The sequence below is a fragment of the Hyperolius riggenbachi genome, chromosome 10 (genome assembly GCF_040937935.1).
Source record: "Hyperolius riggenbachi isolate aHypRig1 chromosome 10, aHypRig1.pri, whole genome shotgun sequence".
Taxonomy (NCBI): domain Eukaryota; kingdom Metazoa; phylum Chordata; class Amphibia; order Anura; family Hyperoliidae; genus Hyperolius; species Hyperolius riggenbachi.
Genome location: NC_090655.1, coordinates 241,540,924 through 241,659,096, shown reverse-complemented (window position 1 = coordinate 241,659,096; position 118,173 = coordinate 241,540,924). Strand labels below are relative to the sequence as shown.

Sequence of the window (118,173 nt, the reverse complement as noted above, 5' to 3'; positions counted from 1 at the left end):
AGTAACCAAGCAGCTCAGGGTGACCCAAACTACTAGGAATGCATAGGGGGATAAAAGGAACCAAAAAGCCCTCCTACTAAAAAAACAAAGCTTTGTGTAATTGCCTTCTTAAAACAAGGAAATTTGAAATAATTCAGTTATAAATGAACATTTGTGGTTACCCACAATGCACTACTACTAAATATGCAAATTATCCCTTTTCGCCCTTGTTAAGCCAAGCAAGCATCCAGAACCGCTGGTTTATAGCAAGCCTATAGCTTTAAGTTTTACACAGCCATATCAAACCCACATGTAGACAGCCTGTTTCGGACTTTTGGTCCTCATCAGTGCATGGCAGGGATTGATAAGGCTGTATGAAATAGGGCTTGGACGAGTACAACAGAGTAACCAAGCAGCTCAGGGTGACCCAAACTACTAGGAATGCATAGGGGGATAAAAGGAAACAAAAAGCCCTCCTACTAAAAAAGCAAAGCTTGGTGTAATTGCCTTCTTAAAACAGAAAGAAATTTGCAGTAATTCCTTTATAAATGAACATTTGTGGTTACCCACAATGCACTACTACTAAGTAGTTTGGGTCACCCTGAGCTGCTTGGTTACTCTGAATTTATAGAACAAATACATGAGGGCTGCAGTTCCCCTATTCTCCACAAGATGGTGATGTCACTTTTTATATGGAAAGGAAGAAAGACAGGAAGCCGTAGATGAAAAGGGAGGAAGTACAGAGGAGACATTGCTGGGACTGGCGACAGAGGAGGTAAGAAGAGAGTATTTGATATTTACACCCAGTAACCCTCATATCCCTCCCCCAACACTAGCAGCAGCTGTTACACACATACAGTATATGGATCAGTGTATAGATTATGTCTTCTTTATCCTCAGCTCCTCTACCAGAGGCCTGTGAGCTGGAGAGTTCTGCACAGAGTCTTATCTGTTCCTATCACTGCACTTCTCAGTACAGAGAGCTCTGATGTTCCTGACATCTGTTGGAGCCAATCTCCTAGCTTAGGAGTGAAAGCAATGACTACTCCTGCCACCACTGGGACCTCTTTGGTCGTCTCCCTCTTTAGTTCCTCTCTCAGGCTCTGGTAGTTCTCCAGTTCCTCATTCTCCTCCTTCTGATGTTGTCACTTGGAGCTTCCGCATCTGTCACCACTGTTGTCTTCTGGTCCTTGTCTACTACCTTGATGGCTGGTTGAATAGCCAGAACCTGTCTGTCCATCTGGATGTAGACGTTCTACACTATATGATCTTAGCCCTGTTCTCCTCTGTAACCTTCTGTGGAATCTCCTATCATTTGGGAGGGTGTATCCCACATGCTGTGCAGATGTTCCTGTACACAATGCAAGCTACAGCATGTGGTTGTGCCATTCAGTGTATGCTATCCCTACCTGTGTCTTACACCCCTCCTCTATGTGCTAGGCTGTCCTTAAAGAGAACCTAAACTGAGAGGGATAAGGATGTTTCCTTTTAAACAATACCAGTTGCCTGGTAGTCCTGCGAATCTCTTTGCTGCAACAGTGGCTGAATCACACACCTGAAACAAGCATGCAGCTAATCCAGTCTGACTTCAGTCAGAGCACCTGATCTGCATGCTTGTTGAGGGGCTGTAGCTAAAAGTATTAGACACACCGGATCAGCAGGAGAGTCAGGTAACTGGTATTATTTTAAAAGGAAAAATCCATATCCTCCTCAGTTTAGGTTTCCTTTAAGGAGAACCTGAACTGAAAATGAAAAGTCAAAATAAACATACACACCTCTCATGTAGTCTACTCATCAATCTCTTTCTCCTCTCCTGCGTCCTGTTTGTCCACTGTGATCAATGGAATTCTCCGTCCTCCATTTTGAAAATGGCCATTAATCCATAACAGCTTCCTGGTCAGCACACTGTTAAACTGTAATATCGCCCACTTGAGCCATTAGGAAACATGGACATTACCTTACACATTCAGTTGTAACTGACAGCAGCTGATATATAACTGACAGCAACTGGTATATTTCAGTTCTGACAAGATATTGTCAGAACTGGAAGGGACCACTGAAAGAAGAAAATGGTGAGCTTCTGGGAGGAACTGACGGTGAGGCTAGTATGTAATATTCGTTTGCAGCTACGTCATGTGTTTATTTTAATTCATTTTACTCAGTTCAGGTTCCTTTTAAGGCTTCTCTGTACAGCCTGCATCTTATCTCTGATGTGGGTGATCTCCACTTCTATGGATCTGGTGCTTAGTGCCTTGTCTTGCTCTTTCAAGGACATCTATTGTGTAAAATTTAAATATTTAAATTGTATATGTACATACTCATAAGAAGTGCATTTCACCCAGATTAAAATGTAATACAAACTATTGTTCTCCTATGTCCCAGTCACTTACAGTAAGCAGTAAACATCTGACAAGTCCATCTCCTCATGCAGGATTGTCAGCATTTACTTTATTCTTTACAAAAGCAATCCCTAGAAAGGATCTATATAAGGATGCTGGCCAGCCTCCCTACTCATTTATACACTATAACGGCAGTTGGACTGAGCAAATGCCATTCAGTAACTGGGTTGAAAATAAAGAAAGTCTTGAGAATCCTCTATTGAGAGATGGACTAGTTCAAAACCTGTCAGATTTCTACTGCCTACTGTACTCAACAGGAACATAGGAGCAAATTAATTTACAATTCATTTTAATCTGAGAGAAATGTGCTTATTTAACTATTTAAGCCACCTGGACGTGATTGTCACGTCCAGGCGGCTGCTGCTGTGCTGTTGCGCGCTCCCGTGCCGGCCCCCGTTAGCCAGGAGATCAATTTATGGGAACTTAGTTCTCATTCACTGATCTAAGTCCTCGGTAGAAAGACCGACGGCTTCTCATTAGAAGCCGCTGTCTTTCTGACAAACAAAGTCCTCCATATGCTTCCTGTAAGAGAGCACTTTGCTTTCAGGGCTAAAAAAAAAAAATCTCTCACTGTGGTCATCTTGTGGCCAAATAGTAAAACTACATCTACATACATTTTTTTTCAAAAATAAACCCACATTATTACATTTAAAGAGAATCAGAGACGAAGCACCCTCATGTATTTTACCATATATATCAATGGGAACATGACAGTAAACCCCTACCCTGCTCTTTGTTTTACACTTCACTGCTGAGTCTTCTAGTTATCAGCCCTGATAAAATCCCCGGCTAAGCTTTCAGTCTAGCTTTGCCCCGGAATTATTATAGCTGAGTCAGTCTTCTGTGATGTCTTTTCAAGCCCAAGCCCGCCCCCTCCTGGCTCTGCTTTCCTGCTACGAGGATGCATAACAGGAAAGCAGAGCCAGGCGGGGGCAGGCTTGGGCTTGAAAAGACATCACAAAAGACTGACTCCGCTACAATCATTCCGGGGCAAAGCTAGACTGAATGCTCAGTTGGGGATTTTATCAGGGCTGATAACTAGAAGACTCAGCAGTGAAGTGTGAAACAAAGAGCACAGTAGGTGTTTACTGTCATGTTCCCATTGATAAATATGGTAAAATACATGAGACTGCTTCGTCTCTGGTTCTCTTTAAAATTAACTGTTTACCTCCCACACCAAAGATTACCCAAATAAAATTTTTAATGAAAAAAAAAATTACAATTAAAAAAACAAATAAAACATAAATAGTTACCTATGGTTCTGAACTTTTTTAATATGCATGTGAAGAGGGTATATTACGAACATGTTTTAAATTATAAGCTTGTGAATAGTGATGGATGTAAAACTGAAAACATGCACCTTTATTTCCAAATAAAATATTGGCGCCATACATTGTGATAGGGGCACACTTTAAATGGTGTAATAACCGGGACAAATGGGCAAATAAAATACATAGGTTTCAATTATGGTAGCATGTATTAATTTTAAAGAGAACCTGCAACAAAAACAATCCTCCTGGTGTACTCACCTCGGGAGGGGGAAGCTTCAGGGTCCCAATGAGGCTCTTCCTTCCCCTGTAGCTGCAGGCAGTCCAGCGCTGGCTCCCCTGAAGTGTCCCGGAATACTCCCTCTACAAGCGCGGATAAGCACTGATTTATTTACCTTTCCTGGCTCCAGCGGGGGGGGCTGTTGTGGCTCTCCACACGGAGATAGGCGAAAATAGCCGATCTATGTCGGGTTCGCTCTACTGCGTAGGCGCAGGAGACTTGCACCTGCGCAGTAGAGCAGCCCGACAGTGATCGGCTATTTCCACCTATTTCTGAGCGGAGAGCCAATACTGCGCCTGCACTGGAGCCGGGAAGGTAAATATTTAGTCATCCCCGTTGTTCGGGGAGCTTTGTTGCAGTGGGACCGAGGAGGACGGGGGAAGCCTCAATAGGATCCGGAGGCTTCCCCCACCCGAGGTGAGTACCCCCCAGGGGAGGTTTTTTTAATTACAGGTTTTCTTTAAAGCTATAATGGCCAAAAACTGAGAAATAATGATTTTTTTCTTAATATTCCTCTTAAAATGCATTTAGAAAAAAAAAATTCTTAGCAAAACCCAAAGAAAGCCTAATTTGTGGCGGAAAAAAACAAGATATAGATCAATTCATTGTGATAATTAGTGATAAAGTTATTGGAGAATGAATAGGAGGTGAAAATTGCTCTGATGCATAAGTTGAAAAATACGTGCGGGCTGAAATGGTTAAAGTACCGTATGTGTACACATGAATTTCACATTTTGCAGTTTTTCACAATTGTTGTCCTTTAACTTTAGGTTTACTTTAATATCATAAGTTATAACCCTCAGCCTCCACAATGCAGAGTGTGTGGCACATGTAACACTTCCCTGCCCTGATACAGCCCAGCTTCCTGCAGGCTACATAATTCTCATGTTGTTATCTGCCTACAGATGAGGACTTCTTCACAAGGAGTGCCACAGAGGTTTTTTACCTAGAAGGTTGAATAACTTCAGCAGGGACATCGGTGGAACAACGGAACGGAGTGAGAACCAGGAAGGTTGTATAGTATCCAGAGCCTTCAGTCTACATAGGCGAGTATCTAACCTGAAGCAAGTTTCCTCACTTTAGGTTCAACTTAAACTCTAAATTGACTCCGACCACTTTAAAATGATATTCTATTTGGTTTCAGTTTATTAACTCTTTAAATTCTAAAATATTCCTTGTCTTGATTTTTTGACTATAGGGTGTAAAATTTACTGATTTGAAATTCAAATTTAAGACTGATATTGAGAAAGAAAAGACTCACGTGAAGTTTCAACTGCAATCTGCAATGGACGGTGGATTAATAAAGTCAATAAAAAAGAAGAGATATATGTGAGGAGTGATCGGCAGTGTATGGAGGAGAGTGACATGATGAGGACAATTAAAGGGAAAGAAGAAGAGACATATGTGAGGAGTGATCAGCGGTGTATGGAGGAGGGTGACATGATGAGGAAAATTAAAGGGGAAGAAGAGGAGACATATGTGAAGAGTGATCAGCAGTGTATGGAGGACAGTGACATGATGAGGACAATTAAAGAGGAAGAAAAAGAGATGTATTTGAGGAGTGATCAGCAGTCTATGGAGGAGGGTGACATAATGGGGACAATTAAAGAGGAAGAAAAAGAGACATATGTGAGGAGTGATCAGCAGTGTATGGAGGACGGTGACATGATGAGGACAATTAAAGAGGAAGAAAAAGAGATGTATCTGAGGAGTGATCAGCAGTCTATGGAGGAGGGTGACATGATGAAGGCAATTAAGAAGGAAGAAGAGACGTGTGTGAGAGATGATTCCCTCTTTATGGAAGAAGGTAAAATGTTGAGGACAATTAAAGAAGATATGTATTTAACAAGTGATCATCAACCTACGGAAGATGACAATGAAATTAAAACTATTAAAGAAGACAAATGTTCTCTGAATATTAGCACAGGTAAGTTATAATCATTAAATGCTGGAATTGTTTTATTTTTACCTGAGCTTAGACTACGAGACTAATTGTAGAGGAAATGTTAAAGGCTACTGAGATGAAGTGAGGAGGAGCAAGCTAGTAATGGGATAAAAGTTTTAGATTTTGGACAAAGTGAAGGATGGGGCAGCTGAGGCATTCAAGACCAGCTGAGGGTGAGGTGCATCTACATTCCTCAGAATAACATCATGTACCCAACAAATGAGGAGGAGATACTGTACTCCATATGAAAGGCACATCTCCATTCCTCAGTATAACATCATAGCACCAACAAATGAGGAGGAGATACTGTACACCATATGAAATACCCATCTCCATTCCTCAGTATAACATCATAGTAACAACAAATGAGGAGGAGATACTGTACACCATATGACAGGCCCATCTCCATTCCTCAGTATAACATCATAGCACCAACAAATTAGGAGATACTGTACACCATATGAAAGGCACATCTCCATTCCTCAGTATAACATCATAGCACCAACAAATGAGGAGGAGATACTGTACACCATATGAAAGGCCCATCTCCATTCCTCAGTATAACATCATAGTACCAACCAATGAGGAGGAGATACTGTACACCATATGAAAGGTCCATCTCCATTCCTCAGTATAACATCATAGCACCAGCAAATGAGGAGAAGATACTGTACACCATATGAAATACCCATCTCCATTCCTCAGTATAACATCATAGTAACAACAAATGAGGAGGAGATACTGTGCACCATATGAAAGGCCCATCTCCATTACTCAGTGTAACATCATACCACCAGCAAATGAGGAGGATATACTGTACACAATATGAAAGGCCCATCTCCATTCCTCAGTATAACATAATAGCACCAACAAATGAGGAGGAAATACTGTACACCATATGAAAGGCCCATCTCCATTCCTCAGTATAACATCATAGCACCAACAAATTAGGAGATACTGTACACCATATAAAAGGCCCATCTCCATTCCTCAGTATAACATCATAGTACTAACAAATGAGGAGGAAATACTGTACACCATATGAAAGGCCCATCTCCATTCCTCAGTATAATATCATAGTACCAACACATGAGGAGGAGATACTGTACACCAAATGAAAGGCCCATCTCCATTCCTCAGTATAACATCATAGTACCAGCAAATGAGGAGGAGATACTGTACACCATATGAAAGGCCCATATCCATTCCTCAGTATAACATTATAGTACCAACAAATGTGGAGGAGATACTGTACGCCATATGAAAGACCCATCTCCATTCCTCAGTATAACATCATAGCACCAACAAATGAGGAGGAGATACTGTACATTTTATGAAAGACCCATCTCCATTCCTCAGTATAACATCATAGTACCAACAAATGAGGAGGAGATACTGTACATTTTATGAAAGACCCATGTCCATTCCTTAATATAAAATTATCACCAATAAAATAAAACTTTAATCCAGTTTGTGACAGTTTATTTTGTTGTGCTGTGTATTCGTATGTGCTTACCACCTGCATGACTGGGGTATATTATGACCCCTTTCCATTTCATAGCTCTGTGAACATGTAGAGAATAAGATGTATTTATATGTATGACTTGTGAAAGTAGAACTGGAAAACATAAGACAAAAATACAGTTTCTAACATAATATGTAATTTCCCACCAGGTGGACATGATGTTGGGAACTCTTCAGAGGAACATCTTCATTCGAGGAATACAGCACCGATGTCACATCAGACACGTCACACAAGCGCCCATCCTTTCTCATGTTCAGACTGTGGGGAAGGGTTTAATCATAAAATAGGCCTCCTTAGACACCAGAAACACCACTCAAGGGAGCGTCCTTTTTTATGTTCAGAGTGTGGGAAATGTTTTGCGCAGAAAACAAGCCTGGTTACTCACCAGAAAAGTCATACAGATCAGCGCCCATTCTTATGTTCCGAGTGTGGGAAAAGTTTTGGTGCGAAAGGACTCCTTCTTATACACTTGAGAAGTCACACAGGTGAGCGCCCATTCTCATGTTCAGAGTGTGGGAAAGGTTTTAGTATGAAAGGAAATCTTCTTAGACACCAGAGAATTCACACAGGGGAACGTCCATTCTCATGTTCAGAATGCGGGGGAAAATTTCTTAAGAAACAAATGTTGCTTAGACACCAGATAAGTCACACAGGCATTCATCCTTTCTCATGTTCTGAGTGTGGGAAAGGTTTTATTGAGAAACGTGACCTTCTTGCACACCAGAAAACTCATACAGGGGAGCAGCCTTTTTCATGTTCAGATTGTGGGAATTGTTATGCTCGTAAACAAAGCTTGGTTCTTCATAAGAGAAGTCACACAGGCGATCAACCCTTTTCATGTTCAGAGTGCGGGAAATGTTTTCATTATAAAAGCAGCCTTCTTACACACCAGGGAAGTCACACAGGGGAGCGTGCATTCTCATGTTCAGAATGTGGAAAAGGTTTTAGTACAAAAGCAAATTTTCTTAGGCACCAGAGAAGTCACACAGGCATCTTCCCTTTCTCATGTTCAGAGTGTGGGAAAGGTTTTAGTGATAAATGTTACCTTCTGAGACATCAGAAAACTCACACAGGTGAGCGTCCCTTTCCATGTTCAGCGTGTGGGAAATGGTTTGCTCTGAAAGCAGGCCTGGTTATTCACCAGAGACGTCACGGATGTAAGGACAAATAGATATATCTTTATTGCATAGTAATAGAAAGTGAAGCATTTGCCTTTAGGGTTCATGGCTGTGTACACAGCTTTCTCATGAACTGGAGTAACTGTGAGAATAACTATCTGCAGTTGCTGACCTCGTCTGATCTGTTACTGTTACAGAGAAGGGTAAAGTACACCTGAGACAAATAAAACAAAAGGATGTATACGTACCTGGGCTTCCACCAGCCTCCTGTAGTCCATGTGCTTCCTTAGTGTCCGTCCGGTCCTGGTTGTTCTCCCACTGGTAGGCACTGACTACTGGGCATGCAGGGTCCTGGCCATGCTCCTTCCTTGTCATGCTTCCGTGGGTGGGAACATTCTACCCCTCTGCAGTAGGGGAATTCTTGTAACTCCGCAGATGCAGAACACTCCTGGCCATGGGAGCACGACCAAGGAGGCACATGAACAGGGCCATGCATGCTTGGCAGTCCCTGACTGCCTCAGCTGGGGACTCAACCAGAGTTGAAAACAGAGAAATGGACAGGACCAAATGGGCACTGAGGGAACCCATGCACTACAGGAAGAATCCCCAGGTGTATAAATGTGGGGGACTGCAGCCCCGCTTGGTGCTAATTTGCCTCCATGTGTTTTTTTTAAAAGGGTTTTTTTAACATATGTGTGGTTTTTCTAATGATATGGTTTGTTTTGATTGTTTATAAATAATAAAATGTTGTAATTCTCATGCACCCAAGAGCCAATTCTTGTTATTTTTCCTTTCATTGATTGTTTTGTTGGCATGGTGCACATGAATTCATTTATATAGGTAAGATATAGGCCACTATTTATGGTCCTTTAGAATAAGGTTGGAGAGCCTTATTTTCTCAATCCCCTGGTGTTCCCACTATTACAAGTTGTTTCCATAAGTATAAATCTGTTTGGTTTATTGTCTTAGGTTGACTTCAAATTCATTCATTTGCAGACGAGAGCCATGTGGATTCTGGTAGCGATTCTAAGAGTCATGTGACTCACAGGTGGATTATGGGTAACTGGAAGTATACCAGCTAGGATTTAGTGTATGAATAAGCCCAGTAGTTCCACAGATGGCTTGCTGCATCCCAGATATCATATCATATGGCTGGGAAGAGAGGGAGAGGATGGTAATGTACAGAAATCATACTTTGCTTATGTCATTCTGATCACCAATACTTTATGTTTCTTAATATTTTTTATTTGAGTGCTGATTATAACTCTGTTCTACTGTATGTAATTTACATATATATCTATTCTTTGTATATGTTACGGCCAAAACCAGAAATCGGCCAATTCTAGAATTGGCCGGCCGTTTCTAGAACTGGCCGATTTGACGTCGGCCAAAGTCCAAAATGCTGGGAATTTCTGACATTGGCCGGCCAATTCTAGACACGGCCAAAGTCAGTCGGCCAAAGTCCAAAACGCACAAATTCCAGAACATCCCGGGTCCTGTCCAGCACCATGAATGGCACTTCCACTCTGCTCTGAAAGATACAGCATACTAAGAAAAGCATTTAATTACAGCTGATACAAATCCTGCAATAAATCTGCGGTGTGTCTACATCCTGCTTTCTTGGGAGAAGACATTGTTAACATCCTGTGCTTTTAAATTACCTGCTCTGCTGTGGAAGTCAGGTGACACAGGGGAGAGATCAAATTACAGTGGTGATTAGTCACAGATGAGGTGGAATGCATGGCTGTGGGTGCTTTGCTGGGGGGCTGTGCATGGCTGGGGGTGCTTTGCTGGGGGGCTGTGCATGGCTGGGGGTGCTCTGCTGGGGGCTGTGGGTGCTCTGCTGGGGGCTGTGCAGGGCTGTGGGTGCTCTGCTGGGGGCTGTGCATAGCTGGGGGGTCTTTGCTGGGGGGCTGTGCGTGCTCTGCTGGGGGGCTGTGTATGGCTGTGGGTGTTCTGCGCTGCGCATGGCTGGGGGTTTTTTTGCTGGGGGGCTGTGCATGGCTGTGGTGGGTGCTTTGCTGGGGGGCTGTGCATGGCTGTGGGTGCTCTGCTAGGGGGCTGTGCATGGCTGTGGGTGTTCTGCGCATGGCTGGGGGGGGGTCTTTGCTAGGGGGCTGTGCATGGCTGTGGGTGTTCTGTGCATGGCTGGGGGGGGGGCTGTGCATGGCTGTGGTGGGTGCTTTGCTGGGGGACTGTGCATGGCTGGGGGGGGGGGGGGGTCTTTGCTGGGCTGGTCGTGGCTGGAAATGCTTTGCATGGTCGGGGGGGGGGGCGGCTTTGCATAGCTGGGGGTGCTTTGCTGGGCTGGGGGAGCTTTACTGGGCTGGGGGAACTTTACTGGGCTGGGGGAGCTTTACTGGGCTGGGGGGAGCTTTACTGGGCTGGGGGAGCTTTGCTGGAGGCGCCGCCAGGAAGCCCCGCTCACCTCATCCCCTGCTGCCGCTAAGTACTCAGACCTCCGATCAGGGCGACCACCAGGCGGAGAAAGGCAGAGCAGCGCGCACGCTACCCGCCCGGACCCATACACTTCCAATGCAGAAGAAGTGTTTAATGACGTCACTTCTGCATTGAAGTGTTCGGGTCCAGCGGGTCTCGCGTGAGCTGGCAGCTGCTATGCCTCTCTCTGCCTCCCTGCTACGGTCGCCCTGATCAGAGGTCTGAATACGTTAGCGGCAGCCGCAGCAGGGGATGAGGTGAGCGGGGCTTCTTGGCGGCGGTGAGCGGGACTTCGGGACTTGGCCGGCCACGTGAAGTCACAACGCGTTCTGGCCGGCCAAAGTCCGAAACTGAAGCCCGTTTCACACATTGGCCGCATGAGCCGGCCACTTCGCATACTGACCGGCCAGAACCCGAAGTGGCCAGACTTCGGGTTCTGGCCGTAACATATATAACTTTAAACACACATTTTTATACAAAAAAATTTCTGGTCTAGGACTCTAGTAATGTTGTTGGAGTATACCTGTGATACTACAGACACATATTGGACTTGATTCACTAAGCTGTGCTGCTACAGCTTGACGGTCAGGCTACTGGACCAATCAAAGTGTAGCAATATCTGTTCTTTGAAACTACTGGACCCGCCCGGACTCCGGGAGAGTTCAGCGCAGCTATCGTCACATGTAACGAAGCGCGTTTTTTAAACACAGCATAATTGGCTGTGCAGGGAATTATAACACTCTCTATGGTCATTAAGCTGTGCTGCTGTAGCAGCACAGTTTAGTGAATCAAGCCCATTGTTTGTATGACAGTGGCTCAGAAAACCTATCTGACCCTATGAGGACTAGCTTTTAATTGGGTTTAGTATACTCCACACTTAGTTAACCTATTGTATACAGAACTGACAGGGCAACATTTGTTTTTTTTAAATAATCGTAGGTGTTACAGCTTAAAGGAAACCAGAGCTCAATCAAATAAAAATATTTATACATACCTGGGGCTTCCTCCAGCCCCATCCGCCCGGATCGCTCCCACGCCGCTGTCTGCAGCTCTGATACTGGGTCCCATCACTTCCGTCAGTCGGAGCCAGTCTGACGTAAGAGAAGTGCGCTCTTTGCATATCTCTCCAACAGCTGCTGGAGAGATATGTAGAGGACACACTTCTGCGTAGACTGGCCCCGACTGGCTGAAGTGACGGCACCCGGTACAGGAGCTGCAGGCAGCGGAGGACGGCGGCATGGGAGCGATCCGAGTGGATGGAGCTGGAGGAAGCCCCAGGTATGTATAAATCTTTTTATTTGATTGAGCTCTGGTACACTTTAAAGATTGTGATAGGGACTGTGGGTTCATTCCTAATCTCAATCTCAATTTAAGTTGAAACACTGTGCCGTATTTGTCCCTCTGTGCCTCGTCCCCCCCCCCCTTCTTTTGTGACACCCCTGCCACCTTCTGCCCCCACTTTGTCCCTATGTGCCACTGTCACCTCTGCCCTCCTTTTTCCCTCTCTGCTTCCTTCTACCCCCCTATGCCTACTTCTGTCCCCTTTGTGCCTCATGTTGCCCTTTTTGTGCCTTCTTCTGTCCCCTTCCGGCCTCTTCTTTATCACCCCATGCCTCTTCTGTCCCCCTTGTGCCTCCTCTGCCCTCTGTCCCTCTTGTGCCTCTTCTGCCCTCTGTGCCTCTTCTGCCCCCCCCCCCCTCCCCCGTGCCTCTTCCTTAATTATTCTCTTCCTGGAGTAATAAGCTGCACAATAGAGCTATCTGATCCATCCTTGTGTATCGAAAATCGTGTATTGAATCAAAATCGCAATTTCTGACAGAAATCGTGCAATTCAATCTTTTCCTAAAATCGTTCAGGCCTATTCTGTCCCCTTTGTGCCTATTCTTTGTCCCCCTGTGCCTCCTTTTGTCGCCATTTTCTTACTTCTGTCCCCTTGTACCTCTTCTTTGCCCCCTTTGTCTCTACTGTGTCCCCCTTTGCCTCCCTGTGCTTCTTCTGCTCTTCTGTGTGTCCCTGTGCTTCTTCTCTGCCCCATGTGCCTCTTATGTCTCCCTATGCCTCTTCTGTGTCCCCCTGTGCCTCCTGAGCTCCCCCAGCCGAGTGCAGTGTCATTACATGGGACATGCAGGAGAAGCCAGCACTAAGGGGAGCTGTGAGGGTGAGAAGAGGTTGCTCATTGCTGAAGGCAACTGGAGCAGATGAGAGAAGCACTGCTTCTTCCAAACAGGGCTGGGAGTCCCAACAGGTGTCAGGGACGGGTAGCTCCAGCATTGCTACAGGTCAGCGGGCCATTCGTATCGGCAGGTGTTCATAAGTCGTATTCTAATTTTCTGAGAGCCTGAATTTTTGGTTGTTATTTGTAAGCTATAATCAAGAAATATGAAAAGAAATAAACACTTGAAACATACTGTATATATCACTCTGTATATAATTAATCTGCATAATATACTGTACACATGTTCAAGTGAATTACTGGAATAAATTAACTTTTGATGACATTCTGATTTATTGAGATGCACCTGTGTGATAACACTGCAGGCAGACATCTTGGGCTTGATTCACAAAGCGGTGCTAACTGTTAGCACGCCTGTGAAAACCCCCTTAGCACGTCTAAACAAGCTTTTTGCGCATAAAACTTTACGCGCGCAAAACTTTATTGTACTGCACAGAGCACAGGGCGCACCGCGCGAAGTGCCCATTAAAGCCTATGGGACTTAGCGCGCGTAAAACTTTGCGCGCGTAAAACTTTACGCGCGCAAAGTTAGCGCACGATCTGATTGAGAAATCCGGTGCTAACCTACTTAGCACCCTGGTTAGCGCGTCTAAAGACTTTAGACGTGCAAAGTAGGTTAGCACCGCTTTGTGAATCAAGCCCCTTGTGTGCTGCACCTCTTTGGGAGCAGCATTATGCATGAGAATAGTTTCCTGTGTGACATTCTAGCCTGTATACAAAGCTTAGGTGAGAGCTAACGATCACATGTGAGGCGGCGGCTGGAACGAACCATTAAGCTGTGAGGCTGCAGGGAGGGCAGAAAATCTATATATATGTTGCATCTGCCTAAATCAGCATCTTGTGACATCAGCAATATTGAGGGTATCTGGGTTCCCCAGAGCAAAAAAAAAAAACCAGTTTCACTGGTGATTGCCTTCCTCAGACATGCCTGTCCAGAAGGTAATCAGGTAAATGGGCTAAGAGGAGAGATTAGACTTAGTGGAGATAATCACTAATGGGCCTGTTTCCACTACATCCAGATTTGCAGCATCTTCACACATGCAAGTGAGGCAGGAAATTGCTGTCTATCCCTATAATGGCCTCAGCTCAGAGATGCGCTGAGCCCCCCCAGAGACTACAAACGCACCTTGAACCCAAACAGAGGCTCAGCGCATCTCTGAGCTGAGGCCATTCAGAGGCAGCCTGGTGATGCGCTGATCCCACTTTTTCTGCGCAATTCTTAATTTTACTGGTAGCGCGCCCAGGCTATGCATATGCATAGGTAGGATTTAGTTAGTGTTAGGTCCCCTCCCATGGAGGAAAGACTTCTTCGACAGTGGGAGGGACGAGTACCTAACAAATTGCATGCAAGCTGTTAGTGGAAACTAACATCCTCCAAGTGGTAGACAGGTATGTGTATGCTCATTGTGTATTTGTATCCCATGAGTGGGGTCTGCACTTTTTTGCAGGTAAGCATTCATCTGTTTTTAAGTAGCGCTGTTCATTTCTATGCTATATCCCTATAATGGCTTGCCATCCAGAGCACACTGCATTTTCCTGCAGCACGCAACCGTATCCCTATAACCGTTCATGGCTCGGCTTGGCGATTCAGGCTGCAGCTTCACAGCAACTCGGGACCTGAATCAGAAATGGCTGCTGCTTCTAGTGGAATTAGACCCTAAAGCCTTGTACACACATACGAGGGCTGTTGGCAGAGAGGCATAGGGATTTGATCCCTCGGGCAAAATTGCAAGGCTGGGGCTAGACTTGCGGCATGTTCTGTTGCTATGCTGGAGGGCAGATGGTGCACAGAGTGGTTGGGGTTAGGGGCAGAACTATGCCCTAGGCCAGCACTTGGCTTGGTCAATCCACCAGGCTATTTCGCTGTCTGAGGCAGGAAGGGATATTGAGGGACGCTGTATCCCCCTACCGGCCGTCTCGTACAAGAGCAGTCTAGCTTGTACTTGCTTAGGGGCTGGAGGGGTGTTCCTCTGATTTGCTCCATTCAGGGAGTCTTCAAACAGGCATCAGGGTCAGACAGCACAGGGCACAATAAGGGCAAAACTGCTCACACTTCTCGCTCTGGGCCTGATGCACTAAAGCCTGGTAAAGTTGCTCTGCGCAGGAAGTGCACAACAATTTTACCCTAAATGGTGCTGGGGAGCATTAGTCATTAACACATTAACCTCAAGTGATATAACGGTTTAACGTGCATGTTGCTATGGTAATGCATGGGGTAACAAGTGTTACCATAGTAACGTGCATATTACCACGGTAATGCACGTGTGGGTAATGGGTTACCAGCTGGTTCTGCCCCCTGCGCTAGTACTGCTAAAATTGCTGTACACTCCCTGCGCACGGCACCTTTACCGGACCTTAGTGAGCCATCACACTAGTGCATCTCAGCAGTGTTTTGCCGCAATACGAAAATGCATGTAATGATTTTCTACAGGGCCTCTGCATTTTCAGGAGGCATCTGCGATTCTGCAGAGCGTTCAAAAAAAGATACACCCACCTGCACCATATTTCCGCACAATGCATGTGATTCTTCATTGAAATCACTGGCTACTGTAAATAACTGCATGCGTTAAGACGGACGCAAAGTGCAGATGACATGCCCCAAAACACGTGCAGGGAATTGACTGTGGTTCCAGCACAAGTGTGATTGTTCACCTAGGCTATAATTCACTAAGCGTCACCACATGTTGTGAAGAAGAAGACAGAAGATTTTACTACACATTTTGTGAAATGTGAATTCGCTGAGGCTGTTACCGCATGGAAAACTAAAATTACCGACTAGTGTGGTAAATACCTCATAAATGTCAATTCACAAACATTAGAGCATGCGATAAAACATGTGAGATGTTTGGTATCTCCAGCCTGGAGCAATTCCAAAATTCAGCTCATCATCCAATCATCAGACAGGATCACCGGCGGCAACCTCCCCTCCCTACAGGAACTCCACAACAGCTGATGCAAAAAAAGAGCCAACAAGATGGTCGCTGACCCCCCTGCCCTGCCTGCTCTATCTTCCAACACCTTCCTTCAGGAGTCAACTTTAATGGATATCGCACACTCCCCTGGTAGTGCATTGGGGCCACAACAATAGCATCCAGGCACTCACTAAAAGTGATGTGTTCAGTCCGGTATTCAGTGTGCTGCAGCCGACGGACTCAGTCAACACTTCACTTTTAGAGAGTGCCTGACAGGCGTAACTACCATGTATGGGGCTCCCCTGCAAAAAAAAGATTGCATGGGGCCCCTTAGATCCTCCCCTCCCCCAAAGGACCAGGCAGGGTGTCGGTAAATAGACATCCCCGCCACCCCCTCCTACAATGCAAAGTAGCGCAGGGAGTGTTACATTTACCTGCTTCCAGCGCTGTGGATCTCCATGCATCACAGCATCAGCACTCTGCTGCCATTCCGATCACATGACTTGCAACGGTCATCTGATAGGTAGATGGTGAATGGCAGCAGAGAGATGGTGCTGTGATGCACGGAGGAGACCCGCAGCACTGGAACAGCTAGCAAGTGTAATATGACTGGCTTCCAAAGGCCTGGGTGTGACCAAGTGTTGTAGTGACACACTTTGTCACCTTTCAGCTGAGCGGGGATGCGCCATACAAGGTGAGCAATGCAGAGGAGATTGGGACATAAGTGCTCAGAGGAAATTGGTGGATACTGGGAAATCCTGACAGATACATGGAGATTTGCGGTGCTGGAAGTAGGTAAAGATAATACTCCCTGTGCTATTCTGCATGCGGATGGAAGGAGGAGAAGCCCCCAAATTTCCCCTGCAATGACAAGGGTCGTGGGGGCTGTTGTAATGCCTGGGTGCCATTGTTGTGGCCCAATTGCTCCTTTATATAAATTTAACAGACTTGTATTTCCCAAGACTACAAAGTCTCAAAACATTGGTTGACGTCATCTGCTTGAATAAGAGTTTACCCTTTCATAAAGATGTGCTAGCCTTGTTTGTAATAGTTCTTCATTCAGGAGTGACATACAGAGCATTCACGCCACAAACGGCCAGACTCAGAGAGGTTTTACTCCAGACAGTAGCCCTCAGGGCCGGTTTCCTGGGAAGGCCACAAAGGCCTTGGCTATGGGCGGCTGGATATGGAAGATGGTTTGCTGCATATGGAAGAGGAGGCTGCACATGGAAAAGGGAGGCTGCTAGAAGAGGGGAGCTGCTACACAAGGGAGTTGTACATGAAAGAGGGGCTGCTGTACATGAGTGTTACACACAGAAAAGTGGGCTGCCCGTGGGAGAGGACACACAAGAAATCTTCTCTAGGAGAAAAGAGCAAAGGGATAGTTACTGTGAGTTTAGAGCTATTTTCAGTCATCAAACATGATGTATATGGATTTATCACTGATAAAGAAAGTATGGCTCTGCACTGTAGAGATGTGGCTGTGGTTCATTACATAAAAAGGTCATCATAATGCGAGTATATTTTTTTATAATATTTTTTTGTAGTGAACTTATTAGACATTACGATATATTTTAGTGTAGGTAAGAAATGCTGAATAGTGAGTGCTGAATGCAGTGGTCCATCAACGCGCAGTAGAATATGTTTTTGTAATAGAGAGCCAGGAGGCCATCAGGTACCAGGGCTTCCCACTTTTGAGCCTTTTGATTTCATGAAAGATTTCAACTGGTAGATTAAAGTGGACCTGAACTCTTGCACAGGACACAAGGAAAACAGAGAGAAATGCACTTTGTATGTATTTAGAGAGTTTAGACTGTTTAATTCCCCCTCATTTGTGTCTAATCACAATTTGTAATCTAAACTCTCCCCTGTGTCACATGACTGCCTATGGCAGAGATGGCAGATAAGCTCATTAGAAAGCACAGGATGATAACAATATGTCTGCTTCCATGAATCAGGACGTAGAAACAGTGCAGATTTATTTTAGGATTTGTATCAAAAGATTTGTTTTTTTGTTTAAAGGTTATTATGCTGTTGTGTATCTTTTAGAGCAGAGAGGAAGCTCTGAGTTCAGGTCCACTTTAAGGGTAGATGCTTTGTCAGGGCGTAGGTAGGAAGGAGGCGTGAGGGTTTAGAGGAAAGAGCCAATCTGGGGTGGACCAGAGCTGTCCTGTTTAGCTGAGTATAGGGTTTGATAGCAATCTGCAAATTCTCTGTAGATTTTAAGGGGGTCGGAGGTTTTTAGTCTGAATTTGTAGAACTTTGTTCAGTGTTTGGGCTTCCTGAGCTTCCTGGTATGCCAGGAATTGGGTGTGTTGAACTGCACATATATTTGGATCTGGTCCAATGAATTGGCCTGTAATGGCGGTCTTATTGGCCAACCACAATACGGAAGGGGGTGGGGGGGATCATCAGGATATCTATTTTGTGTGTGTGGGGGGGTTATCAGTGTATCTAAAATGGAGGAGGGGGGGTCATCTGGCTACCTATACTGGAGGGAAGGGTCAACGGGCTACCGATACTGGAGATAGGTGGAAGAGTCATCTGGCTATCTAAACTAGAGGGGGGAGGTCATCTGGCTATTTATACTGGAGGGGGCGGGGGGGCATCAGCTGACAGTGGCCTTGAGCAGTAAAGAGTACAAATCTAGCCCTGCCAACATGAAAGTGACCTGGTCACAGAGTGGTGAAGCAGTGGGTATCGAGGATGATGATAGAAGTGACCAACGCCATTGTGCTCTGGACCATATGGTTCATAGAGCTTTAAGTAGACCAAATGTCATGCCTAAAAGATACCTGCTTTCCCGGTATTAGTCTTTAGCCTATGGCCTAGTATGATATAGACCCAATGGCCAAAGGGTCTTACTGGATGTTGAACAGCGGATGTGGAAGTGCGGTTACTTAGCCAGGCTAACAGACTATAGCCTCCGTGCAGAATAGGTGAAAGTTGGAACTTGGTCATATTTGTAGGGCCAGGCCATCAGCCGATAGTAGCCTTAGGTAAAAGGGTAAGTGATCTGCTGAAGAAAACATTCTGAGGAAGGGACAAAGATGGAGGCTCTCACGCGATGATTCAGAGAAGCACATGGTTGCCAGTAGGTATAGAGAGGATCGTTAGGTTAATCGACTTGTCTGAGCCGCGATCTGCATAACATTAGGTTGCGGCAGTGGTGCTATCAGAAGAAAGTGCGGGGTCCGTTGTTGTAATGTAGGCCGTAGTGTGGCAATTGGTGGGGGATCAGCATATAAGTGACCTGATTGGAGTGGCAACAGCAAGAAGGCATATTCATCTGTGTGACAGTGTGTCTCAGGGCGACAAAACGATAGGAACAATCTAGGTCACTCAGCGGCTGAGATGGACTGCCCTGGTTGCCCAGATCCGTGATGGATGCTGCTGTCCCTGTTGAAGCTGAGTTGATGGCATGGGCTCTGCTGATATTCCAGCTAATTCAAGATGCCGACATACCTCCTCTAGCAAATGGCACACATAAGTTCTCCCGTCATGGTTGAAGGTGAGGGAGAATGGAAAGCCCCAGTGATACCGCACCGGGGACTTCTGCAGTGACAAGGTGACAGGCCGCAATGCTCTGTGGCACTGAATGGTAGTAGGGACTAGGTCCGCAAATAGCTGGATTGTAGATGGAAACCTGGACAAGTCATCTAGAGTCTCAGACCTCTTCAAACTGCAGTTTTATTGACAAGTTGTGAAAAATATCACCTTGGAGAAAACTCAGGAGAAAAAGTGCTCGATGGATATGGATTATTCTCAGCGAAGCCGGATCCAAATAAGGCAACAGCGTGCTAAACAGATTGAGTGCCCTGCCGTCCGACACCATTTCAGGGAGGCACCTAATGCGCATATTGGCTCGCCTGCTTCAATTTTTCAAGTCCTCCAATTTTAGCTCCAGGGCCTCTATTTTAACAGCTTGTTCATCGAGCTGACACTTACTTACTTATAGGGCCTCATTGATCGAGTTCGTACGCTATTCTAAGTCCTCCACATGGTCGCAAAGCTCGTGTATGTGTAGGGAGATATCGCCTACCTCCTCCTTGAGCTCTGTTCTAAAGACACGCTGAATGTGAATGCTGCCTAAATATCTATTCACAGTCCTGAAGCCCACGTCTGATATAGTAGTATAATGAACGCAATACTGTACAAATACTGACTTTGGAACAAATATATGAGGGTTGCAGTTCCTCTATTCCCCACAAGATGGGGGTGTCACTTATTTATGCGGAATGGAAACCAAATACAGGAAGCTATCGATGAGGAGTAAATACAGAAGTGACATTGCTGGGACTGGCAGCAGTAGAGGTAAGACGACAATGCAGTATAATCTCGATATAATAAACTCAGATATAGTAAACATTCTTGTATAGTAAACTAAATGTCCAGGTCCTGGCCGGGCACCATTATAATTATTTAGGAATAATGTCTGGTATAGTAAACCCTGATATAATCGAACTCCTGTTATAGTAAACCTGTTTTTGGCCCTTGCTGTATTGTGTATCCAGGCAGCTATAGTGGAAAGTGGGCGGGCACATGTGTCATATATCAGTTAGAGACCCGTGAGCCACTGGCAGCCATTTGTAGCCTGATTGCTATCTGCACAATACTCTGAGCCTGTGTGGATTACCTAAAAAGCACCCGCCAGTGAGACCTATGCTTCCTGTGTAAGCAGCTGTCTGATAACTGAGGGAATTGCCTGTCATCTGTGACTTGCTTGTGCATGGCTGCAATGCTGCAGTATCATTCATGCTGGACAGATGTGATCAGAGGAGCTCACTATCAGTTCTGTACCTGCATTAACTGGTGAGACCTATGCTTCCTGTGCAAGCTGTTTGATTGTGTGTGATTATTGCATGCAAATCCCTGCATATTGAGCACTGTCTATTTTGAGCTAGTTTAAAAATTGTCTGTGCTTGCTTGCTGAAGCACTGAAAATAAAAAAAATGACGACTCCTTCCTGATGTTGCTGTCACTTGGAGCTGCTACATTTGTCACCACTGTTGTCTTCTGGTCCTTGTCTACTACCTTGATAGCCGGTTGGTTGGCTAGAGCCTGTCTGTTCATCTGGATGTAGACGTCCTACAGGAACTTATCTCTGTAACCTTCTGTGGGATCTCCTATCATTTGGGAGGGTTTATCCCACATGATGTTCCTGTACACAATGCAAGCTACAGCATGTGGTTGTGCCATTCAGTGTTTGCTGTCCCTGCCTGTGTCTTACACCCCGCCTCTATGTGCTGGACTGTCCCTGAGGCTTCTCTGTACAGCCTGCACCTTAGCTCTGATGTGGGTGATCTCCACTTCTATGGATCTGGTGCTTAGTGCCTTGTCTTGTTCTTTTACTTCAGGTTTACTGTAATATAAGGTATAACACTCAGCGAATATTGATGCAGAGTGTGTGGCACATGTAACACTTCCCTGCCCTAATACAGCTCAGATTCCTGCAGTCTAGACAATTCTCATGTTGTTATCTGCTTACAGATAAAGACTTCTTGTATGGATCACATGACCACACCAGTGAGGATGGAAGAGGACTGGAGTCACATGACTGAGAGGATATTCAACCTCACCCTGGAGATCATCTGCCTGCTGACCGGAGAGGTGAGGAGGATTCAGGGAGGTCACATGGCATTACTCTTATTAAAAAAATCACACACACTTGACCTGGGGGGTGGAATATAATGAGCCATTGAGTACCAAATTGAACTCCTAATGTTGGTGGGCACAGGCTATGGCAGAAAGTGTTAACTCACTTGTTGCCACCTCTTGCCAATGTGCTGCACACCGCTCTCCATCTTTCTGACACTACCACTTTCTGGCTGTGAAGGTGGAAGTGTCAGGTAGATGGAGAGCAGCGTGCAGCTCAGCCATGAGAGGTGATGACACAAGTGAGTTAACACTTTATGGTTCGGCCTGTGCTTACCAATGAACAGGTGCAATTTTGTACCCACCAGCATGTCCCTGGTGGTGAGTAATAATGTGGGAGGGTCACATGACATCACTTTTATGTCTAAAAAAGCAAACCTGTATGCCTCTAAATGGGGAATTGAAAATTGCGCAAAAGGTGGATCAGCGCAACACCAGGCCGCCTCCGAATGGCCTCCATCAGAGATGCGCTGAGCCCCCCCCCAGGAACTACAAACGCACCTTGAACCCAAACAGAAGCTCTGCATATACACCAAAAGCATGGCTATTAAGTGGGAGCAGCTGACCAAAAACGAATTACATTAGTACATAGCAAGGAAATGAGCAGCGCTACTTAAAAACAGACTAGTGCCTACCTGCAAAAGAGTGCAAGCCCCACTTGTGGGGTCGAATACACACCGAGCATACACATGACCTGTCTACCACTAGAGGAGGATGTTGGTTTCCATTAACAGCTTGCATGCAACCTATTAAGTACTCGTCCCTCCCACTGCGAAGAAGTCAATCCTCCATGGGAGGGGCCTAACACTAACTAAATCCTAACCTATGTATATGCATAGCCTGGGTGCGGCTAATCAAATAAAATTGAAAATTGCGCAAAATGCTTTTGTTGTATATGCAGAGCTTCTGTTTGGGTTCAAGGTGCGTTTGTAGTTCCTGGGGGGGCTCAGCGCATCTCTGATGGAGGCCATTCGGAGGCGGCCTGGTGTTGCGCTGATCCACCTTTTGCGCAATTTTCGATTTTATTTGATTAGCCGCACCCAGGCTATGCATATACATAGGTTAGGATTTAGTTAGTGTTAGGCTCCTCCCATGGAGGATTGACTTCTTCGCAGTGAGAGGGACGAGTACTTAATAGGTTGCATGCAAGCTGTTAATGGAAACCAACATCCTCCTCTAGTGGTAGACAGGTCATGTGTATGCTCGGTGTGTATTCGACCCCACAAGTGGGGCTTGCACTCTTTTGCAGGTAGTCATTTCCTTGCTATGTTCTAAATGGGGAAGCCTCTGGATCCTGATGAAGCTTCCTCCTCACTAGAGGGGATCCAGCACTGGCTCCCCCCAAAATTCCCTTGTCGCCATTTGTCAGCGTTGTGCACAGGCACAGTAACGGCTTTCTGATGAGCTCCAGTGGAAATAACTGAGCACGATCAGGTTTGCTCTATTGCGCAGGCACAGACGAACCCAATTGGGTCCACTGTAGCCCGAGGGGGAAGACGCTGGTGCGCCTGCGTAATCCGCCGAATGTAAATGTAATTGTTAGTGTCGCTGTGGGGGAGCCAGCACTGGAACGAACTGGCTGAAGAGGTTAGGGGAATCCTCATTAGAATTCAGAGGATTATCCCTCCCGAGGTAATTACCTCCAAGGTTATTTTCTTTCCCTACAGCTTTACTTTAGGCAATTAAGTACCAGCAGCCTCTGCCCCCTCAATTGCCGCACATACCCACTGAAACCGCCGTCACCGCCGCACGTGGGCCACCCACTTTGCTGTCGTCTCTATGATGGCAAGAGTTCCTCTGAGTCGGTCAGGAGCCACTTTCATTGGCTCCTGACTGTGTCTTTTAATGTAACCCAAAGGGAGTTGTTTACATTGAAAGACAGGTCCAGGAGCCATTGAAATTGGCCCCTGTCCCCCTCACAGGACCTCTGCTGTCATACAGACAGGCAGAGCAAGTGAGCTGCAACGGGAGACGGCGGGGAGACAGCGGCGGGAACGTCGAAAATAGTGGATGCATGCAGCAGCAGCGAGTTGAAAACTACGCCCTGGCAACCAGATCAGCATCAAAACAGGGCGTAGATTTCAACAACGGCGGTCCGAAAGTAGTTGAAGTGGTATAAAACTCCAAAATGCATCTATGCTTTGAATCATTCGGCACAGCACAAACTACCAAAGACATCATTAAATTTTGCTGGGCAGATTATCAGACTGTCTTGTAATGAAGTAATTCCTGAGCAATAATGTAGATTAACACCAACTATGTGCCGCACCATCCACACAACATGTGCCTTGACTACATAAACTAGGAATTCAAAGTGGGGGAAAGAAAGGCCAGATCATAGCACCTCCTGTTCAGGTGCAAATTGGGCCTCAATATTTTCATATATATGTCATACCATGGCTCTATCTGAACCACTTCAATTAGCAAACCCGGGTTCAAAACACCATATAAAGTGAATGCAAGATTGCGCAGAGCCGTTTCTTAATGTATAGGTTTTGCCTCATTTTTGTATGCACTTGTATATGACATGTATATAAAAATATTGGTGACCAAGCAGGGGATTGATTATTTGTGGTTTTAAAGGACAGCTGAAGGGAGAGGGATATGGAGGCTGCCATATTTATTTCCTTTTAAGTAATAGCAGTTGCCTAGCTGTCCTGCTGATCCTGTGTCTCTAATACTTTTAGCCATAGACCCTGAGCAAGCATGCAGCAGATCAGGTGTTTCTGACCTTATTGTCAAATCTCATAAGATTAGCTGCATGCTTATTTCTGGTGTGATTCAGACACTACTGCAGGAAAATAGATCATCAGGGCAGCCAGGCAACTGGTATTGTGTAAAAGGAAATAAATATGGCAGCCTCCATATTCAATTTACTTCAGTTGTCCTTTAAATGGTTTTATGTTGTGGAAATATTTTGAAATGAAGATGTAATTTGTAACTATACAACAGGTGGTGCAGTGATTTCACAATTCGTTCTTCTACTTTAAAAAAATATAGATAAGTGTATATATAAAATCTGATATTTGTAGAACAGCAATCTTATCAGTTTGCTCCTGGGTAAAGAGGAAACTTAAACTTTAAACACATCAAACAACTTAGAAACCATTTATATTTTTTTTGAGTAGTTTTATTCTGTGCTTAATGTTTTAGCCCAAAGATGAAATTTGAGTATCATATCACTTTAATAAAACACAGACCTGACTAGAGAGGCGAGGAGGATTCTGGGAGGTCCCGTAACATTGCTGGTGTTTTTTCAATACAGGGATTTCCTCCTGTGAAGTCTGGTGATCGGGTGACAATCACAGTTCCCCCACCTCACTTCCTGGTACCTGAGAGAAACATGAAGAAGATGATTCTACAACTCATCATCAAGATCAGTGAGTTGCTGATGGGAGAGGTGAGCAGTGCTGGGAATTATTGGACATTGCCCAGTAATGGCAAGGGAGATGTCTGGATGGTGACTGTGTCATTGTGTGTGTCAGGTTCCTATAGGTTGTCAGAATGTCCCATCCTTCTCCTCCAAGGAGGAGTGGCAGAATGTAGAAGGACTTAAATCCCTCTCCAAGGACACCATGATGGAGAATCAGCCGCCCCTCACATCACCAGGTAAGAAGAGACTTTCATTTTTTGTAGAGGTGAGTGCAGTACAGAGGGTCCACCTAGATCCCCTCCCCATCATCTGATAAACACATAGGACCTGATGCACAAAATCATGGTAATACTGTTGTGTACAGACAGCGCACAACAATATTATCCTTACTTCCGGCAGTAAGTACAGCGAGTTACCTGCGGTACGCGAGTTGCAGGACCTTTGCTATGGTAATGTTACTAGTGAACATTATCATTAGTAACACTTCTTAACATGGTAATGGTTGCACTACTTGAGTACCGCAGGTCACACTAATAGCGTAACTTGCGGTACTTGCTGCTGCAAGTAAAGGTAATTTTGTTGTGTTCTGTCTCTACACGGTGACGGCAGTATTACCATGACTTTGTGCATCAGGCTCATAGAGACAAGGTATTCAGCTATAGTGTGCTAGTGTTTTCTACAGATGGATTCAGTAACAGAAACCCACCAGAGAGATGTACAGGTCCTCTTTATTCCCGGGATTGTCCACTGGAAGGTCACACCATCCCCCACCATTATCAGGTTGGTGAAGCTGAAAGTTTTAAGTACAAAAGTTTCTATGTGGTTTCAGTTTACTAAGTCTTACCATTCTGAAAAAAATTCTCTCTCTGTTTTTTCCTCTTTTTTTTTTTTTTTTTTTTTTGAATATAGAGTGTAGAATTTACTATTTTAAAAACTGATACTGAAGAGAGTCATGTGAAGTTTCAACAGCAATCTGAAGTGGAAGGTAAATTACTAAAGTCAATAAAAAAGGAAGAAGAAGAGACTTATGTGAGGAGTGATCAGCAAATTATGGAGGAGGCTGACATGGTGAGGACAATTAAAGAGGAAGAAGAAGAGATGTTTGTAAGAGGTGATTGTCTCTCTACCGAAGAAGGTGAAATGTTAAGGATAACAAGTGAAGGAATGTATGTAAGAAGTGATCATCAACGTATGGAACATGACAGCAAAATTGTAACTATAAAGGACAAATGTTCTCTGAATATTAGCACAGGTAAGTTGTAATTATCAAATGCGGAACTAGTTTTCATTTTTACCTGACAATGTTAGATTGGGCTAGTTGTAAATCAAATGTTTAAGTTAAGGCTACTGAGATCAGATGAATGGGATCAAGTTAGTGATGGGTTAAGAGACTTTTTAGGTACAGGACAGGGTGAAAGGTAGGAGCAGGTGAGGCATACAATTTGGGACTGGTTGAGGTACATTTCTATTCCTCAGTATAACATTATAGTCCAAAGAAATGAAGAGAAGATACTGTACACATATGAAATGCTCATCTCCATTCCTCAGTATAACATCATAGTGCGTAGTATGTTGGCGCTTTATAAATACAATAAATAAATAAATAAATAAATAAAATAATAAATAAATAGTGCCAACAAATGAGGAGGAGATACTGTACACCATATGAAAGGCCAATCTACATTCCTCAGTATAACATCATGGTACCAACACATGAGGAGGAGATACTGTACACCATATGAGAGGTCCATCTCCATTCCTCAGTATAACATCATAGCACCAACAAATGAGGAGGAGATACTGTACACCATATGAAAGGCCAATCTACATTCCTCAGTATAACATCATAGTACCAACAAATGAGGAGGAGATACTGTACAAAATATGAAAGGCCCATCTCCATTCCTCAGTATAACATCATAGTACCAACACATGAGGAGGAGATACTGTGCACCATATGAAAGGTCCATCTCCATTCCTCAGTATAACATCATAGTACCAACACATGAGGAGGAGATACTGTACACCATATGAAAGGCCCATCTCCATTCCTCAGTATAACATCATAGCACCAACAAATGAGGAGGAGATATTGTACACCATATGAAAGGCCCATCTCCATTCCTCAGTATAACATCATAGCACCAACAAATAAGGAGGAGATACTGTACACCATATGAAAGGCCCATCTCCATTCCTCAGTATAACATCATAGTGCCAACAAGTGAGGAGGAGATACTGTACACTATATGAAAGGCCCATCTCCATTCCTGAGTATAACATCATAGTGCCAACAAATGAGGAGGAGATACTGTACACCATATAAAAGATCCATCTCCATTCCTCAGTAAAACATCATAGTACCAATAATTGAGAAGGGGAGACTGTATATTGAATGAAAGGTTAAACTCCATTCCTCAGTTTAAGATCATAGTACTAACAAATGAGGAGGAGATATTGTACACCATATGAGAGGTCCATCTCCATCCCTCAGTATTACATCATAGTGCCAACAAATGAGGAGGAGATACTGTACACCATATGAAAGGTCCATCTCCATTCCTCAGTATAACATCATAGCGCCAACAAATGAGGAGGAGATACTGTACACCATATGAAAGGCCCATCTCCATTCCTCAGTATAACAGCATAGTGCCAACAAATGAGGGGGAGATACTGTACACCATATGAAAGGTCCATCTCCATTCCTCAGTATAACATCATAGCACCAACAAATGAGGAGGAGACACTGTACACCATATGAAAGCCCCATCTCCATTCCTCAGTATAACATCATAGCACCAACAAATGAAGAGGAGATACTGTACACCATATGAAAGGCCCATATCCATTCTTCAGTATAACATCATAGTGCCAACAAATGAGGAGGAGATACTGTACACCATATGAAAGGCCCATATCCATTCCTCAGTATAACATCATAGTACCAACAAATGAGGAGGGGATACTGTACACCATATGAAAGGTCCATCTCCATTCCTCAGTATAACATCATAGTACCAACAAATGACGAGGGGATGCTGTACACCATATGAAAGGCCCATCTCCATTCCTTGTTATAACATCATAGCACCAACACATGAGGAGGAGATACTGTACACCATATGAAAGGTCCATCTCCATTCCTCAGTATAACATCATAGTACCAACAAATGAGGGGGAGATACTGTACACCATATGAAAGGTCTATCTCCATTCCTCAGTACAGCATCATAGTACCAACAAATGAGGAGGAGATACTGTACACCATATGAAAGGTCCATCTCCATCCCTCAGTATAACATCATAGCTCCAACAATACTGTACACCATATAAAAAGGTCTATAAAGGTCTGTCACCATTCCTCAGTCTAAAATCATTGTACCAAAACAAATGTGCTTAATGCCTTCATGTCAGGTTGATTTTTACACACACAGACACATACATGTTTCTGGTTTTGCTCAGTTGCTGACCAAGAAATGACCAGTCTATAATGGAATAACAACAAAAAACAGTGCCCCAAAGTGAGAGCTTGATGTGAATTGTAATAAATGAAATAAGTATTCGATCCTCTAACAAAACATAACTTAGTACTTTTTGGCAAAACCCTTGCTGGCAATCACAGAGGTCAAACGTTTCTTGTATTTGGCCACCAGGTCTGCATATATCTCAGGAGGGATTTCAGTCAACTTTGCAGTTCCTCTCCAAGTCAGTAAGGCTTCAAGGCTGATGTTTGGGAACTCGAACCTTTAGCTCCCTCCATAGATTTTCTATTGGATTAAGGTCAGGAGACATGCTAGGCCACTCCAGGACCTTCATGTGCTTCTTCTTTAGCCGCTCTTTTGTTGCCTTGACCGTGTGTTTTGGATCATTGTCATGCTGGAGTACCATCCACAAATCAATTTCAGTGCCCTGGCTGAGGGAAGGAGGTGCCTCATCCCATACATTGTCCCATCGATGAAGGGAAGGTATCTTGTACGCTTAGTTTGAAAACACCCTCATAGCATAATGTGTCCACCTTCATGTTTGATGTTGGGGATGGTGTCCCTGGGGTCATAGGCAGCATTACTTATTGATGCCAAAGAGCTCAATTTTGGTCTAATCTGACCACAACACTTTCACCCAGTTTCCCTCTGCATCATTCAGATGTGCATTGACAAACTGCAGACAGGACTGTACTTGTGCTGTCTTGAGCAGGGGGACCTTGCAGACTCTGCAAGATTTGAGTCCTTCACGACATAGTGCGTTACTAATTGCCCTGAGATCATTGACAAGTTCCCTTCTGTGTAATTCTGGGCTGCTTTGTCAAAATTCTTCTGATCATTACAACTCTACGTGGTGAGATCTTGCATGGAGCCCCAGACAGAGGGAGATTGACAGTTATTTTGTGTTTCTTCCATTTGCAAAGTGTCATCCCAACTGTTGTCACCTTCTCACCAAGCTACTTGGCGATAGCCTTGTAGCCTGGTACAGCCTTGTGCATGGCAACAATCTGGTCCCTGACATCCTTTGACAGCTCTTTGGTCTTGACGATGGTGGCTAGTTTGGAATCTGATTGATTGCATCTGTGGAGAGGTGTCTTTTATACAGGTCCGGTAATAAGTGGGTTATTACCGGACCTGTATAAAAGAGGAGACTCCTAATGTCAGCTTGTTACCTGCATACAGTGAAGACCTCTGGGATCCTTAAATCTTGCTGGTCGATAGGGGATCAAATACTTATTTCATCAAGCAGTGACTTTGGGGCAGAGGGCTTTTGAGGGTTATTTTGTTGTTATTCTGTCTTTCACAGCTACATTAAACCTTCCATTACAATTATACACTGGTCATTTCTTGGTCAGAGGGCAAACAAGCAAAATCAGCAGGGGATTAAATAATTATTTTTATCACTGTATATACTATATGACCTGTGAATGTACAACTGGAAAATATAATAAAACTAAAATACAGTTTTTAAATATTACATCTCTCAACAGATGGACATGATGTTGGGAACTCTTCAGAGGAACATCTTCAACCAAGGACTAGAGCACCGATATCACATCAGACCTTTCACACAAGTGTCTATCCCTTCTCATGTCCAGACTGTGGAAAAGGTTTTAAACATAAAGGAAACCTTGTTAGACACCGGAAAAGTCACACAGGCGAGCGTCCTTTTTTATGTTCAGAATGTGGGAAAGGTTTTGGTAGGAAAGGAGTTCTTCTTAGACACCAGATAATTCACACAGGCGAACGGCCTTTTGCATGTTCAGAGTGTGGGAAATGTTTTTCTCAGAAAGCAAGCCTGGTTACTCACCAGCGAAGTCACACAGGCGAGCACCCATTTTCATGTTCAGAGTGTGGTAAATGTTTTGCTCATAAAGCAAACCTTGTTACTCACCAGAGAAGTCACACAGGGGAATGTCCTTTCTCGTGTTCAGAGTGTGGGAAAGGTTTTAGTAGAAAAGGAGACCTTCTTATACACCAGAGAATTCACACAGGGGAACGTCCGTTCTCATGTTCAGAGTGTGGAAAATGTTTTGTTCGAAAAAGAGAATTTATAATTCATCAGATGAGTCACACAGGTGAGTGGCCATTTTCATGTTTAGAGTGTGGGAAACATTTCTCCAGGAAAGGTGCTTATCTTGCACACCATAGAATTCACACAGGTTAGCGACCTTTTACATGTTCAGAGTGTGGGTAAAGTTATGGTAGGAAAGGAGACCTTCATGTGGGAAAGGTTTCTTCCAGAATGGACATCATCCTGTTTACCAGAGAATTCACACAGGTATGCATCCTTTTACATGCTCAAAGTGTGGGAAATCTTTCTGTGCAAAAAGAGACATTTTATACTATTCATGCACCTGAGCGGTCTGTTGTATGTTCAGAGTGTGGGAAATCTTTCTGTGCAAATAGAGACGTTTGATATGATTCATGCACCTGAGTGGTCTGTTGTATGTTCAGAGTGTGAGAAAAGCTTCTATGAAAAAGGTAGGTTAAAACATCACCAGAAGGTTCAAAAAGCAAAGTGTCTTTTTTTAATGCTCAAAGTGTGGGAAATGTTTCTCAAAAAAGATCATATTACTGCACATCAAAAAAGCCGCACAGGTGAGCAACCTGTACAGAGTATGGAAAATGTTTTGTCCAGAAAAGGAGACGTGTTATACGCATGAGAAAACACACAGGTGAGCAGCCTTATGGATGTGCAGAGTGTGGGAAAAGCTTTATAGAGAAACGGCAAGATAACCATCAGAGAGATCATGATCCTTGATTGACATGACAATTAGTAATGAGTGTTATTGTTGAATTTCTCCTTATACCTAGTAGAGGCTGATAGAGGCTTTGGAGGTTAAATAATGGGCCAGCACAAGGGCTATACCTTTTAATCTTGGGCATTAGCTGCCACACTTCTTTATACCTTATCCTAAGGTAACCCTGAACCCAGCTAGCTGCCTTGACACGATGGAGAGCGGACGTGAGGGAGAGGCAGATGACTTCCTGGGTGTTTTTTTGTTGTTGTTTTTTTTTGGGGAAGGAAGGGGGATCAAAGTTAGGGAGGAAATGTGTGGGCACAGTGTGGGAGGAAGGGGCGGGCACAGTGTGGGAGGAAGGGGCAGGTACAACGTGGGAGAAAGAGGCAAGCACAGTGTGGGAGGGAGGAAGGAAGGGGCAGGCACAGTGAGGGAGGAAGGGGCAAGCACATTTTATAACTTAACATTTTTAGTCCATGACACAAAGAAAGCCATTTCAGTGCAAATAAACATAACACTGAAACTAGTCATGGAGCCAGATGGATTGTGGTGAAATGTGGCCCTCAGCAAGGTATCAGCATTGGCTCCCTCCTCATTTTGGTAAAGGTGGGCAGGCACTGGGGCTCAGAGGAGGTGGATGCCAGGCCCTAGGCATGTCCCTCACTTGCCTTGTCGATAATACAGCTTTGCATGGAAGGAACTGTGTATCCTCTACAATGTTCCCTTTATTCTGCATCACTCCAGTAATGGAGAGGAATTGTGTCTTAGCTGTAGCCAGGATGTCTGTCTGCTAACAGAGGCTGCTGTGCAAGCCACACACATTGCAGTGCATTTGTACAGACTTTGTGTAATCTTACCATGTGGATATAATATATTCCTACACATTCTGTGCATAGATGCTGGAAAGATAATAGGGGAAATGATTCATACGTTAAAAGAAACGGAATTTGAACTAGGATTGGCTAGACAAGGGAATCTGAGAAGTAATAGGGGTGTATTGTAACTACACAGCAGGTCTGTAATCAGTTATACACACACTCTGTGCTTCCAGACCAAGTATTAAGTGTGTAAATGGACATAATTTTCAGTAGGAATATGATATGTTATCAAGATATGATTTTCTTTTTAAAAATGAATTACAAATAGATGTATTGTTATTGTATAGTAATACAAAGTGAAAGCATTTGCCTTTAGGACTCATGGCTGTGCACACAGCTTTCTCATAAACTGGTGTAACTGTGAGAATAACTGTCTGCAGCTGCTGACCTCATGTGATCTGTTACTCTTACAGAGAAGGTTAAATGTGTTCATTTGCAGCCGGAAGCCATGTGGATTGTGGTAGTGGATGTAAGACTCATGTGACTCACAGGTGGATTATGGGTAACTGGAAATATGCCAGCTAGGATTTAGTGTATAAATAAGCCCAGTAGCTCCACAGTTGCCTTGCTGCATCTCAGATATCATATGACTGGGAAAAGAGGGAGAGGATGGTAATGTACAGAAATTATACTTTGCTTATGTCATTCTGATGACCAATACTTTATTATGTTTCCTGATATTGTTTATTTGAATGCTGATTATGATCCTGTTCTATGTAACACCCGCCCCCTCTGTTCCATCATGGCTGCCAGGCCTTGGCCATTATTACACTGCCCTGCTGTTCCAGTCAGTATGCACTACTGTCATCTGATCTGTCTCATGTTTTATTAACTCAGAAATTGTTCTTCTGAATGTGCTGTTATCATTTTCTGAAATGTAATAAATGTAGCTTTTCATGGAAACAACTCTCTGTCTATATTGTAATAGAGTGAAGGTTATCATACAAGATAGTGTGTTCCTATATGTGTCTTGTTCTACACCACAGCCTTTCTTTCATGATAACATGGACTGTAATAAATACTTGTCCTCACAATGACTGTGACTGTTTAGTTTGGCTCAGGCACAATACATGAGAAGGTGAGTCTGCAGCTCATCATTCAATTAGCAGACAGGATCTCTGTCGACAACCTCCCCTCCCTACAGGAGCTCCACAACAGCTGATGCAAAAAAGAACCAATAAGATTGCTACAGGCTGATAATGGGGAGCAACACAAAGAATAGGGAGCTGCTGCCCAAGGGAGCTGTGCATGAAAGAGGGGTTGCTATACATGAAAATGGAAAAATGGGGCTGCCCATGGAAGTGGAGACACAAAAAAATCATCCCCAGGGCAAAAAAAAAGTATAAATCGGTCTTGGCTAGCCCAGTGTAATGATGAACAGAACAATCTTCTCCAGCAGTAACAGTAATGCCACAACCACTAGAATCTTGAGCAGTGCATTACAGAGCTAAATATTTGTTTGTTACTGAGAATGCACTGTGCACACAGAACCCCAATGAACCTTTCTAACAAACTAAATATGTGCATTGTAATAAATACATATATATACAACAAGGCACAGTACAGAAGGTAGCAGGCTAGGAGCAAGGTCAGGACGGAATGCAAGTTCAGCAACAGATCAGCAGGTATAGGGACAGATCAGCAACAAGACCAGGGATCAAGATCAGAAACAGGAGCAGGGATGTCTAGAGTAGAGGCCTGCATCGGGTCAGGTACCCGCGGGTTACCCGAAATGCAGGTCGGGTTTGGGTACCCGTTTTGGATTCTAATCAGATTGCAGGTCGGGTCGCGGGTAGTTAAAGCAAGCATGCATGAGATAACTGTGTCTTTTGCTTCCCAAAATCTGTGATGGCTGCTGGAACCAGAAAACTTAATTACTTGTTTGCTGCTGCTAATCTTTAGGGCCCGTTCTCACTATGGCGATTAGAGGGTAATTCACGCTAATCGCCCAAGTGCCAGCGCTTTTTAAAGTGCTAGCGCAATTATATCTGAATGGCAGTGATCTCACTGCCACAATCGTGAAACGTGTTGCAACTTTTTCGCGGTTCTCGAGCATTTGTGTTACAGTGCTTAACCAAGCGCTGATCATGATCATCGGAAATCACAGAAATGTACAATGAGTTTACCACGCTGATGGTGGTTGACGCAGCCCTGTGGGGCACCTGTGTTGGTAGACCTTTCTTGGGAGGAGATGTTGCCCAGCTTGACGACCTGTGATCTGTTGGTCAGGAAGTCCATGATCCAGTGGCATAGGGTCGAGTGAACGTCAAGTGCCTCCAGGTTGTTCTGGAGGATGCGAGGGCAGATTGTATTAAAAGCTGAACTGAAGTCTGAAAGGAGTGGTTGCTATGTAAGTTCATGTCACGGCCTTGTCAGATATCAGATGGTTTAGACTACTTAATTTCCTGGCGCCAGGACATAAAATGGTTAACAGAACACACACAGACACAGAAGATGTGAGCACACAATGTACTAGTTCTTTACTTCAATTGCTTTCCTTATATCCTACTCAATGATCACGGGGAAATATGTTATTTATGACCTTCCAGGTGTCCCCATTTGGGGCACTTAGGGGTTTTGCCCAGCAAGAAGAATTTGACTATTCTCTACTTCATGCAGCCAGCTCTTCCTGCACAGATGTGTGTGGGTGGCTGATTGTTCTATAGACATTTTAATATCACTCTAATATCACATTGATCAGATACATGTATACTTGTATATGAAATGGATCTATATACTAATATATATATATATATATACATATATACCTACATATCCTTTCAAAGTCGAGTAGGAGAATTCTGGCGTATGAGTCAGGTTTATCCAGGTGATCACTGATGAGCTCAAGGCAGATGTTGATGGCATCGTCTGTGGACCTGTTTGCTCTGTACACGAACTGGTACGGGTCCAGTCGGGGTAGCGTGGAGTTCTTGAGTTCGGACAGGACTGCCTTTTCTAAGGTCTTCATGATGACCAATGAGGGCCACAGGTCTGTAGTTATTTAGGTCGGATATGCCCTGCTTCTTGGGGAGAGGGATGATTGTGGACCTCTTGAAGCATTTGGGGACTTTGCCCTCCTGTAGGGACTTGGCATAGATGGAGGAGAGGACAGGGGCTAACTGCTGCGAGCAAGATTTTAGGCATGCTGGTGACAACTCATCCGGGCCGGAGGTTTTCCTGGGTTGAGTGAGGCCAGCAGACGCCTGACCTCGGCCTCACTTGCCCTCAGTGGAGGTGGGCTCGATTCTAACTCAGCATCTGTGGGGGGGCCTAAGGTGTTGGGGGCCCGGCTGGTTCTGGTTGGTTCTTGAACCTGCAGTAGAATGCACTGAGCTCTTCGGCTAGCTTGATGTTTGGTGTGGCGTGCTGAGGGGGGGCTTATAATTGGTGGCAGACTCGAGCCCCTTCCAGACAGATCGTGGATCGTTTGAGCGAAGATTGTGCCTTAGCTTCTCAGAGTATTCTTTCTTGGCTGCCCTGAGTTCCCTGTTAAGGTTGTTCCTCGCTGCTCTATACTCGTCCAGGTTGCCTGACTTGTGCGCTGTTTCTTTGCGTCTCTACAGTTGCCGAAGTTTGTTTGAGAACCACGGTTTATTGTTCGGGTAGACTTTGAAAGTCTTGGTTGGAATGCAGGAGTCTTCACAGAACACGGTGTATGAGGCGACGTTGTCGGCCCACTCATCCAGATCTGGTGCTTCCAGAGCCCTCCAGTCGGTGCTGTCGAAGCAGGCCTGAAGTTGGAGCTTTGCCTCGCTTGACCACACTTTAGTTGATCTCCGGACTGGTTTCGTTGTCTCCAGTTTCCGTTTGTAGGTTGGAATCAGGAGGATGAGGCTGTGGTCCGAGGAGCCAAGTGCTGCAAGCAGAACTGCTTTGTATGCGTTTCTCAGGACTGTGTAGCAGTGGTCCAGGGTGTTCAGATTCCTAGTAGGGCAGTCAACATGCTGATGATAGCGCGGGAGCTCCTTGCGGAGGTTGGCCTAGTTGAAATCCCCCATGACAATGAACAGCACGTCTGGGAAGGACACCTCCCACTGTGTGATGGTGTCGCTGAGGTCGCTCAGGGCTTGTTTGATGTCAGCGTCTGGTAGTATATATGTCCCTGCAAGAACGAGGGAAGAGAACTCCCTAGGTGAGTATGAGGGTCTGCAGTTGACCAACAGAAGTTCGAGATTTGGCGAGCATTTCTTGGCGAGCACAGAACTGGAGGGACTCCATAGTGAGCTGATGTAAAAGCAGATGCCGCTTCCCTTCTTTTTTCTGGAGAGGGCGGTGTCGCGGTCAGCCCGGATAAGATTGAAGCCTGGGAGTTGGAGGGCATTGTCCGGGATGCCGTCGTGCAGCCACGTTTCCGTGAAGCAGAGGATTGGTGTGTGACTGCTGAGCTCTCTCTTGTAGCTGAGAAGACTGAGTTTGTCTAGTTTGTTTGGGAGGGAGAGGACATTTCCGGGGAGGACTAAGGGCATGGATGACCTTAGACCTTTCCTTTGAAGTCTGACTCCAGCTCCTGCTCGGCAACCTCTCCTGCGCTGTCTTGCCCTAGGGCTGTGGGTAGAGCCTGTGATCATTAGAGCATGGCTCCACACAGAGTTGTACAGGTGCCAGTCCTTGGGGTGTAAGGCAGAGTGTGCTTCCCAGGCGATAAGCTGAGACTTGCTGAAAGTGATGACGGGGGTGTTGGGTGGTGTGGTGCGTGCTGGAGTACCCATTTCATCTGCAGAGGAAGTGGCTCTGTAGTGCAACACAGTCCATCATCTGGGCAATGCGACACAGTCCCACATGAGCTATGCGATACAGTCCAATGCAATGCAACGCAGTCTCACATGAGCTATGCAATACAGTCCAACACATGAGCTATGCACCACAGACCATCATATGAGTAGTGCCAACACAGACCCTCCTGAGCAATGCTACACTATCCATCACATGGGCAATGCTACACAGTCCATCACATGGGCAAACAGTCCATCTGGGCAAACAGATCACCTGAGCAAACAGATGGGCAAACAGATCACCTGAGCAATGCATCATAGTCCTTCACATGAACACTGTAACACAGTCCATCCCGCCAGCCATGCACCACAGTCCGTCACATGAGGAGCAGTGCCAGACGGTCGGCCACATATGCAATGCAGCACAATCCCACACCTGAGCAATGCAAACACAATGAGCAATAGGGAAAGGATCATCGCATGGGCACCAAGCTGTGAGCACCCCTCAGGTTTGGAGCAGGGAGGCAGTGGGAAAGGTGGGGATCAACAGTAGTGCTCACCTGGTGGTGCTGTAGTTGAGGCTCTGTGTGCTGGTGGTGAGGGCAGATCGTCCTAGGAGGTTGCCGCAGCGTGAGTGGGCCCTGCGTGTGTTGGAACCCCTGCAGCAGAGTGCTTGGGGCCCCCGGCGGTGGAGATCAGCAGGCTGAGGCGGCGGTAGGGGCGAAGTCCGTCCTAAAGACCGTGGAGGGCGCAGCAGCGTGGAGCTGTGCTATGGAGATGTGTTTTTTCATAGCTGAACTAATATAATTTAGCCAAAAAAAAAAGGATCTTAAACACTTCGTGGGCTTTGGTTTGTGTATAAAAATAGGTTTTGCTTATTTTACACCCTTTCAATGAGACTACCAATGTGTATTTTATAATAAAATGGAAAAAGCAGGTCGCAGGTCTAGAGGCCCGAGGGTCGGGTACCAGATTCACCAGAAAGTGGGTAGCAAGGCTATGGGTGCGGGTCGAGTACAGGTTGCGGGTGCTGGTCTGAAAAATTAGACCCACGCAGGCCTCTAGTCTAAAGACTTGGGCCAAGTGGCACAAAGTTCTGAGTTGTTTTAGAGCTCTTAAAGTGTACCTGAGGCAAATGGGAGGAGAGGATCTTTACCTACCTAGGAATTCCTCCTGTCCTCTGTCTGCTCCTTCGCCTTCCTCTTGGTCCACTCCATGTCATCCCCATAAAGTCCAAGACTCGGCTTCATGTACCACCTGATTGGGCTTCCATTGCCTGAATCAATCTGAGCATGCATTAAGACTGCTTGCCCCAAATGCTCCCACTTATGAGAGCGATGAAGGAGGCATGTGGCCCAGAAAAGTGTTCCACAAACCAGCTAAATCAGCATCTTCACAGGAACACAACTGAGGAGACACAGAGCATGGCAAGGGAGCTGACAGACTACAGGGAGCTGGAGGAAGCCCCGCATGAGTATAAATCCTTAACTCTAATTTATGTCAGGGTTACTTTAAATAAAGAGGCCATACCTGCTGCATGATTAGGCCAGAGAGCCAGCACAGTACACCACCCGCAGATGGGCCAAAGCAATGCAACGTTTATATCCAAACAGGATGGGGCCATCTGCTGGCAGAAAGTGGCAGGACATGATTCCTAACAGTTTCATCAAGTAGCAGATGGCTCTCTCGCCTTGCAGCACCAGTTTCAGTGTGGACCAGGACACTATCTGCATAGAGTTTGTATGTTCTCATGTTTGTGTGAGTTTCCTCCAGACATTCCAGTTTCTCCCACATCCCAGAAACTGGAAAGGTAAAGGGTTCCCCCTAAATTGGCCTTAGACTATGATGGACTTGTAACTACAGCAGGATTGGCTTATGAGCCTTTCTGAGGGACAGCTAGTGACAACATTATATACTATGTAAAGTTCTGTGGAAGATGTCTGCATATATAAATACTAAATGGATTTGTGAGCCACCGTCCGATTGTCATATTGTTTGTGTTGGCTGCTATGCCAAATTGCCTTAAAAGCGTAACCTTATTTGGCAGATAAAATGTGAATCTGGTTACAAGGGATGGGTTCTTAAAGAGGAACTGTTGCGAAAATCTTAAAATTTAAAACACATACAAATAAGAAGTATGTTTCTTCCTGAGTAAAATGAGCCATAAATTACTTTTCTCCCATGTTGCTGTCACTTACAGTAGGTAGTAGAAATCTGACATTACTGACAGGTTTTGGGCTAGTCCATCTCTTCATGGGGGATTCTCAGCATGGCCTTTATTCTTTATAAAGACATTCTCTGAAAAGGATTTATACAATGATTCTTACCACTGGCCAACCTCCCTGCTCGCTGCACACTATTTTGGCAGTTGGACGTAGCAACTGCCATTCACTAAGTGCTTTTAAAAATAAAGAAAACTGTGAGAACCCCCCTATGAGAAGATGGCATAGTCCAAAATCTGTTGGTAATGTCAGATTTCTATTACTTACTGTAAATGACAGCAGCATAGGTGAAAAGTAATGTATGGTTCATTTTACTCTGAAAGAAATGTTCTTCTTATTTGTATGTGTTTTATATTTCAGATCTGATTAGTATTCTACTTTTTTTAAACTACTTAGCAGCGCTGCATTTTTTCACATTCGATGCATGATACACGTGACATGTAATGTAAGTCAACATAAATACATAAAAATCCCAATCAGTTTGTGTAAAATCACTTGTGATTTTGAGATTAATTAAATACTATTTCATGTAAATTAACTTTATTGGTATGCACTAAAAAAAATGCATACAAAACATACACAAAAAAAGGATCCACTGAAATTTCAGCCATTATTTGCAGAGAACAATAGTGAATGCTGCCTAATTGATTATTCACAGTCCTTGTAGCCCACATCTGATCACTATACTGAACACAATAGGAATAAAAACTGTAGAACCGATACATGAGGGTTACAGTTCCGTTATTCTCCACAAGATGGTGGTGTCACTTATTTACAGTATGCGGAATAGAAGACACAGACAGGAAGCCATAGATGAAGAGGGAGGAAGTAGATGAGACATTGCTGGGACTGGCAGCAGAAGAGGTAAAAGAGTATTTTATATTTACACCCAGGCCAGTAACCCTCATATCCCTCCCCCATCACCAGCAGCTGCTGTTACACACATACTGTATATGGATCAGTGAATATCTAGTGTATTCTTTATCCTCAGCTCCTCTACCAGAGGCATGTGAGCTGGAGAGTTCTGCACAGAATCTTATCTGTTCCTATCACTGCACTTCTCAGTACAGAGAGCTCTGATGTTCCTGACATCTGTTGGAGCCAATCTCCTAGCTTAGGAGTGAAAGCAACTCCTGCCACCACTGGGACCTCTTTGGTCTTCACCCTCCAGAATCGCTCTAGTTCCTCTCTCAGGTCCTGGTACTTCTCCAGTTCCTCATTCTCCTCCTTCTGATGTTGCTGTCACTTGGAGCTGCCACATCTGTCACCACTGTTGTCTCAGAGTAATTTGCCTCCTTAAAGATAACTGTAAGTTAAAAAATTCCCCAGGGGGTACTCGCCTCGGTAGAGGGAAGCCTCTGGGTTCTCTCGAGGCTTGCCCCGTCCTCCTCCGTCCCACGGCGGCAGGCAGCGATAAAGCTCCCCAAACGGCAGGGACGTCAGGGATGTAAATATTTACCTCCCCGGCTCCAGCGCAGGCGCTGTAGCGGCTCTCCACTCAGAAATAGGCGGAAATGTCCGATCTCTGTCGGGTCTGCTCTGCCGCACAGGTGCAAGTCTCCTGCTCTTGCGCAGTAGAGCAGACCCGACAGAGATCGGCTATTTCTGCCTATTTCCGAGCGGAGAGCTGCAACAGCGCCCCCGTTGGAACCAGAAAAGGTAAATATTGCACAGCCTGCCAAATTGTCGAATGTGCATTCCGTGGGCTGCAGCGAGACTGCCGTGAGACAGAGGAGGACAGGGGAAGCCTCGATAGGATCCAGAGGGTTCCCCCTACCTAGGTGAGTACCCCGTAGGGGAAGGTTTTTTCGTTACAGAGTCTCTTTAAAACAAGGTATTTGTGAGGTTTCAGCTTTAAGTGAGCAACCGTAGTTTCCCAAAATGCATCACTACTGAATATGCAGATTATGTCTTTATGTCTCTGAAGCCAGACATCCAGAACTGCTGGTGTATCAACCTGACATCCAGACAGCCTGTTGGTCCTCATCAGTATACTTTCCCTAGTGGACCGTTCTGGGTCACCCTGAGCTGCTTGAGTATTCTGTCACCACTGTTGTCTTCTGTTCCTTGTCTACTACCTTGATGGCTGGTTGATTGGCCAGAACCTGTCTGTCCATCTGTATGTAGACATTCTACAGCAGGGGTTCCCAACCTTTTTCAGCCCGGGGACCGCTATCCAGACCGAACTTTTCTCTGAGGACCGGTGGTGGGGGGAGAGGGTGGCGGCGGGAGCTGGGGTTGGGCATCAAACCCTCCCCCCATTTGCCCCATTATAGTTACCCCAGTATTGCTAGTATAGTTGCCCCAGTATTTCTAATATAGTTTCCCCAGTATAGCTAGTATAGTTACCCAAGTATATGTAGTATAGTTACCCCAGTATAGGTAGTATAGTTATCCCAGTATACCTAGTATAGTTGCCCCAGTATAGGTAGTATAGCTACCCCAGTATACCTAGTATAGTTGCCCCACTATAGGTAGTATAGTTACTCCAGTATAGAAAGTATAGCTACCCCAGTATACCTAGTATAGTCGCCCCAGTATGGGTAGTATAGTTACCCCAGTATAGGTAGTATAACTACCCCAGTATACCTAGTATAGTTGCCCCAATATAGGTAGTATAGTTACCCCAGTATAGGTAGTATAGTTATCCCAGTATAGCTAGTATAGTTGCCCCAGTATAGGGAGTATAGTTACCCCAGCATTGCTAGTATAGTTGCCCCAGTATTTCTAATATAGTTGCCCCAGCATAGCTAGTATCGTTACCCCAGTATACCTAGTATAGTTGCCCAAGTATAGGTAGTATAGTTACCCCAGTATACCTAGTATAGTTGCCCAAGTATAGGTAGTATAGTTATCCCAGTATACCTAGTATAGTTGCCCCAGTATAGGGAGTATAGTTACCCCAGCATTGCTAGTATAGTTGCCCCAGTATTTCTAATATAGTTGCCCCAGCATAGCTAGTATCGTTACCCCAGTATACCTAGTATAGTTGCCCAAGTATAGGTAGTATAGTTACCCCAGTATACCTAGTATGGTTACCCCAGTATCCCTAGTATAGTTGCCCCAGAATGGGTAGTATAGTTGCCCCAATATAGGTAGTATAGTTACCCTTTGTGCCTGCTCCCCCCGCGGTCACCACTCGTGTTACCTTTTGAGCTGGCGGCCGCTCCCTCTTTTATATTTATTCCCCAGCTACATAATCTTCTTTTAGCAGCTCGTCTCACAACAGCGCGGGAGCATCTTGCAGCTGCTGTGCAGAGTCAGAAAGCAGGGCAGCAGTTTCCATGTTAACGGCGATATACATTGCCGCTACAGGGAGCCGCTCTCCTGCTTCCTGACTCTGACTTCCTGACACGCGAGACGTGGCTGCGCTGCTGTGAGACGAGCTGCTGAAAGAAGATGCCAGATCCGCGGCCCGGAACAAAATGTCCCACAGCCTGGTAATGGGCCATGGACCGGGGGTTAGGAACCCCTGTTTTACAGGATCTTAGCCCTGTTCTCCTCTGTAACCTTCTGTGGAATCTCCTATCATTTGGGAGGGTTTATCCTGCATGCTGTGCAGATGTTCCTGTACACAATGCAAGCTACAGCATGTGGCTGTGCCATTCAGTGTATGCTGTGCCTGCCTGTGTCTTACACCACGGCTCTATGTGCTGGACTGTCCCTGAGGATTCTCTGTACAGCCTGCATCTTAGCTCTGATGTGGGTGATCTCCACTTCTATGGATCTGGTGCTTAGTGCCTTGTCTTGTTCTTTCACTTCAGGTTTACTGTAATATAAGGTATAACTCTCAGCCTCCACAATGCAGAGTGTGTGGCACATGTAACACTTCCCTACCTTAAAACAGCCCAGGTTCCTGCAGTCTAGATAATTTTCATGTTGTTCTCTCCCTACAGATAATGACATCTTATATGGATTACATCACCACATCAGTGAGGATGGACGAGGACTGGAGTCACATGACAGACAGGATATTAAACCTCACCCTGGAGATCATCTGCCTGCTGACCGGAAAGGTGAGACGGATTCTGGGAGGTCACATGACATCGGTCTTGTTAAAAACACATACTTGACCAGAGTGGTGGAAAAGAATGAGCCAGCAAGTACAAATTTGAACCTGCTAGTTGGTGGGCATGGGCCACGGCAGAAAGTGTTAATTCACCTATGTTGCCTCCTCTCGCCATTGTTCTGCACACTGCTCTCCATCTTCCTGACACCTCTTCCATCTGTGAAGGAGGAAGTGTCAGAAAGATGGAGAGCAGCATGCACCACAAGTGCTAGTGGCATAGGTGAAGAAGGAAGTATCAGGAAGATGGAGAGCAGTGTGCAGTGCAACTGCGAGGGTCAGCAACATAGGTGAGTTTAAGTGTACCTAAGGCAAAGCTCAGGTACAAAAACAGATACTTACCTAAGAAGAGGGAAGGCTCTGGTTCTTATAGAGGCTTTCTAGACCATCCTCCGGTCCCCATTGCCGAGGGCAAGCCTCCCAAAGATTACCAACAAGGACTTGTCAGAACAAACATCAGAGCTGCACTTCTCTTCAGGCACAAGTGCACTTGTACTGCGCCTGCTTCAGTTTGGGCTCACCTACGCTACAGCACGGCGCCGATGTTATAAAGAATCCTAGGCAGCAGCAAAGGAAAGCGAGCGAAGCTTTCTTCTCCATAGGTAAATATTTACTTTTTTTAATATGAATTAGGTTTCTGTTTTGTTTTTTTTACCACGTTTTGCCGCTACCTATGCTCACTAATACCCAGGTTCAGATACCTGCCTGCTCATACCTGATGGGGAGTAATATTGTGGGAGGGTCACATGACCTCACTTTCATCTCTATCAATCCGAGGGAGTGCTGGCTTTTTCCAGAAAGATGAGAGCCAGAGTCATAAAACACTTTAAAACACAAACCTAACCAAAGAGGTGAGGAGAATTCTGGGAGGTCACATACGATTGCTGGTGGTTTTTCAATACAGGGATTTCCTCCTGTGAAGTCTGGTGATCGGGTGACAATCACAGTTCCTCCACCTCACTTCCTGGTACCTGAGAGAAACATGAAGAAGGAGATTCTACAAGTCATCAACAAGATCACCGAGTTGCTGATGGGAGAGGTGAGCAGTGCTGGGAATTACTGGACATCTCCCAGTAATAGCAAGGGAGATGTCTGGATGGTGACTGTGTCGTGTGTGTCAGGTTCCTATAGGTTGTCAGGATGTCCCACCCTTCTCCTCCAAGGTGGAGTGGCAGAATGTAGAAGTACACAAAGACCTCTCCAAGGACATCATGATAGAGAACCAGCCACCCCTCACATCACAGAGTAAGTAGAGATTTTAATTACTTACAGAGGAGAGAGCAGTACTGGTGGTCCACCTAGATCCCCCATCATCTGATAAACACATAGAAACAATGAATGCAGTCAGTGTGTGTGTTTCCTACAGATGGATACAGTAACAGCAACCTACCAGAGAGATGTACAGGTCCTCTTTATTCCAAGGATTGTGCACAGGAAGATCACATCATCCCCCACCATTATCAGGTAAATGGAACTGAGGGTTTAAAGTATACCTGAAGTGAGGAAACTCATACTTACCTAATTAGAGGGAAGGCTCTGGATAATAGAGCCTTTCCAGTCCTCGGTCGCTCCCGTTGTTCCAGCGTCATTCCCAGTTGAAGTTACAAGACCAGTGGTGTCTTCAGTAATCCTTGGAAGCCTAGGGAAGTACGGGCATCCCTGAGATTTTCCTAAGATGGGCACATCCATACTGCGTATGCAGGAGCTCAGACTCGTGTATGTATGTATGGCTGCGCTCACCTGTGGAACGCGGAGTGCCTAAGTGGTTTTTAAGCTAGCAGGTTGAATAACTTCAACAAGGGGACAGTGTTAGGATGACGGGACGGAGGAAGGACCAAGAAGGCTGTATGGTATCTAGAGTCTTCCCTCTACATAGGTAAGTATCTAACCTTAAGCGAGCTTCCTCAATTCAGGTTCACTTTATAGCTCAAAAGTGACTCCAAACTTTACAAAATTATATTCTATGTAGTTTCAGTTTAACTCTTAAAATTCTAAACAGTCTTTGTCTTGATTTTTGAATTTAGGGTGTAGAATTTACTGATCTGAAAATTGAAAAGAAAGAAGAGACTCCTGTGAAATCTCAGCAACACTTTGAAGTAGAAGGTGGAGTAATAAAGTCGATAAAAAAGGAAGAAGAGACTTATTTGAGGAGTGATCAGCAGTGTATGGAGGAGGGTGACATGATGAGGACAATTAAAGAGGAAGAAGATAAGACATATGTGAGAGATGATTGGCTTTCCACAGAGAAAGATGAAATGCTAAGGACAAATATAGAAGATACGTATGTAAGAAGTGATCATCAACCTAAGGAAAATGACAACAAAATTATAACAATTAAAGAAGACATATGTTCTCTTAATATTAGAACAGGTGAGTTGTAATCCTCAAATGCTGAAATAAATTTCATTTTCTTCTGATGGTTAGACTGGAGTAATGGTAGATCAAATGTTTAAATTAAGGGCTACTGAGATCAGGTGAAGAGAAACAGGTTAATGAGGGGTTAAGAGAAGTTTTAGGTATAGGACAAAGTGAAGGATAGGGGCAGCTGAGGCATGAAATTTAGTACCAGGTAAGGTTGAGGCCCATCTCCATTCCTCAGTATAACATCATAGTGCCAACAAATGAGGAGGAGATACTGTACACCATATGAAAGGTCCATCTCCATTCCTCAGTATAACATCATAGTACCAACAAATGAGGGGGAGATACTGTGCACCATATGAAAGGCCCATCTCCATTCCTCAGTATAACATCATAGTACCAACAAATGAGGAGATACTGTACACCATATGAAAGGCCTATCTCCATTCCTCGGTATAACATCATAGTACCAACAAATGAGGAGGAGATACTGTACACCATATGAAAGGCCCATCTCCATTCCTCAGTATAACATCATTGCACCAACAAATGAGGAGGAGATACTGTACACCATATGAAAGGTCTATCTCCATTCCTCAGTATAACATCTTAGTACCAACAAATGAGGAGGAGACACTGTACACCATATGAAAGGCCCATCTCCATTCCTCAGTATAACATCATAGTACCAACAAATGAGGAGGAGATACTGTACACCATATGAAAGGTCTATCTCCATTCCTCAGTATAACATCATAGTACCAACAAATGAGAAGGAGATACTGTACACCATATGAAAGGCCCATCTCCATTCCTCAGTATAACATCATAGCACCAACAAATGAGGGGGAGATACTGTACACCATATGAAAGGTCTATCTCCATTCCTCAGTATAACATCATTGCACCAACAAATGAGGAGCAGATACTGTACACCATATGAAAGGTCTATCTCCATTCCTCAGTATAACATCATAGTACCAACAAATGAGAAGGAGATACTGTACACCATATGAAAGGCCCATCTCCATTCCTCAGTATAACATCATAGTACCAACAAATGAGGAGGAGATATTGTACACCATATGAAAGGCCCATCTCCATTCGTCAGTACAACATCATTATACCAACAAATGAGGAGGAGATACTGAACCGCTGGTGTATAGCAATCCTATAGCTTTACGTTTTACAGAGCCACACCCGCTTTTCAGACAGTAGGTAGAGCTTTTTGGTCTTTTTTAGTCCCCTATACTTTCCTAGTGGTTTTGGGTCACCCCAAGCTGCTTGGTTACTGTGTTCTGTTAAAGGGAGTCTGCAGCGATTCTGAAATAAAAAACAGCTGCTCACCTAAGGAGAGGGAGTGCTCTGGGTCCTATAGAGCAGTGTATTTTATGGAGATTTTTACTGTAAATTTTATCCGTGAAATATTTTCACTTGTTAGACTGTGTTTATACACATTGTAACAACATTGGAATGTAAACAAAGACATTGTTATCTACAGTTTGGATGCGTATTGAAGCTGAATAGCAGGACAAAGTGCTTTTGTTTAACTATTTCATTGATGTTCTGCTAAAAAAAAATTCTGGGATAGTAGCTATCAAGCTGTGAGGAATCTTTTAGAGCAAAGTAGAAATTCAGACCACTTTAAGCCGCCATCTGGAAATTAGGAGCGCAGGGTAAAGCTGAAGAACCGCTCACCCGGTTTCTGCAAAAGCCCCGACAGCATTATTTACTAATCCCCAGGCCACCATGGGGGAAATACAGTATTCATCTGCCAGCTATTGCTGGCGGCTGAATTACGCTCTTTTGTATAGTAATTTAAGCTCTGTCATTTTACGGCGCCCAAAGTACTGACTGTTGGGGACTATAGCCGTGTTTCATATTATGGCCTATGGCATCGCAGCCTGCATCCAAATATGCAGGGCCCTTTTTACCTGGCTCACTGTCCTCTACTTTTTTTCTTACTTTTTTTCTAGGGTAGGTCAATGAGAAGCAAATAATTTCAAGGTGATTTTGTATGCAAATTTATGCAGCTTGAAAATGGACCAATCGAATTTTACCTCAGCAGAATTTGATTGGTTCATTTTCAAGCTGCATAAATTTGCATACAAAATTTGCATAATGCCGCCTCACCTCAAAATTATTTACATTATTTACATTGACCAGCTTTACTTATTGCCACTTTCATTTTATTTTGACCCATCTGTCACAGGGCCCCTAGTGGCCGGACCGCACAATGCCTTTCAATCGGTTTCAGCACACAGACCATGCAAGCTGTGGTCACACTCGGTGCGCAGAAACCGCTTGTAATGATTAGCGGACCTGCTTCACAGGCTCTCATCCCTGAGTGTGGGACGCCAAGCGGGGCAGTGCGAATGGCAGAGCCCGCATGCTCGGCGGACTCGCCGCATGGTTGCTGCCCGTGGCGTCCCCTGTTCCTTCGCCGGCTCTCAGTCTCCGCATGACGCGCGCACGCGCGAGGAGACAAGAACTTTATGCCTCAAGACGGGGAGTCAGCTGACCAGGCCGGTCAGCTGACTCCAGCAGCTCTTTGGATTGGCTGGGGCTCTGGGGCGATGCTGGGTAGCTCTCGGGCTACATATAGAGCTTGCTTGTCAGTAGCAAGTTGTCTGCTGTCGTGAATACATTTTGTGTTAGCGCTCAGACCTTAGTCCAGTTTCCTAGGTGTTGACACCAAGGACGTCACACCTTAGATTAGGATTGTATTTGTATATTTACCTGTGTTTTGACTCTGGCTATCCCTGACTACTCTTGACTCTAATCGCTCTTGTACTTCTGCCTATCTGATTCAAGTTGCCGACCCTGCCTGTTTACCGACTCTGAATCAGCCTTCCGTTTCTGTACTGCTGCCGCCTTCTCTGTTGCCGAACCTCTGCTTGTCTGTCCTTTCTCCCTTCAGTGGAACTTCTCCCACTGTAGGGTTCTCTCTGAGGCTTGCCTCTCTGAGACGCCTGCCCTAGCAGACGATTACTGCCAGTGGCCGAGATTTCTCTTTTTGCCCGGTTTGAGGATCTCACACACGGGGTTCCCATTCAGAGGTAACCACACCTCTGAGGAATTGCCGTGTGGTGGATATTTCCACTGATCTTGTGAATTCTTACTGTCGCTATTGTCTTTTACTGTATTAGGTGTCCAGAGGTTAGTTACACTTGTATTATTGGTGATTCTGCAGATCATCAATAATCAGGTGACATCTGTATTCTTGGTGATACTGCAGATCACCAATAATCAGATTCTCTCTGTTTGCTGACACCAATCTTTACACCGCTGGAATCTTGGCAGCAGACCGACTAGAAGGGAGCCTTTGAGATACGGTAATTACAAATTACACACTATTTCAGGGTATAACTACCACCACCTCTGTTACCTTGGATAGAGGAGCCCACTGACTGGCTGATTCTAGACCTGCAAATAAAAACGGTTAAACACACTCTATTCTGTCTAGCTAGCAACAATAGTAGCGACTCTTCAGAGACCTGGGTTCAGTTTGTGCTGCTGAATAGCAGGGTAGCTGGATAAATAAAGGACTTTTAGCGTTGTTTATTAAAAATGCAACATAAATAATTAATATATACAGACAATCGTTAAAATCAACAATTATAGAAACATTAATAGCCAGTATGAAGATAAAAGGGAGAAAATACTTAGAGTTCGTGGAAATATGTCCTTCTGGGAAAACTCATTAAGTTCTTGGTTTCAGTTCAGTTCAGTAGCAAAGTTCAGACAAGCCGGATGCCAGCATGTCCTCAAGCTGGCAAGGCTATAATCAGGAGGATTTTTCAAGGTGGAGGACACTGAGTTTGGGTCCTCTGCCATTCTTATGCCCCTGATCCAGTAGGAGGGAGTGAGGGCGGGAGCCACGCACCCCCTTAGAATATGAGATGAGTCCTCCCCTTGTCCTGGGGACCAGAAATCATATCTAACCATATATGGGCTCTATCTCACAGAACCGTACAGGTCAGGGCAGATTTACTAACATTTTCAGATTTGTCCCGATTTACCCAGCACCCTGATACCAAACATGAGGGGGTAGGACCTCTGTGGTATCACCAAGGCACTTTCGAACTGCCTACCTGACAGTCTTTACCTCAGAATGTTCTGAAACTTTTTCAGTACCAGCGCCAGACCAGGCCCAGCATGCTCTGTGAGTTTGGATGGCCTGCCAGCCTGGCAATACAGGAAATATGACACATATAGCAGTTTATGGAATATTATTTACATCTAGGAGTTACAGCAGGTCAGTTCTAGGCGAAGGCTCTTTGAAGCTAGGACAGCAGGCTACGTGTCGGCTTCCCTGCTGTGATCGGGGCCGGGGAATCTCACTCTCCTTCCTCTAAATTGGTTCTGTCAGGCTACCTATCTGACTTCATCTAATGGATGGGCCCTTAGCACAGCTGGATGCCTGGGACACTCTGCTGAAGGCTTCCTGCCATTTGGTGAAAGGAAAAAACTGTCTTTTAAAAGAAGGAATGTCATTTTCTGATCGCTGCAATGACTTGGCAAATCTAACCAAGGAAGCGATTAGAAAATCTACTGTAAATCTTCCAGATTCGCCTGCGTTTCTCACGGCTGTTCCGTGACACCATCTCCATTTTATAGCTCTGGGAAGGTGACAACCAGGTGTGTGTGTGTGTGCGTGTGTGCGTATGTATATATATATATATATATATATATATATATATATATATATATATGACCTGTGAATGTAGAGCTGAAAAACATAATTAGACTAATATACAATTACTAATGAAAATGTAATTTCCAAACAGATGGGCATGCTGTTAGGAAGTCTTCAGAGGGACATCTTCATCCAAGGAATACGGCAGCGATGTCACATCATGCGCGTCACACAGGCGTCCATGCTTTCTCATGTTCAGAGTGTGGGAAAGCTTTTACTCATAAAGGAAACCTCCGTAGACACCAGAGAAATCACACAGGCATCCATTCTTTGTCATGCTCAGAGTGTGGGAAAGGTTTTAATGACAAAAAAGACCTTCTTAGACACCAGTTAAGCCACACAGGCGAGCGGCCTTTTTCTTGTTTAGAGTGTGGGAAATGTTTTGCTCAGAAATCAAGCCTAGTTAGTCACCAAAGATTTCATACAGGTGAGCATCCATTCTCATGTGCAGTGTGTGGGAAAGGTTTTGGTAGGAAAGGATCACTGTTAGTACACCAGAGAATTCACACAGGTGAGCTCCCATTCTCATGTTCAGAGTGTGGGAAAGGGTTTGGTTGGAAAGGACACCTTCTTATACACCAGAGAATTCACACAGGTGAGCTCCCTTTCTTATGTTCAGAGTGTGGGAAAGGTTTTATTAGGAAAGGAGACCTTCTCACACACCAGAGATTTCACACAGGGGAACGTCCATTCTCTTGTTCAGAGTGTGGGAAACGTTTTTTCCGTAAAGGTGACTTTCTCATTCACCAGATGAGTCACACAGGCGAGTGGCCATTTTCGTGTTCAGAGTGTAGGAAAGGTTTCTCCCATAAAAGGAAGCTTCTTGCACACCAGAGAATTCACACAGGTGAGCGTCCTTTTACATGCTCAGAGTGTGGGAAATCTTTCAGAGCCAAAGGAGACATTGTGAGACACAAAAAGATTCACGCAGCTGAGCGTCCTTTTGCATGTTCAGTGTGTGGGAAATCTTTCTGTACGAAAGGAGACCTTGGCAGACACACAAAGATTCATGCAGCTGAGTGTCCTTTTGCATGCTCAGAGTGTGGGAAAAGCTTCTCAATAAATGCTCATCTTACTGCTCACCAAAGAAGCCACACAGGTGAACATCCGTTCACATGTACGGAGTGTGGCAAATGTTTCACCCAGAAAAGGAGCCTTGTTATACATGTAAGACGACACACAGGTGAGCGGCCTTATGGATGTGCAGAGTGTGGGAAAAGCTTTATAGAGAAAAGGCAACTAAATAGCCATCAGAGAGATCATGACACTTGATTGACATTAAAATGATTATATTATTATTATTTTTAATTTATATAGCACCAAGATTTTCTGTAGTGTTGTACAAAGTACAAAACTAAATAAGAATGGGGAGCATAGGTACATAAGAAGTTCAACATACTGTACATTCAGGACATCTAGGGATACAAGTACAGATACAGACAATTGATGTGTAGTTTGAAAAATATCAATACTGATAATGATTTGAGAAAATGCACTAAAACAGGAAACACAAGGGAGAGGTCACTGCCCTTGCAAGCTTACAATCTAGAGGGTAGTGGTTGGAGACACTGGGAGAGTAAAGGAATGGGTTAGGAGATGTAGCAGTGAGCTTTAACTTTTACCTATAACAAATTATACAATTGCTTGAACAGGAGTGTCTTGAGCAGGCTTGGAGCAAGATGTATAGGCTGTGGGAGAGCATTCCAAAGAAAAGGTAACACTCGTGAGAAGTCCTGGATGCGAGAGTGAGAGGAGGTGACCAAGCTGAAGGACAAAAGAGTCTCTTGGGAGGAGCAAAAAGTAATGAGTGGAATTGTTGAATTTCTCCTTACTAAGTTAGCTGATAGAGGCTTTGGAAAGTAAATAATAGGCCAGTACAGTGGCCACACCTTTTAATCTTGGGCATTAGCTGCCCAGTTTCTCTATACCTAACCCTATTGTAACCCTGACCCCAGCAAGCTGCCTTGCCATGATGATGGAGAGTTTGTGCCATGTAGTCACGTTTTTAGTCCCATCACTAGAATCATATGACCAGCTGTGGTGACAGTAGGAACACAATGAGGGAGCAAGGGGTGGGCATAGTGAGGGAGAATTGGGTGGGCACAGTGAGGGAGGCATTGGGTGTGCACAGTGAGGGAGAATGGGGTGGGCACAGTGAGGGAGGAAGGGGCGAGCACAGTGAAGAAGAATGGGGTGGGCACAGTAAGGGAGGAAGAGATGAACACAGTGATGAAGGAAGGACTGGGCACAGAAAGAATGGGCTGGGCACAGTGAGGTTTGAAGGGGTGGGCACAGTGTGGAAGGAAGCGGCAGGCACAGTGAGGGAGAAAAGGGTGGGCACATTAGGCAAGGAGGGGCTGAGCACAGTGAGGAAGGGGTGGGCACAGAGAAGGAGGAAGGAGCAGAGTGTTGAGAGAGGAAGGGGTGGGCACAGTGAGGGAGGAGCGGCCGGGTATAGTAAGGGAGGAAGGGGCAAACATAGTAAGGAAGGAAGGGGCATGCACAGTGAGGAAGGAGGTAGTGGTCACAATGAAGGAGGAAGTGGCAGTCATAGTGAGGGAGAGGTGGGCACAGTGACGGAGGAAGGGGCGGGCACAGTGAGGAACGGATGAGTATAGTGAGCGAGAAAGGGGTGGGTACCGTTTATAACTCATGGCTTGCTCCATTCCAGATATTATATAATGTGGCTGGGAAAAAAAATAGAGAGGATGGTCATGTACAGAAATGATACTTTGCTTATGTAGTTCTGATGACCAATACTTTATTATGCTTCCTGATATATTTTCTTTAATAGCTGATTAAAACCCTGTTCTAAGTAACACCCACCTCCTCTGTTCCATCATGGCTGCCAGACCTTGCCCATTATTACGCTGTTTTGCTGTTCCAGTCAGTATGCCCTGCCGTCATCTGATCACTGTGTCATATGTTTTGACAAGATTATCTAATAATTGATTCTTTGAATAAGCTGTAAGCATTTTACATGTATGTGAATGTAATAAAGATACTTTTTTATGGGGACAAATCTCTGTCTATATTGTTAGAAAGTGAAGGTTATCATAGAAGATAGTGTGTTCCTATATGTGCCTTGTTCTACACCACAGCCTGTCTGTCAGCTCCAACCAGTCTGGCCATTCTCCTCAGAGGAGGGACAGTTAGTGACAGGAATTATTACAGCTCCCTTATGACATTTTAGCAGTGCAACCAATGGGAGGACAGTTCTTGCTGGTACTTCAGTTCCCAACACATACTGTGCAAAATATTAATGGCATAACAACTTCTATCACTTTCCTTCAGGAGTCAAGTTCAATGGATATTCTGCACTCCCCTGGGATAGGGATGACTGACTGCACCACAACAATGTCCATAAACTATTGCAAACAAGGCATTATTAGGTGTTCAACTTTCATTTAAGCAAATGGCATCAATCGTTTTGAGACCTTTCAGTCTCTTCCTCGGGAAATACAAGTCTGAATTCATCTAAAGGTGCATTTGGGCCACAACAATGGCATCCTTAAGCAATGTGTTCAGTCCATCGACTGAACACCAGAGTGAACACCAAACACCAGAGGGAACACCTCACTTTTAGCGAGTGCCTGGATGCCATTGTTGTGGCCTAACCGCAGCTTTAGATGAATTCAACAGACTTGCATGCTCCAAGAAAGAGACCACAAGGTCTCAAAACTTTGGTTGATGTCATCTGCTTAAAGAACATCCGAGGTAAAGAAACTATACTAGCTTTTAATGCCACAGACAACAACACTGCAACATTACTCACACTCCATATAGCAGTTTGATATCACCGCATGATACAATACAGGCAAACTAGTATAAACATACTGCCAAAGAAGTGCAGGTGGTCCTAGTCCAGAGGCTACTATAACCACAGCATTACAAGCTGATCACTTAGTTTTAGTTTGTGGAATGAAATCCAATGCCACCATATCTTCTTGAATTTTTTTATGACACTTCTTATATACACATTTCAACAAAACTAGGTCCCTGTGGACATATGATATCCAGTCTCTTTTCAGAGAAGGTGTGCTGTGCTTTTATTTTAAAATAATTATTTTCTGGGCATAGGCCACTACCGACCTAAAGGCCACCATCCTGGGAAAGGTGAGTGCATCATCATCCAGGTGGCCAAGCAATAGGGCTGCAGGGGTTAGAGGAACAGAAATGTTAAATACTTTTTATAGCTCGGCCTGAACCAGGGACCAGTAATGCTGTACCAATGGACATTGCCAGACATTGGACATTGCCAGACCACATGAATTAAGTCAGTGCTAAGTTAAGAGCACCTCTTACACCACAGGCCAGTGGCATTAGGGGCCATCTTTCGCAGCTTGGATAAGGAGGTATAACTCCTATGCAGGAATTTGAGGGAGATCAACCAGTCGTGAGCTGCGATGGGTACTACATAAAAGTATCCAAGTACCGCCTGCCACACTTCTTCTGTTAACTCTGGGATGTCCACCTGCCATTTAGGCAACAACCTAGCCATGTTATGCCTGTCCTTGGCAGGGAACATTGGATAAAATACTGATATGACATTCTACTTCCTGCTTAGAAATGTCTTCCTTGTTGGCATGGGATTTCATCACAAGGTCCCGGCACCCAGTCCAAAAATATGCTGCAATTGCAAATATCTGTATTGCTTGTAAGGAGGAAGGTGAAATTCTCGTTTGAGGGCTGCAAAAGATTTAAGGGAATTATTTTCGACTATCTGATTTAGCTTGACAATTCCCACACCAGGCTAGAGTCTGGGGTCTGGTATGGATAGGAATTCCGGGAGCTTGTCATTATGCCACACCATATATGGGGAGATTTGACCTGGAGACCGGTATAACCTGTTCACTTTTTCCCAAATGTTGGAGGAAGCAAACATATTTTGGTGTAGCCCGTGGTATGTTTCGACTCCCTCTAAAAGGTAAGCTATACAAAGCTGTGTATAACTCCATAATTTCAGCTTCTAGCGCTACTGCAGGGTTTAGAGGGGACTGTTCAAACCACCAACTAACAGAGATCAGGGCTGCATGGCAGTGACTTGTGGATTAGTATTTAGTATCCCCGGCATAGGAGTGAGTTGCATTGGTAGTACAGCCCATCCCATGACTTCTTGAGTGCAGGGACCTTACTGCCACACAAGTGGGCATCACTAAGGATACAAATATGGGAACTAGGATAGCTTTCTAAATAAAGACAAGAGACCGATTGAATTTTGAGTTTTGTCCTCTGACGTCCCACATAATTACCTTTGTCATAGTATTGCTTAATTACATTTAGATATAGAACATGGGACACCTATTTGTATATTGAAGGGATTTCTGGGTGTAATCAACTGGGTGTGGACTCCTATTTGTATTTTGAAGGAATTTCTGAGTGTAATCCACTGGGTGTGCACCTAGACCAGGGATATAGCAACAATTTACAAACCATAAACATAACAGAAACGTAACCTGACAAAGGCATGGAACGCCGAAACGTGTCGTAATGCCACCAGCGCACTGAGGTCCAGCGGTGGGGCTCCCAGGACTCCTTTCCATCCAGTCCACAATTCCACGAACGGCTGTTGGCCATGGCGCTTTGGGGCTGCACCCACCCAGGACAAACAGAAGGGCTTTATACCCATTTACACACTTGTTTTTACTTCTACACAGTAAGGGCTCGATTCAGTAAACGGTGCTAACCCAGTTAGCACGCCTAAAGGCTTTGGGCATGCTAACTAGGGTGCTAAGTAGTTAGCACATACAAACTACTTAGCACCGTAGTTAGCACATGCAAACTTAGCACCGTAGTTAGCACATGCAAACTACTTAGCCCTGTAGTTAGGACATGCAAACTACTACTTAGCACCGTGTTAACTAGAGTGCTAATCTCCATGGTTAGATACCCCTGGTCTTGCTAATTATGATCTTGTAAAAGATAGAATATTTGGAAATTTAAATCCAATCTGAGCTCTATATATTATGTGACGATCATTATATTATTGTTAACAATACCTCTCATCTTCCACAGTGATAATTGATGCTGAAGCTACTGTTGGCAAAGTTATGAGGCGCACTGCTACACTGCATATTCTGTCATATGTTCCTTTTCTTTGTTGAATAAACACTGATTTTTAAAAAAAAAAAAAAAAACTAGGGTGCTAAGTAGTTTACATGTGCTAACTACGGTACTAAGTAGTTTACAGGTGCTAACTACGGTGCTAAGTAGTTTACATGTGCTAACTACGGTGCTAAGTAGTTTGCATGTGCTAACTACTTAGCATGTGCAAAGCATGTTAGCACATGCAAAGTGGCTTTTCACTGGCGTGCTAACACTTAGCACCCTTTTCTGAATCAAGCCCATAGTGTAATTTTATTTGCGCATTGTTACTAACAAAATGTTATCACACGACGGAGCGCTCCTCCTCTTTTGTGTTTTTCCTGCCTGAGTCCACCCCACAGCCAGGTTCCACAGGAGCTGCCAGTGTGTGATGACCTCACAGATCTGCCGATCCCTTTTACCTGACCCAGCAGCACAAGATTTTACATCTCTTGTACTACCAGCACAAATCCCTCCCACACTAACAGTAACGCTACAACTACTGGAACGCTGAGCAGTACACCACAGAGCTGAATGCATGTATAATTACCGTGGTGTAACACATAACACTCTCATCTTCCAGTGCTGGGTCCTCAGTTCTAGTCTTGTCCAGGACACTACAGTATATGCATGGAGTATGTATGTTCTCATGTTTTTCTGGGTTTACTCCAGTTACTCCACTTTCCCCCCACATTCCATAACATCCCAAAACATATTGGAAAGGTAATTGGTTTCCCCCAAATTGGCCTTTGACTATGATGGGCATGTGACTATGGTATTATTGAATTATGAACCCTTTGATAGACAGCTAGTGGCAAGATTATATACTGTGTAAAGCTCTGTGGAAGATGTCTGCACTATATAAATACTAAATGAACTCATCATGAGCCACCATCTGTTTGATTGTGGTATTGTTTGTGTTGTCTGTTCTGCCAAAATGCATTGTAAGTGTAATGCTTATTTGGCTGATAAAATGTGTATCTGGTTATAAGTGTTGGGAGTACTTAAACTGTAACCAAAGATTGAACTTTATCCCAGTCAGTAGCTGATACCTTCTTCCCATGAGAAATCTTTACCTTTTCTCAGACATCACCAGGGGGCTCTGTATGGCTGAAATTGTGGTGAAACCCCTCCCACAGTGTGATGTCAGTACCTAAGTGCTTTCACTTGTTGTCTGCCTATGCCTTGATAAAGGGGACATGATTGGCCTCGAAATGATCGTCGGCTGAGACGATTTGGTGTGTATTATATGTGTGCATTGGAACAATAAAAGCACGTTGTTCCTTGAAGACTGTGGATCCCTCTTTTGACTGTTAGTACCTTAGTGCTGACATTACACTGTGGGAGCCTTGTTGCATTATGGGATTCCAACTGCCAAAAAAATCAGCATCTCTTTCCACAGTCATCACCTGCCAGCAGTAAAAATGTCACCATGTGGTAAATGTCAGAATGTAAATCAGGGAGAGGAAAGGTTTTACAATGGGCAAACACTGACTAAATCATTTATACATAATTATTGTAAAAACTAAGCACTTTTTACATGACATTGTTTTCACTGCATTTCCTCTTTAACCACCTCCCGACCGCCTAACGCAGGATGGCGGCAAGAATGTGGCTCTTTCAGGTCTCAGCAACGCCAAATGGCGTTATCTCATGAGGAGTGAGATTAGACGTGAGCTCACACGAGCTCCCGTCACTGTAAACAGCCATGCCCATTGATCAGCCTGTCAGCGGCTGATCAGCGCTGGCAGGCTGTGTTGTTTATTTATATAACAAAATGTACTGTATTTATATAGCACTGACATCTAACGCAGCGCTGCACAGAGTATTGCCTTGTCACTTAAATGTCCCTCGGAGGGGCTCACAATATAATCCCTGACATAGCCATATGTCTATGTATGTGTAGTGTAGTGTATGTAATGTAGTGTAGGGCCAATTTAGGGGGGGTATTAAAAAATGCAAACATTTCACTTTCTTTCGCAAACATTTTTAATTTGGGTGATAAGTTGTATGACTGAGCAATAAGCCATTAAAGTTGTGAAGTGCTGAATTGTAAAAGATGGCCTGGTCACTATAGGGGGGTATAAACCTCTGGTCCTCAAGTGGTTTAGGTAAGTTTTGCAATGTAATAATGTTTATATCATCACATCACATGTCCTTTCAGGTATGTTATGAATTTTACATTTACTTTTACTCTGAGCTTGGGGTTTGTCACACACTACAGACGTTCGTGTGGTTTGTGCTTTTGGGGATTCACGTTTCCCACTCATTTAGTGTTGATGGCATTACTTTTACATTGTGTTGTTGTTCATTATTTTGGAATTTTTTTTTACCTTTTTAAATTGCATAGCAGTGCTGCATTTTATTGCATGAGAGGTTGCGAATCGCATGTAATGTAAGTCAACATACATGCAGAAAGATTATATCCTGGTTGTGAAAAATCACATACAGGTGAATTCCATACAATTTCATGTAAATCAACTTCATTGATGAGAACTTAGAAATTGCATACACAACGGTCAAAATGAAATAAATAAATAACCATAAATGAACAATTACAAAACACAGAATTGGAAATGTGAAAAAAAAACCTGGAAAATCACATCTAGAATGTTACAGTCCCTGCAGCCCACATCTGATCACTGTACTGAAGGGCAGGGCTCTCTCACCCTTTTGTGTCTTGGAATTTGTTATACATTTTATTTATCATGTTACTTTTGACACTGTAATTACCAATTCTGTATTTTGAATATTGGTGTACACCATTATCTGTATTATTATATAACCCATGTTTGTTTCTAACTCTGTACAGCACCATGGAATATGTTTGCGCTTTATAATTCAATAATAACAACAACAATCTTGGTGGAGGGCTGCTTCACTTCACTGCTGGGAATTGTGAGCACTAATTATATTACATTGCTGTTTGTATATTGTTTTTTGCTGCTGCAATATCTGGTGGATTGTCTGTTGTGGTTCATCTGATATTAAGCAGCAAGTGTCAGTTTTTAAAAGTACAATTTTTTTTTCTTTTCCCTCTAGTTTGTTTTGCAGCAGGCAATTGGCTAGGGGGAGGGACTAGCTGCAACAGGAGGTATTTGGTCAGCTTCAGGACTCAGTACTGAGCTTGCTCAGTCTGTGGCTTGCTCACTAAGTGGCTGCGACACAAGTGGCATAGGCGTTAAAAACAGGCGTTACAACACAGGCACAAAGAGAGTGGTGAGAGGAAGTAGGTAAGGACTAAAAAAAAACAAAACAAAAAAAAAAAAACCTTCAATCAATATTGTGGTTTTTTGCATTGGTTAGAATGTGCTAGGCACGTTGTGGTGTAGTCTTTAAATTTTGAGGACTCCACCCCAACTTCACTCACTCCACCTCCACTCCTCCCGCCCCTCCTCCTCCCCTCCCCCTCCTCCCCCCCCTCTTCACTCACTCCCCAACTTCACTTACTCTCCCTTCCTCCTCCACAGCTACACTCACTCTCCCATTTCATCTTTTACCGCCACAGTTTACTTTAAATAATTTTTCCCCACACAAAAGTCATCATGTTGGACTATGCTGTACAGTGTACATCCTGCAACATGTATGCATGCCTTGATCAGCGGATTGAGGGTGTTTACTGTTGCCCTGGGTGTGTGCGTGTTGCTCAGTTAGAGGCGGAAGTCGCAGAGCTAAATAAGCATCTCGCAACACTGAGAAGCATACACAACATGGAGAAGAGCTTGGATCTCACGATCCAGACACTGGATGGAACCGTTGAAGATGAGGAGGGTGGAGTAAAATTCAAGTAGCCCATTTCATGTAAACAAAATTGGTAAATGTGGTGGTAAAAATATAAAGTGCATGGTAACCAATGCTCGGAGCCTTGCAAATAAAATAGACGAACTAGAGTTCATTCTGAATGACAAAGGCTATGACATTGTGGGAATAACCGAGACATGGATGGATGAAAGCCATGACTGGATAGCTAATTTAAAAGGATACAATGTGTTTAGGAGGGATAGAACAGGGAAAAAAGGTGGAGGGGTTTGTCTCTTTGTTAAGAATTCTCTTACAGCTGTCCTCAACGATGAGATGGAGGAAGATTGCGAAGATGTGGAGTCCGTTTGGGTAAATATTCATGGTGGAAATAAAAGTTGCCAATTGCTTATTGGGGTATGCTACAGGCCACCTCTTATTAATGAAGCTGCAGAACTGCGATTACTACAGCAGATTGAAAAAGCTGCAGGTAAAAATGAGGTCATAATTATAGGCGACTTCAACTTTCCAGACATTGACTGGAGTATTGAGGCTACCCATTCTGGTAAAAGCAGCAGATTTCTGGCAGCACTACAGGACAATTACTTGACTCAAATGGTAACGGAACCAACTAGGGGGAATGCGTTACTGGATCTGATCATTTCTAATAGACCAGATAATGTATCAAATGTGCAGGTTCAAGAACATTTGGGAAATAGTGATCACAACATGATAACGTTTGAGCTGGTGACTGATAGGCCACGGGGCAGCGGGACCACTAAAACTATGAATTTTAGAAAAGCAAAGTTCACTCAAATTAGGCAGGCACTAAGTTTGGTGAACTGGGATAATGTACTACAAGGGGAAGACACTGAAGGGAAATGGCAAGCTTTTAAACTTATACTCAATCAATACTGTAGTATGTATATCCCATATGGAAACAAAATGTCTAGGAATAAAAAAAGGCCTCTATGGATGAATAGAAAGGTTAAAGATAAAATGAAGAGGAAAAAGAATGCCTATAAGGTCTTAAAACAGGAGGGGACCGAGGCTGCACTAAGCAATTATAAGGAGTGCAATAAAAATTGTAAAAAAGAAATTAGGCAGGCAAAGATTGAAGCTGAAAAACAAATCGCTAAGGATATCAAATCTAACCCAAAAAAGTTTTACAAGTACATTAACTCTAAAAAAAGAAAGGTTGACTGTATAGGACTCCTAAAGGATGAGGATGGGAACTCAATGGTGGATGACCAAGGTAAGGCAGAGTTATTAAATGCTTTTTTTGCTTCTGTCTTCACAAAAGAAACAGCACTGTTGCAAACTACAGAGGCGGAAGAGTCTCAATCTTCTAACTGTAATATTAAATACTTAACGCAGGAAGAAGTGAAGGCAAGACTAAATAAATTAAAAATAGACAAGGCACCTGGCCCGGATGGCATGCATCCTCGGGTCCTAAGGGAATTAAGTTCAGTTATAGATAAACCCCTTTATCTTATCTTTTGTGACTCTCTTGCAACTGGCAGAGTCCCAGTGGATTGGCGTACAGCCCACGTTTTCCCATTATTTAAGAAGGGCAAAAAATCTGATCCAGGAAATTATAGACCTGTAAGTTTAACATCAGTTGTATGCAAACTATTTGAGGGGTTACTAAGAGATACTATACATGACTTCATAGTAGAAAATAATCTTATTTCTCAGCATCAACATGGGTTTACTAAAGACAGGTCCTGTTTGACTAACATGCTCAGTTTTTATGAGGTAGTGAATGCTAATATGGATATTGGGAATGCTGTAGATGTGATATACTTGGACTTTGCAAAGGCCTTCGACACTGTTCCCCACAAAAGTCTGGTGCAAAAGTTGAGGATGCAAGGACTGGGGAAGAGTCTGTGTTCATGGATAGGGAACTGGCTAATGGACAGAAAACAAAGAGTTGTGGTCAATGGATCGTACTCAAAATGGGAGACTGTTAGCAGTGGGGTCCCACAGGGGTCTGTTCTGGGTCCAGTGCTCTTCAATTTATTTATTAATGACCTAGTAGATGCAGTAGTGAGCAATGTTGCTATTTTTGCAGATGATACAAAATTGTGCAGAATCATTAACTCTCAGGAAGATAGTGTCATATTGCAACAGGATCTGGATAGGATGGCTATATGGGCACATACATGGCAGATGAAATTCAATGTTGACAAATGTAAGGTCATGCATTTTGGACGTACTAATGGTCTAGCACCATACAAAATAAATGGGATACAGTTGGGGACATCAAACTTGGAGAAGGACTTAGGAGTACTCATTGACAACAAGTTAAATGATCGTACTCAATGCCAAGCAGCTGCAGCTAAAGCTAACAAAATTTTGGGATGCATTAAAAGGGAAATAAAAACTCGAGATGCTAGCATAATATTGCCCCTGTTTAACTCTCTAGTAAGGCCACATCTGGAATATGGAATTCAGTTCTGGGCACCACATTACAAAAAAGATATTGCAGTTTTAGAGCAGGTGCAGAGACGAGCAACAAAATTGATGCGTGGGATGGAAGGTCTCACTTATCGAGAAAGGTTAGATAAACTGGGTTTATTTAGTCTAGAGAAAAGACGCCTTAGAGGGGATCTAATTAACATGTGTAAATACATCAGAGGGCAATATAATACCTTGGCGGATGAGCTTTTTGTCCCTAGGCCTTCTCAAAGGACTAGAGGACATGATCTGCGCATGGAGGAAAAACGTTTTAGCCATTTATTTAGGAAAGGGTTCTTTACAGTTAGAGTGATTAAGATGTGGAATGCATTGCCACAGGAAGTCGTTATGGCAAACTCTATACCTGCATTTAAAGGGGGCTTAGATGCTTTCCTTGCGTTGAAAGACATCCATGGCTACAATTACTAGGTAATGCCTAATGACGTTGATCCAGGGATTTTATCTGATTGCCATCTGGAGTCGGGAAGGAATTTTTCCCTTTAGGGGCTAATTGGACCATGCCTTGTAAGGGTTTTTTCGCCTTCCTCTGGATCAACAGGGATATGTGAGGGAGCAGGCTGGTGTTGTACTTTATACTGGTTGAACTCGATGGACGTATGTCTTTTTTCAACCAAAATAACTATGTAACTATGTAACAATAAAAAATGGGGGGGCGCTAATAATAATAAGAATAATATTAAGAAGAAGAACGAGCTGAACTCGAAGAACAAGATGTTGGCTATTTACATAGCCAACATAATAATAATAATACTGAGCAAACACATGAGGGCTGCAGTTCCCCTATTCTCCACAAGATGGTGATGTCACTTCTTTATTTGGAATGGAAGACACAGACAGGAAGCTATATACAGTAGATGAAGAAGGAGGAAGTACAGAGCAGACATTGCTGGGACTGGCAGCAAAAGAGGTAAGAAGAGAGTATTTTATATTTACACCCAGTAACCCCAATATCCCTCCCCCAACACTAGCAGCTGCTGTTACACACATACTGTATATAGATCAGTGTATAGATTATGTCTTCTGTATCCTCAGCTCCTCTATCAGAGGCCTGTGAGCTGGAGGGTTCTGCACAGAATCTTATCTGTTCCTATCACTGCACTTCTCAGTACAGAGAGCTCTGATGTTCCTGACATCTGTTGGAGCCAAACTCCTAGCTTAGGAGTGAAAGCAATGACTACTCCTGCCACCACTGGCACCTCTTTGGTCTTCACCATCCAGAGTCTCTCTAGTTTCTCTCTTGGGCTCTGGTACTTCTCCAGTTCCTCATTCTCCTCTTGCTGATGTTGCTGTCACTTGGAGCTGCCACATCTGTCATCACTGTTGTCTTCTGGTCCTTGTCTACTACATCGATGGACTTCTAATTGGCCAGAGCCTGTCTGTCCATCTGCATATAGACTTTCTACAGGATCTTAGCCCTGGTCTCCTCTGTAACCTTCTGTGGGATCTCCTATCATTTAGGAGAGTGTATCCCACATGCAGTGCAGATGTTCCTGTACACAAGGCAAGCTACAGCATGTGGTTGTGCCATTCAGTGTATGCTGTGCCTGCCTGCGTCTAACACCCCTCCTCTATGTGCTGGACTGTCCCTGAGGCTTCTCTGTACAGCCTGCAACTTAGCTCTGATGTGGGTGATCTCCACTTCTATGGATCTGGTACTTCCTGCATTTTTCAGACTAGTAGAGACAAAAGGACACCGGGAGCCGCTCTGGCATAATATCGCCTGGTAAAGGGTAATAATGTATAGCGATCTAAATATACTTACAGACGTGGATTGTTTCATATCACTCGTATGGGCATGTGGGAAAGTACCCTCCCCACTCAGCCTTTCGGAAGGAGGTCTCAGTCGCACCCCCACAATCAAGTTGTGGTATGAGTACCCTACCTATGTAGGGTGCAAGAGAATGGCAGGAACACGTGCAGGAGGCGCCCAAAGGAGATAAGATTTTTTTTCTCCTGATGATTCCTTTAAAAAGGAGACGATCTATTTCACCTCTGCATCTGCTCTGCACCGACCTTCTGGCAACCAATATCGTATGCCTGCATCTGCCTGTGTATGTGATGGTCTAGTTAGTCTCTGCATCTGACCTGCACTGACTCTCCTGCAATCAATATCGTATGCCTGCATCTGCCTGTGTATGTGATGATCTATTTCACCTCTGCATCTGATCTGCACCGACCTTCTGGCAACCAATATTGTATGCCTGCATCTGCTTGTGTATTTGATGATCTAGTTAGTCTCTGCATCTGATCTGCACGGGCCCTCCTGCAACTAATATCGTATGCCTGCATCTGCCTGTGTATGTGGCGTCTGGTCCATTTTTACTGTCTTGATCCTAATCTATTATAGTTACCAATATCTGAATTGCTTCTACAGACTTCCTTCAGTGCTATTGTTTCCAGCTGTTCATTTGCTTCACACCCCATACCCACTCCCAGGCCCGATTATTTGCATGGATGGGCTGAGGCCACCCCACACAGCTCAACATCTTGATTGTCTCCCAGCTGATTTTCTAGGACAATTTATCCAGACACTTGGTCTGGGTAGATGTATAGAAGGTTGCAATTTAGTGAGCTCTGATGATGGTCAGCTCGATTTAAAGCATGTTTAAATGAATTAACCAGAATTCAACAGCATTTCAGCAGATTCCAGCAGTAGCTAAGGTAATTCCACCTGCTCCTTCAACACTTCTGTCACCTATTCCTCACTAAACTCCCCTCATCTAATTCGAGCCTCCCACTCTGCCACCAACACCTGCCCGCCTCCTCCCATCTCTCTTCCATACCCCACTGTATCCTAGCCTCTCACTCTGCTTTCCACCCCATTGCAACCCCTACCCCATTCCATCTTTGGCCCCCTGAAACCCCCTCCCCCCCCCCCGCTTCAAACCCCTCTCTACCTCCCACACAGATCCATCCCGCACCCACAATCACCCCTTCCCCTCCCTCATTCCCATCCAGACCTCTCACAATCACACCACCCCTCTCTCCTGTGGCCTCTGGAATGCCAGATCAGTCCACAATAAACTCACTGAAATCCACAACCTTTTCCTCTCCAATTCCCTCACCCTCCTTGCACTCACAGAGACATGACTCACCCCCTCTGACTCTCCTGTGGGAGACTACACCTCAGTCACACTCCCAGACCCAAAAACTGTCCTGGGGTCGGGTAGGCTTGCTCCTCTTCCCATCCTGCACGTTCCGTGTTCTCACGCCGCTCCCTTCCTTACACTTTACCTCCTTTGAGACCCATATTATCCGCCTCTACCATCCTCTTCCAGCAGTCATCGCAGTCCTTTACCGCTCTCCATCCAGCTCCATCACCCAATTCCTGGACAACCTGGCCTATTGGCTCCCACACATCCTTTCCTCTGACCTCCCCACCATTATCCTTCGAGACTTCAACATTCCCATGGACAATGCCTACTCCCTGCTGCCTCTCAACTACTCTCCCTCACCATTTCCCTTGGTCTCTGTAAACACAACAGTTCCCCTGCCCATTGCACTGGCCACACTCTCGATCTTATTCTCTTAACATCCGCACTGATCTGTCCTCCCAATTTACTGACAAAATAGCAAACATTTTATGTGAAATCTCCTGCCTCGACTTCACCACTTCTTCCTCCTCCCCGCGTACCTCTCCCCCACCCCACCCACCACTCACCGCCTTCACTCCTGTCACAGAGGATGATGTCCGCTAAATCCTAGCTACTTCTCCTGCCACCTCCAGCCCCCTGGAACCTGTTCCATCCAAATTCTTCCGTCTACACTTCCCTGTCCTGGCCCCAGTCCTCACCTCTCTGTTTAGCCTCTCCCTCTCCACTGGCACATTCCCGTCTGACTGGCCACTTTACTTTCCCTGGTATCTAAACTCCTGGAGCATCCACTAACGCATGACCCATTTCCTTGGTTCCAACTCCCTGTTTGACCCCTACAATCAGGATTTTGGCCAGCCTACTCCAACGAGCCTGTCCTCACCGAGGTCATCAATGACCTCACGCATGCCAAGGCCGAAGGAAAATACACCATCCTGCTTCTCCTGGACTGCTCATCAGCATTTGACACAGTCGATCATTCACTGCTCCTCCAATCTCTGCAATCTGCGGGTGTCCAAGACCTCACTCTAGCTTGGTTCTCCTACCTCTCAAATTGTTCCTTTTAAAACTTCCTTCAATGATTCGGCCTCAACCTCCACCCGCCTTTCAGTTGGGGTCCCCCAAGGCTCTGTTCTTGCCCCCCCCCCCCCCCTCTTCAACTACGGTGGAGGAAATAATTATTTGACCCCTCACTGATTTTGTAAGTTTGTCCAATGACAAAGAAATGAAAAGTCTCAGAACAGTATCATTTCAATGGTAGGTTTATTTTAACAGTGGCAGATAGCACATCAAAAGGAAAATCGAAAAAATAACCTTAAATAAAAGATAGCAACTGATTTGCATTTCATTGAGTGAAATAAGTTTTTGAACCCCTACCAACCATTAAGAGTTCTGGCTCCCACAGAGTGGTTAGACACTTCTACTCAATTAGTCACCCTCATTAAGGACACCTGTCTTAACTAGTCACCTGTATAAAAGACATCTGTCCACAGAATCAATCAATCAATCAAGCAGACTCCAAACTCTCCAACATGGGAAAGACCAAAGAGCTGTCCAAGGATGTCAGAGACAAAATTGTAGACCTGCACAAGGCTGGAATGGGCTACAAAACCATTAGCAAGAATCTGGGAGAGAAGGTGACAACTGTTGGTGCGATTGTTCGAAAATGGAAGGAGCACAAAATGACCATCAATCGACCTCGCTCTCGGGCTCCACGCAAGATCTCACCTCGTGGGGTGTCAATGGTTCTGAGAAAGGTGAAAAAGCATCCTAGAACTACTCGGGAGGAGTTAGTGAATGACCTCAATTTAGCAGGGACCACAGTCACCAAGAAAACCATTGAAAACACATTACACCGCAATGGATTAAAATCCTGCAGGGCTCGCAAGGTCCCCCTGCTCAAGAAGGCACATGTGCAGGCCCGTCTGAAGTTTGCCAATGAACACCTGAATGATTCTGTGAGTGACTGGGAGAAGGCACTGTGGTCTGATGAGACCAAAATAGAGCTCTTTGGCATTAACTCAACTCGCTGTGTTTGGAGGAAGAAAAATGCTGCCTATGACCCCCAAAACACCGTCCCCACCGTCAAGCATGGGGGTGGAAACATTTTGCTTTGGGGGTGTTTTTCTGCTAAGGGCACAGGACAACTTAATCGCATTAACGGGAAAATGGACGGAGCCATGTATCGTGAAATCCTGAACGACAACCTCCTTCCCTCTGCCAGGAAACTGAAAATGGGTCATGGATGGGTGTTCCAGCATGACAATGACCCAAAACATACAGCAAAGGCAATAAAGGATTGGCTCAAGAAGAAGCACATTAAGGTCATGGAGTGGCCTAGTCAGTCTCCGGACCTTAATCTAATAGAAAACCTATGGAGGGAGCTCAAGCTCAGAGTTGCACAGAGACAGCCTCGAAACCTTAGGGATTTAGAGATGATCTGCAAAGAGGAGTGGACCAACATTCCTCCTAAAATGTGTGCAAACTTGGTCATCAATTACAAGAAACGTTTGACCTCTGTGCTTGCAAAGAAGGGTTTTTCCACTAAGTATTAAGTCTTTTATTGTTAGAAGGTTCAAAAACTTATTTCACTCAATGAAATGCAAATCATTTGCTATCTTTTATTTAAGGTTATTTTTTCGATTTTCCTTTTGATGTGCTATCTGCCACTGTTAAAATAAACCTACCATTGAAATGATACTGTTCTGAGACTTTTCATTTCTTTGTCATTGGACAAACTTACAAAATCAGTGAGGGGTCAAATAATTATTTCCTCCACTGTATCACCTATACGACACCTAGATCTACCTCCTTACCACAGACCTCTCCACCACCACCATCGAGAAGGTATCCTCCTTCCTCTCAGCTATCTCATCCTGGATGTCAGCCAGGTTCCTAATGTTAAACCTGGTTAAAACAGAGCTCCTAATCTTCCCGCCCCGTGCAGTCTTGTCCCCCCTCCAAACAGACATCTATGTCACTGTCAATTGTACAGTCATCCGCCCAACCACACAAGCCAGCTGCTTGGTTGTCACCCTGGACTGCCCTTTCCTTCACCCCCCACATCCAAACCATTGCTAGGGCCTGCAATTTTCATTTACGCAACCTCCATTACACAATCTCCAAGATCCAGCCTTTCCTGACCCCAGACAATGCCAAACTCTTTGTCCATGTCCTCATAATCTCCCGCCTGGACTATTGCAACCTCCTGTCAAGCCTTCCTCAGAACCGCATTGCCTCCCTACATCATGTATGCAACAACCAGACTAATCTACTCCTCGCTCCACTCTGTCTCCATGACTTCCCTATGCAAATCCCTTGACTGACTTCCAATACGCTTCATAATCTGCCACAAAATCCTATGTTTGGCCTACACATCTATACACCAGTCCTGCCCAACCTACATTTCTGACCTGGTCAACAGATACATACCTGGCCACCCACTTAGCTCCTCCAACAACCTACTCCTAACCAACCCACGTATCTTGTACTCCCATGCATGACTACAGGCTTCACAAGACTATGATTAAGGACCATACTAGTCCGGAACATGTTAGTTGTTTAATCTCTTCTAAGCTTTGGATATGTCCACAATAAAGATTTTGTGACTTTTGAATGGACATTGTGTGGGCATCTGTACCACTTGTCTTACTACTGAATTGGCAATCCTTGCCCTGGCACTGTCCTCATCTGAAGTTGAGCGGTCTCCATACCCCATTACCTCCACCTTTTAAGCACGCCCTCAAAACTCACCTCTTCAAGGAGGCCTTCCCTACCTCAATGTTGCCCTAACTCTCTCTGCCAAGAACCTCTCAACACAGCCACCCTCCTTTTGTGTCATCACTCCCCCCTCTAGATTGTAAACCTTTGGTATGGCCCTCTTTACTTGTGTATCATACTTGATTGTACACTCTACCCAGAGTAATGTGAACTTGTATTATTGGGACTACCACTCCAGTGTATGATCTGGCATTGTATTACTACCTGTGTATCTTATTGCTTATTACCTGTATTGTTTTGTCAGCCACCCCTGTTATCATTGTCTGTAATCCTATGTAATGTACAGCGCTGCTTAATACAGTATGGTGGTGCTATATAGATCTAATAAATAATAATAGAAGACAATGCATTTCACAGGGTAAGCCACTTCCTCGGGTCAAATACGTGCTTTAAAAACAAAACAATAGGTGGCACTCAGAACCAAACATTAGGTACCAAATAGTAAAACAAATATAAAATAGTATAACAAACGAATAGTGCAAAACAATTCACATAAAAATAAATAGGTAACTAGCAGTGGATAAAATACATAATCATGAGGTATACTGTATACTACGTACACATGTGTACTAGAAACGAATGAGGCAGAAATAAAAACTGTACACATCGATTAACTGTACTCAGGGAAAGGTGTGTAGGTAATGGTAACCAGGAGACCAGGTAGAGGTACAAGAGGTTTATGTGGTGGCCTGTAGGGGGGTATATATGGATAAAAATATACTGGTATGGGAGGAGTGTAATGACCATAGAGTAGAAAATAACAGAAGTATGGTAGGAGGGCTAATGAGTGCAAAGGAGCTAGTTTTTTCAAAGTACTAGGATTTGCTAAATACATACTGATATATCAGTGCAGGCAAGTATACTAGCTGGGTCCACGCTATGAGGAAAAGGAGGCTAGTAACGTACTAAGCATCCTACATTATTCTGTATTTCCATTTTATTGGTATGTGTTGTAAGCTGCTGCACAGCCGGCAGGAACCAGCATGGATAAAGTCAGCATGCAGGTGAGTTTGTTGCAACTAAGGAAACTAAGGAGCGCTAACCTCCCACAGAAGCTGCTGGTTAATTTCTACAGATGCACTATAGAAAGCGTTCTGACCAATTGCATGACGGCCTGGTACAACAGCTGCACGAAGGCTACTAGAGAAGCCCTGCAGCGAGTTGTTAAAACAGCAGAAGCCATTATTGGCACTGAACTACCATCACTGGAACTTTTGTATAATACTCACAGCGTGAGAAGGGCCAAAAACATTATCAAGGGCAACACTCACCCTGGAAATGCCTTGTTTGAGCTCCTTCCATCACGTAAACATTTTAGATCAATCCGCACACACACAAACAGACTGAAAGACAGCTTTTTCCCATCTGCCATAAACTTGATGAACTCTGAATCCTCTCTGAAATAATTAACACTGTGTACAAATTGTTTAAATATCTGTAATACCTGGCATATGTGTATAATTTCTTCTCTTCCTTGTTACTACCACTAGGTTCCCTATATGCACCGTGGGGTTGTCATGAAAAGTAATTTCGTTGTGTTACACAATGACAATAAAGTGAATTGAATTGAATTGAACCAGGCTGCTGCCTGTAATTTAATTGAAAGCTTGCCCAAAACTATAAACAAAACATAAAATGAACATCAGCCGTCTGGCTCCTGTCTGCCTCACTTAGCAAACTGTCTAACAAAACATAAGGCAGTTACAGTCACTTATTAGAAAACAGGGCAACTTACAAGAGAAGAATCTTTTCCCAGCTTTTTCCTCACAGCCTTCAGAAACAGACTGCACACACAGAGCTGCTGTGTCAGGCCTGCTAGTCTAATTAATTCACCTGTGTTTCAGCACACAGGGAGAGAAAACCCGGTCTGGCTCCAGGCGGTCAGGGAACCCACCCTGCTCTTCCCTGACCGGCTCCAGGACCCTTAACCTGGCTTTTCTTTTTACCAAAAGCTTCAGGGAAGAAGCAAGCCTGAATATTCCTGGAGCCTTTTTACCCCATAAAGTGCCAGAACCTTGGTGCAATACATATTCCATCCAGCCACCTCTCTGTGAAACACTGTGTCACCCTGTCACAGTATACATATACCCAGTGCACATTAGTGTATACCACTATATACCTCTCGAACATGCTGCTAGTTACAACGGGCAATTTATGTATACATGTATATACCTAGTGCACATTTATTTCTGCCTCATTATTTTCTAGTACACGTGTCTACATAGTATACACCTCATGAATATGTATTTTATTCGCTGCCAGTTACCTATTTGTTTTTATGTGAATTGTTTTGTGCTATTAGTTTGTTTGTTATAATATTTTATATTTATTTTACTATTTGGTACCTGATGTTTGGTTCTGAGCTCCACCTCCTGCTTTGTTTTTGAGGCGCGTGTTTGGCCTGAGGAAGCAGCTTACACATTGAAATGTGTTGTCTTTGTACTTAAATACATTCTAATACATTTTTACCCACTCCCTCTGAGCCCCATTTTTAAGGGTAGGGCCAATCTCCTTACCTTATACTGAGAATCATTGTTTTATCAGTTTAGGCACCTCCTGCACATGTTCCTGTCATTACCTCAGCCTCCATGATGCAGAGTGTGTGGCACAAGTAACGCTTCCCTGCCCTGATACAGCCCAGGTTCCTACAGTCTAGATAATTCTTATGTTGTTATCTCCCTTTCAGATAAGGACTTCTTGTGTGGATCATATCAGTGAGGATGAACAAGGACTGGAGTCACATGACTGAGAGGATACTCAGCTTCACACTGGAGATCATCTGCCTGCTGACCGGAGAGGTGAGGAGGATTCTGGGAGGTCACTTGACATCCTTCATTCTTATTAATACAACATACACCTCACCAGACTGGTGAGTAATTAAGAATTGAACCTACATGTTGGTGTACACAGGACGTGGTACAGATTATTAACTCAGCAATTTCGCTGCCCCGTGCCAATTTTCTGCACACTGCTCTCCATCTTTCTGCTGTGAAGGCAAAAGTGTCGGGCAGATGGAGTGTATCAATTAAGTGATTAGGTGACGACATAGGTTAGTCAACCCTTTCTGCCGCGGCCTGTGCCCACCAACATGCTGGTTCATATTGTGGGAGGGTCACATGACATCACTCTTATGTCTACTTATAAAACATAGACATGGCCAGAGAGGTGAGGGGGATTCTGGGAGGTCACATAACATTGCTGGTGTTTTTTCACTCCAGAGATTTCCTCCTGTAAAGTCTGGTGACCAAGTGACAGTCACAGTTCCTCCACCTCACTTCCTGGTACCCGAGAGAAACATGAAAAAGATTCTACAAGTCATCAACCAGATCACTGAGTTGCTGATGGGAGGTGAGGTGAGCAAAGCTGGGAATTATTGAACATTGCCCAGTAATGGCAAGGGAGATGTCTGGATGTTGACTGTGTCAATGTGTGTGTCAGGTTCCTATTGGTTGTCAGGATGTCTCAACCTTCTCCCCTAAAAAGGAGTGGCAGTATGTAGAAGGAGAGAAAGACCTCTCCAAGAACATCGTAATGGAGAACCAGCCACCCCTCACGTCAGGTAAGAAGAGGCTTTAATCTTCTACAGAGAAGAGAGCCAGTATGGAGGGTTCACCTAGATCCCCCAGAGAGACAAAGTATGCAGTCAGTGTTTGTGTTTCATACAGATGGATCCAACTACAGAAACCCACCAGACAGATGTACAGGTCTTCTTTACTCCCAGGATTGTGCACAGGAAGTTCTCACCGTCCCTCATCATTATCAGGTAGGTGGAACTGAAGGTTTAAAGCTCAAAAGTGACTCCAAACTGTATGAATTTATATTCTATGTGGTTTCACATCTATGTGGTTTTACAATTCTAAAATGTTTTTGTCTTCATTTTTTGGAAAATAGGGTGTAGAATTTACTTATCTTAAAACTGATATTAAAGAGAAAGAAGAGACTAATGTGAAGTTTCAGCAGAATTCTGCAGTGGAGGGTGGATCAATAAAGTCTATAAAAAAGGAAGAAAAAGAGACATATTCGAGGGGTTATCAACTGTCTATGGAGGAGGGTGACATAATGAGGACAATTAAAGAGGAAGAAGAAGAGACGGATGTGAGGAGTGATCTGGGTACTATGGAGGAGGGTGACATGAAGGGGACATTTAAAAAGGGAGAAGAAGAGATGTATGTAAGGAGTGATCAGCAGGCTATGCAGGAGAGTGACACAATGAGGACAATTAAAGAAGAAGAGACAGATGTGAGGAGTGATCAGCAATCTATGGAGGAGGGTGATGTGAGGAGGAAAAGTAAAGAGGAGGAAGAAGAGACGGATGTGAGAGATGATTGGCTATCTACGGAGGAAGGTAACAGGTTGAACACAACTAAAGAAAATATGTATGTATTGTATTATAGACAAGTTTACCTTGTCTATAAGTCGACTAAAAATTTTTACCCTTTTAAAGGGGACCTTAACTGAGAGGGGGGTGGGGGGAAAGTTTAACTTACCTGAGGCTTCTACCGGACCCCTGCAGATGTCCTGTACTCACCGGGACAAACCACATCCGATCCACCACAGCAAACTAGTTTATTTTCTGACCAGTTGGAGGTCCTCTGCACCTGCGTGGCTTTGGCCACGCGCATCCTCTTTCACGCTCCTGTCGCCAACCTGTGCATGCACAGTATGAGACATCTAGTACGCAGGAGGTTGACAGGAGCGTGAACGAGGACATGCGCTGCCGCGCAGTGGCCCACTGACTAGCCAGTTGCCTGAATCCAAACTAGCTCGGTCCGGGGACTAGAACATCAGTTTGTCCCGGGGCAGGCATTGGACATCTGCAGAGGGCCGGTAAAAGCCCTGGGTATTACTCTCCCCCCCCCCCCCCCCCCCCCCCAGTTAACGTTCCCTTTAAGCTGTAATTTTTCAATAACTTAGGTACAGGTCTATCCAGTTATCAGCTGCACTCGGGGACCAGGAGGCGTTAATGGCTGCCCTGCCTAAAGTTTTGCAGCCATTAACAAACACCCCCCCCTCCTCCCCCATTCCCCAAGTGCAGTCTATAACTCCTCCAGGCCACCACATACAGCCATTAACTCTGTACTCTCATAGTTACCAAAATAAAACACTTTTATAAAAATAAAAGTGACGTTTAGAAAATACACAGTTACCTTAGGGACTCAACTTTTTTTTTATATATATGTCATGAGGGTATATTACTGCTATTTTTGCAAATAAGGACTTGTAATTAGTGACGACCGCAAATCTGAAAAAAAATACACCTTTATTTCCAAATAAAATATTGTCACCATACATTGTGATAGAGACATAATTTGAACAGTGTTATAACCAGGATGAATGGGCAAATAAAATATGTGGGTTTAAATTACAGTAGCATGTATTAATTTTTAAAATATAATGGCAAAAAACTGAGAAATAATGATTTTTTTTTCCTTATATTATTCCCATTAAAATGCATTTAAAATAATTCTTAGCAAAACGTACCACCCAAAGATAGCCTAATTGGTGGCTGAAAAAACAAGATATAGATCATTTTGTTTTGATAAGCACTGATAAAGTTATTGGTGAATGAATTACTCTGGTCCATAAGGGGAAAAACCCCTTAGTGGTTTAACCACTCTGTGACCGCCTAATGCAGGATGGCGATCACAGAGGTGCTCTCTTGTTCCGTGATCATGCCAGGTGGCATGACCTCTGGTGCACGGAAATCAGCTTGCCAGCCGCGATCAGAGCTGGCATGCTGAAATAAACAAAAAGCAAAAATATATGTGTACATTGCTGCGAGGTAGCGCAGCGTTGTACAAGGGACAGCCTTGTCACTTAACTGTTCCTCCTAATGGCTCACAATCGAATCCATATCATAGGCTGATGCCTAGGTATGGGTTGTGTAGTGTATATATTGCAGTCAAGGGCCAATTTAGCGGGGGAGGGGTGAATAAAGGAAATAGGTTTAAAGCTCTATTAGTGGGATAGAAAAGGAGGTAAAATTTATTTGGGTGCTAAGTTCTATGGCCTAGCAATTAAATCCATTAAAGTTGTGAAGTGCTGAACTGTAAAAAAAAATGGCCTGGTCACTAGGAGGGTGTAAACCTCTGGTCCTCAAGTGGTTACAGGCTTATACACAAAATGCACATCAGATCATCTAATTTATCACTAATTTCCTCCATGTCCGACCTGCCTCCAATTGAGAAAGATTGATGTTGAGATCAGTACTGCACAAAATTTCTCAAAATTAATCTCTTTCTCCATCGGAAACAGATCGGACATGCTGGAAATTATCAATAGATCAATCTATCTGACGTCAAAATTGCATCCAGCTTATGTCTTTTTTCCCGTCAGATCAACAGGTCGCTTGATTCATCATTTTCCATCATGTCCAATCTGCTTCTGATTGAGAAAGAAATTGATTTTGAGCTCTACTGATCTCAAAATCGATCCCTATCTCAATCAGAAGCAGATAAAACATGCCAGAAATTATCAATTGATTCGTCGATCTGACTGGAAAATGGCATGGTATGTATATAGCATTAGGTTTATACACAACATATATTTTTCCCCTGAGATAAACTGATCAATCTATTAATTTCCAGCATGTCCGATCTGCTTCCGATCAAGAAAGAGATGAATTTTGTGCAGTACAGATCCCAGTACTGGCCAAGAAATGCACACCAGAACTGGAACTCCTCCTCATCAATTGCAGGCCAACCTACTCGCCCAGGGAGTTCTCCTCCTACGTCCTTGTGGGTGTGTATATCCCTCCTGATGCAGAGGTAAATGCTGCTCTGCGTGTTCTCAGTGATATCGTCATGCAGTGGGAGACGGCCCTCCCGGACTCGCTGTTCATTATCTTGGGGGATTTTAACAAGGCTAACCTCCGTAATGAACTGCCCCGCTTCCACCAGCACATCACCTGCCCCACCAGGAGTGCCAGCACCCTCGACCACTGGTACACGGCCCTGAAAGATGCATACAAAGCGACACCGCGGGCAGCCCTAGGCTCATCTGACCACTGCATCATCCACCTGGTACCTACTTACAAAAGGCGCCTGGAAACCTCAAAACCGGTCACTAAGTCCTCCAAAGTGTGGTCAAGTGAGGCTAAACTTCAACTTCAGGCCTGCTTTGACTGCACAGACTGGGAGGCTCTGGAATCGCCTAACCTGGACGAGTGGGCAGACAATGTATCGTCGTACATTGGCTTCTGCGAGAATTCCTGCATCCCTACAAAATCCTTCAAACTATATCCAAACGACAAACCGTGGTTCTCAAAAAGACTACGACAACTGCGACGCAGCAAAGAAGCCGCACACAAGTCCGGCAACCAGGAGGACTACAAGAGGGCAAGAAATGACCTAAACAGGGCACTGAGGTCCGCAAAGAAGGACTACGCGGAAAAGCTGGAACAAAACCTCTCCTCAAATGACTCACGAGCTGTATGGAAAGGGCTTAAGGCTGCCACCAACTACAAGCCTCCCCCTCAGCATGCTACACCCAGCAATGAGCTTGCAGAGAGTCTCAGCGACTTCTACTGCAGATTTGAGAACCAGCCAACACCTGCAGGACTCCCACAGCCGCCTGCACAATCCTCTGACATTGACGCCCTGGGCCCAAACTCGCCCCCACCATCAGTGAGAGAGACGGATGTGCTGAAACACTTGCTAAGATTAAATGCTAGGAAAGCCTCTGGTCCGGACGGAGTGTCACCAGCCTGCCTGAAAACTTGCGCTCGTCAGCTTGCTCCCACCCTCTCTTCCATCTTCACGAGGTCCCTCCAGGGAGGCAAAGTACCCGCGTGCTTCAAGAGGTCCACCATTATCCCTGTCCCCAAAAAGCAGGGAATCCTTGACCTCAACAACTTCAGGCCCGTGGCACTTACATCCGTGATCATGAAAGCATGGTGCTCCCCCTCCTTAAGCACTCCACAGTGGGACTGCTAGACCCACACCAGTTCGCGTACAGAGCGAACAGGTCCACTGACGATGCCATTAACATCTGCCTGGAGCTAGTCTATGATCACCTGGACAGACCGGACTCCTACGCCAGGATCCTCCTACTGGACTTCAGCTCGGCATTCAATATCATCAGCCCCAAAATACTGCAAGACAATCTTGCCGCGATAGGAGTCCACCCCACCCTACGCCTGTGGATCACAGACTTCCTCTCCAACAGGTCCCAGGTTGTCAGGCTGGGCACTATCTCCTCACAACCTAGGATCACCAACACAGGAGCCCCACAAGGCTGCGTCCTGTCGCCGTTTCTGTTCTCTCTATATACGAACAACTGCAAATCCACGTCGGACTCTGTAAAAGTAATCAAATTCGCTGACGACACGACCATTGTCGGTCTCATCACCAATAACGATGAGAAGGAGTACCGCCACCAGGTCGAAGGTGTCTGTCACTGGTGCAGAGAGAACAGATTGGTTCTAAATACAGCGAAAACTGTGGAGATGATTGTTGATTTCAGGAGATGCGCCCCCACCCCACCCCCAATCTGCATCGATGGCAAGGAGGTGGAAAGAGTCACCAGCGTCCGCCTTCTGGGCACAACCATCTCCAATGACCTGAGGTGGAAGGCCAACACTGCCTCCACACAGAGGAAAGCCCAACAGAGAATTTTCTTTCTCCGCCAACTAAAAAAGTTTGGTATGGCCCAAAAACTTCTGACAAACTTCTACTCTGCTACAATCAAATCTGTCCTATGCTCTTCCATCCTGGTCTGGTACGCCAGCTCCTCTGCCAGCGACAGACTCAAACTGCAGAGGGTCATCAGATCAGCGGAGAGGATCATCGGGAGATCCCTTCCCTCACTGGACCTCCTTTACCACTCCAGGCTGTACTCCAGAGCATTAAAGATCACCAGCGATCCCTCACACCCAGGCCACCGCTTCTTTAGTCAGCTCCCTTCGAGCCGTAGGCTCCGGTTCCGGTCCATCTTCACCAAGACCTCAAGGCATAAAAACAGTTTCTTTCCCTCGGCTGTCAACCTTCTGAACTCTCTCCACGTAACTGCCCATCCCCACACCACAACACCATGTCTGCACTGAGGCACTCTGCACGTGGATAGACGCGCCCTAGCTCAAGCTGACTCTTTTTTGGGCGCCTTTTGAGTGTTTCTTTGTGTTATAACTTATGCTACATTGTCTTTCTCTGCATCTGGTATAATGTTCTGTTCCTTTCTGACTACTTGACTTGTCCTGTTATCTGTACCTATATCCTGTATCAGTACCCTGTACGTGCCAAGACCAATTCCGGGCACGACCCAGTCGTGCTTGGCGATAATAAAGATTCTGATTCTGATTCTGAAAACCAATCCCTTTTTTTTAATTGGAAGCAGATCAGACATGCTGGAAATTGTCGATCTGACAGGAAAATTGCATGGTGTGTCATAGCCTCTCAATTTGCTAGGACATTGTGCTAGACTTAGTTGTCCTCTGAAGTATGGTCTGGTGTTGGTCATAGAGAAGATGTGCAGTCATCAAACCAACACACATTGTGCTAGACTTAGTTGTCCTCTGAAGTATGGTCTGGTGTTGGTCATGGAGAAGATAAGCAGACATCAAACCAACACACATTGTGCTAGACTTAGTTGTCCTCTGAAGTATGGTCTGGTGTTGGTCATGGAGAAGATAAGCAGACATCAAACCAACACACATTGTGCTAGACTTAGTTGTCCTCTGAAGTATGGTCTGGTGTTGGTCATGGAGAAGATAAGCAGACATCAAACCAACACACATTGTGCTAGACTTAGTTGTCCTCTGAAGTATGGTCTGGTGTTGGTCATGGAGAAGATAAGCAGACATCAAACCAACATACATTGTGCTAGACTTAGTTGTCCTCTGAAGTATGGTCTGGTGTTGGTCATGGAGAAGATAAGCAGACATCAAACCAACACACATTGTGCTAGACTTAGTTGTCCTCTGAAGTATGGTCTGGTGTTGGTCATGGAGAAGATGTGCAGACATCAAACCAACACACATTGTTTCAGGTAATACCTGTAATGAGCAACTGTGCATTGTTTATTCTTCTCCAGCATTAAACAGAACTGGACTTGAACCGTACGTTAAAGGCAACAATGTTTGTTGGTTTGCAGGGAAAACATATTGGCCCATTATCATATTGGCCCATAACATAATGGAAATTATCTTTTTCTCCTGAGTTTTCTCCTAGGAGATAAAAACTCAGGAGAAAAAAGAAGTTAATTGCATATGGGCCAATGGGCTTGCGGGTCCAATCACTTTAAAGGACATTATCCCCGTACATTTATTGGCCCAATAGGCTGCCTGCCAAGTTTTCTGTCAAGTGACAGACAGCCTATTGGGCCAATCAAAGTGCAGGGGTAATGCCCATTAAAGCGGATCCGAGATGAAAAACTAACTGTAACAAGTTACTTGTCTATATATCTTATCTAAAGTTTAGATAGTTTACACAGCAAATCTAGCTGCAAACAGCTTCAACAGTTTATTATTATTTATTCCTGTGATGCAATGACAGCAGCCATGTTCAGTTTGTCACATTACACACAGGTAAGCTGCTGTGCAACTCCAGCCCTCAGCCTGTGAAAACTTCCCTCCCCTCTCCTCCGCTCTACCTCCGAAATCTCTGGCTAGTAACCTCCTCCGTCTCCTGCTCAGACTGAGCTCCCATAATCCCTTGCTACTAAGGCTGAGAGTGCCAAGGCACTGGAGCTGTGGGCGAGGCTTATTTAGTTTATAGGGAATTAGAGTATTAAAACAAACAAACAAAAAAAAAAAGTATTTGGCTTGAGAAATTCCCTATAAACTGTATGAAAGGAACACAATTATGCAATGAGTAAAAGTTTATCTCGGATCCACTTTAAAGTGACTGGACCGCAAGGGCTAAGGGCAGGACGAGTGGAGCTCTCGTCTTTGCCAATTAGCAGGCATAAGTTCATAGCGCTCACTATGCTACTGTGATAAGGTGTGTTAACTCTGACAAGGCATGTTAACTTTGATAAGGCGTGTTAACTCTGATAAGGCATGCTATTTGTCTTAGTGAATCAAGCCCAATGTGACTAAAATGCAATTTAATTTCCCACAGATGGACATGATATTGGGGAATCTTCAGAGAAACATCTTTATCCAAGCAATACAGCACCGATGTCACATCACACAGGCCTCCATTCTTTCTCATGTTCAGAGTGTGGGAAAAGTTTTACTCACACAGGAAACCTTCGTAGACACCAGAGAAGTCACACAGTCATCTATTCTTTATCATGTTCAGAATGTGGGAAAGGGTTTAATAACAAAAGAGGCCTTCTTAGGCATCTGACAAGTCACATAGGTCAGCAGCCTTTTTCATGTTTAGAGTGTGGGAAATGTTTTTCTCAGAAAAGAAGCCTAGTTAGTCACCAGAAAAGTCACACAGGTGATTACCCGTTCTCATGTTCAGAGTGTGGGAAAAGTTTTAATCGTAAAAGAAACCTCCTTGAACACCAGAGGAGTCACACAGGCATCTATCCGTTGTCATGTTCAGAATGTGGAAAAGGTTTTAATAACAAAAGAGACCTTCTTAGGCATCAGACAAGTCACACAGGCGAGCGGCCTTTTTCATGTTTAGAGTGTGGGAAATGCTTTTCTCAGAAAGCAAACCTGGTTAATCACCAGCGATTTCACACAGGTGACCGCCCATTCTCATGCTCAGAGTGTGAGAAATGTTTTGGTAGGAAAAGACTCCTTCTTATACACCAAAGAAGTCACACAGGTGAGCTCCCTTTCTTATGCTCAGAGTGTGGGAAAGGTTTTGTTAGGAAAGGAGACCTTCTTAGACACCATAGAACTCACACAGGTGAACGTCAATTCTCATGTTTAGAGTGTGGGAAAGGTTTTTCATCAAAAGTTAATCTTGCTGCACACCAAAAAAGCCACACAGGGAAAGAAGCGTTTACTTGCTCAGAGTGTGGCAAACATTTCGCCCAGAAAAGGAGCCTTCTTATACACGTGAGAAAACACACACACAGGTGATCGGCTTTATGGATGTGCAGAGTGTGGGAAAAGCTTTATAGAGAAATGGCAACTAATAAACCATCAGAGAGATCATGAATCTTGATGATCAGGACAATTAGTAATGAGTGAAATTATTTAATTTCTTCTTACCATGTTGGCTGATAGAGGCTTTGGAGAGTAAATAATAGGCCAGCACAGGGGCCATATTTTTTATCTTTGGCACTAGCTGCCCTGTTTCTCTATAGCTAACCCTATTGTAACCCTGACCCCAGCTAGCGGCCTTGCCACGACGGAGAGTGGACTTCTGGGAGAGTTTGTGCCATTTAGCTTTAATCCCATCACAAAAACCACATGACCGGCTGTCCTGTCAGTAGGTACACAGTGAGGGAGGAAGGGAGGGACACAAGTGAGGGAGGAAGGGAGGGACACAAGTGAGGGAGGAAGGGCTGGGCACAGTGAGGGAGGGAGGAATGCATATGAGGGAGGGATAGCCAGGCATAGTGAGGGGGGGAAGGGACACAAGTGAAGGAGGGATGGGCAGACATAGTGAGGGAAGAAGGAGTGGGCACAGTGAGGCAGGAAGGGGCTGGCACAGTGAGGGTGGGAGGAGTGGGCACAGTGAGGTAAGAAGGGACGCAAGTGAGGGAGGAAGGAGTGAGCACAGCAAGGGAGGGAGAGACGCAAGTGAAGGAGGGATGGGCGGGCATAGCAAGCAGACTTGGACAGGGCCGGCGGGAGCTCAGGTAGGCCTCCCTTTTTGTGGCCCCTGGGGGCCCCCAAGCACTACAGGAGGGGGCACAGCGCAGGAAGGAGCAGCGGCGGGCACAGAGCAGCGGGGAGGGGGCAGTCTCCCCCCCCCTCCCTCACCTGGGGGCCCCCCTTCCACGCTTCCCCCTTTAAGCTACAATGTGCAGTGGGCGGCAGACCAGAGCAGCAGCGTGCGGGGAACCGATCAACTTACTACTTCCTGGTTCCCGCTCTGCGTGCCACTGCTCTGGTCTTCTCTGTACTGTCCAATCACGCTCTCACTGTGCTTCCTGTGAGAGCGTGATTGGACAGCAGAGAGAAGACCAGAGCAGCGGCAGGCAGAGCTGGATGCAGGAAATAGTAAGTAGACAGTTTTTGCCCGCTCGCTGCTGCCCGCTGCACATTCTAGCCTGGAGGGGTGAGCGGCAAGGGGGGGGGGGGGCCCAGGTGAGTGAGGGAGGGGGGAGACTGCCCCCCCCTCCATGCTGCCGACAATCTGGTTGCATTTTGAGGGGAAATCTGCATACAATCTGGTTGCATTTTGAGGGAAAATCTGCCGACAATCTGGTTGTATTTTGTGGGGAAATCTGCCGACAATCTGGTTGCATTTTGAGGGGAAATCTGCCGACAATCTGGTGGCGGTTTGGGGGGAAATTTGCCGACAATCTGGTTGAATTTTGGGGGGAAATCTGCCGACAATCCGGTTGCATTTTGAGGGGAAATCTGCCGACAATCTGGTTGCATTTTGAGGGGAAGTCTGCCGAAAATCTAGTTGCATTTTGGGGGGAAATCTGCCGACAATCTGGTTGCATTTTAAGGTGAAATCTGCTGACAATCTGGTTGCATTTTGAGGGCAAATCTGCCGACAATCTGGTTGCATTTTGGGGGGAAATCTGACGACAATCTGGTTGCATTTTAAGGGGAAATCTGCTGACAATCTGGTTGCATTTTGAGGGCAAATCTGCCGACTATCTGGTTCCATTTTGTGGGGAAACTGCTGCTAGATTTTTTTTTTCTTGGGGGGGGGGGGGGGGGGGGTCGGCCCTCCACCATGTGGTCTGGGAAAAAAAATGGCCCTCAATGCCCACAAAGTTGGACAGCACTGGACTACTTAATATTTTTATTTTGCGGCATTTGACTACTTGATGAATTATCATGAGGCATGTGACTACTTGATTACTCTCTGAATAACACCGCTACTTATTTTGTGTATTTTTTTTTTGTTATTTTGTGTATTTTTAAGTCCGCCCATGACCCATCATGACCACGCCCATGTTCCAGTGCGTGGTGACACCCATTTATTTATTTTTGCTGCGGCGCGCATGTAGACATCTCCCTGTTGGGGACTGTCCTCAGTAGTGCTCACACTACTTCTCTACCATAAGCTAATGTCCTACAAAATTATGTGTGTGTGTGTGTATGTATATATATATATATTTATATATATATGTATATATGTGTATATATATATATATATATATATATATATATCAAAATTTCTAGGAGTATACGCATATGTGAGACCAAAATGGGGGGGGGCAGCGGGCCCCAGGTTAAAGCTTTTCTGGGGGGCCCTTAGTGTCCCAGTCCGACCCTGATAGTGAGGGAGGAATGAGAGTCTTTGACTATCAGTGGTAAAATCAATAATGCGCAAACATTTATTACTCACCTCAGATTCCCTACCCCTGAGCTTTTTCTTGCGTCACAGGTTTTTCACTATTTGGGATAGTTTGGTAAACCAGGCTCTAAAGTCCAACAGTCCTCTTTTGAGCAAGTCTATTCCACTGATCCTTATTGGGAAGGATTGATCTCAATCCTATACTCTCTCAAAAATTGCCCTCCAGACGATGGTAAACTCCCTTTCAGGTCCCTCTGGGAATTAGACCTGGGTTTATCCCTGAAAGATGAGTGGAGGGATTGCTTGGAGATATTAGCTAATGGAAGCCTCCATAGTTTGGCTATCAAGGTCTCCCTCTATCTCCTCAACCATACTTACCTTACTCCCCATAGGCTTAATTTCATGCAGAATAAAAATTCTTCCTTATGCTACCAAAATTGTAATTCTACTGGTCCCCTAGCTCCTGTTTGGTGGTACTGCATCGAGTCTTGGCCTAGTGGGGACAGGTTGTTCATCTGATCTCAGAAGTTCTGCAATGCCAATTCAATCGGGACCCTAGAGTCCTTCTATTGGACAATAAGCCCTCAAGGATCAAACATCTAAGCTACAGCTTTACCCAACACATCTCCAATGCCACAAAATACATATACAGTGGTACCTTGGTTTGGAAGCATAATTAATTTCGTTCACATGGTTGTAATCCAAAACACTCTTATGTCGAAAGCGAATTTTCCCATAAGAATTAAAGGGTATGCGTTCCACAATCCAAAAACAGTTGTAGTAAAATAGTATAAAATAAAAATGTAAACAAGACTTTCACTATAACTAACAGAATCATTGCCATCCCTTGGCTCACCCCAAACTTTTTTGTTTGTGTTGCTTTAACAAGAAACTTATCCAATGACAATTACTTTTGAAGATTTCATGGAAATGTGACTTTGCACAGTCTCCACACTCAGATTAAGTACAATGAAGTAAAATCCTTCAGTGCCAAAGGGAGAACTATCGGCTCAGTTGTGATGACGTGACGCATGTATACTTTTGTTGCTTGTATATCAAGTCAAAATTTCACAAACATTTTAGCTTGTATTGCAAAGCGCTCTTAAACCAAGTTACTCTCAATCCAAGGTTTTACTGTAGCTGCCAGTTGGAGAACCTTATCTTTCCCAGTCGTCATCCAAAAAGTTTACTACACTATGATGTCATAAAAAATATTGACCGTGGAACTTTTTCCCATGAAACATGGGACCCATGGACATCTTATCAGGGACACCATAGTGCAACCCTTGCAGATTAATGACCATGCAAGCAGGTTTACTACCAGTTACCCACATGGACACAATCTGTATGTTGACATACTTTATGTCCTTGAGTATTAGCTATTCGTGCATCTTGTCTGATGAGGAAAAGCCTTAATTGATGCATTGATTTATCAGTTTGCTTAATTCCCTTCAATTTTGCTGTTGCCTACTCCTAGAGTTTAGCTAGTTTATTGTCAGTACTGACTAGTTTTAAAACATGTTGTTACCTCTTCAATTTATATAATGTTTTAATAAAGAGATTTTTTAAAATCTGTGTGAATTTAATTACAAGGGATGGGTACTTAAGGTAAATTTTGCAATTTAATGTTTATCTCATCATGTCACATGTCCATTCAGGTATGCTATAAATAATACATTTACTTATACAGACTTATACATGAGACCTAAAATTGCGACAAAGACCTCGATTCATAAAGCATTACCGCATGCGGTAATGCAGAAAACAGCTGATTTACTGAGCATTTAGGAAAATGTCAATTCTGGACATCAATAAGTCTTGATCAGCGCGGAAAAGACCACGCACGTGAGGAAAGTTCACCGCCGCCTGTTAGTTCCAAACACGACAACCAGATATGACGTCAGTCCCTCTGTGCTCCATGCTGCATTCCAAGGGCCGTCCCCTGATGAAGGGAACAGCCGAAATCCGAATTGGGAATTGTATTAACCTTGATGTGCTATTGAACAAGAAGCTTTCCAGGAAGTGTACATGTATATTGCGCAGTCTTTCAACTGTGGGCGCAGTCTGCACTATTGGTTTTTGTATTCTCTCGCCCCCTAGTCCAGGAAGCTCTAGCTAACAGCCCTTGGAACGTAGTGTGGAGTGCAGAGGAACTGACGTCATATCTGGTTGCCGTGTTTGGAACTAACAGGCAGCTGCAAGCTTTCTTCACGCGTCTGGTCTTTTCCGTGCTGATCCAGACTTATCCAGGCTCCTCACTGAGTATTCCTGCTGGCCGTGAGTAAACTGTTCACATTATTTACCACATGGATGTGATATCCATATGGTAAGTAATGTGAAGGCAGCAGGTATTGTGACTATTCTTCAGTTGTGAGCATGCACGATCTTTAGCTTTATTTAGCGCTGGGCTCTTACATCACTATTGACTTTCCATATATACAGGGCATTGGGACTGGCCTTGAAAAGCCCTGAGCAGCTTGTCTTAAATATGCGCCGCCTCCTACATTTTGTGTAATTCACAAAGGCTGTTACCACATGGCAAGCAGAAATTACCGACCAGTGAGATAAATTACCGACTTGTGCAGTAAATACCTCAACACACGTCATTAAATGTCAATTCAAAAAGATTAGAACATGCGGTAAAGCCCAGAAACGTGTGCAGTGATTACCTCCAGCTCTGATGTGTCAAAAAACTGTGTGATAACTCATGATTGACAGGAGCAGAGAAGCAATAGGAACAGCCTCTGCCTCCTGCAAGTCCCTATGATATGCTCCAATACTTTCTAAGAAGAATCAAGCTTCTCTATCCCCTAAGTAGTAGAGATGATCAATGATAAGCAAAATTTTCCCAGTTTAAGCAAATTTTTATGCAAATATATGCTGTTTGAAAATGGACCAATCAATTCAAACCTGGATTTAAATGTATTGGTCCATTTTGGAACTGCATATATTTGCATAAAAATTGCATACATTTGCATCTCATTGATCATCCCTACTAGGCAACGGGGAGAAAGCTGGCACACAAGAGATTTCCCCTGCAGCCCTTCATGCACTTAACCCTTTAGGTTCCTGTTTGAAGATGAGCAAATGGAAAATCACCTAAGCATGGCATGTTTAATGTTTCTTGGAAGCTCATCTAAACTGTGGCGATAAAATAAAATGTTAAGAAAGAGTAATAGACAAATTCAGAGGGAGCATAACAAACACGTACATCTAAAGGAATGTTGGGGATACCTTTTACTATTGTAATGCTGTCACTGCATGGAACAGCATGGAACAACACTCCACACTGTTCTGCTGTTAGCATACAGATTTTTGTGAATCAAAGGCCATTTTTAGTAAATTACCAAACCTCTACCGCAGCTGTGAAAATCTTTATGAGTGAGCAAACAAAAGTCTAAAATACCGAATGCGGTATTTTAAAGATGGGTTGTCAGCCACAAAATCAAATTCCATTTACCCACTACTCTGTGTTTTACTGTATCTGCAGTCTGCAACCTTACCCTACATTGCAAGCACTCCAATCTATTCAGCAATGTTTCTGCTGTAATATATCTCATCTCAGTCACCCTGGCTTTATTTTTGTCATTGCCGAAGAGAAGGAAGCTTGTCATCACCTAGCCTCTGGCAGGGTCCTCCATTCCCTAGTGTAATCTTCAGGATCATGTACTCCTGTCCCATGACAGCCTGTACTTGTATTACTGGGCCTACTTAACCAGCCCATATCGCATGATCATGTATTTTGTACAATTTGCATGTATAACTTTGTTCTATGCTCTATAACCTTGTTATGTCTGTCATCCTTGTATTATTGTATATATTTATTGTCCAGCGCTGCGTAATATGTTGGCGCTTTATAAATACAAATAATAATAATAATCACCTCTCCCACAATCCTGCTCCTCATTGATTGGCTGAGAGCAGTTCCAGGCTGAGGGATTGGCTGAGGGCAGAAGAAAAAAGTAAGGGAGGAAATTACAGGAAAAAAAAAAAAAGGATTGGCTTCACTGATGCCTCTTTCACAGTGCGACGTTAACGTCGCACGTTATAAAAAATTATAATGCAGACTAACGCACAGCAATACAAAGTCTGTGCGACATTCACAGTGCACACGTTGCGTTGTGCTGCATGCTGTGCGTTTAGCCATAAATTTGCTGCGTTATGTGTGTTGCACATGCTCAGTAAACTTTTTTTTTTAAATGTAACGCATGTGCCGCCGCCGTTTTTGTTCCATCAGTATGCGACGAAAACGGCGCACCAAGAGACATATAACGCAGTGCAAAATAACGTCCAATTTCATAACCTACATGCGCTGCAATATAACGTCCCACTGTGAAAGAGGCCTTAGAGGGAATGATGATGGCAAATGGCAGGAACAGAATTCTCTTTATTTACTATATACAGTAAAATTCACTGAAATCAAACGTGGACAGGACAGTACAATACATATGTTATGTAACTAGACCAAGTATTTATCTTCTCCTATATGTGTTTTTTTTCATGGGATAGTATGGCTGTCCCTGCTGCTTTAACAACCTGATTTTTTTTTTTTTTAAATTGCACAGCTCTTTATGAATCGGGGCCAATGGAGAAGTAAAGGATGACAGAGGAACTTAATTACAAAAATCCCTCCATAAAGGGACTACTGGGACACAGGCACTATCAGTATCTGTCCCTACTGGAGAGTAACTCGCTTCCTGACAGGATGGAAGTTAAAAAATCTTTCCCAAGTCAGGACACCGAACAACAATAAAAACCTGAAAAGAGTCTTTCCACACATTCTTAACACTAAAATAATTTACATTGCACAGGCTGACTTTGTGGTCATTCACACTCTACAGAATTTGCGTGCGCTTTGCATTGTACTGTACATCTAATGCAAGTCAATGGCATTCCATTTGGCTTGTGTTGTTGCTTAGCAGGGCTGGACTTTTTCTTTTTTACAAGCGATGTACAATTCCCATGTCATGGAAGTCAGTGTAAAAGCAGAAAAGTCTGATTTGGTCTGTGAAAAATCACATATGATTTTGAGATTAATTATATATAACTCCATGTAAATTAACTTTATTGGAGTGCACACAAAAAATGCATCGAATATCTGCACAAAAAAATGAACGTTTGAATGGAAAATCAAATTTTTGCAGGGATAAAGTGTGACCCCTTCCTAAATGACCATCAACAGTCCTTGCAGCCCACCCACATCTGATCACTAGATTAAACACAATCCTAATACATGGTACAGTACTGTATAGAGTTCAGCTAATTCATGAGGGCTGCAGTTCCTCTATTCTCCACAAGATGGTGATGTAACTTTTGCGGAAAGGAAGACAAGACAGACAGGAAGCCATAGATGAAGAGGGAGGAAGTACAAAATCGACATTGCTGGGAATGGCAGCAGAAGAGGTAAGAAAAGAGTATTTTATATTTGCACCCAGTAACCCCCATCACTAGCAGCTGCTGTTACACACATTCTGTATATGGAGCAGTGTATAGATGATGTCTTTTTTAGCCTCAGCTCCTCTACCAGAGGCCTGTGAGCTGGAGAGTTCTGCACAGAATCTTATCTGTTCCTATCACTGCACTTCTCAGTACAGAGAGCTCTGATGTTCCTGACATCTGTTGGAGCCAATCTCCTAGCTTAGGAGTGAAAGCAACTCCTGCCACCACTGGGACCTCTTTGGTCTTCACCCTCCAGAGTCTCTCTAGTTCCTCTCTCAGTCTCTGACATAGCTCCCAACTGTCCCTCTTTTGGAGGGACAGTCCCTCTTTGGGAACCCTGTCCCTCTGTCTTCCTCATTTGTCCCTCTTTCAGGACTGATGTACAGATCTATTTAAATATATGTATGTTTCTACAGAAAAATGTGTTAGATGACTCTAAACTTTATTCCCATCCTTTAAAGTGAACCTAAAGTCAGGGGAAAAAACGGAGATTTACTCACCGGGGCTTCCCTCAGCCCCCTGCAGCCGATCGGTGCCGTCGCAGCTCCGCTCCGATGGTCCAGGACCCGCCGGCGAACACTTCCGGTTTGGCCGTCACCGGCCGACAGGCATGGGAACGCGAAGAATCACTCGCGCTCCCATGCCTGTCGGCCAGTGACGGCCAAACCGGCAGTGTTCGCCGGCGGGTCCTGGACCATCGGAGCGGAGCTGCGAGGGCACCGATCGGCTGCAGGGGGCTGAGGGAAGCCCCGGGTGAGTAAATCTCAGTTTTTTCCCCTGACTTTAGGTTCATTTTAAATTGATATATTTTTTATTTCAGATGTTAATATGAAGGAAAATGAACCAGGATAGAAAGGAACAGTGTAGTTGGAATTATAAAACAACATATTTTTCTTATTAAATCTTTATAGTATGCATGAGTAGGGGTGTGTTGGGGGCGTGGTTAGAGGCACAGAAGGGGTGTGGCTTAAGTGTCCCTCTTTCTGGTCTCAAAAGGTTGCTCTGGTACGTCTCCAGTTCCTCATTCTCCTGCGGCACTCCCAGGCAGTGGATGCCTTGTGGGGGTGTCTGCGCTGCCCTTCATTTCTTGGGGGTATAAGGAGGCCTACACGCGGCACCCCTGTTGAGATGTATTTTGCGTGGGCCAACTCCTGCAGGAATAGCAGGGAGATAGTTTTAGATCCTGCATATTCTGGTAGGTGAATGCAACGAGCAAACGCTTTTCTGTTTAGATTGGTCAGTTGACTTTGGGCAGCCAGTATATAAGTCAGCTGTTGACTGGTGAGAGCACACATCCCTTTCTCTTGTGTAGCATGCAAGCTACAGCATGTGGTGGTGCCATTCAGTGTATGCTGTGCCTGCCTATGTCTTACACCCTGCCTCTATGTGCTGGACTGTCCCTGAGGCTTCTCTGTACGGCTGGCATGTTAGCTCTTATGTGGGTGATCTCCACTTCTATGGATCTGGTGCTTAGTGCATGTAACACTTCGCTGCCCTAATACAGTCCATATTCCTGCAGTCTCACTAATTCTCATGTTGTTTTCTGCCTACAGATAAGGACTTCTTGTATGGATCACATGACCACATCAGTGAGGATGGACGAGGACTGGAGTCACATGACTGAGAGGATATTCAACCTCACCCTGGAGATCATCTGCTTACTGACCAAAGAGGTGAGGAAGAACCTCCCTCATTCATAAAAAAAAAAAAAACGCACTTAACCAGTAAAAATGTGATCCTGTAAATTGGTGGACACAGGCCGTAGCATAGAGTGTTTACTCTTCTCTGTGCTGCACACATCATCCCGACATGTCCGCCTTCCATCTGTGACGGTGGAAGTGTCAGGGAGATGGAGAACAGAGTGCAGTGCAGCCAAAAGAGAGGGAGATATAGATGAGCTAACACTTTATGGTGCAGCCTGTGCCTACCAATACACAGGTACAAAGTAGTACCCGCCGGTAGGCCTGAACGATGTTAGGAAAAGATTGAATTGCATGATTTTTGACAGAAATTGCAATTTCGATTCTGTACACGACTTTTGCTACACAACGATGGATGAGATCGCTCTGACCATCCAGTCACTCTCTACCTGGCGGGGGACAGTCTGCAACAATTACTATAACTGCGGTCCCCTCTCTGCCTGTCCCATGTGTGCTGCTGGCTGGGGGGTGACAGTGACTGACACTGAAAACGTCACCTCGCTGCAGCTGCTGGCTGGACAGCTTCTAGCAATCACACAACTATTACACTCATCATCTCCCCTGAGCACTGATAAGTTACATAGGGAGTCACTGCTGTCATGTCACACAGTACTGAGCAGTGTATAGATTGGTAGTCAGATAGATATATGTAGGCGAATATATAATTATATTGCCCTACCTCTACATATATCTAGCTGATTTCCTATCTATACACTGCTCAGTACAATGTGACATGACAGCAGTGACTCCCCTTGTAACCTATCAGTGCTCAGGGGAGATGATGTGTAATAGCTGTGTGATTGCTAGAAGCTGTCCAGCCAGCAGCTGCAGCGAGGTGACGTTTTCAGTGTCAGTGTATCTGTGTGGGTCTCTGGTGCTCCCTTCACAATGGAGAGGGTTAACCTTGACCTGTAGGAAAGGTGAGACCGGGAGCCCTTATGGTGCAGTATTGTTAGTATAAATTTTAATTTGTGAATAAAATATACTCATAAAGGTAGGTTGCAGTCCTGCAACCACCGTAAATGCCTGCGGAAAGATAACCGTCTCCGCTCGGTATCTCGGACCTTCTGGATCTAGGTGGTCGCTCTCCTCCTTTAGTCCTATTTCCCGGTAGATAATGTCGCCCAGGGATAGGGATGACACCTCAAAGAGGTGTGGAGTATACAAGTGAAAAAACATACATATATCCAGGCACATCGCCTCTAGTTAGGACATTAAATAAATTATTAGGGAGGTGCTGAAGGGGGTGTGGCTAGAAACAGCAAAAATCAATTAACCCTTCGCACACTCACATGCAAATGTTCAAACAAATGCATTCACAGATTTACTCATCCAGGCACAACTGTTATCCCTACAGCTAAATTAAAAGCCAGGGTTTTAGTTCACAGAAGAATGCATTCTTATGCTTAGTCACCTATACTGCGTAGAAGTACCCAGGTAAACATAGGTGTCCTAACTCTGGCCCTGTAACATGCATAGTGCAGACATGCAAACACATTCATTGCATCAAACCTATCAATGGATTAGGAGCACACATCCTAACTTCCTCTCCTGGGAAAGACAGTGCATCTTACCAATCACACAAGGGAGCTAATGTTATGTGTCCATGTGCACCATGCGCATGAGTATACAAGTGAAGCACATTGGTGGAGGCGCCCAAAAATATGTTGTAGCAACAGCTAGATGGTTTTACTCAAAAAATTTAGATAAATAAAAATAATAATAAAAATAAATAAATAAAAATATATGGTATGATGAGGAGGTCTCCTACCTCCAAAGAAGACTCACGTGGGTAGAAAAAGGAGTCTTTTTAAAAATAACGGTTATACTGTAGACACCGCGTTTCACGGGATTCAGCACGCTTCCTCAGGTCAATAAAACAGATAACCTTAACAATAACCGTGCGGAGCTCGTTATTTTAATAAAGACTCCTTTTTCTATCCACGTGAGTCTTCTTTGGAGGTAAGTGACCTCCTCATCATACCATATATTTTTATTTATTTATTTTTATTATTATTTTTATTTATCTAATTTTATGAGTAAAACTATCTAGCTGCTGCTACAACATATTTTTGGGCACCTCCACCAACGTGCTTCACTTGTTTTCAGTGTCAGTCACTGTCACCCCCCCAGCCGACAGCACATGGGACAGGCAGAGAGGGGACCGGACCGCAGATATAGTAGTTGTCGCAGACTGTCCCCCGCCAGGTAGAGAGCTACAGAAGTGTTAGTTAATTGCTGCGTTAATGGCTCTCCCGGGTAGCGCGTCTCCGGCTCTTTTCATCTTCTGGGGGTAGGGGCGGGACCAGCCGTACTTCCCGTACTTCTCGGACTGTCACCCGGAGAGGGAGGGGGCATGGTCTGATTTGTTAACCCCTCACTGGCCTCCTCTCCAGCAGCTACAGGGGAATGTCTCTTTTTTATTTACATAGGCAGAGCAGAGCATGTACCAGCGGCAGAGAAAACCGCAGCAAAACCGAAGCTCTGACGATCTCAAGAACGTCTTAACCTTGATCACGATTTTCGGTTTAAAACCGAAAATCGTTCAGCCCTACCCGCCGGCTCATCCCTGGTGGTGAGTAATACTGTACAGGGTCACTCTTATGTCTAATATAGCAAACCTGTAACTTTAGGTGTGGAAAATATACTTATCTTAGTAGAGGGAAGCCTGTGGCTCCTCCCGAGACTTCCTATATCCTCCTCCAGACCACCGCTGCTGCCCGGGACCCTCTGAATGTTAGCAGCCACACTTCTGTAACTAAATGAGCGTGGCCAATCTGTGCAGACACACTTCATGGACTGCGTCAGTGCAGTAGCATGAAGGCGCTTGTACCCAAGGTGGCTTGTACACAGATGGGAGTGCGGCTGCGAATGATGTAAATCGTTAGGCACAGCAGAAAACTACCAAAAGACAAGGGAAGACTGGTTTTAATTCATTGGAAGGCATTGTTCCTCTTCACTAAATTGTATTGACTACAATGCCTGGGCAGATTATCAGATTGTCTTGTAATTAAGTAACTCCTGAGCAAAAAATTATACAGTAGATATCACTCTCTTCTTCACCCCTGGACACAGGGGAAGCATTTCACATATATTTACTGCAAAAAAAAGTGTTAGGCCCAGCATTTAAAAATGGAGACAAGCGTTCTATAGCTGATTAGAGCTCGTTGCCCACCGAGTTCAAAACAATAAAAAGCAAGTATCATCAGCACCGCTTAAGCGAAAATGAGATTGCAACTTGACAAAGATGCATGTCGCTGTAGTTACCTTCAGCCCATTTCTGACAAGTAATTTTAATTGCATGTTCTTCAGTGAAGAGCTACTTTTCGCTAAAGCGGTGCTGCTAATACTTGCTTTTAATATATATTTACTGTGCACAAACAGTTGAATACAATCTGATAATTTTAGAACAGCAATCTTATCCAATGAAATTTGAGCTCCATACCACATTAATAAAACACAGAGATGACCAGAGTGGTGAGGGGGATTCTGGGAGGTCACTTAACATTGCTGGTGTTTTTCAATACAGGGTTTTCCTCCTGTGAAGTATGGTGACCAGGTGACAATCACAGTTCCTCCACCTCACTTCCTGGTGCCTGAGAGAAACATGAAGAAGAAGATTCTACAACTCATTAACAAGATCACAGAGTTGCTGATGGGAGAGGTGAGCAGTGCTGGGAATTAGTGGACATTGCCCAGTAATGGCAAGGGAGATGTCTGGATGGTGACTGTGTCATTGTGTGTATCAGGTTCCTATACGTTGTCAGGATGTCCAAACCTTCTCCTTCAAGGAGGAGTGGCAGAATGTAGAAGTACACAAGGACCTCTCCAAGGATGAGAACCAGCCACCCATAACTTCACAAGGTAAGAGGAGACTTATGCACAAAACACTGGGGCACATGGGAGGTGGGGGCCCAGGTCTCTACCACTACTTGCAGGGCTGTGGAGTTGGAGTTTGGGCAATTTTAGATACCTGGAGTTGGAGTCGGTGGTTTCATAAACCGAGGAGTCGGGAGAGGGATGATTTTTATACCAAATCCTCAGCCCTAGTAAGTATTAGACTAAGGATTTGAGGAGTTGGAGCCATTTTGGGTACCTGGAGTCAGAGTCGGTGGTTTCACAAACTGAGGACTATTTGGGTAAAAGAGGGACCCTGGTATACGGTAAAAGCGGTTAAAAACGAAAAGGTAATGAGGTAGCTTACCTCAATGATGACAAAATCTTTGTAACAACAAAAGATTTTATTAGTGATAGCACAGGCAACGCGTTTTGCGGGTCTGAGCCCACTTACTCAGGCCAATAGCAGTGCTAAACTAAATGAAATGTTTGGCTTAGCTCCCTAAGTCAAACATTTCATTTAGTTTGGCACTGCCATTGGCCTGAGGAAGCGGTTTCAGACCTGCAAAACGCGTTGCCTGTACTAATAATTTCACTAATAATATTGTTGTTACAAAGATTTTGTCATCATTGAGGTAAGCTACCTCATTACCTTTTCATTTCGAAACTGTCTTTAAACGCTTTTACCGTATACCAGGGCGCCTCTTTTACCCAAATAGTGCATCTAATACCCCCACACGTCACCTGTCTGAGGGGCGGAGGCAGAGCATCCGTGGTCCTACCACGGTAGAGATCTGTCTCCTTCCTTTTCCTAAGGAGTGCAACCACATCCAAGTCCCCGGCGACCCCCCCGAGTGGAGTCGGGTTTATTGTCTCCAACTGCTTCCTGCGGTCGGTTACCCCTCTGCAACCCACCTTTGTGAGTGATTCTTTTTACTTCCACATTTACCACATAATCTTTACGTATTACACTATTGGGCTCCCTCCCTTTTTTTGTCTCCTGTGTATTTTTCCAGAGGGTGTCTTACACCCAAAACAAACCACATCACAAACTGAGGAGTTGGATGATTTTTGTACTGACTCCACAGCCCTGACTACTCGGGACCCCCACTCCACATGCAATACCAAAAGGGCATTGCAGATGAACCCCAGTCTTCCTACCACCAGGATAATCACCTACAGCTGCTACAGAATCAAAATGCAAACCACAAAAAGGGAATGCTCACTCCAAGTCAGCAACTTATAGGTGATATAGAAGAATGGAGGGTCCACCTAGATCCCTCATCATCTGATACACATGGAGACAAAGCATGCAGTCAGTGTTTGTGTTTCCCACAGATGGATCCAGTAACAGAAACCCACCAGAGAGCTTTACAGGTCCTCTTTATTCCCAGGATTGTACACAGGAATATGACACCATCCCTCACCATTATCAGGTAGGTGGAACTAAAGGCTTAAAGCTATTAAGTGACTCCAAACTCTTTGAAGTTACATTCTGTTGTTTCAGTTTATTAAATGTTACAATTCTAAAATGTTTTTCTGTGTTTTTGTTTTAATATAGAGTGTAGAATTTTCTGATCTGAAAACTGTTATTGATGAGAGTCATGTGAAGTTTCAAGAGCAATCTGAATTTGAAGGTAAATTAATCAAGTTAATTAAAGAGGAAGAAGAGGAGACATATGTGAGGAGTGATCAGCAGTCTATTGAGGAGGGTGGCATAATGGTGACGATTAAAGAGGAAGAAGAGACATTTGTAAGAGGTGATTGCCGCTCTATGGAGGAAGCTGAAATGTTGAGGATAACTAATGAAGGAACGTATGAAAGAGGTGATCATTCACCTACAGAAGATGAGAACAAAATTCAAAATTTTGAAGAACACAAATGGCCTCTGAATGTTAGCACAGGTAAGTTATAAACACCAAATGCTGGAATAGTTTTTAATTTTCACCTGATAAGGTTATACTGGTCTAATGGTTTAGGGCTACTGAGATCAGATAAAGGGGGTCCAGTTAATGATGAGTTAAGAGAAGTATTAGATATTGGACACAGCAAGTGCAGGTCATGCTTGAAATTTGGGAGCGGTTAAGGTGCATCATAAATGTCATTTGTCTGTAAAGTTGTCATTGGTGAGGTAAGCCACCTTCCCTTTTTCTCAACTTTAGTTGTTTTTAACCACATTTTCTACATCCTTGTGTGCCTCTTTCCCCCTCTGTACTTTACACCCCCCATTTGAAGGGTGTGTTTGGTCTCACATAGCTTTGCCCAAACTACTACCAGTTTTTTCATAAGAGAGTGACCGCATCCAGTACCTTTCTGGACACCAGAGTGGAGTCGGGATTGTGAATCTCCACTTATGTGGTTGGCTTCCCTCATTGCAACCCACCTTTGTGAATATTACTCTTCCTTTCCTTTGACAATTTCATTTTGGCGACATATAGTACACTCCCGTTATCTCCAGGGCTGTGGAGTCGGTCCAAAAATCCACCGACTCCGACTCCTCATTTTAGGATTCCACCGACTCCGACTCCACGACTCCGACTCCTCTAATTTGCATATTACAATTTTGTTGATTAAAAGTATGTAACATGAAATTCGTCTCTTAACTGCCAACGCTTAGGAATTTTACAAGACAACTGAAGTGAGAAGGATATGTAGACTACTATATTTATTCCCTTTAGACTAAAACTAGTCCTTGGTAAGAGTACTTGTAAAAGGTACAAACCGGAACAAAGAACATCTATCAGGCCCTAGGCAATGTAAGTGTGGGTACATGTAAGAATGATGTGCAGGTACTCTGCAGGGGAATGAGGAGATTGTAAACAGACAACACCTCTGTGTTCAATGTGCACAGCATTCTCAGTGGATTCCCTGCAGCTCTGTGGGGAGCGCATATGTAGAGTATAGTACTACTGTGTAACAAAGTAAACCTGAGACAGATGAAATTAAAGTTTTATACATACCTGGGGCTTCCTCCAGCCGCCTTCAGGATAATCAGTCCCTGTATGTCCTCCTCCACCACCTGGATCTTCTGCTATGAGTCCAGGTACTTGAGCCAGTCAGGCGTAGTGCGCATGCACACACTCCGCCGCCAGGAGCATACTACACCTGTGCAGCACTATTGCGCAGGTGCAGAATGTTCCTGGCTGTGGGAGCGGCATGCGGCCGGACAGCGCTGACTGGCTGAATTACCAGGACTCATAGCAGAAGATCCGGGTGGTGGAGGACAGCGAGGGACTGATTAGCCTGAAGGGGGCTGGAGGAAGCCCCAGGTATGTATAAAACTTTACTTTTCATCCGTTTCAGTTACCCTTTAATTTGTAGTCACCAAACCAAATTTTAATAACATATCACATTATTTGATTTCATCAGCAAAGGGAGTGCATACATTTGCATATATCAGCATCAATGCAGAATTATTTCCATCTCGTTGACCATCTCTATTAGTGACACAGCTACACATCAGGCTTTATTCTTACAGCATAGATGTTATTTAGTATATAGAAGAGATTCCTGTGTACACATCATATATACAGTCACAATCAGATATGTATATCTGACCTTAAAAATACGGGGACTGCTTTATTGATGCAGCACAAGTAACTAATTTTGACTGGTTTATTTCATTTTTGTGGACTAAGCACAGCTATTACTGTATATATACATTATTTTTAATGACTATTATCTGAGAAATAGAACATTTTATCATATTTTCTATTTTAATTACAGTTACAAATTCATTAGGAGTCGGAGTCGGAGTCGGTGCATTTTTTCCCGACTCCGACTCCAGGCACCCAAAATTGCCCGACTCCGACTCCACGACTCCGACTCCGACTCCACAGCCCTGGTTATCTCTGTGCTTTATTTTCAAGGTTTACAGTCACCTCCTCTTCATTCAACAAATGAGGAGACACTGTACACCATATGAATGGCTCATCTCCATTCCTCAGTATAACATCATAGTACCAACAAATGAGGAGGAGATACCGTACACCATATGAAAGGCTCATCTCCATTCCTCAGTAAAACATCATAGTACAAATACATGAGGAGGAGATACTGTACACCATATGAAAGGCTCATCTCCATTCCTCAGTAAAACATCATAGTACAAATACATGAGGAGGAGATACTGTACACCATATGAAAGGTCCATCTCCATTCCTCAGTATATCATCATAGTACCAACAAATGAGGAGGAGATACTGTACACCATATGAAAGGCTCATCTCCATTACTCAGTATAACATCATAGTACCAACACATGAGGGGGAGATACTGTACACCATATGAAAGGCCCATCTCCATTCCTCAGTATAACATCATAGTACCAACACATGAGGAGGAGATACTGTACACCATATGAAAGACCCATCTCCATTCCTCAGTATAACATCATAGTACCAACACATGAGGGGGAGATACTGTGCACCATATGAAAGACCCATCTCCATTCCTCAGTATAACATCATAGTACCAACAAATGAGGAGGAGATACTGTAGACCATAAGAAAGGCCCATCTCCATTCCTCAGTATAACATCATAGCACCAACAAATGAGGAGGAGATACTGTACACCATATGAAAGGCCCATCTCCATTCCTCAGTATAACATCATGGTACCAACAAATGAGGATGAGGTATTGTACACCATATGAAAGGCCCATCTCCATTCCTCAGTATAACATCATAGTGCCAGCACATGAGGGGGAGATACTGTACACCATATGAAAGGCTCATCTCCATTCCTCAGTATAACATAGCACCAACAAATGAGGAGGAGGTATTGTACACCATATGAAAGGCCCATCTCCATTCCTCAGTATAACATCATAGTGCCAGCACATGAGGGGGAGATACTGTACACCATATGAAAGGCTCATCTCCATTCCTCAGTATAACATAGCACCAACAAATGAGGAGGAGATACTGTACACCATATGAAAGGCCCATCTCCATTCCTCAGTATAACATCATAGTACCAACAAATGAGGAGGAGATACTGTACACCATATGAAAGGTCCATCTCCATTCCTCAGTATAACATCATAGTACCAACAAATGAGGAGGAGATTCTGTACACCATATGAAAGGTCCATCTCTATTCCTCAGTATAACATCATAGCACCAACAAATGAGGAGGAGATACTGTGCACCATATGAAAGGCCATCTCCATTCCTCAGCATAACATCATAGTACCAGCAAATGAGGAGGAGATACTGTACACCATATGAAAGGCCCATCTCCATTCCTTAGCATAACATCATAGCACCAACAAATGAGGAGGGGATACTGTACACCATATGAAAGGCCCATCTCCATTCCTCAGTATAACATCATAGTACCAACACATGAGGAGGAGATACTGTACACCATATGAAAGGCCCATCTCCATTCCTCAGTATAACATCATAGTACCAACACATGAGGAGGAGATACTGTACACCATATAAAAGGTCCATCTCCATTCCTCAGTATAACATCATAGTGCCAACAAATGAGGAGGAGATACTGTACACACCAAGGCCAATCTCCATTCCTTAATTTTAAATTATCCTCAGTATACCGACACTTTAATTCAGTTTGTTTTGGTGTGTTGTGTGTTAGTAGCTGACTACTACTTTCATATTACTGTACATTATACTGACCCATTTCCACTCCATAGCTCTTTGAAAGTGTTACCAGTGAGGTGTGTGTGTGTACATATAAACTAAGTTTCTAAAGAAAATGTATTTTCCCAACAGATGGATGTGATTTTGGGAAGTCTTCAGAGGGACATCTTTATCCAAGGAATACAGAACCGATGTCACATCAGATATTTGACACAGACTTCTATCCTTTCTCATGTTCAGAGTGTGGGAAAAGTTTTAAGTGTGAAAAAGGCCTGCTAAATCATCAGACAAGTCACACAGGATTCTATCCTTTATCATGTTCAGAATGTGGGAAAGGTTTTAATAACAAAACAGAGCTTCTTAGACACCAGAGACACCACACAGGCGAGCGGCCTTTTTCATGCTCAGAGTGTGGGAAATGTTTTTCTCAGAAAGCCATCCTGGTTAGTCACCAGAGAAGTCACACAGGTGAGCACCCCTTCTCATGTTCAGAGTGTGGGAAAGTTTTTTTTAGGAAAGAATCCCTTCTTATGCACCAGAGAAGTCACACAGGTGAGCGCCCATTCTCATGTTCAGAGTGTGGGAAAGGTTTCGGTAGGAAAGGAAATCTTCTTAGACACCAGAGAATTCACACAGGGGTGCATTCATTCTCATGTACAGAGTGTGGAAAAAATTTTCATCAGAAAAAAAACTTGCTTAGACACCAAAGTAGTCACACAGGCATCTATCTTTTCTCATGTTCTGTGTGTGGGAAAGGTTTTAATGACAAATGTGAACTTCTGAGACACGAGAAATCTCACACAGGGGAGCGGCCTTTTTCATGTTCAGTGTGTGGAAAATGTTTTGTTCAGAAAGTTAGCCTGTTAAGTCATCAGAAACGTCACACAGGTGAGCGCCCATTCTCTTGATCAGAGTGGGGGAAAGGTTGCGGTAGGAAAGGAAATCTTCTTAGACACCTAAGAATTCACACAAGGGAGCTGTCTATTTCATGTTCAAAGTGTGGGAAATGTGACCTTATTAGACACCAGAAAACTCACACAGGTGAACGTACTTTTTCATGTTCTGAGTGTTGGAAATGTTTTGCTCAGAAACTAAGCCTGGTAATTCACCAGAGAAGTGCCACAGATGATCAGCTGTTTCTTGTTCAGACTGTGGGAAATGTTAAATAAAAAATAAGCCTTCTTAGACACCAGAGAAGTCATACAGGTATCTATGTATACTTTAGCTTGTTCAGAGTGTGGAAACGGTTTTAGTGATAATTGTTATCTTCTAACACATTAGTGAACAAACACAGGTGAGCATATTTTTCCTGGTTCAGAGTGTGGGAAATGTTTTTTCTCAGAAAGCAAACCTAGTTACTCACCAGAGAAGACCCATGTAAGCATCCATTTTCATGTTTAGAGTGTGGGTAAAGTATTGGTTGTAAAGTAGAGCCACAGATACACCAGAGAACATCCTTTTCATGCATAGAATGTGGGAAATGCTTTTCTCACAGAGGACAATTACTTTCACATGAAAAAAGTCACACAGCTGAGCATCTATTTACATTCTCTGAGTGTGGGAAATCTTTCTGTGCGACATTGTGCCTGATGCAGGAAATTATGGTAATATTGACGCTCTCAGACATCGCATGGCAATATTACCCTTACTGTGTACTGCCAGTTACTCTATTAGTGCATCCCGCAGTACTCAAATACTATGACTCTTGCTAAGGTAACGCACCCTATTAACGGTGATGTTACCATAGCAATGTTAGAATAACTGTCTGCAGCTGCTGACCTCGTCTGATCTGTCACTTTTACAGAGAAGGATAAATGTGTTCATTTGCAGCCGGAAGCCGTGTGGATTCTGGTAGCGGATGTAAAGGGGTCCATACACTTAACGATTTTCCCGCCGATATACAGCAGATTCGATCACTGTGATCGAATCTGCTGGGAAGTCGTTTCGCAAACGCTGATCGATTTCCGTCCGAAATTGATCGTTCCCGTTGATCCGTCCATGCAGAAGATTTGGCTCGATCGCCGGCGGGGCGGGAGTGCGTTGATAGCGGTATTCGAATGTCCGACGACCGACGCTAGCGGCAATACATTACCTGCTCCGCCGGCGCGTGTCCGCGCTGTTCCTTCTCCGCTGGGCTCCAGCAGGCTTCACTTCTTCCTGTCCCGACAGGAAGTTTAAACAGTAGAGCGCCATCTACTGTTTAAACTTCCCCCGGCTGGAAGTAAAGTGAAACTGTAGCCCAGAGCGGAGAAGAGACAGCAGAGACCAGGGGACTAGCGCCGGCCGGATCAGGTAATGTATGCGGGGGGGGGGGGGCAGCGGCAGCTCCATAGATTGTGAATTGGCTTCATAGTGAAATTGATTCACAATCTGTTTGCAGCAAAGGCAGCCATACGATCCCTCTCTTATCAGAAAGGGATCTATCTGTTGGTCGATCTGATGGCAAATCGACCAGTGTATGGCCACCTTAAGAGTCATGTGACTCACAGGTGGATTATGTTAACTGGAAATATGCCAGCTAGGATTTAGTGTATAAATAAGCCCAGTAGCGCCACAGATGGCTTGCTGCATCCCAGATATCATATCGTATAGCTGGGAAGAGAGAGAGGATGGTAATGTACAGAAATGATACTTTGCTTATGTAGTTCTGATGACCAATACTTTATTATGTTTCCTGATATGTTTTCTTTGATAGCTGATTATAACCCTGTTCTATGTAACACCCCACCCCCTATGTTCCAAATATGGCTGCCAGGCCTTGGCCATTATTATGCTCTCCTGCTGTTTTAGTCAGTATGCACTGCCATCATCTGATCACTCTGTCTTATGTTTTAACAAGATTATCTCATAAATGATTCTCTGAATGAGCTGTGACCATTTTACATGTAAGTGAATGTAATAAAGACACTTTTTATGGGAACAAATCTCTGTTTATATTGTTAGAGAGTGAAGGTTATCATAGAAGATAGCATGTTCCTACATGTGCCTTGTTCTACACCACAGCCTTTCTTTCAGCTCCAACCAGTCTGACCAGTCTCCTCAGAGGAGGGACACTTAGTGACATGAATTATTACACCTCCCTTATGCCATTTTAGCAGTGCAACCAATGGGAGGACAGTAACGGCATAACCTGGACTGTAGTAAATAATTATCCTCACATCTTCAGTAACTGTAGTTTGGCTCTAGCGCAATACAGGAGAAGGTGAGTCTGCAGCTCATCATCCAATCAGCAGACAGGATCACTGGCCCCAACTTCCCCTCCCTACAGGAGCTCCACAACAGCTCATGCCCAAAGAGCCAACAAGATGGTCACTGACCCCCTCTCCTGCCACCCTGCCCGATATGGATATCTCCCCTGGTATATGAGTGCACAAGCCAAAATGGGGGTGACTGACTGCACCCCAACAAAGTCCATAAATTATTACAAACAAGGCTAACACTTCCTTATTACAGTAAGTGTTCAACTTTTATTCAAGCAAATGGCATAAACAAACTTTTTTTCTTGCATATTTTTTATATAAACCAACATTTTCACTATTAGTTGTTTCTTGTCTAAAGCTGCATTAGCCACAACAATGGCCTCCAGGCACTCGATAAAAGTATCGATGTGTTGAGTCTGTCAGCTTCAGTACATGGAACACCAGACTGAACATTGAATAAGGAAGTGCTAGCCTTATTTGTAATAGTTCTTCCTTCAGGAGTGACACACAGAGCATTCACACCACAAACAGCCAGACTCAGAGAGAGGTTTTACACTAAGCACTAGCCCTTTACTGGGATGGCCACAATGGTCTGGGCCTTGGGCAGCTGGATATAGAAGATGGTTTGCTGCGTATGGAAGAGGGGATTGCACATGAAAAAAGTGGGGCTGCTAATGAGGAGCAACACCTAGAGGAGGGTAGCTGCTGCACAAAGGAGCTGTATATGTAAAAGAGGCTACTATACATGAATGTTACACATGGAAAAGGGGGCTGTCCATGGAAGAGGAGAAACAAGAAATCTTCCCTAGAGGCAAAAAAATGATAAATCTGGCCTTGCTTACCCTACGTAATGATGAACAGCACAAATCCCTCCAGCACTATCAGTAATGCTACAAGAACAGATGTAATAATACTCCATTTCATTTGGTCTCAATATAAATGACGAGTCAAAGGAAAACTTATTGGGTAGTAAGTACCAGATCCCGACATGAGTTCAGACCCTGTAGAGCCCTTGTCCCAAGTCTAAAAATCCAGAGGGCATCCAAACTAAGTTAATACTTGTACTGGTCCTCCCCCCCCCCCTCTCCTCCAGGAAGGTCGTATACATTTCAGACCATGTAATGAAAAAGCAGACATGTCACCTTGATGTACCCAGAAGAAGTGTTTGGCTGCATTAGAAATGGTATTACTTAGCCAAGAAGGACCCCTGTAATGTTTGCTAGTCCTTGCCTTAAGTGGTCTTGTGGTGCAGCCCACATACTGGAGCACACACTCCCTACACGTAACCAGATGTATGACATAAGTAGAATTACAATTTATAAATTGTTTAATAGGGAAGGTATGGCCATTAGAGGTGGACACCACAGACCGCGTTCTGGCATGGGTCGAACAATGATTGCACATAGAGACTCCACACTTAAAAGAACCCATCATGTTCAACCATATAGGGATACTGGACCTGGATTCAAAAAGGCTATGGGAAAGTGACTGTGCCAACGTTAGGGCCCATCTACTGGCAAAACATATCCCCTGTCTGAGAATTGGGAGCAGACCCTCATCTGCCCCTAGAACTAGAAGGTACTTTTATATAATATCAACCACTTTATTATATTCAACACTATATGTAGTGACAAATGTTGGTTTGCTTCCAATAGCACTTCCAGTTCCGATAATCTGATTAGCTGTTCCCAAGATTTCTTGCTAGCCCTGGTTTTGGCTTCAGAAAGCCACCCTTCTCTGAGCAGTTCCGCTGTGCCCGTGTACCCTCCCCTACTGGGACACCCCGTAGAGCATGCATGGCATGTCAACTGCTAGCTCGGAGAGTGGTATTACCACTACATGGCTTTCTAAAGGTCCTGGAACAGACTCTACCCTGTGCTGAATCACCCGACATGGTCACATCCAGGTAATCAATCAATATTGCATTGGAACTTGGTGTAAACTGAAGGTTGAAATTGTTGGTATTAAGGTAATCAATGAAAGCCTGTATATCTCCAGATGGGCCCTGCCAAATCAAAAGCAGGTCATCTATGTATCTCCCGTACCACGCAACCAACTCCAAAAGGCGGCACTCACCCCCAAAAATGCGGTACTCCTCCTAACAACCCATGTATAAATTAGCAAGGGAGGGTGAAAAGTTTGCTCCCATGGAGGCGCCGCACCTCTGGAGGTAAACATAAAGTAATCGAACATAAAGTAGTTGCGGGCCAGGAGATACTCGACTGCCAAACAAATGAACCTTTGGAGATCCTCAGGATAACTGAATTACCTTTTAAGGTGGAACTTTATGGCAATCAAGGCCAAATCATGAGGGATGCATGAATATAATGCCCTTACATTACATCAACTGTTAGCCCGATGTTATATCCAGGCTTGACAATAGGTGTTTGGTGTCCCTGGCAAAGCCCAGAAGATGCTGGACCAGAGGCTGAAGCATATAATCCACCCAGTCCCTCAGGCACTCCCCCAGACAACCAATACCTGCCACGATGGTTCTACCCTCCGGGGGAATGCCTGGTTCATGAATCTTAGGTAAATGATGAAAAATTGGGATGTATGGGTGATGGACTGCCAAATAGTCCACAAGCCCCTTTTTCAGCACTCCCAGGCTTCTGCCCAGAGACAGAAGTTGAAACAACTCAGCCTGAAAGACCTTGGTTGGTTGGTCAGCCCAGAGACCAAGATAAACAGAAGTATCACCCAATTGTCTCATCTCTATCCAAACCCCCCTCCCCCCTTCCTTATCAGGATTGCGGACAACTATATTTTTATTCTTCAGATTACAGAGGTCCTGCAGTTCTTGGCACGATAGATTGGGCTTAGAGATCAATTGGCCACATTCAAGTTCAACCAAGTCTCGTTCTAATAGTTCCTGAAAAGTTTCTACTGGCTGAGTTCCACCAGTTAAAGCAGTGGTCCTCAAACTAAGGCCCCCTGAGGCTTTTTCACTGCCCCCCAACACAAAATGTATAACAGATGCAGCTTACTGCACCTTAAAATATTGGCGACCCGCATATAGAATAGCAGTGCTGGCACCACACCCATCCACATACTGTAGAAGCCAGCGAGCAGTCATTTGCAGGTTTCCAATCCAATTCTGCATCAGGTGACACTGCTGTCCAATTGGACATCAGTTTGTCACCTGAGTATGCTTCACTGTCTGGTGCACAAAGACGTTCTTCGACCGCTGCATGGCTGAATGGCTGCTCCTGGGAGATCTCCTCCGGGCATGACTGGAAGGGAATAAATACCTAGATTCAATGTAGTTTTTCAATATCATTTTATGTATGTTCCGGCCCCCCAGCAGTCTGAAGTAGGTTGACCTGGCCCTTGACCAAAAAAGTTTTGGGACCCCTGAGTTAGAGGGTAGAAGTCAGAATTGCAAATAGAAATCGGCTTGACTTCCTCAAGTGGTATTAGTCCTGTGCTTTCAGTGATTAAATGGTCCAAACTCCACTTAACATGGATATCTGTAAAATCACCAATACCAGTCAAATTTGCAGAGGCCGTCCCAATAGATCCATCATCTCTTGTATCCTCTCTACCAAAATTCTTTCTCAACAGTATGGACCTTACAAACAGGTTGATGTCCACTAAAGTTTTGAAAACATCCATATGGACAACCCCCTAGCCAGACCCCTAGATTCTGCATCAGTAAGGAAATGTTTAGCAAGATTTATAACACTACACAGCAACCAAATAAATATTGGCAACGCCGGGTCTTCAACTAGGACATAATAAACTGGTAGCACATTAGACTATGACTATGGGAGGACCAGATTAAGAGCTCCTCTGAGGACAGCCAGTTACATGACTATGTATGCTGAAAAGTGCTGCAGAAAGCACCAGCGCAAAATAAACATAAAACAATATTTACTCCTTGAAGAGCTGCAAGCTGAGTTGCAGTATCCTAATTACTGTACATGTCCCTGCTGGCATTTTTTCCACCTACACCTCAAGTCCCCCATAACTGCTCTACACTACACCCCGGCCTGTAATGATGCCAAGGGGAGGGGTGGGGAGTGTTATAAACTGTTCTAATCACCTTGCTTCGACACCATCGTCTCACAGACTGTGAGATCACTCGACTCTCCACACCGCAAACAGGATATAGACTTTCTCAGGCTTCTTCAATGTTTACGTTATTTATTCAGGAAACAGGAATACAGATAGATACATTCATCATATCCTAGCTATGCCAATCTTCATGTTGCGTTACAAGCTCGTGATTAGACTCCCTGCTGGAGTCTATCAGGTACCTTCTTCCTAACTACGTTACACTAAGCTACCTATGTACAGCATACATTATATCAGATTACAGAAAGGAAGAACATGCTTAGAAGTCGTCCCAGTCGGCCTTGCGAGCTCATGCGGAAGGAAGAAGCAGAAGTGAGCTCTCGTAGCTCCCTCAGCCTTTTATACCGACTAGGAAAGAGTTAAATATGACATCATCTTCGCCACCCCCTAGACCAGATTATTGGTGGACCCACTCGTGGTGTCATCATACACACCTACTTGATTAATAATCAATGAGGCATTTGACCCATATGCAGGAACGTGGATGATAAGTAAATATGGCCAATGTTTTCTGTTCCTGTGGTGTAGTGTTATGGTCAGAGTAGTCCGATGGCCTTCTTTTAGGAACATGTTCTCAGTATCTGCATGTATCCTCTGCTACACGCAGACCCTGAGATGCCTCTGCCTGCATCACAAAACCTCTATTTATTTTAAAGGCATACACTGCGGACAAGCCTTTTACCTAAAACTCAGGTCAAGTAACTGAGGCCTACTTAAATTATAACAATCCCCCCTAAAACGGCTTGACCCGCAGATCCCAGCGTCTGAACCTCCCAGTACCTGGTTTCTTTTCTTTTATGTTTCACTTTTCGATGTTCGTGCTCACACAACTTCTCTGCTCTAGGCGATTACCCCTGGAAGAGAGAGAGCAAGACCTCTTGGTCTTCCTGTAACCAGGCTCTCTGGGGAGGCCCTACTTCTAAGTCCCTCTATACCACATGCTCAGCATTTGCGTCACTTACGTATCACTCACAAACTTGCATGACCACAGAAAAGTGAAACTCGTTTGGTTGTTACAAAACGGAGCAGTGCCAGGTGCCTTCTAAAAGAGCGCCTTTATACAATCAGCTCCATCACAGGTACTACTAAACCTATACCCGTAACCCTGTATATCCCTTAATTTAAACTATTGGTTTAGGAGATTGTTTATGAGGCACCAATCTCTGGACCAGGTTAATTTGTTTTACGTAATTTTAACACGCAACCTCACCTGGATAATGATGCCTAAAGTTGTCATCCCCATCCAGACGACCAGTGGGTGTAGAAAGAACTTTGGAACTGCAGAGGCCCAGTCCGAGTGTCCCTGGAACATCACCGGAACCTTTGTCCACCAGGGCAGACTGGAACTCACCTGCTCATTTTTGTGTTCTACCTCGTTAAGATCACCTGTATCATGGTGAAATCTTACCTCTAACTTAGTGTACTGTTTGTTTAACCTTTGTAACAAAATGTGGTCGTCTTGGATCAAACCCTGTTCCCCTTTGTCCCATATCGTGTTCTCTTTCAGGACGGGAACTACCCGTGAAACTTTGAACTTTAGATTTTTCTTACCAATTTGAAACACAACGTCATCCAACCTGGATGACAGGATCCCTATGGGATCTCCACTCACCCAATATGTTCCCCTTGGAAACTCCCCCTTATCGGAACAATTATGAGAATATACCTTGAATGTATCATTAGAACTTATGTTAAAAAACCAAACCTTTCCTTCAGCCACCGGAACTATCGGTTGGGCTTCAGGGTGGATCTTTTGAATGGTAGCCTCGCATTCTGCGTTATTGATCCTGCAGGCTTCTTCACTAAATTTGACTTGCCCCGGCCAACGCAGGTACTTCTGCAAGAATTGCCCGCATGAGGACAACTCTACTTGCTTCACCTCCCCGTCTAGCACCAAAAAAGGTTGACCTCTCAGGTCCTGGTGTAAGACACGGGTTGAGGTGGGAACTAAGGAAGTGGCGGTGCCTAAAGGAATCTTGCACCGTTTCCCTTTGTTCACCCAAGCATCTCGAAGCTGCCATGCAAAAGATCCTTCTCCAGAAAAATTAATATACCTCCCCTTGTCCAATCTCTCGCTGACAAAATATGTCCCCATCTGTCTTGATTGGACCTCTTCCCCCCTTATGTCCTGAGGCACACTATGTACCTGAGGTCGGGAAGACTGTACTCTCTGCAATCGTTCGATTAAGAGTACCTCTTCACTTACCCAACTATCATGAGGATAAGCTGCTGCATATGGACTGTGTAATATTGTCTCCTGTTGTGACCCGTGTAGTGTGGATGGGGTTCCCTGTGTTGGCTTTCCCTCCCCCGGGACCGCTCTCCCCACCCTCTTTGTCACCTGGAAATGTGGCTTGATCTCGATTTTTACTTCTTGTTTCGAGAACCACCCACCCTCGGCTTTCCAGCCTTTACGTGTGTATAGTTGTTTCAGAGGCACTCTCTGTTGGTAGCTCCAGAGTGTGATGTTGTCCCCTGCGTCTCTCTGGTAAGAGAATTGACGCCTCCTGCTCGTTCCTCTCCAATCTGGAACCATCTCACTCTGCATAACCAAGACAAGGTACCCCTGAATCACACACTCCACCTTTTGCACGTACCCATTGTACTGCAATGTACCTTTTAACAAACCTTTGGATCGGTGTGTCGATTCTGGGAGTGTGGTACTCAATAGCAGATTTATACTGCCATTCAATTCCCACTGCCCGCACACCTGACCCTTCAGACCTGTCACCCACATTGTGCCATGAAATTTGTTTTCTCCTGGCACAAGTGCTCTTTCCCTCCATCCCTGCTTGGTCCATCTGTGCCAATCAGAGGGAGGTGTGAAAGGATCAGTACCTTTGTCACCCAACATCAACATGTTTGGGCCTTGCATTCTCATTAACCCCTTATTATACATGAGAATGTCCTCTCTTCGTTCTCCTAGGACGGAATGGCAACCTAGGATCACCATCAGCACGGTACTCTTCATTATAAAAGCACCACCTTGGGAAAGAAAAACATTAGCACTTTGCATTATGCTTTGCTCAGACAGTTTTGTTAGTCTCTTTCCGATCTCCGAAATCTCGTGTTTTAGTCTCTTTCCAATTTCAGGAATCTCGTGTTTTAGTCTCTTTCCAATTTCAGGAATCTCGTGTTTTAGTCTCTTTCCGATTTCAAGAATCTCGTGTTCCTCCAAGCTTAGATTGGCATCTGGAACCTTTCGCTTATCCGCCTGACATCTCCATCTTTGCTGCCAGCACTGCAGCTGTCTCAATTCCATATTGCCAAACACCTGAAATCGAAATACAAACAAATCAATTCTTATTAATGATTTGGGATTCGCCCTGCGGCTTGTACTCTGTACAATTTAAATTGATTAATATATATCGTAATTGATCTCGTTGCGTTATGGTTCTCATCTCATGAACTCTGTTTACTCTTTTTGGTAGATTGGAGTTAAACTTCACCCCCCTACCTCAGTACTATCCTCAGTACTTACCTGTTTACAATATGCTCCCGCTGACTTCACCTTTGGAAGCTCGCTTCACCTTTGGAAGCTCTCACCCCATTGCAGCTCACTCCACATCCCCCCTTATCTGTCCATGCGCGGCCGTCGCATGCACAGATTACGGATGCCACACCTGATGCTGCTTTGCAGGTGAGCCTGCAATGCTCTTACTCATTATCGCATTTACTTATCTAGAACTTCATCGCGATACCAGCTCTGCTAGAAGTTCTGTGTGTTGTACCCTTTGACCAATGTTTGCCGTGCCACTACCCCCAGACTTCACAAAAAAACGGCTGCCTCCCTGTAGGAAGGAGCACTTTGCACTTAAACTACACAGGGTGCAGGGCTAAGCATACCAGCGTCACATGCCTGTATGCAGATCCCTGAATGCCCACATGGTAGGTAGTCACATGGCAAACAGCGTACTGATACACTGTCACTCTGTACATGGCAATTCTATCATCTGTATAATTGCCCCATGAACTGCGGTCAGTTTTTGTTCTTTGTGCTACAATCGATAGGAGCTGGAAAAAAACATATTTGACCAATCAGTGGACGAAAAAAACGCACACAAAAAACAGCCCCAGCCCAGCATAGACCTCTCAGTCAAGCTCTGGCCCTGTCCACTACAAAAACCGGAAAAAATCGCTACCACTCTGCAGCAGCGGCGACGGAAACCAGAATTGGTCAACTCCCTTTTTTCCAACTCTGGCACCCCCCTGATGCACTGTCCCCCCCTATACTCTATTGGGAACTCATGCTGCACCACCCATTAAGGTGCCCCACTTACAGGAATAATCCCGCAAGCAACTCAGTACAGACACTTTCCTGACCTGCATTGCTACGTGTGTCCCTGCACCTAGCTGGGACACTTTTCCTATCCGTGCTCCTGCTAATCTTACAGTAATAGCTTGTTGCACGTATCCTGGCATTCCTTTCCATGGACTCAGGGAAAAACTCTGGGGAAATACTTTGAGACCCGAGACACACAGTAGCATGTCTCTGTATTTCAACCCCCCTCCCTTTCAGCTGCTCTGCCCGGAGCCGCGAGCACAGCCTGACGTGACGTGGATCCCCCAGCCCCTCCTCCCCCCCTGCCATGACGTGTGGGGGCCATGACTCTCGGGGGCGGGCTCTCTCCACTGCCGCCATTTTGAGTCCTGGACTGCCAGCTAAAATGGCTGCTCCCATAGCAGCTTCTCGTTTCCTATATCTTAGGAGAGAAAACAAAATACACACAAAACAAACATTTTTATGCATAGTTACACACAACATCGATACATTTTACCGAGAGTCAGCCTTCCGCTACCTATACTCTCTGGGATACTTGCCAAACTTGAGACCAACCGCGTCACAGCTGCAATGCTAAATATATTACCTCTTAGCATCACCCAGGAACGTAGAAACCTCTCTCTCCTCACAAAACATCTGCAGTTTATCTCTGCCATAACTCAAACTTACTCAAGCGCGCAGCGTAACTCTAAACCATATTAACAGCTAATACTGCTGAAACGCACAACAGACAAACTGGCTAAACAACATAACAGATACAGATATTTACAAGCATGTTAGCAGCTCTGACTGGAAACGCACGGAGGAAAAGCAAACAAAAACCTCACCCATTATCTCAGCTGCAACTATAAATTAATTAGAAAAAAAAAAACCAGCTCACCGAAGAAAAACTTACTTCTAAGTTTTACAACTGTCTCAACTCCCCTCTCCTGTCTACTCAGCTATCTCTCTCTTTCTTCTCTCCCCTCCACCTACTCGACAGCCGCCCCCCCCTATCTCTTCCGTGGGGTGCTCTCTGCTAGGCTAAAACACAGCTGGCATCACTCCCAGAATCATAATCAGTACACTGGCAGACCGTGACATACTCAGAGGGAAGAGAGAGACAGAGAAAAAAAACATCTGCCACACAGGAACGTTATATCACAACGTAAATCAAACTTGCCTGAGCAGCGGACTTCGTACGCCTGCCAATTCGACCAGCTTTTGGCAACTCCACGAAACAGTGGATCCCTGGAACTACTGAGCGTCATCTCTGTGTACCCACACTGGCTCAGCGGATCGATCTCCAGCGGCAGCTGCCAGCCGGCCTCGGAGCCTTCCAGTCACCTGTGATCCGGTTTAGGCTATGACTGCGTGCACTTACAGTCAAAGTTTAACATCCACGAGTTTCGCCGCTGGTTTCCTCGAATTGCAGCCCGTGTGTGCTCGGCTCCCACACACTCACACCAGCTTATCAGTATCAGCTTGATAAGCTTTACAGTCCGCGTCCGTCTATTCCGTTTGTTTTGCTGTGGAATATCTTGAAAACTTCTTCTTCGGCCCCCGGCCCCTGTCTGCTTGTACTGCTAGACAGTGTTCAATCAGGGTTTAAATCGGCACCATTGTTATAAACTGTTCTAATCACCTTGCTTCGACACCATCGTCTCACAGACTGTGAGATCACTCGACTCTCCACACCGCAAACAGGATATAGACTTTCTCAGGCTTCTTCAATGTTTACGTTATTTATTCAGGAAACAGGAATACAGATAGATACATTCATCATATCCTAGCTATGCCAATCTTCATGTTGCGTTACAAGCTCGTGATTAGACTCCCTGCTGGAGTCTATCAGGTACCTTCTTCCTAACTACGTTACACTAAGCTACCTATGTACAGCCTACATTATATCAGATTACAGAAAGGAAGAACATGCTTAGAAGTCGTCCCAGTCGGCCTTGCGAGCTCATGCGGAAGGAAGAAGCAGAAGTGAGCTCTCGTAGCTCCCTCAGCCTTTTATACCGACTAGGAAAGAGTTAAATATGACATCATCTTCGCCACCCCCTAGACCAGATTATTGGTGGACCCACTCGTGGTGTCATCATACACACCTACTTGATTAATAATCAATGAGGCATTTGACCCATATGCAGGAACGTGGATGATAAGTAAATATGGCCAATGTTTTCTGTTCCTGTGGTGTAGTGTTAAGGTCAGAGTAGTCCGATGGCCTTCTTTTAGGAACATGTTCTCAGTATCTGCGTGTATCCTCTGCTACACGCAGACCCTGAGATGCCTCTGCCTGCATCACAAAACCTCTATTTATTTTAAAGGCATACACTGCGGACAAGCCTTTTACCTAAAACTCAGGCCAAGTAACTGAGGCCTACTTAAATTATAACAGGGAGCAGAGCAGATTCAAGAAACTCAAGGATCCAGACAGCAGCGGAAGGGACACGTCCTATAATACAGCCACTCCACTGTCTGCTCTGCAACAGGGAGGGCAGGATGAGACTCCAGCCCTCTTACCACCCAAGTTGAGGAGAAATCCTCACCAGAGGCTCTCCATCAGGGAGGAGCAACCACAAGTTCGCAAAGCAAAATTTTACCCACTTGTGTTGGGGGGGGGGGGGGCACAGCAGAGAGAGTTAATTTATATGTACAACCTCTTCTGGCCACTGCTTTCCAACCATCTGACACACGTGACCGATGTGAAGGAGGACAGACCAGAGGATGGAGCACCAGGGCACGAAAACCTAAACAAAGCAGGATTTATTCCTACCTGGGATTCTTCCAGACCCCCATAGTATTCATGGCCCCTTAGTTCCTTTGGACTCTCCTTCATTGTGTTGCTGTTGCCCATCCTTAAAATCTGTGACTGACTGGGTCCAATTGCAGCTACAGCACGTGCTCTGTCCCATTTATGTACCTTCTTGATTGTGCTTCCAAGCAACTGTGTATGGATGGCAGCCATGGCCAGGAACATTCTATGCATTCCCGGTTACAGTTCTTTCTGAACCACACATGCACAGAATATTCCCAGCCCAACACAGCTGCTTGGGAGCACAATGAAGAGACGTGACAGTGCAGGCGCTGTAGTGGGGACTGGACCCAGTCACAGATTTATAAGAGAGGATCAATGGCCTATATTCATCTCCCACGGCACAATTAAAACTACCCGCTATCTCTCCCACCAATATACCGATTGGAAGAGGGACAAGACAAGGATGCCCACTTTCCCCAGCGTTGTTTGCTCTGTTAATTGAGCCCTTGGCAGAGGAAATTAGAAGATCGCCTGACATACAGGGCATGTCCATAGCAGGGAAAATGTATAAAGCTAATCTCTTTGCGGATGATTTGCTACTAACTCTCACTTCTCCTCATACTTCAATACCAAATCTATTAACGCTGGTGAAAGCATTTGGTAAAATTTCGGGCCTATGCCTCAATGTCAGTAAAACAGATGTCCTCTTTACCAATGTTCCTCGATCTCAAGCTGAACATTTGACATCTTCCTTAAACCTCACACTACAGTATAAATATATTACTTATTTAGGAGTAAAAATCTCCCCAGATCCAGCAGAACTATATGGCATAAATTATGAACCCATGATTTCATTGCTGTTAAGCAACCTGCAGAAATGGAATCTTCCTATGATTTCTTGGTCAGGCAGAGTACAGGCGGTGCGTATCTCCTCCCCCAACTTTTATATTTTTTTCGAACTCACCCCTATTATAGCAACCTTAAGGATCTTCAAAATGCAATTTTTAGGTTTATTAGCAACAACAAAAAAAGCCGCAGAAAACTATTTGAAACTAGATTTATAAGAGAGGCAACAGCAGCAGTAAGACTATAAGGGTTGGAAGAAGACCCATGTATGTAAATTAATGTGTGCGGGTATGATTCTCTCACCTTGGCAGAGAAATTCATACCCAACCACTGGGCAGTGGAGCGTCTGTGTCCCCTCTGGCATTGTGACATCTGTATACTAGCTCCTGCCCGGTGCTTTCTCCTTCTCGAATCACCTGCGTCCATATAGCACTCCGCCTGTCAAGGTCCTGTTGATGTCAGCACCAGTGATTGGTACCCCCAGGGCGTAGGGTCTAAGTGAGCATGGCTCTTCAACAGTGCACCCTACAAGGGATGATGGGCCGTCGCCCTTAGTGGGTGATGGACTATTTTGCTTCATGGTGCCCACCAAATCACAACCCCTATGACTGCCCCACCAGAGATGAGAAGAACAGGAGGGGTAGCTCCTGCAATAAGGCAAGGAGGGCAAACTAAAGGGACAGACCAGACTGAAGGCCGGACTTAAAGGACTGGCATATGATGGGAGTGACAGGTAACAGGACTGGCAGATGGTGAGAGTGACAGGTCACAGGACTGGCAGATGACAGGACTGACAAGCAACGGGCTGGTGAGACTGATCAGTAACTAGACTGAAAGGTGACCAGACTGATTGGTCACTGACAGGTAACAGGACCGGCTGGTGATGGAACTGATGGAAGTGAACTGATAAGACTGGACTGCCAGGACCGGACTGACATGACTGGACTGAACTGACAATAGCTGATAGGCCTGAAGCTTGTGACGTAAGTCACATATGGGCATGCCCCTACCCAGCACGAAAAAGCTTTTGTGCTGGGTGTGGCCATGCGCACATGTGCCCCTCTTCTTTCCTTTATACTAAATGCAATTTTTCATTTGTATGTTCACTGATGGTATGGCAGTGTAGATATTGATTCACGTATATGCATGTATGCACACGCCCGCATGGTTTTGTGGGGGCGTGGGCATGCACGCATGTTTGTTGCACCTTCTGTATGAATTATTGTGAAGCACTGGCACTTATGACATTAGCACACTTAGCACTTTAGGGGGTCTTTATTGGTCACGTGGAGCGCCTGTAGTGACCAGGAAGGTTATAGATCTAATTTGTATTAATTAATTTATTTATTCACTAATCAAAGTGGACGGTTTAATAACCATTTTTTTTTTTTACGTTTTTAACTGTTTTCAATGTACCTACCTAACTTGTTGAAATAAAGATATTAATTTTTTCATTGAAGATCCGATTCAGTATTTATTTTTGGTAATACTTTGCCAAGGATGGCTTTCTCTTTTTCTTGAATGGTGAAGTGATTATATGATTGATTGCCACAGGGCCTAATTGAGGTGCACATAGATGCAAAGATATGGTAGTGCTCATTTTTTGGTGTGTAAGTCACATATGGTGTGGCAACACCCCACAGCTGTTCTAGATGGAACAGCACTTAGCAGCGATTAGCCAGGGTTTAAATACCTTGGCCTTGTCCCCAGTGCTGTAGTTCCACCACCCGTTGTGGCTACAGGTTTGAGGAAGAGGCGCGCAACCATGCCACTAAGGGGAGAGGCAAAGGGACTCAACCTTTTTTTTTTTATCTTCCCCTCAACCATGCCATTGAGGGGAGGGGTAGAGAGTACTAAGCACTGCGCCTTTCCCTTCAACCATGCTGCTGAGGGGAGGGGTAGAGAGTACTAAGCACTGCCCCTTTCCCCTCAACCATGCTGCTGAGGGGAGGGATAGAGAGTACTAAGCACTGCCCCTTTCCCCTCAACCATGCTGCTGAGGGGAGGGGTAGAGAGTACTAAGCACTGCGCCTTTCCCCTCAACCATGCTGCTGAGGGGAGGGGCCGAGTTCTCAGCACCCTGCCCTTACCCTCAACTATTCTGCTGAGGGAAGGGGCAGAGAGTACACAACACTGCGTTTCCCCCTAAACATGGTGCTGAGGGGAGGGGCAAAGAGTTCTCAGCACTCCGCCTTCCCCTCAGCCATGCCACTGAGGGGAGGAGAGAAGATAAGGTTGATTCAGAGAGGGAGAGAAAGAGCACTTTCGGGAGGCTAGCCTAGTATACAGCCCTTCCACTACGCCAGAGGGCCTCTGTGTGTGCTGTGTCATGCAGCATAATCAGATTTACCACCCGCAGTGACGGTACTTGGGGAGGGGTAAAATTGCAATAGACTAGGGCACTGAATACCATGGGCCTTTTACCCCTGTGTACCTGGGCCTTATGCCAGTGCATATACACACCTATATATAAGACCTAAAATTGGGACAATAGAGGAGTAAGGAGTGACTGAGAAACTTGATGACAAAATAGGGAAATTCCTTCCATAAAGAGAAAGCTGGGACACGTACACTATCAGTTTTTGTCCCTACCGGAGAGATTAACTTGATTCCTGAAAGGATGGAAGTGAAAAAAAATATTTCC

General features: G+C 44.5%; 5 protein-coding genes across 8 annotated transcripts; all 5 read left to right on the top strand.

Annotated features, from left to right (window-relative positions):
* Positions 1-709: 709 nt before the first annotated feature.
* LOC137535048 (gastrula zinc finger protein XlCGF57.1-like) lies at positions 710-10,025 on the top strand. 2 transcript variants are annotated; one of them, XM_068256814.1, is made up of 4 exons: positions 710-754; positions 4,832-4,972; positions 5,125-5,853; positions 7,546-10,025. In XM_068256814.1, the coding sequence occupies exons 3-4, from the start codon at positions 5,277-5,279 to the stop codon at positions 8,565-8,567; spliced, it is 1,599 nt and encodes a 532-aa protein (XP_068112915.1). In that variant the 5' UTR covers positions 710-754; positions 4,832-4,972; positions 5,125-5,276; the 3' UTR covers positions 8,568-10,025. The 2 variants fall into 2 exon arrangements, with proteins under 2 accessions (XP_068112915.1, XP_068112916.1); XM_068256815.1 differs by lacking the exon at positions 4,832-4,972 and having other exon boundaries at positions 730-754.
* Positions 10,026-20,375: 10,350 nt separating this feature from the next.
* Positions 20,376-31,641, top strand: LOC137535050 (zinc finger protein 154-like). The gene is made up of 7 exons (XM_068256816.1): positions 20,376-20,412; positions 21,589-21,708; positions 25,019-25,153; positions 25,239-25,362; positions 25,809-25,906; positions 26,036-26,378; positions 30,102-31,641. The coding sequence occupies exons 2-7, from the start codon at positions 21,604-21,606 to the stop codon at positions 30,776-30,778; spliced, it is 1,482 nt and encodes a 493-aa protein (XP_068112917.1). The 5' UTR covers positions 20,376-20,412; positions 21,589-21,603; the 3' UTR covers positions 30,779-31,641.
* An 8,339-nt stretch (positions 31,642-39,980) lies between these two features.
* Positions 39,981-52,359, top strand: LOC137536999 (zinc finger protein ZFP2-like). The gene is made up of 7 exons (XM_068259159.1): positions 39,981-40,031; positions 43,064-43,183; positions 44,138-44,272; positions 44,355-44,478; positions 44,600-44,697; positions 45,258-45,603; positions 50,385-52,359. The coding sequence occupies exons 1-7, from the start codon at positions 39,981-39,983 to the stop codon at positions 51,563-51,565; spliced, it is 2,055 nt and encodes a 684-aa protein (XP_068115260.1). The 3' UTR covers positions 51,566-52,359.
* An 11,099-nt stretch (positions 52,360-63,458) lies between these two features.
* LOC137535047 (zinc finger protein OZF-like) lies at positions 63,459-81,823 on the top strand. Of its 3 annotated transcripts, none has more exons than XM_068256811.1 (7): positions 63,459-63,503; positions 72,155-72,266; positions 72,687-72,821; positions 72,907-73,027; positions 73,134-73,231; positions 73,360-73,813; positions 80,526-81,823. In XM_068256811.1, the coding sequence occupies exons 2-7, from the start codon at positions 72,189-72,191 to the stop codon at positions 81,446-81,448; spliced, it is 1,809 nt and encodes a 602-aa protein (XP_068112912.1). In that variant the 5' UTR covers positions 63,459-63,503; positions 72,155-72,188; the 3' UTR covers positions 81,449-81,823. The 3 variants fall into 3 exon arrangements, with proteins under 3 accessions (XP_068112912.1, XP_068112913.1, XP_068112914.1); XM_068256812.1 differs by lacking the exon at positions 63,459-63,503 and adding an exon at positions 64,261-64,326; XM_068256813.1 differs by lacking the exons at positions 63,459-63,503; positions 72,155-72,266 and having other exon boundaries at positions 72,746-72,816.
* Positions 81,824-89,145: 7,322 nt separating this feature from the next.
* On the top strand, positions 89,146-102,673 carry LOC137535045 (zinc finger protein 436-like). The gene is made up of 7 exons (XM_068256809.1): positions 89,146-89,198; positions 90,788-90,907; positions 94,464-94,598; positions 94,684-94,798; positions 96,110-96,207; positions 96,333-96,675; positions 100,514-102,673. The coding sequence occupies exons 1-7, from the start codon at positions 89,184-89,186 to the stop codon at positions 101,287-101,289; spliced, it is 1,602 nt and encodes a 533-aa protein (XP_068112910.1). The 5' UTR covers positions 89,146-89,183; the 3' UTR covers positions 101,290-102,673.
* The last annotated feature ends 15,500 nt before the right edge of the window (positions 102,674-118,173 follow it).

Excerpts from the sequence above, each read along its gene's own strand:
- LOC137536999 (XM_068259159.1), top strand. The coding sequence starts at position 39,981 with ATGAAGAGGGAGGAAGTAGATGAGACATTGCTGGGACTGGCAGCAGAA. Across the intron at positions 43,184-44,137 it reads TCTGCCTGCTGACCGGAAAG|GGATTTCCTCCTGTGAAGTC; the intron begins GTGAGACGGATT and ends TTTTCAATACAG. Across the intron at positions 45,604-50,384 it reads TTCTCTTAATATTAGAACAG|ATGGGCATGCTGTTAGGAAG; the intron begins GTGAGTTGTAAT and ends ATTTCCAAACAG.
- LOC137535050 (XM_068256816.1), top strand. The coding sequence starts at position 21,604 with ATGGATCACATGACCACACCAGTGAGGATGGAAGAGGACTGGAGTCAC. Across the intron at positions 25,907-26,035 it reads CCATCCCCCACCATTATCAG|AGTGTAGAATTTACTATTTT; the intron begins GTTGGTGAAGCT and ends TTTTGAATATAG. Across the intron at positions 26,379-30,101 it reads TTCTCTGAATATTAGCACAG|ATGGACATGATGTTGGGAAC; the intron begins GTAAGTTGTAAT and ends ATCTCTCAACAG.
- LOC137535047 (XM_068256811.1), top strand. The coding sequence starts at position 72,189 with ATGAACAAGGACTGGAGTCACATGACTGAGAGGATACTCAGCTTCACA. Across the intron at positions 72,267-72,686 it reads TCTGCCTGCTGACCGGAGAG|AGATTTCCTCCTGTAAAGTC; the intron begins GTGAGGAGGATT and ends TTTTCACTCCAG. Across the intron at positions 72,822-72,906 it reads AGTTGCTGATGGGAGGTGAG|GTTCCTATTGGTTGTCAGGA; the intron begins GTGAGCAAAGCT and ends TGTGTGTGTCAG.
- LOC137535045 (XM_068256809.1), top strand. Across the intron at positions 94,599-94,683 it reads CAGAGTTGCTGATGGGAGAG|GTTCCTATACGTTGTCAGGA; the intron begins GTGAGCAGTGCT and ends TGTGTGTATCAG. Across the intron at positions 96,208-96,332 it reads CCATCCCTCACCATTATCAG|AGTGTAGAATTTTCTGATCT; the intron begins GTAGGTGGAACT and ends GTTTTAATATAG.
- LOC137535048 (XM_068256814.1), top strand. The coding sequence starts at position 5,277 with ATGGAGGAGAGTGACATGATGAGGACAATTAAAGGGAAAGAAGAAGAG. Across the intron at positions 5,854-7,545 it reads TTCTCTGAATATTAGCACAG|GTGGACATGATGTTGGGAAC; the intron begins GTAAGTTATAAT and ends ATTTCCCACCAG.